Here is a 129427-nt window from a genome sequence, read left to right as displayed (position 1 = left end):
TGGGGGAAGAGTCGGCTCCCAGGCTTCTGCATGGCCCTCCCACCTCTGGCTCGGCCTCCACATGGGTCCAGCAAGGGCTGGCTTCCGGACTGCAGGCCTCTGGCCGCAGGAGTCACAACACAGCTCCCAGCATGCAAACCTGCTCCCGCCAGCCCCCATGTCCCGGGACTTCAGCCCCTAGGGCACCTGGGCCGGGATCCCATCAGTAGAGGGAGGAGTGGATGGTGGCACCCCCGACAGCTGTGTGACCTCGGACATATCACTGGCCTCCCCGAGCCTCTGCTTCCTGATCTGAAGACGTGGGGTGATCATCTTGCGGGGCAGGGCGACTGTGAGGTTGGAACCACACAGTGGCAGTGTGGGGGCCCGTCCCAGGGGAAGGACCCCAGTGACACATCTTCTTCCCCAGTGAAGGCCTGGGCCAGCTGTCTGCGGAAGGGCGGCCTCCGGCAGCGATGGGGGAGAGGCCCGTGTGCGGAGGCCGCTCTGGGGAGCGGTCAGAAGTGGACTTGAGCCGAGGAGAGCAGTGGGAAGGCCCCGAGGGGGTGGGGGCCGGGAGCCACGCCCAGCTCAAGCCAGTCTGCAGCCGAGACAGCAGGCTCGTGCTCCCTGCCATGCAGGCCAGCAGGCCCCAGAGCAGCTGACGGGTTGGGAGGAGGGGCTCCCAGCTTTCCCGGAGCGGGGTGCTCCAGCCCAAGGGGCTGTGGAGGGGCGTGCGGGGCTGGGGGGCTGGGCAGGAGGGCCCCGAGCTTAGAAGAAGACCCCATGGGGCTGGAGCCAGCAGGCGAGGCAGCCAGGACAGGGCTAGGGGACAGCTGGGCTGGAGTTGTCTGGCCCATCACAGCAGGGCCAGAGGCGAGGGACAGCGAAGGGGGCGGGGACGGGAAGAGGCCAGGGGAATCAGGAGGCCGAAGTTGCTGAGCTGTTGGCGAGCACGCTGGGGTCTGGAGCAGGCCCAGCTGGTCCTGGCAGTCACATCTGTGGGGTGCAAGGCCCGGGGGGCGCTCAGCTTGGCTGCCGCAGCCGGGAGGCACAGGAGTCGGGCAGGAAGCACAGACCGCGGGGCACAGGTGCGTGTGCAGGTACAGGGTTCGGCTCCACCACGCCAGCTCCACCTGCAGGGCCTGGATTTCCTTCCGCAGGGCGTGGTTGTGTCTCTCCAAGAACTCATGCTGCTGAGGAGGAGCAGGTGTGTCAGCCAGGACCAGAGGCCCTGCGCCCCGCCAGGTGCTCCACTGCAGGGGACGGTGCCCCCACTGTGCAAGTGTCTGAGCTGGGCCAGCCCCGCACTGCCAGGGCGCCCCTCCTGCGGCCTCACAGCGCCCACGCCTGCCTGCTCTCCTCCCGCTGCTGGTCTCGAGGGTCACCATACTCACCTGCGAGCTCCACCTGCCCCTGAACTGCTGTGGCCACCGACTGTCGCTAATCCTAGGTCGAAGCCCTTTATAGAGATTCTCTCCTCTCCCCGGACCCAAACGCCCGCCATCGGATTGAAGGCTTGCGTGGCCCAGCTCAGAACTCCCGCTGGGCCTCTGCTGAGCCTGCTCTTCCTTTCATTGATTTATTTATTTAGGTTTATTTATTTGTTTGAAAGGTAGAGAAAGAGAGAGAGAGAGAGAGAGATCTTCCATTCTTTCGTGTGGGTGGCAGGGAACTTGGGCCATGGTCAGCTGCCTCCCCCGTACATTAGCAAGAGGCTGAATTGGAAGCAGAGCAGTCGGGACTCAAACGTGCGCTCAGATAGGAAAGGCAGGTGTCCCAGCTGGCAGCTGCACCTGTTATATCGCAATGACCTCTCTTCTCCCTCTTTTAAAAAAAAAAAAAAACTGGCCGGCGCCACGGCTCAATAGGCTAATCCTCCGCCTGCGACGCCGGCACATCGGGTTCTAGTCCTGGTCGGGGTAGTGGATTCTGTCCCGGTCGCTCCTCTTCCTGTCTGGCTCTCTGCTCTGGCCCAAGAGGGCAGTGGAGGATGGCCCAAATCCTTGGGCCCTGCACCCACATGGGGAGGCCAGGAGAAGCACCTGGCTCCTGGCTTTGGATCAGCGTGGTGCGCTGGCCGCAGCGCACCAGCTGTGGAGGCCACTGGAGGGTGAATCAACAGAAAAAGGAAGACCTTTCTCTGTCTCTGTCTCTCTCTCTCACTGTCCACTCTGCCTGTCCAAAAAAAAAAAAAAAAGGAACTGATTTTTTTTTTTTTTTGAGAGGCAGAGAGATAGATACGGAGAGAGAGGGAGGGAGGGAGGGAGAGAGAGAGAGATCTTCCATTCTTTCATGTGGGTAGCAAGGACTCAAGTATTTGAACCATCATCTGCTGCCTCCCTGGCACATCGGCAGGGAGCTGGATCAGAAGCGGAGCAGCCAGGTCTTGCATTGGCTCCAAGATGGGAATTGGATATCCTAAGTGGTGGCTCAACCCACTGTGCCACACAACAGCCTGCCTTTCTTCCTTTTTAAAAATTTTTTTTCTCTTTTTTTCTTTGATAGGCACACACACACACACACACACAGATCTCCCATCTGCTAGTTCAGTCCCCAAATGCCCACAGTGGCCAGGGCTGGGCCAGGCCAGAGCCAGGAGTCCAGGATCCACCAATCCAGATCTCCACTGTGAGTCGCAGGGACTCAAGGACTCGGGCCATCGTCTGCTGCCTCCCAGGGTGTGCAGTAGCAGGAGGCTGGACCGGCCTAGCACCAGGCACTCTGGCGTGGGACGTGGGCATCCCAAGACACCCGCCCCTCTCCTCCCTTCCGTCCCACAGATGGACTTTGCTTCCCCACCACGTTTCCTGTCTGCTGCCTGGACACACTGCCGGCCACTCTCGCCCTCGTGCCGGCGCTGACACGGCCTTTGTCACCCTGTCCTGGGCACCCCCAGTCTGCTTCGTGCCCCTGGCCGGCAGAGGGCCGCGGCGGGATGCAGGGCGCTGTTTTACAGGCAGACAGCACAGGTGTGCTCTGACTGCCGGACCGGAGCCAGCGCCAAGAAGCCGCTGGGTCGGTGGTCCCTCGTGCCGTGACGGACACCCTGCACGGAAATTCTCCGAAGGCTCATTCACTGGCCACCGTCAGGACCACCCCGGATGTCACTCCCAGGGAGGACCCCTTAGGCAAATGTCTGTCATCCCCCCCCTTCCCCTGCTTGCTCATCCCCTCTCCCTGCTCCCCTCCCCCCGACTCATCACCATCTGACATCCCAAATCCTTGGTGGATCATTTATCCGGCTGGCTGGCTTCCCCATAAGAAAACGAGCCCTGTGGGGGTGGGGGCGGGGCTGCCGTCTGCAGTGTTCGCAGCTGTAGCTCCAACCTTAAGAACTGCGCCTGTCACTCGGGGGACATCAGTAGGCCCTCCGGGAAGGGACAGACGACTGCATGGGCCGAGCCGGAGTCCTGAGCACCAGCCTCCCCCTGCAGGGTCACAGGCGCCATTCCCTCTCTTGCAGGACTGCGTCCCCTTAGAGAACTCCTGCTCACCTCCTCGCGGGTCACCCAGGGCCACGACGCACGTCCTAAGGACTCGATTCCAGCCCCCCACCCCCAATCCCTGTGTTGAAGCCCCAGTACCCGTGATGACTGTATTCAGAGACAGAGCATTTAGGGGGTGACTTAAGTCACCTGGAGCCAGGGGCGGGGAAGGAGGGGGCTGTGGTCCCCCAAAGCCACGTGGTCCTGCTGTGGGGGGGTGACTGGGTCCTGAGGGCTCCGTGGTCAGTGAGTAATGGATGAGTGGGTTGGTGGGCTCTTTTGGGCGTGGTTTTGCCATACACGCGAGCTCTCTCTGGCAAGCTCTCTGGACATGTGGCGCCCCCGCACGCCGTGTCTCAGCAGGAGGGCCCTCACCAGACGCTGAGCGGCTGCCCGGGCTGAACAAACCTGCATTCTTTAGGAAATGCCCAGTGTGTGCCGCTCGACCCGGAGCGGGGCCCCACCTGGTGCAGGGCGTCCGCCTTGTCCGTGTGCTTCTGCCGGCTGCGCTGGGCGGCCGCCCGGTTCCTCTGTTTCTTCTTCAGCTGCCTGTGGAGCTCCTCGGGGTCCTGCAGGGCGCCAGGGAGAGGGCTCAGGGGTCCCCACAGGGCCTGCGCCCTCCGCCCTTGACAGCCATTGGCACAGCCAAGTCCTTCCCCTGAGTGAAGTCCTGAGGGTCCCTGTTCTCTGTGAAGCCCCTGCTGCTCTCTCAGTGCCCCCCCCAATCCATCACAGCGCTGCCAGCCGGGCCCCCGGCGCCGCTCACAGCAAGCTGGGAAGCTGGGGAGCCGGGACTCAAACCCCAGGCTCTTACCAGCTGTGTCCCTCCGGGCAAGTCGCTCACTCTCCCTCGGAGGACGGGAGGACAGCAGCCCGCGGGGCAGGCAGCAAAGCTCAGCTCTCCCCAGTCAAGGTCAGGGCCAGGGCCAGGGTCTTGTGCAGTTCCAGACGCCCATGCCTTGCTCAGACCCAAAGCTTGTAATCACTTACTCAATGAGCAGTTATTAAGCACCTACTGTGTGCCAGACACTGAGCTGGGCGACACAGGCAAAACTTCCTGCCCTCGAGCGTTCCCGTTCACGTGGAGGTGGTGAGTGAGTCCGCTCGGAGAGAAGAGTGGACTCCCAGGTTGACAACGGCAACCCCCCCACCCTGGGCTCCACGGGACTTGGAAGAAACAGCTCATCCGAACGCCCAGTGCTCTGGAAACAGCGCCCAGGGGTTCACACCCACAGCAGGCTCATCTCAGGTGCTGGGGGCTAAGACCAGGAGCTGGGGGGTGGGGGAAGGATGTGATGAGGGGATGGAGGAAGCCTCCAAAGGAAACCATGAGCTGGGAACTGGAACAGGAGGGCGCGAGCTCCTGGAAGGGCAGGGAGGGGGAACACGGGGGTTGCGATGGAGAAGGTGTGCAGGTGCCAAGTTCTAAAGCCAAGGCTGGACCAGCAGTGAGCGAGCAGGGGTGGAAAGCAAGGCCCAGAGAAGCCCAGGGTCACACAGTGCTCTGGACTGCGTCCCTCACGGCCTGGACGCACACCCCCCGCCACCCTCCATCCCCGGACCCCTGTACTCACGGCCCCGGTCAGCGGCCCCTGGTCCCCATGGAGGTGCATGGCTTAAGCAGGCAGAGCAGAGCCTCCTGCAGTCCTGGGTGTCCCTTGGCAGCTGCAACCTCCCAGTGCCCTCTGGGGGCCAAGGAAGTTCTTTAAACCCCAGTGACCACTCCGCCCCCGGCAAGCCCAGTTTCGGTTTCTCCTAAAGCCTCCGGCTGCTCAGAAGCCGGGAGTGCTCACGTGGGAAGGATTTCCTAACATGCACTGGCCTTCCGGTCGGGCCCCTTGTCTGGGAGGAGCACGGTGGAGAGTGGAGAAGAGGGACAAAGGTCAGGTGTGTGTGGGTGGGGGGGTGCTGCGGGAGGGAGCCCAAGGGAGGAGCCAGTCAGTGGGGGCCGAGGGCTCCTGTGGGGGTCTGGAGGCACCGTCAGCGACACTGGAGCTGTGCGGCTTTGAGAAGGGGACTCACTGTCGTCTCTGAGCCGTACCTTCCTCTTCCGAAGAGTGGGGTGGGAGCGGCACACAGAACCAGTCCAGGCTTCATGTCGGAGCTCAGTAGGTTAGAGCAACTCCCCCGAGACCCTGCGAGCCCGAAGCAAGGGTATGCAGAGGCCCCCCACCCAGAACACGCAGGTCAAGCAGCAGGACGCGCAGCAAGGCAGCGCCCAGCTTCCAAGCCGAGTGACTGGGGCAGTCTCTCTTTTCTGTGCCTCTGTTTCCAAATCTGTCAAGGGGGAGGAGCGATGGTTCTGCCGTGAAGATGAAGCGAGCGAAGCCGGGGAGCCCCCGAAGCAGGCCTGCGGCAGTGGAGTGAGGCCTCCACAAACATTCGCACTCGTGACGTGGCCGGAGGTTTGAGCGGCACCATCCTACGATACAGAAAGGAGCGGGTCCCAGAGAGCGCTGAGCCACTGGACAGAATTTCTTCAGGGTTTACGAACACGGACGCGGAACTACAAACGCTCCTCAGGCAGCTCGTGGGAGTCGTGTGTGCGCCGTGCAAAAACTAAGCGCATTTCAAAATTTATTGCACCAAAATAATAAGTTTTTAAAATTGTTATTTATTATTTGAGAAACGAGAGAGAGAGAGAGAGAGAGATCCCATCTGCTGGCTCACTCCCCAGATGCCAGTAGCTGGGAGCTCAGAATTCGGTCGAAGTCTCCCACATGGGTGACAGGGATCCAATGACTTCAGCCACCACCCCTGGCTCCCCCCTGGTCTGTATTAGCAGGAAGCTGGAGCCAGGAGCCAGAGCTGGGAGTGAAAGCCGGGTCCTCTGATGTGGGACATGCGCATCCGAACCACTAGGCTGCACACCTGCTCCTTAACTTTTGATTTCATTTTCCAATGAACTTTTTGAAGTCCCCTTGTTTGTGATCAAAGTATGAAAATATGCATGGGAGGAGGCCGGCGCCGTGGCTCACTTGGCTAATCCTCCACCTGCAGCGCCAGCAACACATGTGGGCACCAGGTAGGTTCTAGTCCCGGCTGCTCCTCTTCCAGTCCAGCTCTCTGCTGTGGCCCGGGAGTGCAGTGGAGGATGGCCCAAGTGCTTGGGCCCTGCACACGCATGGGAGACCAGGAGGAAGCACCTGGCTCCTGGCTTCGGATTGGCGTAGTGTCGGCTGTAGCGGCCATTTGGGGGGTGAACCAATGGAAGGAAGACCTTTCTCTCTGTCTCTCTCTCACTGTTTAACTCTATATGTCAAATAAATAAAAAAAATTAAAAAAGAAAATATGCATGGGAGTGAGAAACACAAAATTCAGAGTGGTGGCAGGGGGAGAGCTGGGCCGAGGGGGTCGCACAGGGACTTCAGTGGTGTCTTAAACGGGGCACACGGCTCTCTGACGTGATGAACACGGCTCTCTGACGTGATGAACACGGCTCTCTGACGTGATGATGATGCGCGCTCCGGAGAGCACCTGAAATGTTTCCTAGTAAAAGCTTCTGATGACCCCCAAACCCTGAAGCCCGGATGAGCCTGCTGGTTGTGTGTCTGGGAGACCAGGCTCGGACGGGACCTCTGTCTGGGGGACAGAGGAGTGGTAACCCCGTCCAGGACCAGCCTGCAGCGTGTGGGGTCCCAGGGTCTGCAGCATCTTGGGGCTGGGCTCCTGTCCTGGGGCCCAGAGCTGAACATGCAGGATCACAAGGATGGCAAATACAGCGGACAGGATTCTCCGAGGCGCGGTGGTGGCCGAGGGCGCCGTGTTGAGGAGGTCAAGCCTGCCTTTGCACTCATTTAGAGTACTGCAATGGACTGGCAATGTCTGCTGGGTCGGGATTGATGCGTGATGTCTGCCATGAGCACAGGCGTGGAGCAGTGTGATCTCCTGCTCTCCTGGCACCCAGCACAGAACCACATGGGCTTAGAGGCGGAAGGCTTGGTTCGCCAGGTGTTCCCGTGCGCACACGGGGTTGACAGTGGAATCCTACCTGTTTTTCGGACTCCTCTTGGGGAACGGAAAGCAGGAGATGAGAAGCGAACCCTCCGATCTCTGTCCGGCTGGGCTGCATTCGCGAGTCACAGCCTGCATTCCAGGGTCCTGCGCGTGGGCTTGGGCCCACGGCTGGGCCTTGCCTGCTTGCACCGGGGCACAGGCTGACGTGGGACACCCTGCACAGTGAGTTTGCGCTCAATTATTTTTGCTTCCCAGAAATGAGGAGAGCTGGGGTGTCTTGCCTGAGGCGGGCTCCTGCGGGGCTCATTAAGTCGGTCCCGGAGGTCCACAGGGAGGAACCTGGAAGGGCCTGTGTATGACGTAACCCCAAGGACACCTGCCGGAGGGGAGGGCCCGGGGCCCGCGTGTCGCCACTGCAGCCCCTGTTCCGGGGCCTGAGCACCCCCCATCCCCCCCATCCTCCCCTCCACGCCCCAGCTGCCCCGAGAACAGAGCCTGGGCAGGTGTGGCTCCTTCCAGAGGCACAGCCCTGGAAGAAGCATTTATGACTTGATCTTCCTGAGGGGGCGGCTGGGAACAGGCGTGGCAGGGAGGGCGGGGCCCGGGCGCTGGGGGCAGCGTCTTCCCAGAAGTGGCGGGGTGAGGCTGCCCCAGAGGTGGCCGCCCCGAGTGACCCTCATGGTGTCTCAGCTCAGGCTGCCGTGACGCGATCCCGTAGGCTGGGCCCCGTGAGCACCAGGCATTGTTTTGCAGAGTTCGAGATTCAGGGGTACCAGGGCAGGTGCCTGTGGGGGCCCCCCTCTGACCCGCGGTGCCCTCCCGTGGCAGAGAGGAGGCTCGGGCCCCTTTTTATCTTATAGGGACCCTAATTCTGTTACGGGGGGACCTCTCCTGTGACCTCATCGAGACCCAACTTCCTCCTGAAGACCCCACCTTCAGACACCACCACCCTGGGCAGGGGGAGGGGGTGTGGCGCAGCAACACTGAGCCAGAGCTCCCGGGAGGCAAGGTCAGGGGCGGGAATGTGGCCCTCGGCCCTCCTGCACGCCCACCCAGCTGTCCAACACCAGCAGCGCAGCGGGCGGCAGCACGGCGTTCTCCCCGATGCCCGCGCCCCAGACAGCGAGCCATTCGCCTGTTTGCTCTCCGGGCATCCCCAGTGCCTCAACCGTGGCCTTAAACACGGCCCCACGTGGCAGACTGCTCAGCGAGTGGACGAATCCGAGCCGTGGGGGGCCCCAGACTCCTGAGTAGAGGAGCCTCTGCCCTGGGGGCCTGGGGGCCTCTCCCCAGCCAACCTCCTCACTGCACCAGCGAGGAGACTGCGGCATGGGGGGCGGGGCCGACTGGCCGGTCCAGAAGCCGCCAGGATGTGGTGATGCCCGTCCGAGCCTTCCCACACCTCCTGGGGCGGCTAGACGCCCAGGGATGAGGACCCCTCGGCTGGTTCTCCCACCATGGGCAGCCCTTGCTTTAGGCCTGGCTTCTCACGGGAACCTGAGGAAGCCACAGGTGCCCGCGGCAGAGGAGGGCGCCAGGTGGCCGCTGGTGGGGCCGAGGCTGCCTCCTCACTTCCATCCACAACCCTGAACCTCCCAGAGGGGTGTGGGCCACACCTGTTGAAACAGGAGGTCACTTCCTGCTGGAGAGAGGTCACTTCCTGCTGGGAGGTGGTGGGGGGGGCAGCCTCTGCAGAGCGGATCTCTGGGAGCGGGCGGGGTCCACTCCAGGGTCTGGAATTTGCTCTCCCCCCACCTCTTCTGCCAATCTGAGGACAGGCGTTGCTGAAGGGCTTAGAGCAGTGCCTGGGGCGCGAACCTGCTGACCTTTTAACAAAGGCACCCAGTAGATACCTGGTGAGGTTGTGTTCACACGAGCTGCTTTCCTGCTACGTATTTTAAGGAAAAGTGTTGGGGTGCAAGAACAGAGAGGAGTTCTTTCCCAAATGAAATATCTTCTTTTTTTAAAAAAAATTTTTATTTGAAAGAGTTAGGGAGGGAGAGATGGTCCATCCATAGGTTCACTCCCCAAATGGCCACAACAGCCAGGGCTGGGCCAAAGCCAGGAACCAGGAGCTTCTTCTGAGTCTCCCACGTGGGTGCAGGGCCCCAGGGATTGGGCCATCTTCCACTGCTTTCCCAGGCGCATTAGCAGGCAGCTGGATGGGAAGTGGAGCAGCCGGGACCCAAACTGGCGCCCATATGGGATGCGGCACTGCAGGCAGCGCCTGAATATTTTTTTTTTTTTTTTTTTTTTATGTCTAAGGCAGACAGAGACAGAGCTCCCATGCACTGGTTCACTTTTTTTTTTTTTTTTTTTTTGACAGGCAGAGTGGACAGTAAGAGAGAGAGAGAGAGAGAGAGAGAAGGGTCTTCCTTTTGCCGTTGGTTCACCCTCCAATGGCCGCTGCGGTAGGCGCGCTGCGGCCGGCGCACCGCACTGATCCGAAGCCAGGAGCCAGGTGCTTCTCCTGGTCTCCCATGGGGTGCAGGGCCCAAGCACCTGGGCCATCCTCCACTGCACTCCCGGGCCACAGCAGAGAGCTGGCCTGGAAGAGGGGCAACTGGGACAGAATCCGGCGCCCCAACCGGGATTAGAACCCGGTGTGCCGGCGCCACAAGGCGGAGGGTTAGCCTAGTGAACAGCGGCGCCGGCCTCACTTTTTTTTTTTTTTTTTAAGATTTATTTATTTATTTATTTGAAAGTCAGAGTTACATGGTGTGTTGGGGGGTCTTCCATCTGATGGTTCACTCCCCAGTTGGCCACAATGGTCAGAGCTGCACCAATCCGAAGCCAGGAGCCAGGAGCTTCTTCCAGGTCTCCCACACAGGTGCAGGGGCGTAAGGACTTGGGCCATCTTCCCTTGCTTTCCTAGGCCACAGCAGAGAGCTGGATTGGAAGTGGAGCAGCTGGATCTCGAACTGGCACCCATATGGGATGCTGCCACTGCAGGCCAGGGCGTTAACCTGCTGCACCACAGCGCTGGCCCCACTTTTATTTTTTTAAAGATTGATTTATTTGAAAAGCAGAGTTACAGAGAGGCAGAGGCAGAGAGAGAGAGAGAGGTCTTCTATATGCTTGTTCACTCCCCAAATGGCCACAATGGCCGGAGCTGGGCTGATCCGAAGCCGGGAGCCTCCTCCGGGTCCTCCACGTGGGTGCAGGGGCCCAAGGGCTTGGACCATCTTCCACTGCTTTCCCAGGCCACAGCAGAGAGCTGGATTGGAAGTGGAGCCGCCAGGACTTGAACTAGTGCCCATCTGGGTTTTTCCGGGTAGTCCAAGCCCCAGAGAGACCTGGGTCCAGCCCTGGCTCTGCCATTGTGAGCGCTGTGACCTTGGCCAAGGCCCTCACTTCTCTGGGCCTCAGTTTCCCCATCTGTGAACTGGTGAGAATCCACGGTGACGGAAGCCGCTTCGGGGAAGTGGTCGCTGATGAGCTCATGACGGGCTTGTCCCCTCTCTTGTCCCAGCGATTCTCTTTTTTTGTTGAAGGGGGAGGGGAGAGGGAGAGAGAGAATCTCCCTTCTTCTGGTTCACTCCTTAAATACCTGCAACAAGCGGGCTGGGCCAGGCTGAAGTCAGAAGTCCAGAACCCAACCCAGGTTCTTCAGGGTTAGGGTTAGGGTTGGGTTAGGGTTAGGGTTAGGGTTGGGTTAGGGTTAGGGTTAGGGCTCCCACGTGGCTGGCAGGGTAGGGTTAGGGTTAGGGTTAGGTTTGGGTTAGGGTTAGGGTTAGGTTTGGGTTAGGGTTAGGGTTGGGTTAGGGTTAGGGTTAGGGTTAGGGCTCCCACGTGGCTGGCAGGGTAGGGTTAGGGTTAGGGTTAGGGTTAGGTTTGGGTTAGGGTTAGGGTTAGGGTAGGATTAGGGTTAGGGTTAGGGTAAGGTTAGGGTTAGGGTTAGGATTGGGTTAGAGTTAGGGTAGGGTTAGGGTTAGGGTTAGGGTTGGGTTAGGGTTAGGGTTAGGGTTGGGTTAGTGTTAGGGTTAGGTTTAGGGTTAGGGTTAGGGTAAGGTTAGGGTTAGGGTTAGGGTTGGGTTAGGGTTAGGGTTAGGGTTAGACTTAGGGTAGGGTTAGGAGGGTTAGGGTAGGGTTAGGGTTAGGGTTAGGGTTGGGTTAGGGTTAGGTTTAGGGTAGGGTTAGTGTTAGCATTACAGTTAGGGTTAGGGCTCCCATGTGGCTGGCAGGGTAGGGTTAGGGTTAGGGTTACGTTTAGGGCTCCCACGTGGGTGGCAGGGACCCAAGTCCATGAGCCACCACCTGTGCCTCCCATGGTGCGCATCAGCCGGAAGCCTGGATGGGGAGCGGAGTGGGGACTGAAACCCAGAAACTGCAATTGGGAGGTGGGGTCCGCACGTGGAGTCATTGCTGGACCACACTCATGGACCCACAGAGAGCAGAGGACTACACGCAGAGGCTGGTGTGGGGGACTGGCCAGCTGGGCCATGGGACAAAACCTAGAGTCCAGAGCTGAGGCGGAGCCGGGCGGGGCAGGAAGCCAGCATCTCTGGATGCAAGAGCGGAGTGGCTCTGCCCTCACAGAGCTCCCACCAGTGATGGCACCGAGGCCGCGGGGGAGCTCGGGCCGAGTGGGGCTGCAGCTCGTCACGGCCAGAGGACTCGAGATTGTCCAGCCTCCTTGTTGTCTAACTGGGGAAACTGAGGCTGAGCAAGAGGCGGGGACTTGTCCAAGGGCAAGGAGGCAGAGCTGGGTGTGCCGCAGCCTCACTTCCTCCCCTGCTGATCCACCAAGGTCTCGGGCCCCGGTCGGGGAATAGTGGGGACCCTGGGCACCCTCAGAAGGGTCAGCAGGAGCGGACTGAGCACCCTATCTTGTCCTTCGAGGCGCTCGGCCAGTGCCCAGTGCAACATCAGCGCCCAGGGCCTCCAAGGGGATGAGCAAGCGAGTCCCAGAGCCAGCCAGGGCACCCATGCACTGGACGCAGGCGCCTCCTCCGGGTTTAGCTTCCACATCCATCCTTCCAGTTCTTTGTTTACTAATTAACAGGACAAACCCTACACTTGGGTATGCTGCCACCAAGTGCCGGCTGGCGCCCCTGACATGAACATGTGGTCCAGGAAAAAAAAAAAAAAAGACCTGATTCACAGAGCTGTCGTACTGGAGAGAAGACATGGTTTTCTCCCTTCCGAGGGGCAGGCACTCGGCCGAGCGGTTGAAACGCCGGCATCCCACGTTGGGTTCGAGTCCTGGCTCTGCTGCCAATCCCCGATCCTGCTAATGCACACCCTGGGGGGCAGCGGGTGGGGGCTCAGGTGGGTGGGTCCCTGCCCCCTGCTATGAAAGCCCTGGCAAACAGCTTGTCCAGGTGTGAGGGGACTCCGCCTCCACTGCCCCTTGTGGCCAAGCACAGCCCCTCCTCCGAGCAACTCCTGCTGGTTATCTGTGACGCCACAAGCGAATGGGCCTCCTGTGTCCACTGATAAACCCAGGGGCAAACCCAGGGCCAGTGGTGCAGCCTTTCTGATGCCGGCACCCACACTGCAGCACCAGCTTGAGCCCCAGCTGCTTCCCTTCTGAACCAGGCAGTGGGTGACGGCCCAAGAACTGGGACCCCTGCCACCCATGTGGGCGACCAGGCTGGAGCTCCTGGCTTCTGGCTTTAGCCTGGCCCAGACCAGGCTGCTGCAGCCATTTGGGGAGTGAACCAGCAGATCGAAGATGTCTCTTAAATAAATAAATGAATAAATAAATTTTTTCTAAAAAATTAGTTAACCTAGATGGTGTTACCAGCTAATGCGCCAAGCAGCTCAAAATTTCTTGTGACTCAGTTCTATTTCAAGACCCTAAAATGTAGGCCCCTGCTGTGGCATAGCAGGTAAAGCCCCCGCCTGCAGCGCCAGCATCCCACATGGGCACCGGTTCTAGTCCTGGCTACTCCATTCCGATCCAGCTCCCTGCTATGGCCTGGGAGAGCAGCAGAAGGTGGCCCAAGTGCTAAGGCCCCTGCACCCACGTGGGAGACCCGGATGAAGCTCCTGGCTCAGCCCTGGGGAATGAACTGACAGTTGGAAGATGTCTGTCTCTCCCCCTCTCTAACTCTTTCAACAAAATTAAAAACAAACAACCTGTAAAAGCACCCACTGTTCTCCAAGTTGTGTCTGGGGTCAGGGGGCTGGTCCGGCCCGAGGGCGGGGGCTACGCCCCGCAGACGGAGGGCCGAGCATACAGAGGTAACCGCCACCGTGGGCTTCACTGGATGCTCAGAGCTCTGCCCCAGCGGAGCCGCAGCCTCAGCACCGCGCGCGGCCTGCGTTGTTGCGTCTGCGCCTGCGCGGACTCCTCCCACCCCTACACGCGGCGATGACCACTGCCCCTCCGCACACGCTGGGTGACCAATTTCCCAGAATCCACCAGGAGGCGGGCCACAGAGGGACTGTCCCTGGCCTAGGGTCAGGATGCCTGAGGACCCAGCGTCCGGCGTGAAGGGACCGGCGGCAGCTCAGCTGGGGCTCCCTGGCTCCGGCCCGGGTCGCTGACTCCGAGACCCCAGAGGGAAGTGGCCACCTGGAGCCCTTCCTCTCCTGCAGCTCGCAAGTCAAGGAGCCGTTTGGGAAAGCCGCCCTAGAGAGAAAGCCAGGGCAGGGCACGCTGCCCGAGGAGCTGCCCCGGGAGGGGCGGCGTCAGGCTGAGATCTGTGAGCCGGGGTGGGACAACGGCCTTCCTGGGTCACAGGGCGCCGCCCTTTGACCTGGGGTCAGAGAGCGCTACAGGAACAGGTGGGAAGTGGCCGGGGACTCCGTGCTGTGGCGTCACCTTAGCAGCAAGAGTACCTGGGGGAAGGCACTGGGGCCCCAGGCAGCTGGACGCAATGACCGGGGGGATGGGCAGCACTCAACCTCCTAGACCGAGGGAAAGCACTGCCCACGCTCAGGGCCCCTGAGGAAGAGGAGCTCGCTAGCTGGACAGAAAAAGGGACAGGGCCACCTCTGGCAGCGAGCCCTGGGCCTGGACCCTGAGAATCTACAACCCCCCGACCCCACTCCACGGCAGCCAGTCCACGCGCCCCTGCCGGCCAGCGCTGCCCACACGGGGCTGGCGGTGAGCCCGGGGCAGGGGACTTCCTCCGTCAGGGCCCGCGTGGGGAAGACGTGCGTGTGCCCTCCCGCCGCCTCCGACTGTGCAAGCGGAGGAGCCGCCCGGCTTCCTGGTCACAACCCTACCTGGGCCGGCAGGCAGGCGGAGAATCCGCTGTGCTAGCCAAGGCGGGGCAGCTGACGGGCGGCTGCCAATCACCCTGACCGGAGCAGTGCTGGCCCCTAACTGGGACCCCCACGTACCACAGGGCCTGCAGAGAAGGGGCCATCACAGGACCACAGCTGCAAAGGCAGGTGAGGACGGAGCTGAGAGATGGCAGGTGAGGACGGCAGGGGCCAGGAGAACCCGCTCTGCCTTCCTCGGGAGGCGGGGCACTTCCGGGACCCCGCAGGTCAGGGAAGGCAGGTGGCTCCACACCGGTCCCAGCATGCACACCCCTGCCGAGGTTGGCTGGTGCAGCGGGTAAAGCCACCGCCTGTGACGCCAGCATCCATCTGGGTGCCGGTTTGAGTCCTGGCTGCTCCACCTCCAATCCAGTTCCCTGATGGCCTGGGAAAAGCAGCAGCAGATGACCCAAGTGCTTGGACCCCTGCCACCCACTTGGGAGACTCAGATGGAGCTCCAAGCTCCTGGCCTCAACCCTGGCCCAGCCCTGGCCATTGTGGCCATTTGGGCAGTGAACCAGTTGATGGAAGATCTCTTTAATTCTGCCTTTCAATTAAACAAACTAAATCAGAAGAAGGAGGAGGAGGAGGTAGAGGAGGAGGAAAAAGAGGAGGAGGAGGAAGGGGAGGAGGAGGAAGAAGAGGAGGAAGAGGAAGAGGAAGAGGAGGACGAGGACGAGGAAGAGAAATTGGCTGCCGGTGCTGAGGGCAATCCCTCTACCTCGGTGGTAGATTTTACCTTTCAGGGTCTCTTTTTTTTTTTTTTCACTTTTTGACAGGCAGAGTGGACAGTGAGAAAGAGAGACAGAGAGAAAGGTCTTCCTTTGCCGTTGGTTCACCCTCCAATGGCCGCCACAGCCGGCGCACCGCGCTGATCCGAAGCCAGGAGCCAGGTGCTTCTCCTGGTCTCCCATGCGGGTGCAGGGCCCAAGCACTTGGGCCATCCTCCACTGCCTTCCCGGGCCACAGCAGAGAGCTGGCCTGGAAGAGGGGCAACAGGGACAGAATCCGGCGCCCCGACCGGGACTAGAACCAGGTGTGCCGGCGCCGCTAGGCAGAGGATTAGCCTAGTGAGCCACGGCGCCGGCCTTCAGGGTTTCAACACCAAGATGGGTCAGGCGACGAGGACAGGAAGATGTGAGGCAGGCGGCTTCACTGGCCGCTGTTCTCCACTCTGCCACAAGGTGACCCAGGAGGACAAGGGACACCACTGCCGGGGACCAACCAGCTAAGGGAAGGTCTAACCCGTGGGTACTGCAGGCAGGGGGCCTTGGGAAGGGAATGCCCGGATGTCCCCAGACGGGAGAGGGAGGGAGGCAGGGCTCACGGCAAACATGACTTAAATAAAAAGAATAGTTTATTTGAAAGGCACAGTGACAGAGAGGGAGAGACAAAGAGAAAGAGAGGGCTTCCATCTGCTGTTCCCTCCTCCAACGGGTGCAACGCCCAGGGCTGGGCCAGGTCAAAGCCAGGAGCCTGGACTCCACCCGGGTCCCCAGCGTGGGTGGCAGTGGCCGTCGTCTGCTGCTTTCCCAGGCACACCAGCAGGAAGCTGGATTCAAAGCGGAGCAGCCAGGACTCAATCCGGCACTCTGATACAGGATGTCAGTGTCGCAAACAGCGGCTGCCCCCAAACCTGATTCCTTGTAACAAGATCGGCAGGGCCAGGGTGCTCCCCAACTGGCTCCTCGCTGGGTAAAATCCTAGTCTTCCTGGGAGCCCTGGCTGGCCTTGAGGTAGAAGGGGAGAAAGCTGGGTTGAGGGCTAAGAGGGGCTAAGCTGTCCGGGAAGGCGGCAGAGAGACTTCCGGAGCCTCAGACCTGTGCAAGGGGTTCTCTTTTTTTAACTTTTTAAAAGTTTATTTATTTGCTTGAAAGTCAGAGTCACACAGAGAGAGAAGGAGAGGCAGAGAGAGAGGTCTTCGATCTGCTGGTTCACTCTCCAGATGGCCACATCAGCCGGAGCTGCGCCGACCCGAAGCCAGGAGCCAGGAGCTTCTTCCAGGTCTCCCTGGACTTGGGCCATCTTCTACTGCTTTCCCAGGCCATAGCTGAGAGCAGCTGGGTTTCAAACCAACGCCCATATGGGATGCCGGCACTGCAGGCGGTGGCTTTACCCGCTACACCAGAGTTGACCCCTGAAGTGGGTTCTCAATTTCTGGCTCCCTCACTTCTGTGGGTCCCCGAGGGGCCCAGCCCACTCCTGGAAGAAGCCTGCCAACTAACTCGGTGCTACTGTGTATTTAAGTCAAGACAAAGCACAAGTGGGCGTCCCAGGGAGCCGGCGGGAGGGGTCCTCAGCTCCCCTCTGGAGGCCACTCAGGAAGGTATCCTAGCTCCAGCTAATCCACAGACATGGGCCCAGGGCCAGGTGGGCAGGCCGGCAGTGCCCGACCTGGAACGAGGATCCTGGAGCACACTGACCGCGGGCCCCGGGATAAGCAATACCCTCTGCGACCTGAGGCAGCAGCCGGGATCTCACCAGCTTTCCGAGAAAGGAGAACTTGGGGGACTGCGAGGGGGGGAGGCAGAGACCCCCACCGGCTCCTTCACTCCCCAAACAGCTACCACAGCCAGGGCCCGGCTGAAGCCAGGAGCCGGGACGCCACCAGGGCCTCCCGCATGGAGGGGCCCAAGCGTGTGGACACTGCCTTCCGCTGCCTTCCCAGGTAAATCAGCAGGGAGGTGGGGGAGAACAGCTGGGGCTGCAACCGGTGCTCCCTCATGGGATGTGGGCATTGCAAGCTGCGCCCTCGCCCGCTGTGCCACAACAGCCCTTTAAAAAAAACAGTTTCTTGCCACTCTGGAGCCCTGGAGATGGGCTTGTCACAGCCCTGCCCCGTCAGGAGGCAGTCAGATGAGCGTGGGCGTGCCCAGGACTGGAAGGCCTCCATCCACGGCGCCCGCCCCTGCCTCCCTCCCGTCGCCACGTTGACAGGCGTGAAGGGCGCGTCCCCTGGGCCACGACCTACTCCCCTTCCAGAACCCACCAGCAAGTGCAGCACGGGCGGCTGTTCTGCCACAGGGTTTAAAAACCACAGCTTTCAGGAACATCGAGCCCTCAGAGGGGCACAGCCGCAGAAGGGAACAGTCCCGCAGCACAGGGGGTGTTCTATTGCTGGCCCCTCAAAGGGGGCTCCCGGTAACGCCGTTCAAACCACAAATCAGGGCGGGTGTTTGGCCTGGCAGTTAGACCGTGGGCAGAGGACCCGGGTTCAAGTCCCGGCTCTGCTCCCAATTCCAGCTTCTTGCTAATGCAGACCCTGGGGGGCAGCAGGTGATGGTTCCAGTGGCCGGGTCCCTGCCACCCATATGGGAGACCTGGATGGAGTCCCTGGCTCCTAACTTCCACCCTGGCCTGTCCCCAGCTACTAGGCCACTCGAGGAGGCAGCAGGTGCATGGAAGATCACTCTCTGGGTCTCTGCCTCTCAAACAAGAAATCAAAATTTTGTATTTAAAAAACGGGTAAGAGCCTTAAGTATCTGGCAGAGAGAGGACGCATGGTTTCAAGAGAAAAGGCACAAAACCCTGAAGAAACTGTGCCATGCACGGCTTAAAACACCCCAAGGACCAGGGCGCCTCCCCAGGATGCGAATTGGCCACCGATGACTTGGCTCCACCCTCCGCCAGGACAGACTTACGGGGACTCCTGGCTACGGCCGGCTTCTGGGGCACTGAAAGGAGGGACACTGGCCCTAAGCATGAGATGAACAACGTAGCAGGGCCTCTAAACGCCTGCACCAGATGCTGTGGACAGCCTGGCCACACTCACAGCAGCGGCGGACCCTGCGGGCAGCGGTGGGACCCTGCGGGCAGCGGCGGACCCTGCGGGCAGCGGCGGACCCTGCGGGCAGTGGCGGCACCCTGCGGGCAGTGGCGGCACCCTGTGGGCAGCGGCGGGACCCTGTGGGCAGCGGCAGGACCCTGCGGGCAGCGGCGGACCCTGCGGGCAGCGGCGGACCCTGCGGGCAGTGGCGGACCCTGCGGGCAGCGGCAGACCTTGCGGGCAGCGGCGGGACCCTGCGGGCAGCGGCGGACCCTGCGGGCAGCGGCGGACCCTGCGGGCAGTGGCGGGACCCTGCGGGCAGCAGCGGACCCTGCGGGCAGCGGCGGCCACCTGTTTGCTGATTAGAGCAGTGGAAATGTGAATGACCCAACGACCCCCAGCTGCCTGCACCCCATACCTGTGGCAGGTGCTCTGGAAAGAAGAGGGCACCACTGGTGGGCGGGGGCCCGGAGGCTGCCATACCAAGTCTCGCTGCGGGATCACTGGACATCACCCCACAGCCCTGCCACGGGCAGCCAGCGGCCGGAGGCACAGACCCGGAGCCTCAGGTGGCCAAGACCTCAGGACCGAGCCTCTGCCTGGTGCACGGTGGTCCGTGGCGGCAGCAGTTTGCAGTACACGGGCGAGGACATGCTTGGGGCACACGCAGTACACAGGTGAGGTCATGCTTGGGGCACGCGCAGTACAGGGGTGAGGACACGCTCGGGGCATGTGCAGTGAACACGTGAGGACATGCTCGGAGCACGTGTAGTAAACATGTGAGGACATGCTTGGGGCATGTGCAGTGAACACGTGAGGACATGCTCGGGACATGCATGGGGAGGGGAAGGTGTTGAAGCCCCACTCGCAACACCCACATCCCAGGGTTCGAGCCCCAGCTACTCCACTTCCATCCCAGTTTCCTGCTGATGCGCTGGGGAAGGCAGTGCGTGATGCTCTAAAGGGTTAGGTCCCTGCCACCCACGCGGGGACCTGGGTGGTGTTCCAGGCTCCTGGTTTTGGCCTGGTCCAGCCCTGTCTGTTGTGGGCACTTGGGGAGTGAACCAGCAGACGGAAGATCTTTCTCTCTCTCTCTCCTCTGTCACTTTGCTTTTCAAATAAATAAGTACATGTTTTTCTTTTTTTTTTTTAATTAATTAATTAATTTATTTTTAATTTTTGACAGGCAGAGTGGACAGTAGAGGGAGACAGAGAGAAAGGTCTTCCTTTTTGCCGCTGGTTCACCCTCCAATGGCTGCCGCGGTAGGCGCGCTGCGGCCAGCGCACCGCGTTATTCCGATGGCAGGAGCCAGGTGCTTCTCCTGGTCTCCCATGGGGTGCAGGGCCCAAGTACTTGGGCCATCCTCCACTGCACTCCCTGGCCACAGCAGAGAGCTGGCCTGGAAGAGGGGCAACCGGGACATGATCGGTGCCCCGACCGGGACTATAACCCGGGGTGCCGGCGCCGCAAGGTGGAGGATTAGCCTACTGAGCCACGGCGCCGGCCTAGTACATGTTTTTCAAAACGTGCTCAGGCTACTACAGGCTGTAGACGTAAAGTGCAGGGGACGCGGCAGTGACGAGGGGGAACAAGCTGGCCGAGGCCGCTGCAGGGCTGACCGCGCTGGAGGCCCCCGGCCCCTCGCAGCCCTTCCCTGCTCCTCTGAGCCAAGCGGGACTCTCAGCGGGGCTCCCCGGAAGGCCAGGGAGGGTTTTCATAGGACCTGGGCTGGGGTGTGGCCGGCAGCCAGGAGAGAGGATGGCCGCCCTGGCACCCAGGCTGGGCGGTGAAGCCGGCCGGGAAGGCTGCCTGGGGGGCCCGGAGGAGCTGACTGACCCTGCCGCAGGACAAGGCCGGCAGGACAAGGCGCCGCTGCCTCCCGGGCTGGACGCATCCCCACGGCCGGGGGGGGGGGGGCGTGCTCCGTGGGTATTCTTTCAATCAGAATGGGACTGAAATTTGCACTTCCCATTTAGCACCTGCCCGCCCGCTCCGGCTCCGTGGACTCTACCACACGGCCTGGGCAACCTCCCGCGCTGGCTGCTCTGAACTCACGGGTCAGGAGCCCAGAATCTGTGCAGGGCAGACCCGCAGGCGGGTCCCGCGGCCTTGGCATTCCCTGTTCTGACCTCGGCTGGGGTCAGAGTCTTCGCGCTCCTTTTCTTCCCCTGCGTGCGCCTGATGCGGGGAAAATGCGGTCCACCCCGGGCGCCCACCCGGGCTCCCTGCCGTCTCCACCTGCCTGCGGCCACCTCCCGACCACGGGAAAATCCAGCCCCTGCCAGACCCCTCCCTGGCGAGGCCAACTCCACGCAGCCGCCGCCGGCTAGAGCGGAGTTCAAACCTCACCCTAAACTCTCTGGACTCCACAAAGAAGGAGATGAACCCCTCGGGGCCGCAGGGAGGATGGACAGCACGCGGTGCGCAGAGCGGAACACAGGCGTGGCCACGCGCGGTCAGCGTCTAGCACACGCCAGCCCCTGTGCCAGGACCTCGGTGGGGCCAGACGACCCTCGGGGCAGGGTTGTGCCCCCGACCCGACACGACCAGGGCTCAGATGCAAAGACGCCCCCCGCCCCGCACATCTCCAAACGGCCCCCAGGGGGCACTTTCGCCCCGGGGAAGCGCGGGTCCTCTTCCCACCCGAGCCGGAGGAGAGAAAAGCCCCGTTATCTCCTCCGGCACCGGCGGGGGTGGGGAGACGGCAGGATCCACACCGTGTCTCCAAACACAGGGCCTTCCGCGACCCCGGCCACGCTCGACACCCGCGGGGCCCTTGGTTCTGACCCCCGACCCATCAAGACACAACGGTTCCCGTGGCTGACCGAGGCCTTGGGTGCTCGGAGGAAGATGGGGACCTCGCTCTCAGCCCCCGGGACGCGAAGGGTTAAGGCGGGCGGCGCCGCAGAAGCCCCCCGCACCGCCGCAGCGGCTCCCGCGGACCGCCGGGCAGTCACGTGGGGCGAGGGCGGGCCCACGGGAGGCAGCAGCCAATAGGCTGCGCTGTCGTTGGGCGTGATAGCCAATAGGAACAGGGAGCGGGGTCCCGGGACTAGGAAGAGACGGCAGCCGGGAGGGGGCTCCGGGGACTATGGGGCTTCTGACCATTCTGAAGAAGATGAAGCAGAAAGAGCGGGAGCTACGACTGCTCATGCTGTATCCTCCCGGGGGCCGGAGCCGCGGGGTGGCGGGGGCCCTGCCGGTGGGCGGTGCCAGGGTGCGCGGACGCTCGCCCGTCCCAACTGCCCATTGTGCGTCACGCACGTGGGCCCTACCAATCGCTCCCGGCGGGGGGCCGCGAGGAGGCCGTACCACTGGCTCGGGGCGGGGGGCTCCGTTCCGAGGGCCCAAGGTGCGGGCTTGAAGCCGAAGCGCCCGGACACGGCGTCCCGAATGGAAGGGGGCGGTGGGGCCCGGAGGTGACCGGACGTCGCCGTCCGTCGGGCGGGACGGAGCTGGGGGCCCCTGGCCTCCCCGGCTCTGACCTCCTACCCCCCCGCGGCCCGTCCGAGGGTGCCGGGCCCCGCCCTCGCCCTCGAGCTCGAAATCCCAGGGGCGAGCGGGCCCCGCCCTCGGCTGGCGCGGCCGGGGGCGTGGACGCCGCGGGTCGTTTCGCGCTGGGGTCCGGCCGTGCGTCTCTGCTGCTGTCCCCGGGGCTGAGGGCTCGCAGGCCCTGGCTGGGGAGAGGAGACCTTGATGTCTGTGTCGGGTGTAAAGAGCCCCGGGAAAGGCCCAGGGAGCTGAGCGCCACTGTGTGCGCGCCAGCGTCCTAGGGGCTGGGGTAACACAGCAAAGCAGACCCTGCGTGGCGGAACGCTGTAGTGCAGGGAGGAGCAGGGTGCTGAGTGACCCGTGCTCGGAGGACCAGGCTCGCGGAGTGACAGCCGAACACGCAGAGCTGGGGGAGGTGGGGCTTGGGGGGGGGTGGGGCAAAGGGAGCAGGTGCATCCAGAGGGGACCCCGGGGCCGCCTCCCCTGGGGCCTTCTGCTTCCTGGCAGTGAGGGGTGCAGAGCAGGGGCGCGACCTGAGGTCGGGGAGAGAGGCTGGTGGCTTGGGCCAGGATGTGAGCGGTGAGATGGTGGAAGCGGTAGAGGGGGGCATTCCGCCCCCCACTCCCCGCCCCTGGTGTCAGGTTGGAGCGCGACAGCCGCTGGGGAAGTGAGGCCCGACTGCCAGGTTCCTGGTGCGGGCAGTTACAAGGACCAGGGGCCATTTACCGAGGCTGGGAAGAGCCAGGGAGGAGCACAGGGGCCGGGGAGGCAGAGTTCTGTTCTCCCCTTAGAGAGGCCCCAGACTTCCCGGGAAGGGCAGGTGCAGGTCTGGGGGTCTGTGGAGGACACCGCCCAGGGAGTGTGTGCAGGCCAGAGGTTGGAGGAGAACCAGGTGCTGGGGGGGCCCTGGGAGTCACATTGGCGAGAAGGAGCCAGAGCCTGGTGGGTGTGGTTCAAGGAAGAGGGAGGAGGGAGACAGGGACTGACCGGGTGGACAGGAGCTGCCTGCAGCCGAGTGAGGAATGAGATGGGGGAGGGGCTGAGAGCCACAGCGGGGTCGGTCAGCTGGTTTTCTGGGCCTGGGCTCGGCAGAGGCGCTGTCCTCACCTCCAGTTTGTGGCCTTGGGTCACTCAAGGTCGGGAGAGACCCGCCCGGCCACAGCCCCCTTGCTCTGCCAAGTACGCCGAGCTGTGGGAATGGCTTCTCTGCCGTGAGCTCACACACCCATTTGCATGCATTTGGAATATTCCAGAAGCAGTGAGAGTGTGGCTATCCCCGGGGCCGTGGCAAAGCCGGTTCTTTGGATTTGGGGCCTTGGCTCAGGACACTTCGTGCCCTCCCGAGTAGAGTGCGGGCCTGGCAAGGAGTGGGCTTGGGCCACCAGGACCCACGCCGAGGAGGGCCCGGCCGGAGAAGATGCCGGATGCCTCAGCGCCTTTCAGGGGCCAGCGTGGGCACCACTCATCTCGGCGCACGCGGGGAGGGGTTGGTCGGCCCTTGGGGCGCGGGATGCGGGGACTTCCTTAACCAGGCGCGCCGCAGCGGCCTGGACAATGCCGGCAAAACCACGATCCTCAAGAAGTTCAACGGGGAGGACATCGACACCATCTCCCCCACGCTGGGCTTCAACATCAAGACCCTGGAGCACCGCGGGTGAGCAGGGCCCCGGGGCAGGGCCCGGAGCGCGGCAGAGGGGCCCGGCTCACTCGCCGCCTCCCTCCCCGGCGCAGGTTCAAGCTGAACATCTGGGACGTGGGCGGCCAGAAGTCCCTGCGGTCCTACTGGCGGAACTACTTCGAGAGCACCGACGGCCTCATCTGGGTGGTGGACAGCGCCGACCGCCAGCGCATGCGGGATTGCCTTCGGGAGCTCCAGAGCCTGCTGGTGGAGGAGGTGGGGTGTGTGTGTGTGTGTGTGTGTGTGCGCGGGGTGGGGGGTGGGGGTGTGTGCTGGTGGAGGAGGTGTGTGCAGGGGAGGGGGTGGGGGTGTGTCTGCCTGCGCACAGGGCTGGTGGGGCGTGGAGAGGGGCTGCTGGCCGGGGGCGGCCCTCCTCTGTGAATACACATGTCGGGTGTGTGGACACCTTTCTCCGCGGGCACCCAAAGGGACACCTGGGACAGACCTGTTCCTGCACTGCACCCCACCAGGGAGGCCGTGGTGCCATTCTGTGCACTGCGACCTGGGCTCCTGACCCCCAAGGCCGCCGTTTTTCTCCTCTGAGCTTCAGCGTCTGCCCTGAAACAGGCATGACGTCACCCACAAGACTGGGCTTAGCGAGTGAGGCTCTGGGGGGCGGGGGGCGGGGACGCCTGGCTCAGGGGCTGCCCTACTGTGTGCCCTCAGGAGAGCCACCTAACCTCTCACTTCCACATCCCGAGATGATCTTTGAAAGCAGAAAGATCTACTTTATGTTATTTGAAAGAGAGAGGGAGAGACAGAGAGAAAGATCTTCCATCTGCTGGTTCACTCCCCAGATGGCTACAGTGGTTGGAGTTGGGCCAGGCTGAAGCCAGGAGCCTGGAGCTCCATCCGGGTCTCCCACGTGGGTGGCAGGAGTCCCAGCACTTGGGCGATCCTCTGCTGCCTTCCCAGGCGCATTAGCAGGGGGCTGGATCCGAAGCGGAGCAGCCGGGACCCTAACCAGTGCTCCCACATCGGATGCTGGCGTCCCAGGCAGCAGCTTTTACCCACTGAGCCCCAGTGCCGGCCTCCCGGGCAGTTATCTTTAAAACGGTAGATTGACAGAAGAGTTGAGGAGCTGGAGCCCTTGCCCTTCATGCTCACGTGGTGCTAACGTCTTCCGTAACCCGGCCATCTGCCAGCCAGGAGCCGAAGGCTGGGGACGGCGGTGGGGACAGCGCCGTGTTCCCTGCAGAGCCCGGCTCTGCTGTTGGACTCAGCCTCCTGCTGCACTGCACGCAGCTGAGAGCCAGGGCTCCCGGGGAGTGGAAAAGGCAGATGTTGACGATTGGGGGGGCACAGATCGTGGCCGGCAGACGCTGAGCGCGCCCCCCACAGGCCAAGGCCTGCAGGGTGAGGGCGATGGTGTGGAGGGAGGCCCGGGGCAGACGCGGGTGGAAATATCTGGAATCAGAGGCAGAGAGTGAGGCCTGCTGGGAGTGGCACGTGAAAGGGATAAGCAGCCTGTGGGGTCTCTGCTGGTCAGACCATGGGAACCACAGGGGGCCCAGGATCCTCTTGTCCTGGGGGTCCACAGGGTCTCTAGGGGTCAGACCATTGGAACCACAGAGGAGCCCAGGATCCTCTTGTCCTGTGGGTCCACAGGGTCTCTAGGGGTCAGACCATCGGAATCACAGAGGGCCCAGGATCGTCTTGTCCTGGGGTCTGTGGGGTCTCTGCGGGTCAGACCATGGGAACCACAGAGGGGCCCAGGATCCTCTTGTCCTGGGGGTCCACAAGGTCTCTAGGGGTCAGACCATCGGAACCACAGAGGGGCCCAGGATCCTCTTGTCCTGGGGTCTGTGGGGTCTCTGCAGGTCAGACCATCGGAACCACAGGGGCCCCAGGATCCTCTTGTCCCGGGGTCTGCGGGGTCTCTGGGGGCCAGGTCATCGGAACCACAGGGGGCCCAGGATCCTCTTGTCCTGGGGTCTGTGGGGTCTCTTCAGGTCAGACCATCAGAACCACAGAGGGGCCCAGGATCCTCTTGTCCCGGGGTCTGTGGGGTCGGGGTCTGTGGGGTCTCTGCGGGTCAGACCATCAGAACCACAGGGCCCAGGATCCTCTTGTCCTGGATTACAAAAGAGGAAGCAGGAACTGAGAGTGAGTGGCCCGCTGCCCCTCCCACCCGGGCCGCTCCCGCCCCCACAGCCGCTCTGGGCCAGTGGAGGAGGGGCTGCCGGCCCCTGAGCCCCGCCCCTCCCTCCCCCCCCCAGCGCCTGGCCGGAGCGACCCTCCTGATCTTTGCCAATAAGCAGGACCTGCCGGGCGCGCTGTCCTCCAGCGCGATTCGCGAGGTGAGTGCGGGGCTCACGGGGGACGGGGGACTCACCAGGTGTTGGGTGGCATTGTGAGCCCCTGCTGTGTGGCAGGTGAGGTGCAGGGGCGGCCCCAGGGCCTGTTTGTCACCGCACAGGCAGGCACCCGGCGCCCTCCGCCCCAGGGAGCTCCCTGTGCCACGGCGGCCCCCTGCTCTCGCTGGCCAGGACCGCCTGACCCCGCAGCCTGCAGCCTCCCCCTGCTCAGGCACCGGGATGAGAAAGCCGGGTTAGAAACCGGTTCTGCCCCGCCCGGCTGTGTGACCTTGGGGGGCTGTGGAGGTCTCTGAGCTTTGGTTCCTCCTGGGCGAAACCACAGACGCCCAGGAGGCCTCGGACGCAGGGGGTGTGGGGTCCCCAGCAGGATGCCTGGGCCCTGGCGGACGCCGCAGCAGGGGGTGGCACTGCCCAGGGAGCTCTCCCCGCGGGGGGGCGGGGCTCGCCAGGGCCTGGGCGGTTCCCTGGGTAGGGAGACCCGGGCTGCCCCCACCGGTACTTCGCCCCGCCAGGCCCTGGAGCTGGACTCCATCCGCAGCCACCACTGGTGCATCCAAGGCTGCAGCGCGGTCACCGGGGAGAACCTGCTGAGCGGCGTGGACTGGCTGCTGGACGACATCTCCAGCCGCATCTTCACGGCCGACTGAGCCGCTGCCCGCGCCCACCCCACCTGCGGCCATGCCAGTCGGCCTGCAGAACTCCAGTCCCCGCCCCCGCCCAGACCTGGCTGTCGCCCTGGCCCAGACCCGGCCCACGGCTGCACACCCAAAAGAAAGGGCTGGGGCTGGACCGGCCCCTCTGCTGCTACTGAGGCTGTGGGCCTCGCCCTGTGCTCGGCTCTGAGAATAAACCACTCCTCACCCCAGCGCCCGGCTCAGCCGTGTTTGATTCAACCACTCTGGACGCCACCTGGGATGCCCAAGTCCAGCAGGGGACAGAGAGGCAAAGGCCCATTGGCAGCCCACAGGTCGGCTGCTGTTGTGTCCCAGGCAGTGGGAGCCCAGGACGGGGCTGTGGAACCTCCACCCAGGAGAGTCCAGGCAGGCTTCCAGGAGGAGGTGACTGGAGGTGGGTGTGGGAGGGGGGATGTGTTCTGGCAGAGAAGGGGAGGCTGGGTCACAGGGTAGCTGCAGCCCTCCTAGGTATGGATTAGAAAAAGGGACACAGGCCCTGGCTAGGGCTCACGGCCTGTTGAAGTTCAGCCTCCAGTTCTCCGTGGCCACCAGGAAGCCGCGTGTGGTGGACAGTGTGCCCAGCTGCAGGCAGCGCAGGTCCAGGCAGAGGGACTCCCACACAGGGACACGAAAGGCCAGGGGCGTGGACTGCAGTGTAGACGGACATCAGGTGAGGTGTTTAAGGCCTTCTCACAGGCTATGGAGCTTTTTAAAGATTGATTTATAAATCAGAATTAGATCTTCCATCCACTGGTTCACTCCCCAGAGGGCCGCAACAGCCAGGGCTGGGCCAGGCGGAAGCCAGGAGCCAGGAGCTTCTTCCGAGTCTCCCACGTGGGTGCAGGGGCCCAAGCACTTGGACCATCCTCCACTGCTTTGCCAGGTGCATTAGCAGGGAGCTGGATCGGAAGTGGAGCAGCTGGGACTCGAACCAGTGCCCACATGGGATGCCGGCGCTGCAGACAGCGGCTTCACTTGTGCCACAGCCGGCCCCCACCCCAGGATCCTAATCCAGTGGCAAATCACATGGGTGTTTTCACGGGGCGAGGCAGCCCCTTGAGGTTAAGCTGAGCGCCCAAAGCCAGCTGGAAGTGGGGGCTGGGCGTTGAAGCCGGCACACTGGGCCGTGACACCCTGCTGCCTCCTGTGCCAACTCGGGCCTAAGCACTGCGGTTTTTGTGCTTGAAATGCAAACACCGGGGCTGAGCAGCCCGAGGCCCTGGCACCCACAAGCCTGTGGGCCTGTGTCCCAGGGAAGGGCAGGCTGCCCGAGGGAGGCCGGGTGCCGTGACCCAAGGTGAGGAGGAGACCCTGGGACTTCACTCTGGAGCCGGCGCGAGGGTCCCCTGCCAGAGGGGTAGGGCCCTGGGACGATGCAGGGAGCTAGCGGGCGGCACCCTTCCCGCCTCTGTTGTCCCGGTACGCAGGAGGAGGAGCCCAGGTCCCGTCTGCCTGCTCACAGGCCCCGGTGCAGGGACAGGCCCAGCTCTGCAGCCCACTGCAGCAGAACAAGCAGCCTGGCCCCTCTGTGCCTCAGTTTCCCTCCCAGGGTCGGGATGAGGGCCACATGGGTTGGCGTGTCGTCTGCCCTGAGCACTGTGTAAGGGCAGCTCTGGTCAGCATCTGAACCAGTAGGTGTTCAGGTGAATCCAGCCCACGTGGACTCGGTCACCCAGAGACACGGGGCGTCCCCAGGGCCAAGGCAGACGTGTGTGTGTGCGTGTGCGTGTGTGTCCACGCGCAGGGGAGCGGCCGAGGGAACAACCGTGGGCAGGGACGCAGCAGCCACCCTCGTCGCTACCTTGCAAGCAGCCCGGGATTCCCACAGCCAAAGTTCTGCCTGCGTCCCATGGCGGGGGCAGGGGTGGGGTGGGGTGCCGTGCCCAAGCACGTATCCAGGGACATCGTCCTGGCCGGGTCCCAGAACACCGAGCGATGAAGCCACCTGCCCCCCCCCCCATGTCCCAGAAGAAGAGGGAAGGAGAGGAGGAGCAGCAGGGCGACCGTGCGCCCCAAACCCCGCCTCCAGTACACGCTCAGTTCTGCCCCACGGCAGCCTATAAAAGGACACCCAAACCCTGCAGCCTGCAGTCCACGCTTTCCCTGTCTTTAAACACCAGGCACCTGCCCCCTTCATCCAGGTCTCCTGTTGGAGGAAAGAGCCCGAAACAAGCCCGGGGTCGGCCCCCCCCCCCCCCCCCCCCGCAACAGGGCTCTGCAGCTGTCACCCTCTGTCTGCCCCTCCCCGTGGAGAGGTGAAGGTGGAGACACGGACAAGGCGGAGGGGAGACCGGAGAGACGGCCCTGCCCAGGTACCCTGGAGAGCGCAAGCCAGGCCTGGTGTGTGGGGGCGGAGGACACACCCCATCCGCAGCCTCCTGCTACACCCCGGCATATCCCAGCCCCTTGCAGAGCCGCCAGGGGAGGACTCGGAGGCTGCCTTGTGGCCGCTGCGACAGCATCTGTGTCCCAGGAACACTCCGGGGGCGTTGCACCTGCCCCATCTCCCACAGCCTCTCCACAGGTTCTCGCTGGGTTGGGAAGGTGAGAGCGGCCTCCCCCGGGCGACCAGCTTTGCAGACATCCCGGGGACGCAGTCCCGGGGCGACCAGTTGGTGGCTGAATGCAGCCTGGTTGCGCCAGCACCGCCACGAGGTGTGCTGGCATCAGGCACGGGTCACCGCTCTGCCCATTTCTCGGAGCTACCGGCTTCCAGCTCACCAGCACCTGCTGCCACACTCAGGACAGCCCAAGCAGCCGAGAGGTGCCCGGGACCAGGTGTTTCTGATGCAAGTCTCTGCTGCTGGGGCATCGGCGATGGTCCCATAACACCCCTCCCCGGGTTCGGGTTCGCATTCGCTAATAGCCCCATTCCAGAGAGGAGACAGGCTCCAGCCCTCAGCTGCCGAGAGCTGTGGCTGCAGAGCCCCTGGCAGCTGGGCATCTCCGGCCCGTGTTTACACAACGGGAGCTGGGTGCGTGGGTGCAGGGGAAGTGGGTTGAGGTTCCCAGGGACCGCCCGGCAGGGATGAGGCCAGAACCTGCGCCTTCGCTTTGCCAGCGCCAGGGCACTTTTCAGACGCTCCCTTGGCCGCGCGCCCGGGCGGGGCGCGGCGCTGTCACTCAGCTCGGGGCCGGAAGTAGAGGAAGGGCGCAGGCCCGAGCCGGGCGGCGGCGGGTGGCGGCCGACCTGGAGGGGCGGGGGCGGCCTGGAGCACGTCGGGGCCGGTGGTCGGCTCCGCTGCGGCTTGGCAGTCATGTCTCGCCAGGCGAAGGATGACTTCCTGCGGCACTACACAGTCTCCGACCCCAGGACCCACCCCAAGGGCTACACCGAGTACAAAGTAACCGCGCAGGTGAGGTGGGGCCCAGCGGATCCATCGCCCCTTTAAGGAGCCCGGCGGCCGAGTTTTCCCTTAAGGCAGAGCGCCGCAGGAAACCTCCTTTTGAGCCGACAGAAAAGAATTTCCCCTTTAAGGGGAGGCAGGGTCTGCGCCTCCGCTGACGTCCGCGCGCCTGGGGGGCGGGGCGACGGGAGGGCGCGGCCCCTCTTAAAGGGGCGCGGACGGCCGTTCCGTGGCGGCCGGGCGTGCGCCCACGCGGGGCTCGTGGAGTGTGGACCCCAGGCTGCGACTTCCTCCGAGTCTACAGGGAAGCTGGCCTAACGGCTTCCATACCCCGGAGCGGCTTCGACACCGACATACAAGGCCTTTAAAGGCTCATTTTCCGTCCTTCACAAAATTACCCCGTGTGTGGTTCTGGACTGCTCGGGAGTAGCGTGGGCGGTTACGGCAGGGAAGGGGTGAGGGCTGGCGCTGACGTGGGAGCATCGCGTGACGTGAGAGGGCTGTGTGATGTTAGCATCGTGTGATATTGTGAGAGCACGCTGTGACGTAAGAGCAGGCTGACGTCATGACTCGCAGGCCGCCGAGCCCCGGTCGGGGAGGCACCCGGGGCAGACTCCCCTCTGGGGGCTGGGGAAGCTTTGGAGCTGATAATAAACATTAACGGGAGCGGAGCACCCGGGCTCTACCCGTGCGGCAGTGGGTGCAGCCCGCGTCCCATGCATGCGGAGTCCCGGCTGCCCGGCGTCCCACGCGTGCGGAGTCCGGCTGCCCCGTGCCCTTGTCCCACGCGTGCGGAGCCCCGCCTGCCCCCGTGCCCACGTCCCACACGTGCGGAGTCCCGGCTGCCCCGTGCCCGCGTCCCACACGTGCGGAGTCCCGGCTGCCCCCGTGCCCGCATCCCACGCGTGCGGAGTCCCGGCTGCCCCGCGTCCCACGCGTGCGGAGTCCCGGCTGCCCCGTGCCCGCGTCCCACGCGTGCGGAGCCCCGGCTGCCCCGTGCCCGTGTCCCACGCGTGCGGAGCCCCGCTGCCCCGTGTCCCAGCCGGGCCCTGGCCCTGGCCCTGGCCCTCGCCCCGTGGGGATAGGCCTCTGGCTCCCGCCTGGCCAGCCCTGCCCTGCGGCCGTCTTGGGCGTGTGCTTCCCCAGGCCCCGCCCTCAGCTCGGGTACCTGGGTCGGGGTCATGGTTCCTAAAGAATCCCACCGCACCCCCTTCCTGCTGTCCTTAGAGAGCCTCACTATTAGTTTGTTTATCCTTGGGAATGAACTCAGCGTTCCTGAGCGGATGTGTGATTCCACCATCTGCTACACAGCAGTAGGCGTCGGTGTTCCTCCGTGGCTTAGTGATTTTTAGGAACGAGGGAGAGGCGGACAGCGGAGCGCTTCCGCGCACTGGCCACCCCCACGGTGGCCGCAGCCGGCCCTGAGGACGCAGCCCGGTCCCCTGCTGGGGCGAGACCCACCTGCTGGGGAAGCTGGAGTCAGAGGCCGGAGCCGGAGCCGGGACTGAGGCACCTTGGCCACTAGCCCAAAAGGCTGCCCCGCGGCTTTGTTCTTTGTTTAATAATAATAATAAGGCCGGCGCCATGGCTCAACAGGCTAATCCTCCGCCTAGTGGCGCTGGCACACCGGGTTCTAGTCCCGGTTGGGGCGCCAGGTTCTGTCCCAGTTGCCCCTCTTCCAGGCCAGCTCTCTGCTGTGGCCCGGGAGGGCAGTGGAGGATGGCCCAAGTGCTTCGGCCCTGCACCCCTTGGGAGACCAAGAGAAGCACGTGGCTCCTGGCTTCGGATCAGCGTGGTGCGCCAGCTGCAGTGCACCGTCTGCGGCGGCCATTGGATGGTGAACCAACGGCAAAGGAAGACCTTTCTCTCTGTCTCTCTCTCTCACTGTCCACTCTGCCTGTCAAAAAAAAAAAAATTTTTTTTAAATAATAAAAGCTATACTTTACATAAAGATGCAGACTTTTTTTTTTTAATACAAAATTTATTTATTTGAGAGGCAGAGCTGGAGGGGAGAACAGAGAGAGAGAGAGGTCTTCCATCTGCTGGTTCAGTCCCCAAATGGGTGCAATGGCCAAGGTTGGGCCAGGCCGAAGCCAGGAGCCTAGAATTCCGTCCGGGTCTCCCACGCAGGTGCAGGGGCCCGAGCACTTGTTCCATCCTCTGCTGCTTTCCCAGGTGCAGTAGCAGGGGGCTGGATCGGAAGCGGAGCAGCCGGACTTGGATTGGCACTCACATGGGATGCCGGCACTGCACGCTGCGGCCTAACCCGCTGAGCCACAACTCTGGCCCCAAGATGCGCAGACCCTAAGTGTGCGTGCGGATGAGCGGGCTGCTGGGAGTAAAGACAGCAGCAGCTCCGTCCAGGATGCTCATGTCCACAGAGGTCGGAGAGGCTTCTGGGAGCTGGCGGCACACCTGCAGCGCCCGGCCGGATCTTACCCTGCGCCGGGTGGGTGGCCCTTTAGAGCTAGAAGGACTGAGGACCGTGGCAGAGGGGCACTCAGAGGCTCAGAGCCAGGACAGCTGGATGCCAGCAGCCAGGGGCCCTGCCTCGAGGGGCGGGCGGGACTCGGAATTTTCCGGGCCTGAGATGGGCTGGCATGGCCACCTCTGGTCTCACCTGGCTCTTGCCCTTATTTTTTTTTTTTTTTCTCAGTTCATCTCAAAGAAGGACCCTGAGGATGTCAAGGAGGTGAGGCTCGTGGGGAGCGGGGCCACCCCCACTTCCAGGTCTGGACAGAGTGAGCAGGCCCTGGGGGGGAGTGCGGGGGGCGCCAAGGGCGGAGTGGTGGCCGTGCTCTCTGCTCAGGCATCCCTCAGCTGCATGGGCACGGGACACGGTGCACGGGAGGCTGCCCCCAACCCCACAGACCCCGGGGCCAGCCCGTGTGTGTCCCCTATGGGCCCAGGCTGGCCTGCGTGTGTCCCCCGTGAGCCCGGGCCAGCCCGTGTGTGTCCCCCATGGGCCCAGGCTGGCCCGCGTGTGTTCCCCATGGACCCGGGCCAGCCCATGTCTGTCCCCCACGGACCCGGGCCAGCCCATGTGTGTCCCCCGTGGGCCCAGGCCAGCCCGTGTGTGTCCCCCGTGGGCCCGGGCCAGCTCATGTGTGTCCCCCATGGGCCCGGGCCAGCCCGTGTGTGTCCCCTGTGGGCCGGGCCAGCCCGTGTGTGTCCCCCATGGTCCCAGGCCAGCTCATGTGTGTCCCCCATGGGCCCGGGCCAGCCCGTGTGTGTCCCCCATGGGCCCAGGCCAGCTCATGTGTGTCCCCCAGGGGCCCGGGCCAGCCCGCGTGTGTCCCCGCAGACCCGGCCAGCCCGCGTGTGTCCCCTGTGTGCCCGGGCCAGCCCGCGTGTGTCCCCTGTGTGCCCGGGCCAGCCCGCGTGTGTCCCCCGTGGGCCCGGGCCAGCCCGTGTGTGTCCCCCATGGGCCCAGGCCAGCTCGTGTGTGTCCCCCGTGGGCCCAGGCCAGCCCCTGTGTGTCCCCGCAGACCTGGCCAGCCCCTGTGTGTCCCCGCAGGTGGTCGTCTGGAAGCGGTACAGCGACTTCCGCAAGCTGCACGGAGACCTGGCCTACACCCACCGCAACCTCTTCCGCCGTCTCGAGGAGTTCCCCGCCTTCCCTCCGGCCCAGGTGTTTGGTGAGTGTGCAGGACTTGAACCCGCGCCCACGTGGGATGCCGGTGTCGGGCGGTGGTTTAACCCGCTGAGCCGCAGCACCAGCCGCTCATGTTCTGTTTCTGCTGGGCCATGCTGGTCTGTGTGCATCCGGGTCCCCTGACGTGGGGGGGGTGAGATGTTTGGTCACAGCGGTGAGGGCTCGTTGCCGGCAGGTTATGCCAGGGTGGCGCAGCTTACGCCCCCGGCAGCACAGGGCAGGGGCCTGTGACAAAGGGGCTGCTTGCTGTGTGGCCCTGGGTGGGTCACTTTCCCTCTCTGTGCATGGAGGCTTTGATTCTCGGCTGCTGTCTAGGGTACAGGACAGGAACCTTGTTTCCCTCTCGTTCTCCCTCTGAGGCCGCTGGTAGGGGGTGCTCAGGGACATCTGGCGGATGAGTGGGGAAGTTTGCCCCCTGGGAAGCCTGGGGGCGGGTCGTGGGGAGGAGGAGCTGGGCGGGCCCAGGAGAGGCGGGCCCTGGGGTCACCGCCGCTCTGCCCCTCCAGGCCGCTTCGAGGCCTCGGTCATCGAGGAGCGGCGCAAGGGGGCGGAGGACCTGCTTCGGTTCACGGTGCACATCCCCGCGCTCAACAACAGCCCCCAGCTCAAGGAGTTCTTCCGGGTAGGCGGCCCCGCCCCGCCCTGCCCTGCCCCACCCCAGGCACCTGCCCACCAGGCCACACCGCCCACTCTGCCGGGCTGGTCTCTCCCGCAGGGTGGCGAGGTGGCACGGCCCTGTGAGGCGTCCAGGGGCCTGCACATCCTGCCTCCACCACTGATCCCCACCCCGCCCCCTGACGAGCCCCGGCTGCCCCAGCCACTCCCCGCCGAGAGGAGGGGCCTTGAGGAGTCGGAAGTGCCAGGTACGGGCTGAGGGCTGGGCACCAGAGTGGGCAGACAAGGTGGGCGGGGGTGGGCTGGGGGTCCACACCCACCCCCCCAGTGATCGGGCAGGTCCCAGCCCTAACTGTCTCCCTGCTGAGGACTCTGGACGGGTCATCTTCATTCTCAGCTTCTCCATCTGTAAAATGGGCACAAACCCTTGAGGGACTTGGTGAGGGGGCGGCTCCCTGGCAGAGCTGGGCCGCGGCTGAGCGCAGCTGTCCCCATGCCCCGTGGTCTGCTCAGCAGAGCCCGCGCCGTCCAGCCCCGCCCAGGAGGCCCTGGAGCTCCTCTTCAGCTGTGGCAGCCCCCAGGAGGCGTCGGGGGCCCCCGCCCGGGGCCCACTCACCGAGGCCGACCTCGCCCTCTTCGACCCCTTCTCCAAGGAAGGTAACAGATGGGGACGGCCAGAGCCGGGTGTCTGGCCGTGGCCGGCTCACTTTCTGGGGCTGTAACAAGGGCCCTGAGGTGGCCGCTGAGGAAGCAAGCCAATTTCACTCACGTTTTTGGCAGCTGCAAGTCCGGGGCGGGGCGGCCTCGTGTGTTTGGCCCCCAGTCAGGGCCTTGTGGCAGATGGTGTCATGGTGTGACCGACAGGCATAGCGGGAAAGCCACCTTGCCATGCCGGCATCCCATATGGGCATCGGTTCGAGTCCTGGCTGCTCCACTTCCAATCCAGCTCCCTGCTATGGCCTGGGAAAGCAGTGGAGGATGGCCCAAGTGCTTGGGGCCCTGCACCCATGTGGGAGACCCGGAAGAAGCTCCTGGCTCCTGGCTTCGGCCTGGCAGAGCCCCGGATGTTGTAATCATTTGGGGACTGAACCAGCAGATGGACACACTCACTCTCTCTCTCTCTCTCTCTCTCTCTCTCTCTCTCTGTAAGTCTGCCTTGCAAATAAATAAATCAATCTTTAAAAAAAAATAAATGAAGCTGATCCCGTGGTGAGACAGGAAGTGAGAGGGGCTCAGGGCTCACTCTGTAAGGCCGGCATGCATCGCCTCTGGGGTCCGTGCCCTCAGCACCCGGTCCCCACACACTGCTGTCTAATTCTGTATATTTATTTAAAAGAGTTACACAGAGAGAGAGGAGAGAGAGAGAGAGAGGTCTTCCATCTACTGGTTCACTCCGCAACTGGCCGTGACAGCCAAGGCTGAGCCAGGCCAAAGCCAGGAGCCAGGAGCTCCATCCGGGTCTCCCCCGTGGTAGCAGGGGTACAAGCGCTCAGACCGTCATTCGCTGCCTCCCCGGGCACATGAGCAGGGAGCTGGACTGGGAGCCAGGCCTTGACCAGGCGCTCACACGGGTGCCGGCTTCCCAAATAGCAGCCTGAACCTGTGTGCCACAGCACCAGCCCCGGCCCCCCACCTCTTCAAGCTCCCCCCCCGCGGTGCTGCCCATGGGGACCAAGCGTCCAGCACAAGAACCTCTGGGGGGACCCTGTGACCGCATCCAGGCCACAGCAGCTGCCAGCAGCCTGTGCGGGCCCCTCTGCGGCGCTGAGGCAGCGGGCAGCCTCAGAGCCCCCGTCGTGCCGGGGCTCCGGGTGGGGCCGGCAGGTGCAGAATGCGGGGAGAGGCCGTTCCCCAGCTGGGCTCGCGCCCGCCGCCTTCCAGCAAGGTTTGCAGAGCATGGGCCCGCGCTGCCCTGGGAGTCCAGGCCCTGCGGGTGGAAGCCGCAGGTGGGGGTCCCGGCCGGCTCAGGGTCCCGATCCTGAAGGCAGGGGAGACCCACCGGCCGGCAGAGGTAGGGCCAGGGCTCAAAGGCCTTCTCACCCAACCCGCCAGTCTCACAGCCTCGCGTGAACGTTGCAGGGACGGGGTCCGACCACCTCGGCGTGGTCCTGCAGGCGGGATGAGCCCCTCACTCGGGACAGTGAGGAGACCCCTCACCCCTGTCTTCACCTTTGGGCTAAAACTGAGCCCTCGCGGAAGCCCTGCAAGTCACTGAACCCGCTGCTCCGATGCCGGGGCTTCGGCTTTTCCGCCCCCGGCCTCCTGCCGTCAGCCCAGCCGCCTTCCGTCAAAACACTGGGTTTCCAGATCAACCAGAGGCAGGGGCAAACAGGACCAGGGACGCAGAGCTCGGAGACCATGGTCCGTGTGTTCCTAAAGAGCCAGTTAGGACAGCACGGCTGCTGGCGCGCGCGGGAGCCGCACCGGTCAAACAGACCCGGCTGCTCTGCCCTGTGCCCGCCCGGGGACTGCTCCCCCTCCCCTGGGGACAGGGTGGCGCCCTGGTGTGGGGTGGGCAGCAGGCCCCGGGAAGGGAAGGGCCTGAATCCCCCCTCTCCCCTCTCTGACTGCAAAAAGGTGCAGGCTGCAGCCCCCCCAGCGCAGGAGAGCTGGCAACAACCGAGGTGGAGGCCACGCAGCCGCAGGAACCCTGGGAGCCAGGAGGGCGGCAGGGAGAGGACCCGCAGGGAAAGCCCGTGCCCGCCTATGTGAGCCAGGCCACGGAGCTCATCGCCCAGGCCCTGCGGGACGAGAAGGCAGGCGCCTACCCGGCCGCGCTGCAGGGCTACCGGGACGGCGTGCACATCCTGCTGCAGGGGGTGCCTGGTAAGCGGTGGCCTGGGGTCCTGGCGAGGGCAACGCAGACATCAGAAGTCCTCGCCCCCTGGGCGGCTGGTTCTCTCGGGCCTCCCCCTGTTCTCATCTGTGTAATGGGAGATAGGTGCTGGGTCCAAGGGGAGGCAGCAAGGCTCAGCGGGCCGCTCTGGGAACCCTACAGGGCTCGGCCAGGGCCGCTCAGAGGAGCCACTGTGTCGCCCCCAGGTGACCCATCCCCTGCCCGCCAGGAAGGTGTGAAGAGGAAGGCGGCTGAGTACCTGAAGCGGGCGGAGGAGATCCTGCACCTGCACCTGACCCAGCTCCCGCCCTGAGGGGGCGCACCCTCCCCCGGGACTCCAGCTCCAGCACTGCCAGCCTCCCGGCCCCTGCCCCAGGGCCTGGCCCTCCCACCGGGCCGCGCCAAGAATGAGAACAAAAGGATGAATTCTGAGCTGCCGGAGTGTGGGGGTCTGCTTGGGCCCAGGGGCTCGCGCTTGTGAGCCCGTCCGACCACAGCACTGTCAGGTCACCTTTCTGGCCCCGGGCTCTGCCACCGACAGCCTGGAGCCACATCTCGTGCTAAATGTTGGGGTTTTTTCCACTTTTTAATGGTTGGGAAAAAAAATAACAGGCAAGTGAAAATTACATGCAACATAATCGTATATAAATAAAACTTGGCGGGACCCAAGGCTGCACTTGCGGGGTCACCTAGGTGTTGGGTCGCCAAGGGCAAATCCACTGCCCGCCTCGCAGGGAGGGTATGCAGGCCCCGGCGCTACCTAGTGGGGAGGGCCGTCTCCATGGCAACAGTGGAGCACGGCCGGCAGAGCGCCCTCATTGGGTGGAAGGGATGATGGGGAGGAACCGAAGGCGGGGCTATCCGTTTGACAGGGGAAGACAGGAGCGTGGAGGGGGCGTGGCCTCGTGCCGGCCGCGCTTGGGGGCGTGGCCCGGTACCGCCCTTCCTGCGAAGCGATTGGTTGCGGGCGTGTCAACAACCCGGTGCATGCTGGGAGTGCCGAGGCTGAGCGCCGCGCCGGGAGCCGGGCTTTAGCGGTGCCGGAGCGAGCGGGCAGTGGGCGTCGTGGGCCGCGTCGCGGTGCTGTCGCGGGGAGGCCGTGTCGCCGGATCGGGAGAGGGGACGGTGGTGGGCAGGGCCGGAAGCGGCGGCCCTCGGCTCGGCACGCCCCCTGCCCCGAGCCCCGCCGGCCTCGCGTAGGGTCTCCGGGAACGGGGCGAGGGGCCCCGCGCTGCTGAGCGCCCGCCATGCCCGCCCGCGAGCTGCCGCGGGGCACGTGCCCGGACATGTGCCCGGCCGCCGAGCGCGCCCAGCGCGAAAGGGAGCGCCGCCTGCACCGCTTGGAAGTGGCGCGAGGGCGCGGCGGGGGCCCGCCCCGCGCCGACCCGCGGCGCACGGTGAAGGAGTACAGCCGGCCGGCCGCGGGCAAGCCCCCGCCCCCGCCGAGCCAGCTGCGCCCGCCCTCCGTGCTGCTGGCCACCGTGCGCTACCTGGCCGGCGAGGTGGCCGAGCGTGAGGACGCCTCGCGCGCCGAGGTGGCCAGCTTCGTGGCCGACCGCTTGCGCGCCGTGCGCCTGGACCTGGCGCAGCAGGGCGCCGGCGACGCCGAGCAGGCGGTGGTGCTGGAGGCGGCGCTGGCCACGCTGCTGGCCGTGGTGGCGCGGCTCGGGCCGGACTCGCCGCGCGGGCCCGCGGACCCGGTGCTGCTGCAGGTGCAGGTGCAGGAGGGCTTCGGCTCTCTGCGGCGCTGCTACGCGCGGGCCGCGGTGCCGCTCGCGCGCCAAGCCGCCTTCCAGGGCCTCTTCCTGCTCTACAACCTGGGTGAGTCGGGGCCCCCCCGCGCGGGGCTGGGGGCGGGAGGAAGTTTCACCGTTAGCTCCTCCCGGGAAAGTCAACGCAGGGGAGCCACAGAGGCCGGCCCTCGCATCTCTGGTGGAAGGGGAGGGGACCGACGGCGGTTCGGGGGACAGACGGGGGAGGGGGGCCGCTGGCCTCGGTCTCCAGACTTTTCCGTAGCCTGCACTGTCTTGCAGGGCCGCCTAGAGCGCCTGCGCCCTGCGTGGTGTCTCAGATACTTCGGGTGGGAGCTTCCACGCGGTTCTGTTTAATTGCTGTAAAACGCTCTGGATTTCGCAACCCACTAAGAGGCCCTAAGCCCCAGCTGGCGCACGTGCACCAAGGGTCCCGAGTCTGATTTTCCTGGACGGGGTGGCCCTCCCAGCCGGCGGACAGAGCTGGCTCCCAAACCGGGCAGCCAGGGCACGGGGAGCTCCGTGGGAACAGGGGGTGCACACGGGCTCCAGGACGGTCCCAAGCAAGTCGTGAACACTGCCGGATTCCCTGTGGCTGTAAAGGCCCAGAGGCATCCACGCCCTAGAAAGGGCTGACAGGATCTTAGTTCTCAGAGCCAGGCGAAGGGGCGTGGGCAGGGAGGGCTGGGTGTGGCAGGGCCCGAGGGGACAGGATGGCAGGTGGGCGTCCTCACTGTGTGTCTCTCGCCCCGCAGGCTCCGTGGAGGCACTACGGGAGGTTCTGCAGCTGCCCGCCGCCCTGCGAGCTTGCCCAGCCCTGCGCATGGCCTTGGAGGTTGACGCCGCCTTCCGCGAGGGCAACACCGCGCGCCTGTTCCGCCTGCTCCGGACCCTGCCGTACCTGCAGAGCTGCGCCGTGCAGGGCCACGTGGGCCGAGCCCGCCGCGAAGCCCTGTCGCGACTCGCTCGCGCCCTGAGCACCCCTAAGGGGCAGGCCTTGCCCCTGGAGTTCATGGTGCACCTTCTAGCTCTGGATGGACCCGAGGAAGCACGGGATCTGTGCCAGGCCCATGGGCTGCCCGTGGATGGACAGGACCGGGTTGTGTTCCTGAGGGCCAGCTACGCAGAGAAAGGGCCGCCCCCGGCCGGCGCCTGCCACCTGTTGGTGGCCAGCAAGCTTCGGGGACGCACGATAGAGGAGGTGGTCATGGCGGAGGAGGAGGACGATGGTGTGGACAGACCGAGATGCCTGGCCTGAGGAGGGAGCCCCAGGCGGGGCACAGCACCTGGACTTCCGTGTTCACGATTCTCGGCCAGTAAAGGAACCTTGTTTTGTGGGGCCAGGCTCCGGACGTGTTTTATTTGGAGGGGGTGGGGAGTTGAGGCCCCGCCCGCAGGTCCGGCTCTGTTTCCCTGAGTGTGGCCTTGGGGACCTGAGTTGGCGCCTTGTGCTTCCCCACCCAGGTTTCGGGATGCCCTCGGGCTTTTGCACCCTCCGGGTATCTGCGACTGGCGGGCCCCAGGCTGTTGCCTCAGAAGGTGGTGCCCTCTCCTGGCATCGGGGAGGGCGGGGCACACCCCAGGAGAACGAGGGGAGAGGGCCGGGCTCAGAGGTCGGCCACGGGCCGCAGGGTGGCAGCCGCACCCTCCAGCGCCGCCACCACGATGCTGAGCTGCCTCTGCACTTCGGCCCAAGCTTCAGATCCAGGCTCTGTGCCGCTGGCCCTGGAGAAGGCGTTGGCCAGGCCCGGGAATGTGACTGTGGATCCGGTGCGGGGTGCCCAGAGCACATGGCTGGCGGCAGAAGTGGGGCAGGAGGAGGTCAGCAGGGGACCGGGCGAGAGGACCCTCAGCCCCCGTGCACGGCCGGTCTCGAGACCCCCCCTCCCTCCCCCCCCCCCCCCCCCCCCGAGATGCAGGTCCCTATCCTGGCTGTGACCCATCTGCCTTTGCTTCCTCCCTCGCTATCCCCCGGGCTCTAAAGCGACAAGACCGACATCTCCCTCCTCCCTGGAGCAAGCAGCCATTGCCCTCCCCTGGCCCGGGTGCGCCCCGGAGCCTGGGGCGGACTCACCTGTAGTAGCGCTCCTCTGGGAAGGCTCTGGGGTTCAGGAAGCTCCGCTCCAATAGCATCAGCTGGTCATTGAGCATCCGGACCTGCAGGGGGCTGGGGGAGGCAGGACCTGCCGGTCAGCCCGCGACCGCAGCCCTCCCAGACCCCCGCCCGGTGCCCCTGCTCACTCGGGGCTGCCCTGCCGCGCCGTCGAGATCCGCTGGTCCAGGGCTGCAGCCGCCGCCTCAAACCGCTCCACCGCGGTCGCCAGGGGCCCTGTCGGGGAGCAGCCGGGGCTGAGCCTGGGGGTGCAGGGTGGGGGCAGGGCCCCAGGGGCCGCGATGTCTGGGGCAGTCGGTACCCAGGCTGATGCCGTGCTGCTCCAGCGGGGCCCCGAGGTCGCTCTGGGCAGCCTGCAGGAAGCTGCGCAGGGTGTCGCCGTAGTCCGAGGCGTTCAGAGGCAGGAAGAGGCTGTCACTGAGCCGCAGGAGCACGTCGCCCACCGTCTGCGCCACAGCCCGGTGGCTGCTGAAGCCTGCGTGGGGCCGCAGGCCGGGCTCAGTCCTTGGCCCTCCTCCTCCCCCTCCTGTCTCGGGGTGTCCCGTACCCCTCCTCACCAGGGTCCAGGAACTTCTCCACGTAGTCGAAGGTGTCAAAGGCTGTGTGGTAGGTGGGGTAGATCCGGGCTGAGGTCTTGGTCTGGGGGGAGAAGGGCAGGTGTTCTTAGATGGGAAGTGGAGGGAGCCGTGGTGAGCTACGGGGGTGGGGCAGGGCATTAAAAAAAATGGAGAAAAAAGAAAGAGCAGAGCTGGGCCAGGCGCTGCTTCCGCTTCCTATGAAGGAGAGGAGCCTGGGACTTTGGAGTCAGATTTGGGGGTGCAGGTCCCAGCTCCGCCCCCCGCAGCCGTGTGGCCAGGAGGCCGGGGGCTTTCTGGAGCGGCCAGCAGGGTGCTTCAGTCCTGACTTCACGTCTTAACATCTGCGATCTGCCTGCTCCTTAGAGGGTCCTCCCACACCCATGGCAGTGGCCCCCCTCACCCCCGTCCTCCCACACCCATGGCAGCATCTCCCCCTCATCCCCGTCCTCCCACACCCATGGCAGCATCTCCCCCTCACCCCCGTCCTCCCACACCCATGGCAGCATCTCCCCCCACCCCGTCCTCCCACACCCATGGCAGCGGCCCCCCCCCACCCCCGTCCTCCCACACCCATGGCAGCGGCCCCCCCACCCCCGTCCTCCCGCACCCATGGCAGCGGCCCCCCCCCTGGTTACCCCACACCCATGGCAGCAGTCCCCCCACCCCCATCCTCCCGCACCCATGGCAGCAGTCACCCTCACCCCCGTCCTCCCACACCCATGGCAGCATCTCCCCCCACCCCATCCTCCCACACCCATGGCAGCGGCCCCCCCCACCCCCATCCTCCCACACCCATGGCAGCGGCCCCCCCCACCCCCGTCCTCCCACACCCATGGCAGCGGCCCCCCCCACCCCCGTCCTCCCACACCCATGGCAGCGGCCCCCCCCACCCCCGTCCTCCCACACCCATGGCAGCGGCCCCCCCCACCCCCGTCCTCCCACACCCATGGCAGCATCTCCCCCCCTCACCCCCGTCCTCCCACACCCATGGCAGCATCTCCCCCTCACCCCCGTCCTCCCACAACCATGGCAGCATCTCCCCCTCACCCCCGTCCTCCCACACCCATGGCAGCGGCCCCCCCACCCCCGTCCTCCCACACCCATGGCAGCGGCCCCCCCACCCCCGTCCTCCCACACCCATGGCAGCATCTCCCCCCACCCCCGTCCTCCCACACCCATGGCAGCATCTCCCCCCACCCCCGTCCTCCCACACCCATGGCAGCGGCCCCCCCACCCCCGTCCTCCCACACCCATGGCAGCATCTCCCCCCACCCCCGTCCTCCCACACCCATGGCAGCGTCTCCCCCCCACCCCCGTCCTCCCACACCCATGGCAGCGTCTCCCCCCCACCCCCATCCTCCCACACCCATGGCAGCATCTCCCCCCACCCCCGTCCTCCCACACCCATGGCAGCAGTCCTCCTCACCCCCGTCCTCCCACACCCATGGCAGCAGTCCTCCTCACCCCCGTCCTCCCACACCCATGGCAGCGGCCCCCCCCCCACCCCCGTCCTCCCACACCCATGGCAGCGGCCCCCCTCACCCCCGTCCTCCCACACCCATGGCAGCATCTCCCCCCACCCCCGTCCTCCCACACCCATGGCAGCGGCCCCCCCCACCCCCGTCCTTCCACACCCATGGCAGCGGCCCCCCCCACCCCCGTCCTCCCACACCCATGGCAGCGGCCCCCCCCACCCCATCCTCCCATACCCATGGCAGCAGCCCCCCTCACCCCCGTCCTCCCACACCCATGGCAGCGGCCCCCCTCACCCCCGTCCTCCCACACCCATGGCAGCATCTCCCCCCACCCCCGTCCTCCCACACCCATGGCAGCGGCCCCCCCCCACCCCCGTCCTTCCACACCCATGGCAGTGGCCCCCCTCACCCCCGTCCTCCCACACCCATGGCAGCATCTCCCCCCCCACCCCCGTCCTCCCACACCCATGGCAGCATCTCCCCCCACCCCCGTCCTCCCACACCCATGGCAGCGGCCCCCCCCACCCCCGTCCTTCCACACCCATGGCAGCGGCCCCCCTCACCCCCGTCCTCCCACACCCATGGCAGCCCCCCCACACCCCATCCTGGATCTCGCGTGTCTCGGGGGAGCAGTCTGCAGTCCAAGCCATCTTATATTTGACAAAACAACACAGAGGAGTGCGCACGACGCCCAGGGAGTTCCAGGGGAAGGTGCCGTGGCAGGAGGGGAGCCGAGGGTGCCTGCCCACCTGGTCGTAGGTGTAGGCGATGTCCATGGAGGAGATGCCCAGGAAGTGAACGAAGGGTGCGTAGTCGCTGCCGGCACCCAGGGAGCCCAGCCTGCAGGAAGGAAGGGGGCCGGGCTGGAGGGCGCTGGGCGGGCCCACCACCACCACCACCCCCACCCTGCGGCCCGGCCAGCCCCTGTGCTCACCTGGGGACCACGCCGTACACCGGGCTGCTGCGGTTGAAGTACCGGACCCAGTTGTCATAGACGCTGAGGTCCCGGAGGCCTGGCGCTTGGACCTGGCCCAGAGGGGAAGCTGGTCTGGCGCGGGGGCGGGACCCTTCCTCCTCCCCCTCTCCCTCCCCCTCCTCAGCCCCAACAAAGCGGGTCCTCTCTGCGGGGACCCCAGGCTCCAGCACACCCACGTCCCCCCCACCCCGCCGCTCCCACCTCTCTGGTTGCAGAAAACACGACACTCTGGATAGGGGGCGTGCCCTGCACCCGGAGGGTAGCGTTGGCTGTGGGAGGAGCAGAGGGCTGTTGGGGGGATCCTGGCCACTTCCTGTCCGCCCCTCCCCCACCTCCCGCCCTTACCGAACACGGAGATGTCCACGTTGATGTAGGCCACCGTACGCTCCTGCAGTTTGCTGAAGAACTCCTGCGGGGGTGAGGGGCCGTGTTGGCCGGCACTGCCCTGCCTGGGGTCCCCTCGCCATCCCCTCCCCTGGGCGGCCCATTCACCTCTGTGAATTCTGTGGAGCCAATGAGCCCGAACTCCTCTGAGCCCCAGCTCCCGAACACGATGGACCGGCGGGGGCGCCAGGTGCCTGGGGAGGGAAGGAAAGGGTTGGCGGGCAGGGTCCTGGGACCCTTGGGTGGCCTAAGGGAGCCGTTAGGGATATGGGCCTGGCCAGGCCCCCCAGCTACACAACACTAACCCCAACACCACACTCCCATCAGGTGGTCCCTTCTGCCAGGACCCCACCTCCCCTCTTCTCTGGAGATGCTTTGGGGAGACCCCAGCTCTCCCGTGGGACGGTCCCATGCTGGCCTGGCCCCCTGGGGCTAACCCACTGCTGGCTCCCTGAGGGCTTTCCCTGCACTGAACCCATCCTTACAACAAGGCCTTGGGGGAGACTTGGCCGTACCCAGCTCACGGGGGAGGAGACGGAGCCACAGGGAGGTGAAAGGACTGGGCTGCTCGGCCGCAGAGCCAACTTCCCATGTGGGCATCGGGCGCCGGAGCCCTGGGGCTTGACCCCGCCTCTGCCAGCAGCCTGCAGCCGGCTGCCACCTGCTGCCTGGGTGCCACGGGCCTGGCCGTGGTCTTTGGGTCTCACCTGCCCCCCCACCTGTTCGTTTGGAGTGAGACGTTCAAGAGCAGACAGTGAGAACACATTTGCAAGGACAGATTCCCGTGCTCTTTCCTGCCAAAAACGCACAAGCGGAGCCTCGGTGGGTAATGCCAACGTCAGGACGTGAGGAACAGGAAGAGCTGAAAGCGAGCTCAGAGGAGGGCGACGGCCAGGCCCGCAGGTGGGATCCTGGACCAGGAAGTCCCTCTGCCAGAGGAGGGCGACGGCCAGGCCCGCAGGTGGGATCCTGGACCAGGAAGTCCCTCTGCCGTAAAGGTCGTCATCAGGACAGTTAGAAAATGATCCGTTTCTAGGGCTGGCGCCGCGGCTCACTAGGCTAATCCTCCGCCTGTGGCGCTGGCACCCTGGGTTCTAGTCCCGGTCTGGGTGCCGGATTCTGTCCTGGCTCCTCTTCCAGGCCAGCTCTCTGCTGTGGCCCGGGAGGGCAGTGGAGGATGGCCCAGGTGCTTGGGCCCTGCACCCCATGGGAGACCAGGAGGAAGCACCTGGCTCCTGGCTCCTGGCTTTGAATCGGTGCAGCACGCCGGCCGCAACGCGCCAGCCATAGAGGCCACTTGGGGGGTGAACCAACAGAAAAAGGAAGACCTTTCTCTCTCTCTCTCTCACTGTCTAACTCTGCCTGTCCAAAAAAGATCCATTTCTTGACTCTGATCACTGTACTCTGGTTATAACTGGGAATGTCCTTTTTAGGAAATACACAGTGACAAGCACTTCAAATACAAACAGTAAACGAGGCAAAACATCATTATTACGAGTATCTGGATAAAGGGTATGCCAAATTTTTTGTTTGTTTGTTGTTTTGGTTTTAGTTTATTTATTTGAAAGGCAGGGTAAAAGGGAGAGGCAGAGAGAGAAAGAGAAAGAGAACCATTTGCTGGTTCACTCCCCAGTTGATTGCAACGGCGTGAAGCCAGGAGCCAGGGGCTGCTTCTGGGTCTCCCATGTGGGTGCAGGAGCCCAAGGACCTGGGCCATCTTCCTCTGCTGCTTTCCCAGGCACATCAGCAGGGAGCTGGATCAGAAGTGGAGCAGCCGGGACTCGAACCAGCGCCCATGTGGGATGCCGGCACGGCTTAACCAGCTGCATCCCAACACTGCCCCCACCATTTTGCAACTCTGTCAGTCTGAAACTATTTTACAATAAAATACTGAGGGTTGGGTGTTCAGCCTAGCAGTTAAGATGCCTGTGTCCAGAGGCCTGAGTTGTGGAGTAGTGGGGAAAGCTACTGCCTATGACACTGGCGTCCCATGTGAACACCAGTTCGTGTCCTGGCTGCTCCACTTCCAATCCAGCTCCCTAGTAATGGCCTGGGAAAAGCATAGGAAGATGGCCCAAGTGCTGGGGATCCAGCCACCCATGTGGGAGACCCAGATAAAGCTCCTGGCTTAGGCCTGGCCCAGCCCTGTCTGTTGCATTCATTTGGGGAGCGAACCAGTAGATGGAAGAGCGATCTGTCTCTCCCCCTCCTCTCCCTAACTCTTCAAATAAATGAAGATGCCCACATCCCACATCAGAGAACTAGGATCCAATACCCATCTCTGCGCTGGGAGCCAGCGGCAATGGTCCAGGTGGTTCTGTTCCTGTCACCCACGTGGGAAACCTAGGTCTGAGTTCCTGGCTCCCGGCATTGGCCTGGTGCAGCCCTGGCATCTGGGGAGCGAACCAGAGGATGGGAACTCCCTCTGTTTCCTGTCTCTCTGCCTCTCAAGGGAATAAAGAAAAAAGGAACCAAACAAGACGGAAATCCCTGCGGTACCAAAGTTAAAAGTGCAGCTCTGCCTACAGCTAGTCCCTGCTCTCCTCGGCCACTCCTATCCGCACCTGCGGCTCGGGTACCGGGTGTGCTGCAGCCCCCGGGCCCGCCTTCAGGGCTCCTCTCTGACCCACAGACTGGCACTTTCAACCGCCCCTGTGCCTCCCCCCCCACCCAGTGTCTCCTGGGGACCGTGGGTCAGCAGTGACTTAGACACGGCGTATAGATTCTGCGATGTAGATAACAGAAGGGGGCGGAGCTTGTGCAAAGCTGAGTGTCTGCCTGTGGTCTAATCAGATCCCACGGTCTGACCTCAGGCTGTTCTGTGTCATGGAACGAGAGAAAGCTCTGGCAATGGGCGGCAGTGACGGTTATACCACACGGTGACTATACTCAGTGCCACCAAGTTGAGCACTTGAAAATTTGTAAAACTGGCACATTTTGTTATACATATTTTACCACAGCTTTTGAAAACTAAATAAGTGGGCAGGCGCTGTGGTGCAGTGGGTTAAAGCCCTGGCCTGCAGTGCCGGCATCCCATATGGGTGCCAGTTCGAGTCCTGGCTGCCCCTCTTCCGATCCAGCTCTCTGCTATGGCCTGGGAAAGCAATAGAAGATGGGCCAAGTGCTTGGGCCCCTGCAGCCATGTGGGAGACCTGGAGGAAGCTCCTGGCTCCTGGCTTCGGATCAGCACAGCTCCGGCCATTGCAACCATCTGGGGAGTGAACCAGCAGATGGAAGACCTCTCTCTGTGTCTCTACCTCTCTTTGTAACTCTGTCTTTCAAATAAATAAAATAAATCTAAAAAAAAAAAAAACTAAAAAAGCAAAGGGTGGACATTTGGGGCATCCGTTACGATGCCCCTTGGACCCCACATCCCATGCAGGTCCCCTTCTGACTCCAGGCTTCCCGCCAATGCCCGCCCTGGGGGGCAGTGGTGATGACTCAAATCCTTGGGCTCCTGCCACCCATGTGGGAGACCCACATTGAGCTCCGGGCTCCTGGCTTCGGCCTGGCCCAGCCCTGGCTGTTAGAGGGTGACCCAGCAGACGGAAGGTGATTAATAAGTAATAAATAAATGATAATAAAGACCAGGGAAGCAAATGAACGCACACAGAGCTGAAGGTGCTTCTCCCTCCTTCGGCCTTGACTTTTTTCATCAATGGCACCGCCAGATGCGGGTACTCAGCCCAGAACCTTCCACCATCCTCTCCTCCCCTCCACCACCAACAGACCCCAGGCCCACAGCTGTCCCTCCCCGTCGCCCCCTTCCCTGGTCCAGGCCCCACAGCGCCTGCCCCCGGCCACCCCTCCCCTTCCCTGCTGTTGCCCAGGAAACCACTGCAAGTTTGGCGTCCATGGCGCTGCTCTCCCAGCTAAAATCATTGCCGGCTCCCATCTCCCCGGCCCCATCCTGCTCTGTGGGCTCCCGTCCCTCTCCAAGGTGCTGAAATGTTGAAGCGCCACCGCCACGGCCTGAGAGGCACTTCGTGGGTTAACGCTTGCCTGCCGTCCCTGCCCGTGCAAGGCTGGAGCTCCTGAGGTTAGGCCTGGGCAGCGCCCACCCACGGCGGCATCAGCCTAGCTCCATTCAGGCAATAGGAGGCCGAGGAGCTGCTGGAAGAAGCAGTCAACAGTCCAGTCTGAGCCGGTCAGGGCCAGGCCTGGTGTGCACCTGCCTCTCAGGACCCTCAGGCTTGGCCCTGGTGGGCACTCGAGAATGAGAGAGAGGAGCAGGTGGGGCTGGAAGGAGGAGGCTGGAGGGGACCCCACCCCAGGTTGTCAGCGCCTCCACGGGGGTGCAGGGTGGCCTCACCTTTCTTCAGTAGGGTCCCCAGGACACGGGAGACCTCGAGGAGGACGGCGGTGCCACTGCTGGGGTCCACGGCCCCGTGGACCCAGCTGTCCCGGTGGTTCCCATACAGGATGTAGCGGTCTGGTGGGAGGAAGGGGGTCAGAGAAGCCAAGAAGAGGGCCGGTGGGCCAGGGTGGGAGGGGCAGGGCAGACCCTGGGTCGGGGTCAGGGTCAGGGGGCATGAGCTCAGGGCGCGCTCACCAGGCTCCACGGCCCCGCGGATGATCCCCAGGACGTTGGAGGAGTTCCTTAGCTCCAGGCGGTTGTAGATGCTCACGCTCACCTGGCTGGGGAGGGGGAAGGGCGCAGCGGCTCACCTGGCTGGGGGGGGGGGGGAAGGGCGCAGCGCGGCTCGGCCTGCCTGTCAGGGAAGCCAGGCAGGAGCCCAGCGCCTCGGTTCTGAACCCCTCTTTCTGCCCGTTCCCTCAGTGCAGCACCTAGTGGGTCCTGGGCCTGTGCCCAGCATGCACTAGGCTCTGGGCCGTGACAGACCCACGTGGACCTGGCCCTGACCTGAGCCGGTCAGACCGCCCGCCCTCCCAGAAGCGACCAACTGCAGGAGGTGAAGTGCTTGGCAGGAGGGGCCACCTGGTGGCCAGAGGTGGTGGGCGGGGCCCTGGCTTTGGAGGGCGGGGCCTGCTGAGAGGGAGGGAGGAGCTGGAGGTGGAGACGGTGGGGTGGGGCAGCCACAGGACCCGTGGGCCGGGCGGGTGCTTTGGGGTCCAGGAGGGCGTGGAAGAGAAAGGGGGAGGCCAGGCCTTGAAGTAGGAAGCCCAGGGCAGGAGAAGGCTGGGAGGGTGAACCATCCCCGCCCAGCTCTTCCTGGGCCAGGGCTCTGAAAGGCTGTGCGTGGAACTTACAGCCCTGCTCTCTGTGCCCCGCCCACACTTCCACGGCCACGCCCCTCCCTCCCTCCCCCAAGCCGCTGCCCCTGTGTTTAAGCAGCAGACTGTCAGACCTCCACACCTCAGGCACCAGTGCGTGTTTGGCCTGGACTTTAAGACCTCGGACCGCGTGGCAGGGCACCTTAGGCCCCCGCTGACGCACACCCCGGGAGGCAGCAGGGGACCGTTCAAGTAGCTGGGTCCCTGCCACCCACGAGGCTGACCTGGACTGAGTCCTGGCCCCAGTGCAGGCTGCGGTGGGCACCTGGGGAGCGCACCTGAGATGCAGCCCCCTTTCTCCCCTCTCTGCCTCTTCAGGTAAAAGGGAAAAACAAACTTGCGTGTTCTTCCCCTCGCTGTCTATGGGTTCGTTTTAGAGACTACAACACGGCTGAGACTTCGGAGGGAGAACCCTCCCTCCAGAGGAGCACCAAAGGGAGAGAGCGCAGAGCCGGGGACAGCGGGGGCTGCCGGGGAGGGGCCCCAGGCTCACCTGTCGGCAGGGAAGCTCCCACCAGTCCGGAAGCCAGGCCCCAACCTGTACTCGCAGCCCAGAGCTCCCTGCCAGGACTGGGGGGCCACGGGTCCGCCGAGGTTGCTGAGGAGGGGGGAGAGGCCCTTCGGGATGAGCACGGGTGTCGGGGTCAAGAAGGCCTTTGGGGGTGCACAGGAGCCCCCCGCCCACCCGCCCAGGCTCACCAGAGCAGGTCTTTGGCGTCCTGGAAACCAATGGGCTGTGAAGGGATGGGGGGGAACCCGGAGGCATTGGCAAGGTCCAAGCGGAAGGAAGAGGGTTTGGCTGGAAGGTAGGGAGTCAGGGGGTCCCCAAAATACTCAAAGTAGGAGCCTCGCTCCACCCCCGAGGGAGGCAGGCCCCAGGAGTAGGGGAAGGTCTCGCTGGGCAAGCTCCGCCCATCGTTGATGTCGGCAGGATCCGTGTACACCAGCAGCCCGATCACCCCGTGCCTGGCGCCGTTCACAGCCTGTGGAGGCAGAGGAGGGCGTGGGGAGGGGGGAGGGGCCAAGGCCATGGGGAGGGGAGGAGGGGCTGGGCAAGGCTGCTGCTGGGGTGCCCACATCCCATATCAGGGGGCCCCGGTTCAAGTCCCAGATGCTCCACTTCTGACCCAGTCTCTCGCTAATACAGATGATGGCTCAAGTGTTGGGGCCTTTGTCACCCATACGGGAGACCCAGGAGGAGTTCTGGACTCCTGGCTTAGGCCTGGCCCAGCCCTGACTGTTGTAGGCATTTGGTGAGTGAACTAACAGATTTCTCTCTCTCTCTCTCTCTCTCTCTCTCTCTCTCTCTCTCCCCTTCTTATTCTGCCTTTCAAGTAGATAAAAACAAATAGTCAACATTTTTTCAAAGAGGCCGTTGGACATTGCCAAACACGAGCCCATCCTTGGAGTCTGCATACACAGATGGAGAACATCTACAATGGAACACTCTGCAGCTGTGTCGAAGGACAGGCGTGCACACGTGTGTGTGTGTGTGTACACCCACATTCACAGCGACACGGTGAGCAACAGCCAAGAGGTAGAAACAGCCCAAGTGTCCGTCAAAGGAAGACTGGAGGAACAACACGTTGTGTAGGACAGGCGGTGGAGTATCATTCAGTCCTGGAAAGGGGCCGTGTTCTGATGCAACACTGCTGATCCCTGGAGGCGTTGTGCTAAGTGAAATAAGCCGGACACAACAATGACAGACAGTCCACCACTGCGCTTGCATGAGGTTCCTGGGACAGGCAAGTTCATGGGCACAGAAGATAGAACGGAGGCTCCCCGCGGTCGAAGGGGAAAGGAGGAGGCACTGATGGGTCCAGAGCTGCCTCTCAAAGCAAAGCAAAGGTGGCGGCATTGGCTAGCACCGTGGCGATGCTTACTGGCACTGCCCGGCACACAGAGAAACGGTCAGAGCGGCCAGCTGTATGCTAAATGCATTTTACCACAGCCAGACCCAAACAGTGCCCTCAACACAGCGGCCAACCCTTCAGGTGCAGGCTGTGTTCTGATGGAGGATGACCTCGGGGACACCCAGCGCAGACCGGGGCAGGCGAGGCCAGAGCAGCGGCTCAGAACACGCACCCGCGCAAGCTTCTTTCTTCCCAAAGCAAACCCCGCGTCACTGTCCCCAGACGTAAGCGGAAGTGCCAGCTCTCCGAGGAGGACGGTGGAGGCTGTTCCACTCCAGCCTTTTCTTTGTAAATGGGAATTTTCTAACTTATAAATTAATCTTAAAATAAATATAATTTATCTCATATTTCTATGCTACTTCTCCTTTATTTTTCTCCTCTGCCTTCCCTGCCTTCTTCCTTTCCCCCCAGTGACTTACTTGAGAGGCCTAGAGACCGAGAAGGCGGGGAGAGAGCTCCTGTCCTCTGGTTTACTCCCCAAAGGCCACCGAGGGCCAGGTCTCGGCTGGGCAGCGGCTGAGCGCCCAGAACTGCACCCGGGTCTCCCACATGGGTACAGGAGCCCAGACACTCGAGCCAACACCACCGCCCCGAAGCTGGCGTCGGACGATGAGGGTTTCTTTTTTTTTTTTTTTTTCTTGACAGGCAGAGTGGACAGTGAGAGAGAGAGACAGAGAGAAAGGTCTTCCTTTTGCCGTTGGTTCACCCTCCAATGGCCGCCACGGTAGGCGCACTGCGGCCGTCGCACCGCGCTGATCCGATGGCAGGAGCCAGGTACTTATCCTGGTCTCCCATGGGGTGCAGGGCCCAAGGACTTGGGCCATCCTCCACTGCACTCCCTGGCCACAGCAGAGAGCTGGCCTGGAAGAGGGGCAACCAGGACAGGATCGGTGCCCTGACCGGGACTAGAACCCGGTGTGCCGGCGCCACAAGGCGGAGGATTAGCCTAGTGAGCTGTGGCGCCGGCTTGATGAGGGTTTCTTAAGCAGAATGTTAGGAGCCAGGCCAAACGCCCAGGGCTCCCTCCCATGTTAGGTGCACAGCTGAGTGGCAGACGGGACAGTCACACTGTGTGCAACCTGAGCCCTGGAGCTCTGTGTCCAGTAAAGGCCAACTCACTGCTCCCTGCTCATTCTACACCCTTCTAGCCCCAAAAAATTAAATTAAAAATGTAAGCTTGCTTGCTTTTTTTTTTTTTTTTTTTGACAGGCAGAGTGGACAGTGAGAGAGAGACAGAGAGAAAGGTCTTCCTTTTGCCGTTGGTTCACCCCTCAGTGGCCGCTGCGGCCGGTGCACTGTGCAGATCCGAAGCCAGGAGCCAGGTGCCTCCTCCTGGTCTCCCATGCGGGTGCAGGGTCCAAGCACTTGGGCCATCCTCCACTGCCTTCCCGGGCCACAGCAGAGAGCTGGACTGGAAGAGGGGCAACCGGGCCAGAATACGGCGCCCCGACCGGGACTAGAACCTGGGGTACCGGCACTGCAGGTGGAGGATTAGCCTAGTGAGCCGCGGTGCTGGCTTTAGTTTTCTAAGCAACACCATGCAATACCTGGCCAAACATCTGGATGGAAAGGGAGCGGCAGGGAGGGGCCAGGCAGAGACTCATGGTCTCTGTTGGGCTCCCAGAACAGCCAAGCTGAAGATCCGACCCATGAGGTCGGTGCTGTGGCACAGCGGGTTAAAGCCCTGGCCTGAAGTGCCCGCATCCTATATGGGCACGGGTTCTAGTCCCGGCTGCTCCTTTTCCAATCCAGCTCTCTGTTGTGGCCTGGGAAAGCGGTAGAAGATGGCCCAAGTCCTTAGGCCCCTGCACCCATGTGGGAGACCCAGAAGAAGCTCCTGGCTTCGGACCAGCACAGCCCCGGCCGTTGCGGCCAATTGGGGAGTGAACCATCAGATGGAAGACCTCTCTCTCTCTCTGCCTCTCCTCTCTCTGTGTAACTCTGACTTTCAAATAAATAAATAAATCTTAAAAAAAAAAAAAAAAAAAGATCCGGCCCAACTCCTTTATTTCCTAAGGCTCAGAGGGGTTGTGTGGGCGTCCAAGGCCACACAGCCCCTCTGCGGGGAGGCGGGAAGGCCACTCCCTGTCTGGCAGCAAGCCCAGGCCCCGCCCCAGCCCAGCGCTCACCTTGGCCCCGCGGCCTGCACCCCCGTAGCGAGTTAGGGCGATGGTGCCCTCCAGTGCGACACCCTCAGCCAGCAGCCTCTCGAAGTCTTGTTCGGTGCCCTGGTTGGCGAAGACGAGGGGGCCCTAGACCGAAGGGGAGGGGACCCTCAGAGCCGGGCCGGCAAGGGGCCGGGCAGGAGGCGGCTTGGATTCTGCCGTGTGGGCGCCCCAGGGACAGTCGCCCTTGGTTTCCTCTGTGTCCAGCGGCCTTGTACCAGGCCTGGACTTGAGGAGGGGCCGCTGGCGATTGCTGGATGACTGTACTGAAGGCGTGCCGGGTGCGTGGAGGGAAGTCAATTTTGGGGGAAGGGGCTTAAGCTCCTTCCTTCAGGTGCCTGGGGGTCGGAGTGGGGTGGGGGTGCACAAGCAGGATAGGGGAGGAGGGGCCAGGCCCACCTGGGGGGTCCCGGGCGGAGCGTAGGCGGCGAAGGGCTGCACCACGTCCGGCCCCGCCTGCTCTCCAGTCACGTTCTCCTCCCGCGGGTGATAGGTGTGCAGGACCGTGCCGGTGGAGCTCACTGCGCGGGGGGCATCGGGAGACGTACAGCCAGGGCTGGAGCCCGCCCACCCCCGCCCCCGCCCCGCAGCCCCAGGCGTCCCAAGGCCGCCCTGGGGCCTCACCGACACGGATGAGGTTGGGCTGCTCGGAGCTGGGGAAGGACAGCAGGACCTCGTGCTCATTGGTCGCGGCCGCGTCCAGGCCTGACTCCGGGTCCCGCCAGCGCTGCAGCAGCAGCTGCACCAGGGTCTCGTCCCGGTGGCCCGTGGCCATGTGCGGCTCCCGGGACAGCTCCCTGTGCAGCCAGCAGAGGGAAGGGCAGGGCCCGGGTCAGGGAGGTCGGCGGCCGGCAGAGGCCGGGGGAGCAGGCAGAGCCGCCTCTCACCGCAGGTTCTCCCGGATCCTGCTGGCCTCCATCTGCCCCAGGACGGTCGCAAGCATCTGCAGGTCCAGGTCCTGGGAGCCTTCGGTGCTGGGGGCTGGGGAGTTGGCCCCTTTGGGGATGGCAAAGTGGCCCAGGATGATCCCCAGCCCCAAGACGGCCACAGCCCCCACCGCCAGCCCCAGCCCCTTGGCCCAGAGCATCCTGCGGAATCCTGGCTCTCTGAGGTGGCCCTGAGCAGGACCTCCTTATACATGGGGCCTTGGGCCTGGTTAACCATTAGCCCGCGGCTGGCACTGTCCTTTGGCCCCCAGCTGACAGGGAGCGTGTCGGGACCTCGCGGGGGAGCCAGGAGTCGCGCACAGCTGTCACGCTCTGTATCAGCCACCTGCAGGAGAGCTCCAAGGGCGTCAGGCCCTCGCCGGGACACCGAGGCCTCATCCTGTCTCCCAGCAAAACAGAGCTGGAGCCGGGACCGGAACGCAGACCTCCTGTCCGGAGCAGGGCTGTGCCTCCAGCCCGCCGGCACTGCTCCCCGGGGGCCCCAGCACAGCAGCTTGGGCGTGTTCTGCGTTCAGTCCCACGCTTGATGGACGTAAGCTGTGTGCCCTCGGGCAGCGCGGCCTCCGGCAGTGCAGAGCGGGGCTGCTAACGCCTGCTTCACCGAAGTGCGGGCTGTTTGCAGGACCAGTGGGTCTGTCTGTGCCCACAGCGGCTGCCGTGCTTGGCGGGCAGTGGGATCAGCAGGCTGTAGTCACTCAGCCTTCGTCGGAGCCCAGGAACACAGAGCCCAGAGCTAAAGGAAGAAGGGGCGCCCAGGATTCTCCCAAGTTTACCCTGAAGGGGTCCCAGCATATGGGAGGAGGTGGGGCTCTTGGGAAGGGAGGTAGTTTTAGAAGACACAGCAGGAGAGGCTGGACCTGCCCTAACAAGGTGAACTCTTCCGACCACCGACCCTGTCCAGAATCCATCCATCCACCCATCCCCTCACCTTCCCACCCTCCTACCCACCCACCCACCCACCCACCCACCCATCTGTCCATCCACCCACCCACCCACCCACCCACCCACCCATCTTCCCATCCACTTACCCTCCTACCCACCCACCCACCCATCCATCCTCCTACCCACCCACCACCCATCCCCTCACAGTCCCACCCACCCATCCATCCTGCCATCCGTCCGTCCATCCGTCCATCCATCATCCACTGAACCAGCCATCCATTCACTACTCACTCGTACATGCAAGCATTGTTCATTCAGCTCTACGCTAGGTTCATGCGAGGCCGTAGAGAAGGAAAGCCCACCAGACACACCACACACCATGTGGCAAGTGCCCCAGGGAGGCGGGACCACCACGGTCCCTGAGGGGAGGGTGAGGAATTGTGCCTGATCCTCTGCGGTCGGACGAGAAGCATTCAGCAGGCCGGGCTGGGCAGGCCCTCGGGGCAGGAGGCCAGCATGTGCTGGGGCTGGCAGCAGGGAGACTTCGTGCACAGAGCCAGGCCGGGCTGGGCAGCAGGGAGACTTCGTGCACAGAGCCAGGCCGGGCTGGGCAGCAGGGAGACTTCGTGCACAGAGCCAGGCCGGGCTGGGCAGGCCCTCGGGGCTCAGCCTGTGGCTGCACCCGGCCTTGCAGCTCTGCTGGGCTGAGGGGGCTGGGCCAGGGTGGACACGTGTGTGTGTGTGTGTGTGTGTGAGAGAGAGAGAGAGAGAGAGAGAGAGAGACAGAGAGACAGAGAGAGAGAGAGAGAGAGAGAGAGAGAGAGATTCCCCAGCCTCCTCAGAGCAGTCCCTTCCTGCTCACTCTGCAGGTCAGGAGGCAGCGTGGGAGGCCTAGGGCTGGGGAATCAGAAGCCCAGGGAGATGCACCGGGGAGCGGGAGGCAGCCCCGGGCACCTGACCTTGGCCCTTATCAGAAGCCATCAGTGTGGGGAACACACGCCTTCTTTATGAGCGCTCATGAGAGCAGTCCCCACCAGGCAGAGCGGGACGGCAAGGTCAACTGATCAATTGAGAAACAGACGAGAGCAGACGATGACACTGCAGGTGCAGCCCCGCGGTCCCGCCCATCCATGCCGGAATTTAGACCTTGGCCCAGGCGAGGCCCTACGAGCACATTGTCTGAGCTGGCGATGGCAGCGAGAGCGCGTGTGCACATGCGGGGCAGTGACGCGGGCCGTGGGGGTTCGTCGGTGTCTGCACCGCTGTGGGCACCACACACTAACTCATCAACGTTTCCTCCCCCCTCCTGACCAGGTGGCCGATGAGGAACATTCTGGATTGTTGGTGTTGGTGGGAATCTCTTAAGGCAGCTCAGGCACGTGCCCACACTTTTCCTCTTCCCAGCTGTCTTGCACAGCAGCTCCCACCCAAGCATCTTGAGGCCCTCCAGGGCGGCCAGCCCCCTGCACCTGCCTGTTCCCTGCCACTCTGTTTCGTTCTCTGCTGGGTCCTCCGGCCCCTGCCCACATCTTACCTGCCACTGCACAAGAGGCCCTGAGCCAGCAACACCCCAAAGGGCCACTTCCAAATTCCCAACCTGTGGAAACTGTGTGTCTTTTTTTTGGCCGGCGCCATGGCTCACTAGGCTAATCCTCCGCTTTGCGGCGCCGGCACACCGGGTTCTAGTCCCGGTTGGGGCGCCGGATTCTATCCCGGTTGCCCCTCTTCCAGGCCAGCTCTCTGCTGTGGCCCGGGAGTGCAGTGGAGGATGGCCCAAGTGCTTGGGCCCTGCACCCCATGGGAGACCAGGAGAAGCACCTGGCTCCTGCCATCGGATCAGCGCGGTGCGCCGGTCGCAGCGCGCCAACCGCGGCGGCCATTGGAGGGTGAACCAACGGCAAAAGGAAGACCTTTCTCTCTCTCTCTCTCTCTCACTGTCCACTCTGCCTGTCACAAAAAAAAGTCTTTTTTTTTTTTTTTAACATATTTTTTATTTGACAGGCAGAGTTAGTTTGAGAGAGAGACAGAGAGAAAGGTCTTCCTTCCATTGGTTCACCCCCCAAATGGCCGCTACAGCCAGCGCACTGCTCCAATCTGAAGCCAGGAGGCAGGTGCTTCTCCTGGTCTCCCATGGGGAGCAGGGCCCAAGCACTTGGGCCATCCTCCACTGCACTCCCGGACCACAGCAGAGAGCTGGACTGGAAGAGGGGCAACCGGGACAGAATCCGGCGCCCATTTGGGATGCTGGCACCACAGGCGGAGGATTAACCAAGTGAACCATGGTGCCGGCCCCAAGGTCTTTTTTTTTTTTCAAAATTTATTTTTAATTTTTTTGAAAGGCAGAGTTACAGAGTAGGAGAAGCAGAGAGGACTTCCTGGGTCACTCCCCAAATGACTGCCTCAGCTGAAGCCAGGAACCTGGAGCTGCTCTGGGTCTCCCACGTGGGTGCAGGGGCCCTAGCACTTGGGCCATCTTCCACTGCTTTCCCAGACACATTAGCAGGGAGCTGGATCAGAAGTGGAGCAGCCGGGACTCAAACCAGGGCCCATATGGGATGCCGGCGTCATAGGCAGTGGCTTTGCCGGTTGTGCCACAGTGCTGGCCGGTAATACACATTCTCCATGAACTTTCTGAAGACTCTGTGAGGAGAGGAGCCCCCCTGAACGCGTTCCCCGAGCGCTGGTCCTGACTCTCCTCCCTCACGCCCACGCCTGGGGGATCGAGAGGCGTCCTGGGCCCAACCCGCCCAGATCTTGGTTCCTGATCTTGCCCCTGCACCTCCTCCTCCCGCAGGCTGGGCGACGGACGGGAGAGGAGCTTGTCTGGAGGCGGGGCAGTGCCAGGGTGCAGTGGCCGCATCTGGGGTGGCAAGAGCGTCTGTGCTGTGGCATCTCACGGTGGAAGGTCAAGGGAGCCGGCAGCCCAGACAGGGCACAGGGCGGCCTCGCTTTCCTAACAACCCGGCTACAGATAACAAAGCCACTCCCACGAGCACCCAAACCCCTCCCCAGCCCCCGGACCCCTGCCCTCGCTGCAGCAGTGGGAATTAAGGTCCCAACGCATGGGCTCTGCGTGTGTGTGTGTGTGTGTGTGTGACACACTCCAGCCACAGCGCCCCCGGGTCCACTCCGTGTGTGTGAGTGACACACTCCAGCCACAGCGCCCCCGGGTCCACTCTGTGTGTGTGAGTGACACACTCCAGCCACAGCGCCCCCGGGTCCGTTCTCCGTGTGTGTGTGTGTGTGTGTATCTGAGTGACACACTCCAGTCACAGTGCCCCCGGGTCCACTCTGTGTGTGTGTGTGTGAGTGACACACTCCAGCCACAGCGCCCCCGGGTCCGTTCTCCGTGTGTGTGTGTGTGTGTGTATCTGAGTGACACACTCCAGTCACAGTGCCCCCGGGTCCACTCTGTGTGTGTGTGTGTGTGAGACACACTCCAGCCACCGCGCCCCCGGGTCCACTGTGTGTGTGTGTGTGTGTATCTGAGTGACTCCAGCCACAGTGCCCCCGGGTCCACTCTGTGTGTGTGTGTGACACACTCCAGCCACAGCGCCCCCGGGTCCACTCTGTGTGTGTGAGTGACACACTCCAGCCACAGTGCCCCCGGGTCCACTCTGTGTGTGTGTGTGTGACACACTCCAGCCACAGCGCCCCCGGGTCCACTGTGTGTGTGTGTGTGTGTGTGACACACTCCAGCCACAGCGCCCCCGGGTCCACTCTGTGTGTGTGTGTGAGTGACACACTCCAGCCACAGCGCCCCCGGGTCCACTCTGTGTGTGTGTGTGTGTGTGTGACACACTCCAGCCACAGCGCCCCGGGTCCACTGTGTGTGTGTGTGTGACACACTCCAGCCACAGCGCCCCCGGGTCCACTCTGTGTGTGAGTGACACACTCCAGCCACAGCGCCCCCGGGTCCACTGTGTGTGTGTGTGTGTGTAAGTGACACACTCCAGCCACAGCGCCCCCGGGTCCACTGTGTGTGTGTGTGTGTGTGACACACTCCAGCCACAGCGCCCCCGGGTCCACTGTGTGTGTGTGTGTGACACACTCCAGCCACAGTGCCCCCGGGTCCACTCTGTGTGTGTGAGTGACACACTCCAGCCACAGTGCCCCCGGGTCCACTCTGTGTGTGAGTGACACACTCCAGCCACAGCGCCCCCGGGTCCACTCTGTGTGTGTGAGTGACACACTCCAGCCACAGCGCCCCCGGGTCCACTCTGTGTGTGTGTGTGTGTGTGTGAGTGACACACTCCAGCCACAGCGCCCCCGGGTCCACTCTGTGTGTGTGAGTGACACACTCCAGCCACAGTGCCCCCGGGTCCACTCTGTGTGTGAGTGACACACTCCAGCCACAGCGCCCCCGGGTCCACTCTGTGTGTGTGAGTGACACACTCCAGCCACAGCGCCCCCGGGTCCACTCTGTGTGTGTGTGTGTGTGTGTGAGTGACACACTCCAGCCACAGCGCCCCCGGGTCCACTGTGTGTGACACACTCCAGCCACAGCGCTCCTGGGTCCGTTCTCCGTGTGTGTGTGTGTGTGTAACTGAGTGACTCCAGCCACAGCGCCCCCGGGTCCACTCTGTGTGTGAGTGACACACTCCAGCCACAGCGCCCCCGGGTCCACTCTGTGTGTGAGTGACACACTCCAGCCACAGCGCCCCCGGGTCCACTGTGTGTGTGTGTGTGTGTGAGTGACACACTCCAGCCACAGCGCCCCCGGGTCCACTGTGTGTGTGTGTGTGTGTGACACACTCCAGCCACAGCGCCCCCGGGTCCACTCTGTGTGTGTGTGTGTGTGACACACTCCAGCCACAGCGCCCCCGGGTCCACTCTGTGTGTGTGTGTGTGTGTGACACACTCCAGCCACAGCGCCCCCGGGTCCACTGTGTGTGTGTGTGTGTGTGACACACTCCAGCCACAGCGCCCCCGGGTCCACTCTGTGTGTGTGTGTGTGTGACACACTCCAGCCACAGCGCCCCCGGGTCCACTCTGTGTGTGTGTGTGTGAGTGGCACACTCCAGCCACAGCGCCCCCGGGTCTCTTCTCCCCGTCAGACACAAGCCTGGCCTGGTCACGGCTGTGCTCCCAGGTCACTCCCACGTCACTCGAGACAAAGTCCCCCCAGCAGCCCCAGAGCTCTTGGCGTCCCCAACCTCACTGTGCTCACTCACTGCTGCAGCCACGTGACTCAGCACCAGTGCGTCCCTCAGCAGTGCCCAGGGCCACTCCCTCAGGGCCTCTGTGCCCTGTCCCTAACCTCTCACCCTGCCTGCCCCCCCGCCACACACACACGTGGGAATGTCCTTGTGGCGGTGCCCCTTCTCTGGCGGGTAGATCTGGGGAGAACGGGTGACAATTTCCAGGCAGTTTCTCTGTGGGACTTGTCCTTGAAGGGATGGCTGGGCTGGGCGGGGCGGGGCTGGGCTGAGCTCAGGACAGCGCAGCACTGGGGCCCTGGGTGCTGGGGAGGGGGCCCTGGGTGCTGGGGAGGGGGCCCTGGGTGCTGGGGAGGGGCCCAGGATGCTGGGGAGGGGCTGGGTAACAGACTCGGCTTCCTGCCGCCCAGCGACATCAGTGTAACCCCCTTTGTTTCCCAGGCTGAGCTTTCAGAGGAGGTGGCTCCGAGGGCTCCCCGATGGCGGCTCTGGTCGACCGTGGTCCTCGTGTGGCTAACCCTGGGGTAACCACCGAACTGTTGCTCTCCCATCAACCTCAGCCTCAGATGAGCGCCTTTGGGAAAAGGGCAAGACAGCTGTGTGTCAAGGACCAGTCAAGACTGTGGAGGGGTCTGGGACCCCCAGAGCCACCAGGTGAGCTGGGAGGAGTCTCAGAGGCGACTGCTGAGCCAGAGGTGTGCGCTCCGCTTGGCTCAGCCCGAGGCGGGGACACCCCCAAACCTGCAATCAAGTGTGTCCTCAGCTCTTGTGCCCGGAGGCCGGCCCTGGAGCCGGTGTTTAGTCAAGCCAGGCCTGGGGAGGCTCTTGCCTGGAGGCCCATCCTGCGCAGCCCTCTCAAAGCCAGAGACGGCCGTGGAGGGGAGCCACGGAGGGGAGCCACGGAGGGGAGCCACGGAGGGGGAGCCACGGAGGGGGAGCCACGGAGGGGAGCCACGGAGGGGGAGCCACGGAGGGGAGCCACGGAGGGGAGCCACGGAGGGGGAGCCACGGAGCCCTCACCGCTGCTGAGGGCCTGGCTTCCGTCAGGTTTGGGGCACTTTCCAGAGAACTGACCAAGGTGCACAGGGTCTCGGCCTGGTACATACAACCCAGTGCTATGGGACTCACTAGAGCACGGTGTCTGGTGTTCTCCGTGGGCCAGGCGCTGTCTGGTGAGCAGTCATATTTTAGGGCTTTCTTGGTCCTAACCCCCCCCGGCCACGGATGTGGTTTCCCGTATTCCTCTCTAAACTGGCTTTGCTATCTTGCTGGTTCCTTCATTAATGAGTTAAAACAAAAAACAGAAATATTTTCACTACGTACTTTATGAGAACTGTTTCTAAGTTTCTGAAAGCTGGACCTTGGACACATCCTCTCTCTCTCTCTCTCTCTCTCTCTCCCTCCCTCTCTCTCTCTCATCACCTTGGGAGTCCTGGGACACCTACAGAGGTTCCCCAGAGCGGACAGATGCCGAGGGTGCCAGCCCTCAGCCGCAGGGACCAAATGCCTGCACCTCCAGGCCCGAGGGGCTGGGGCCGGCCCTGGGAGTTCCCACCAGTGCTCTGCTCACCACCCCGTCCACCCAAGGTCACCAAGGTCACCAGGAAGTGGTGGCTCTTCCCCGCTCCCTGTCCCTTTCTGTACTTTGGAGTCAGCAGGTGTCTCGATCCTCCCGCGAGGGGGGGCGGCCCCCCTTCCAGCCCCGACCCAGTGCTTATCACAGGGACATCGCCCGTGAGCGTGTCACTGAGGCTGGCACCAGCCAGACTTGGAACCTGCTCTCAGGCAGGAGCAGCAGGGCCGTGTGGGACAGGTAAACGCTGCGGGGTGGGGGTGGACGTCAGAGGAGGCCACGGCCTGAGCGTGCTTTGGAGCCGGTGACCTGCGGCCCCGCCGGGTCCCTGGCCCACAGACACTCGGGGGAGCTGAGCTCAGTGTGAAGTTTATTGCTGGGGCCTAGGGAGGATTTAACTGACCAAGAGCCTTCCCAAGGAGGTGTCCAGTCTCCGGCCTGGGGCCTGGCCAGGGCTGACCTTGGCTTCTGTGGTCCAGGGGAACTTCGGGCAGCAGGAAGAGCCGCGCAGCCCTCCGGGAGCTGGGAGGTTGCAGGTAAAGGCGCAGGGAGCTTGAGCGCGCCGCGCCCGGCAGGCGGCCCTCCCTCCCCACCTGCTGCTGCTGTGTGTGCGTCTGGGACAGCATGGCCTCCTGCATGGCCAGGGCTTCCTCCTGAGCAGCCCTCACTTCCGCCCGGATGGTGCTCACTTCCGCCCGGATGGCCTTGGCTCCCGCCTTCAGGCTCTCGTACAAGGAGGCAGGCTGCAACAGAGGGCGGCAGGGCCGGGCTGGGAAGCTGACCCCAGCAACATCACCTGAGGCTGGGCTGGGAGGCGGGGAGGGGCCAAGACAAAGGCAGGGGTCCTGGGGGGGCATTTGGTGCCGTGGTGAAGATGCTGCCTGGGATGCCGCGTCCCACACCAGAGGGAGGGCCTGGGTTAGAGCGCCAGCTCCACTTCCGACGGCAGCTCCTTGCTAACGCACACCCTGGGAGGCTGTAGGGGGTGACTCGGGGACTTGGGTGCCTGCCACCCAGCTGGGAGGCCTGGATCGGATTCCCAGGTCTGACTTCAGCCTGGCCCAGTCCTGGCTGTGGCAGGCTTTGGGGGCATGGCCCAGTGGATGAGCTCTCTGCCTTTCAAATATTTTTTTTAAGGCAGGGGTCCTGGACTGAGGGTCTCACCAGGTTTTGCAGCTTCTCCTTCAGGTCCAGGTTGTCCACTTGGTTGGTTTTCAGGGCTTCTTGGAGCCTAGGGTTGAAGGGAGATCCCCTCAGGCCATCTTCCTGTGTGGGCAAATCCACGGCCCGGGAGGGGACTGCTCTCCCAGTGCCTCGTGGGACCCAGACATGCTCAGCCTGCTCTTCTCCTTCATCAAGACAGGTGCAGCTGGCTTCACCACGTGGGCTGGGCTGGGGGGTCCTCCAGGGGCTGCCCCGGGGCTGCAGTCGGGCTGTGGCAGGACTCTGTGTGGTTCCAGACCTGGGAGAGGTCAGCCCTGGAGCCATCTCAGCTGGTGTCGGCTGCGTGTGACTGTCAGCAGCCTCCCATCCTGCCCCCAACCCAGGACCTCTGTTGCCAGGCGAGGCTCCAGCCCTGGGGCGAGCACAGCGCTAAGTGTGTACGGGATTGTGCAGACCCCACCTCCCGCTCTGCCATCCAGAGAACGGTCTGAGCCACCCTGCCAGTCCCTGACGGTTAAAGGTGGGCTTCCTTAGAGGCACGTGGCCACGCAGGGGCAGAGAGAAATGCGTGGCGGCAGCTGTGGCCCTCGCAATGGTGGGGCTAGTGCCGGGAGGCAGGGGAACGGCTGCTGGCAGCGAGGTCGTGCAGGGTGGAGCGCGAAGGAAGAGCAAATGGAGGCGGGGGGGGGGGGTGTCGAGAGAAGCTGTGACCCCAGCGCCTGGCTGCACAGGGGCAGGGCCGGCCACAGCGCCCCGCCTGGCCACTGGGCTCACCTCGCGCAGTCATCCTGCAAACACCTAATCTCCCGCAAGATCTGCTGGGAGCCCCAGTCCTCCTGATCCAGGAACCGCTTCTCTTGGATCTCCAAGTCCCTGAGGGTAGAGGCGGTGAGGGTCGGATCAGGGGCCTCAGGACTGGGCGTGGGCACAGCGTGGGGTGGGAGAAGCACCCTCGGCCCCCCAGTACACACACGCACAGGTGCTCACCTCACACGCAATGTGCACTCCCATGCACACTGGATACACACACACAACACACTCAGCTCGCACACCTGCTCGCACTCACACCGCCTTACGGGTCGGGGAGTGTGGGCTCAGCGGGCTCAGGCGTGTTCAGGAGCGTAGACAGGAACGTGACGGTGGGCTCCACATCCTTGTCCGGTTTTTGCTTTGAATAAGGTGACTGCAGAGAAGGTGCCACTGTGGTGGCCCTGGCGCGCGGCTGCTCCCCCAGGAGCCCGGGGCCTCCCACGCCCTGCTTCCAGGGGCTCTTTCCCTCTGCCCCCCACCCATGGAAGAAGGCAGGGTCGGAGGTGTGAAGGAGAGCCACCCAGGGGGACTCCAGCTGGGGAGTGACCCCCGGTGACCCGGGGAGCTGGGGGCTGCCCAGCGGCAAGGGTGGGAGGTGGTGCTGGGGGGGCGGCTCCAGGCCGCTGCCTCCCTGCAGGCCCCAGTGCTCTGTCACCTCAGTGCTTCCTTCCACGGCGGCTTGAGGGTCCTTGGGCTTCTCAGCGGGCCGCAGAGCTGACTTGGAGTGGGCCATTCGTCGGCTCCTGGGAGACTGAGGGAGACAGAGGCTTGGTTGGTGCCCTCCTCGGGGCAGCCTCTGGCCTGTGGAGCCCCCACAACCCGCTCTGTCCAGCAAGCCACATCCCCCAACGCCGCGGCTGACAGACGGAGCGGGTCCAATACAGGATTCCCAGGGAAATCTGAATTTCACGTGAAAACGGAATACGTCTTTAATTTTAGTCTATCTTACGCAAAATGACTCAGGATCTGAAATCCAGATTGAACTAGGTGTTTCTGCAATGCCACCAGAGCTACATGCAAACATGATTTCATGAACCGAGTTCCAGATGCAAGGTGCGTGTCGGGGAGGGATGGTGTGGCGGGACACGCTTAGAGGAACCCTATAGGTGTTTCAGAAACCGCCCTCCACTTCCCTACAGGCACCGTCTGGCGGGCGGATGCGGAGAACCAAGCAAAGCGCAGCTCCAGTCCCACTGCTGTTTGTGAACAAGCTCCCTGCTATGGCCTGGGGAGGCAGCAGATGCCCGAGTCCTTGGGCCCCTGCCACCCACGCAGCAGCCTCAGCCTGGCCCAGCCCTGGCTGCTGTGGCCACTTGAGGGAGTGAACCAGCAGATGCAAGATCTCTGTGTCCCCCTCTGTCGCTTTGTCTTTCAAGAAAATAATTTTATTTATTTTTTTGATAGGCAGAGTTAGACAATGAGAGAGAGACAGGGAGAACGGTCTTCCTTCCATTGGTTCACCCCCCAAGTGGCCGCTGTGCCAATCCGAAGCCAGGGGCCAGGTGCTTTTCTTGGTCTCCCATGCGGGTGCAAGGCCCAAGCACTTGGGCCATCCTCCACTGCACTCCCGGGCCACAGCAGAGAGCTGGACTGGAAGAGGAGCAACCGGGCCTAGAACCCGGGGTGCCAGTACCACAGGCAGAGGATTAGCCTAGTGAGCCGCGGCGCCGGCCGAAAATAACTATTTTAACGGGAGGGCGGTGGGGTGCGACCACGCGTTAGGTACTCGGCAGCCTCCATCTCCAACGCCCTTGTTCTCCAGCTCACCTAGCGACCCCGACTTCAGCGAACCGGCTCTGCCCCCACCCAGGAGCCCCAAACCCGTCCCCACGGCCACGCCCTTGGCCACGTCGTTTACCTGTCTGTGCCCTTCCTACTCTATTCCGCTGATCAAATGTCCTTCCCAGGACCCTCAGCCTGGTGCAAGGGTGGTGCCAGAGCTGGGCTGCGCCGAGGATGGCTCTAGGAGGCGGTGTGATGGTCCAACAAGGCTTTCCCTACGGGCCACGCTGTGGCGTGGCGGGTAAAGCCTCTGCCTGCGACACTGGCATCACATATGGGCACCGGCTCATGTCCCGACTGCTCCACTTCTGATCCAGCGCCTTGCTAGTGGCCCGGGAAAGGCAGCAGCAGATGACCCAAGTGCTTGGGTCCCTGCCACCCACGAGGGAGACGCAGGTGAAGCTCCTGGCTCTTGGCTTCAGTCTGGCCCAGCACTGGACGCTGCAGCCGGAATCAGCAGATGGAAGATCTCTTATCCTCTTTGTGTGAACTCTCAAATAACCCCACCCCGGCCCCCCAAAACAGGCTCCTCCTCAGGCCACACAAGTCTGTGCCCTCCTCCTCTTTGCACCCTTCTGTGTGACCATGACAGCGCCCGGCGGTGTGCTGGCCAACACTCTCGAGAGCATCCGCAATGCCGGGAAGGCAGGCAAAGCCAGCTTCCTCTTCTCCAGTCACGGTCAAGTTCATGACCGTGCCGGTGAGCGTGGCTGCACCGCTGCCGATACAGACAAGTACGACTCCGCCCCTAATCTCCGGGCGCTCGCGGCTACTGTATGAACGGGCTCACACAGACAGCTCTGGCTTAAAGGTCCTGAATGGGTGCAGGGAGTCGCGGGTGGGGCGGGGGAGTCGTCGGCTCCAAGGGGTAAGAGCGATCGTTCACTGAGCGCTGAGCACCTGGCTCCATTCCATCTCTCTCACCCCCAGGTAGGCAGGCATTGTGATGGTCCCCATTGTACAGGTAAAGAACCCAAACACAGAGCTAACAAACTGGTCTGGGGTCCCCGGGAAACTGGCCCCAGCGAGAGCCACGCCCTGCTGCTACCGATGCGGAGGGGGCAGGAGCCCGGGCGGTCTGAAGCAAGGCTGGGCGCTGCGGGCCTGCAGCAGTCCGCAGGGTCTCAGGCTCAGAGGCGTGGGCACCAGCCTGGGCCGGGAGTCCTCACAAGCCCTGCTGTGGTGTCTGGACACCCTGGGACCTCAGAGGTCTGGCTGCAAACAACAGGAGACAATGCCGGCTGGTTGGAACAGAAGTTTATTGGCTGGAATTCAGTCACAGAATCCGCAGGACGCGTTCTGAAGGCAGGACTGGGACGTCAGCGGCCAGATCAGTGGGGCCCAGCAGTGAGCAGGAATCTCCACCTGAGGAAGGCGGCCGGGGCCTGAACGGCGCTGGACCCGCGACGCCACCTCCCGAGTCTTCAGTCTCTGTCCTCAGTCGGTGTGGACTCCGCCTGGCTGGGGCAGCGTGTGGCACAGTGGGCTCCACCACCACCACAGTGCTGGCATTGCACAGGACACGAGTCCTGGCTGCTCCACTTCCGATCCAGCTCCCCGCTACTGTGCACAGAGAGCAGCGGAAGACGGCCCAGGTGCTTGGGCCCAGTGTGTAGACCCGGAAAAGCTCCAGGCTTCAGAGTAGCCACAGCCCAGCCATTGCAGCCCTTGGAAGATCTCTCTTTGTAACTCTTTCAAATAAAAAAAAAAAATTCTTTTTTGGGGGGCGCCGGTTCTGTCCCGGCTGCCCCTCTTCCAGGCCAGCTCTCTGCTGTGGCCAGGGAGTGCAGTGGAGGATGGCTCAAGTGCTTGGGCCCTGCACCCCATGGGAGACCAGGATAGGCACCTGGCTCCTGCCTTTGGATCAGTGCGGTGCGCTGGCCGCAGCGCGCCAGCCGTGGCGGCCATTGGAGGGTGAACCAACGGCAAAGGAAGACCTTTCTCTCTGTCTCTCTTTCACTGTCCACTCTGCCTGTCAAAAAATAAAAATAAAAAAAATTTAAAAAAAAATCAAAAAAATTCTTTCTTTTTTTTTTTTTTGACAGGCAGAGTGGACAGTAAGAGAGAGAGAGAGAGAAAGGTCTTCCTTTTCTGTTGGTTCATCCTCCAATGGCCGCTGCGGCCAGCGCACCGTGCTGATCCGAAGGCAGGAGCCAGCTGCTTCTCCTGGTCTCCCATGGGGTGCAGGGCCCAAGTACTTGGGCCATCCTCCACTGCCCTCCCGGGCCACAGCAGAGAGCTGGCCTGGAAGAGGGGCAACCGGGACAGAATCCGGCGCCCCAACCGGGACTAGAACCCGGTGTGCCAGCGCCGCAAGGCGGAGGATTAGCCTAGTGAGCCACGGCACCGGCCAAAAAAAAAGAAATCTTAAAAGAGTCCATGAGCTCAGGACAGGCCCACGTCTTGGCTGCGGAAGCAGAGTGAGCGTCAGGCCCCCGGGGGGGGGAGCTGGGACCTGCAGACAACCCACTGGGCGGCAGCCGCGCCCCTCCCATGCGGTAGATGCACCCAGAGACTGCTCTGCTGACTTCCAGGGAACCGACCTGTGCAGGAGGGGCTGGGCTCGCCCAGAGGCCATCGCTCCAGGCCCTGCCCTGCAGGGGATGGAGGACGGGGCAGCTGCAGGGAGGCCAGCATCCTGTCCCTTGCACGCTTGGCGCCACCTTTGACCCAGTAAAAGAAACAGGCTGTGAGCAGGCAGAAACTCTTTAATCAGATTCATCCTAAAACAAAACCCCAGTTTCTCCTCTACCACCACACTGAGTTCCTCGGGGACAGAGAGAAGCTTGCAGGGCTGGGAATATCGCCTCCACTGCTCCGGGGTCTCCAGGCCACGCCGCCACCAGCAGCTGGGCCCTGCCAGCCGGCGAGGTCCAGGGTTCTGCAAGGGGCCGGTGCGCAGGGCCTGACGGAGCACGAAGCACTGGCAGAGGCCTGGGACGCCCGTGCCCCCCAGGCCTGCACGGCTCCGAGCACCCCAACCACGTGCCCACCTCCCACCTCCACCAACCTGAAAACATCAACAGGTGCAGTGGCCTAGGGTACGGGCGCTGTGGCCTAGTGGTAGGTAGGGTTGCTTGTGAAAACACCTTTTAGCAGCGTTGAGAAGGGCAAAGGTGGGGAAATTCTGCAGCGAGACGCCCCTCGCCGCTTCTACTGCTGGCCCGACTCTTGGCCGTGTCCGCAGGTGCGAGGAGGAGGAAGATAAGCCTTCAAACCGCTCTCAACCCCTGGCGCCTTTTGGCAAACAAGAAATGCTTCCGAGAACCCCTGGGCCCAGGGGACTGCGCAGCTGACCTTGTAGGAAACAGGTGTGGGCCACCGAGGCCCCTCCCAGCAGGAAGTCGGGGCCCAGGCTGGCCCTGCACAGTGGCAGCCCGGTTCCCCGGCAGCAGGAGCCGCAGCCGCCGGTGGCCAGGCCCCGACACACACCCTTCTTGCCCCAAGCAGCCGGCACTCCTTCAACCCGGCATTTTCCAAACGTCTCAACAGTAGAACACAGAAAACACAGCTAGGCCACGCAGCTCCGAGGCCGAGACCCGGAGGAGCCATCCTCCTCCACACCGCGGAAGCTACAGCAGGCTGAGCGTCCAGCTTCTTCCTCAAGCGTAGAGCTGCCCCCACCCATCAGTTCTCTCGGGGACCATCTACAGGATCTAAGAGGAGCTACCCCAAACCAAGTCTCCACACAGGCAGGCTTGTGGCCGGAAGCAGGCCAACAGGTCACCCGGAAGGGGCAGCCTGGGAGAGGCCGCTCCCCACCACGAGCCCAGGGGTCCTCTCACACCCGCGCCCTGGGGAGCAGGACGATGAGATGGGGTGCAGCGAGCAGCCAGGCCAGGCAGCCCGAGTGTCTTCCGCACAGCGAGGGGTTATGTACAAGGAGCGCGGGGAGTCCGGCCAGGTGCACCCACTCAATTTCATTCAACCACAAGATCGAACTGCTCAGCAGCTTCGAACTCGGCATTCATGGCCGCGGCCCACTCATCCAGCTCCGATTTCTGGGGGAAGAGAAACGGGGGCAAATGAGTGCGGAGGGGACACGCGGGCCGCAGCATCTCACCCACACCCTGCCGGTGCTGCCTCTCCCTTGAGCGCCGGAGCAGAGCCGGCCTCCGTCTCCCGGGGGGACGGCCGAAGCCAGGCCCTCACTCACCAGGATCTGCGGCACCTTCTTCTTCTTCCGCTTCTCTTTCACAACGAGGGGGGAGATTCCTGGGAGAGCTGTATCCAGGGCCCAAGGCTTCGCGGGCACCCTGGAGGCCTCGACTGGCTTTGAACCCACCACAGGCGAGACTCTGGACAAGTCTTCTGCCCCCTCAAAGCCAAAGCAGGAGCGGCGGCCCGGGGTGGAGGTGGAGAGGGAGCCCAGGGTGTCCAGGCGGCTGTAGGACCGCCTCACTTTCTGCGACATCTCCAAGTCCCTGGCATCCAGCTCTCCCTCCTTGGCGTTGGACGTGGTGTTTAGGGAGCACAGCACAGGAGTGGTGGCCGGCGTGCTGGGGACACTGCAGGACTTGAAGAGCTCCTCCCTGGCCGGCTCCCTCTTGGGGGGGTTGTTTTCTTTCTCCAAGAAAAAAGCAATCTGCACCCGGACAGGAGAGAGAGCACCCTCGTTACTGAGCTGGACCACTTCCCTCCAGAAGGCCAGAGAACTTCCAGCGTGGACACAAAGACGCACGGGGCAAGCAACTTTTTTTTTTTTTTTTTTGACAGGCAGAGTGGACAGTGAGAGAGACAGAGAGAAAGGTCTTCCTTCCGTTGGTTCACCCCCCAAATGGCTGCTATGGCCGGCGTGCTGCACCGATCCAAAGCCAGGAACCAGGTGCTTCCTCCTGGTCTCCCATGGGGTGCAGGGCCCAAGCACTTGGGCCATCCTCCACTGCCCTCCTGGGCCACAGCAGAGAGCTGGACTGGAAGAGGGGCAACCGGGACTAGAACCTGGGGTGCCGGCGCCACAGGCGGAGGATTAGCCTAGTGAGCTGAGGCACTGGCCAGGGCAAGCAACTTCTAACAGCAGAGGAGGGGCAAGCCTCCAGGCCAGCAGTTAAGGTGACCAGGTCCCTTATCGCGGAGCCTGGGCTTGATGCCCGGATCTGACCCGCCTCCAGCTTCCTGCCCGTGCAGACCAGACCCTGGGAGACAGCAGGCGATGGCTCAAGTAACTGGGTCCTGCTGTCCATACAGAAGACCTGGGCTGACTGGCTCCCCCTTCCGTCCAGCCCAGTCCTGTTTGCTGTGGGCGTTTGGGGAGTGAACCAGCAGAGGGGCGTGCCCGTCTCTCAAATAATAAAGAAGTCAGGCTGAGTCTGCTTCAGAGGAATCTGCTTTGGTCACGGAAGAGGTCTTGGCACCGTGTGCTGGTTGTTTCCCGACCTCCACGAAGGGACGTGGGCACCCATCACACATCCTCTACATCAGCAGCCTCGCCTGCCACAGTGCACGGCCACACACGGCTGGTACCTCTCCTCCAACGTCCCTCCGGTCAACAGACGTTACTGCCCTGGTGTGGAGGCCCCGCTGCTCTGCTTCCAGTTCACCTTCCTGCAAGTGCACCTGGGAAAGCAGCAGCAGGTGGCCCACGTGCCTGGGTCCCTGCAGCCACGTGGGAGGCCTGGCGGGCCTGGCGCTCCTTGCTGTGGCCTGACCCAGCCCTGGCTGCTGTGGCCACGTGAGGAGTGACCAGCGGGTCAAACCTCTCTCCCTCTCTGCCAAGGCATCTCCTGGTCACCTGCCCAGAGCAATCCCTGGGAGTGCAGCAGACGACAAAACAGAGAAAACCCCCTGCCAGGGAGCTTCCGTTCCAGTGGGAAACCGAGGAGACGGAAAAGCTATCACGTCAGAAGCAGTAAGTGCCGTGGGTCTGGGCTGGAGCTGGAAAGGTGAAGGGCAACGCAGGCCTCACCGAGGTGACACTCACGCTGCAACTCGGAGGCAGAGGGGGGGCAAGTCCAGGGACACCTGAAAAGCAGCAGAGCCCCGAGGCCAGGGGCCAGCGCTGGGGCACAGTGGGTACAGCCGTTGCCTGCAGTGCCGGCATCCCATACAGGTACCAGTTTGTGTCCCGGCTGCTCCACTTCCAATCCAGCTCCTTGCTATGGCCTGGGAACAGCAGCAGCAAATGGCCCAAGTGCCTGGGTCCCTGCCACCCACACGGGAGACCTGGTAAAACCTCCCGGCTTTGGCCTGGCCCAGCCCTGGCCACTGCAGCCTTTCGGGGAGTGAGCCAGTGGACAGGAGATCTCTTTCTCTGTCTCTCCCTTCTCACTCTTTCAAATAAATAAATAAACCTTGAAAAACAAAACAGAGGCCAGCACCGTGGCTCAACAGGCTAATCCGCCTTGCGGCGCTGGCACACCAGGTTCTAGTCCCGGTCGGGGCACTGGATTCTGTCCTGGTTGCCCCTCTTCCAGGCCAGCTCTCTGCTGTGGCCCGGGAGTGCAGAGGAGGATGGCCCAGGTACTTGGGCCCTGCACCCCATGGAAGACCAGGATAAGCAGCTGGCTCCTGCCTTTGGATCAGCGCGGTGCGCCGGCAGCAGTGCGCCGGCTGCGGCGGCCATTGGAGGGTGAACCAACGGCAAAGGAAGACCTTTCTCTCTGTCACTATCCGTTCTGCCTGTCAAAAATAATAAAATAAATTTAAAAAAAAAAAAAAAAAAAAAAAAAAAAACAAGAGCCCCACAGTCACAGGGAGCAAGGAACAAGACCAGTGTAACTGAAATGGGAGGAAGGAGGTGAAGGTGAGGTTCAGGAGGCGCTGTGGCATAGCGGGTAAAGCCCCTGCCTGCAGTGCCGGCATCCCATGTGGGCGCCAGTTTGAGTCCCGGCTGCTCCACTTCCGATCCAGTTCTCTGCTATGGCCTGGGAAAGCAACAGAGAATGGTCCCAGTGCTTGGGCCCCTGCACCCATGAGGGAGACCCAGGCGAAGCTCCTGGCTCCAGCCTGGCCCAGCCCCCCCAGTACAGCCATTTGGGGAGTGACCCAGGGGATGGAAGATCAATCTCTCTGTCAACAAAGCAAAAAAGAAAGGTGGTGGGGTGGGGGCTCCAGGTGCTCTGCAGGCCACTGGCAGCTTGCGCTGCAGACCCTGAGGGAGCCGCGGTGGGGCTGTGAGCAGGGAAGGCTTGGCCCAGAGGCTCAGAGGTCACCTCCTGACCCCTCCCAGCTCAGACCCTGCACCCTTTACCATGGGACCCGTCAGCCCCCTTCGCCTCCGTAGTTACTCTGGCCCAGAGACCGCTCTCCTTCCCACCCAGCAACACAGCTATGACATTGGCTGGCAGCCGACCAGAATGGGAGCTTCACGACACAGGGGTCTTCACTTGTCCATGCTCCGTGCCTGTAGCAGGGCCCTGCGCGTCACAGGTGTGAGGAGCACAGGCCCGGCGTGTCATGGGTGATGAGCAAAGGCCCAGTGTGTCATGGGTGTGAGGAGCACAGGCCCTGCGTGTCACGGGTGTGTGAGGAGCACAGGCCCTGCGTGTCACGGGTGTGAGGAGCACAGGCCCTGGGTGTCACGGGTGTGAGGAGCACAGGCCCTGGGTGTCACGGGTGTGAGGGCACAGGCCCTGCGTGTCACGGGTGTGAGGAGCACAGGCCCTGCGTGTCACGGGTGTGAGGAGCACAGGCCCTGGGTGTCACGGGTGTGAGGAGCACAGGCCCTGGGTGTCACGGGTGTGAGGAGCACAGGGCCCTGGGTGTCACGGGTGAGTGATGAGCACAGGCCCTGCGTGTCACAGGTGTGAGGAGCACAGGCCCTGCGTGTCACGGGTGTGAGGAGCACAGGCCCTGCGTGTCACAGGTGTGAGGAGCACAGGCCCTGGGTGTCACGGGTGTGAGGAGCACAGGCCCTGCATGTCACGGGTGTGAGGAGCACAGGCCCTGGGTGTCACAGGTGTGAGGAGCACAGGCCCTGGGTGTCACAGGTGTGAGGAGCACAGGCCCTGGGTGTCATAGGTGTGAGGAGCACAGGCCCTGCGTGTCACGGGTGTGTGAGGAGCACAGGCCCTGGGTGTCACGGGTGTGAGGAGCACAGGCCCTGGGTGTCACGGGTGTGAGGAGCACAGGCCCTGGGTGTCACGGGTGTGAGGAGCACAGGCCCTGCGTGTCACGGGTGTGTGAGGAGCACAGGCCCTGGGTGTCACGGGTGTGAGGAGCACAGGCCCTGGGTGTCACGGGTGTGAGGAGCACAGGCCCTGGGTGTCACGGGTGTGAGGAGCACAGGCCCTGCGTGTCACGGGTGTGAGGAGCACAGGCCCTGGGTGTCACGGGTGTGAGGAGCACAGGCCCTGCGTGTCACGGGTGTGTGAGGAGCACAGGCCCTGGGTGTCACAGGTGTGAGGAGCACAGGCCCTGGGTGTCACGGGTGTGAGGAGCACAGGGCCCTGGGTGTCACGGGTGAGTGATGAGCACAGGCCCTGCGTGTCACAGGTGTGAGGAGCACAGGCCCTGCGTGTCACGGGTGTGAGGAGCACAGGCCCTGCGTGTCACAGGTGTGAGGAGCACAGGCCCTGGGTGTCACGGGTGTGAGGAGCACAGGCCCTGCGTGTCACGGGTGTGAGGAGCACAGGCCCTGGGTGTCACAGGTGTGAGGAGCACAGGCCCTGGGTGTCACGGGTGTGAGGAGCACAGGCCCTGCGTGTCACGGGTGTGAGGAGCACAGGCCCTGCGTGTCACGGGTGTGAGGAGCACAGGCCCTGGGTGTCACGGGTATGAGGAGCACAGGCCCTGCGTGTCACGGGTGTGTGAGGAGCACAGGCCCTGGGTGTCACGGGTGTGAGGAGCACAGGCCCTGCGTGTCACGGGTGTGTGAGGAGCACAGGCCCTGGGTGTCACAGGTGTGAGGAGCACAGGCCCTGGGTGTCATAGGTGTGAGGAGCACAGGCCCTGCGTGTCACGGGTGTGTGAGGAGCACAGGCCCTGGGTGTCACGGGTGTGAGGAGCACAGGCCCTGGGTGTCACGGGTGTGAGGAGCACAGGCCCTGCGTGTCACGGGTGTGTGAGGAGCACAGGCCCTGGGTGTCACGGGTGTGAGGAGCACAGGCCCTGGGTGTCACAGGTGTGAGGAGCACAGGCCCTGGGTGTCACGGGTGTGAGGAGCACAGGCCCTGGGTGTCACGGGTGTGAGGAGCACAGGCCCTGCGTGTCACGGGTGTGAGGAGCACAGGCCCTGGGTGTCACGGGTGTGAGGAGCACAGGCCCTGCGTGTCACGGGTGTGTGAGGAGCACAGGCCCTGGGTGTCACGGGTGTGAGGAGCACAGGCCCTGCGTGTCACGGGTGTGTGAGGAGCACAGGCCCTGGGTGTCACAGGTGTGAGGAGCACAGGCCCTGGGTGTCACAGGTGTGAGGAGCACAGGCCCTGGGTGTCACGGGTGTGAGGAGCACAGGCCCTGGGTGTCACGGGTGTGAGGAGCACAGGCCCTGCGTGTCACGGGTGTGAGGAGCACAGGCCCTGGGTGTCACGGGTGTGAGGAGCACAGGCCCTGGGTGTCACGGGTGTGTGAGGAGCACAGGCCCTGGGTGTCACAGGTGTGAGGAGCACAGGCCCTGCGTGTCACGGGTGCACGAGAAGCGCCGAGTGAGCACACGGAACCCCTGGCACTGGGCTGGTCTCACACAAGCAGGCACACTGGCGATCGAGAAAGACGTTTCCCGGTGATAAGCTCTCAGGCATCCGGCCCGTGGGTGTTGCTAGAAGGCTGCTGACCAGATTGGGGACCAACCCTGCTTCTTCCTCACCCCCCAGCCACGCAGCTGCCCAGCGTCCCATGCAGCTAGCAGTCAACAACAGAACGAGTGGCCACCAGGACCCCGTCCTCGAGTTGCTTACATTCTCAACAAGAGAAAGGCGTTAGCGGGCAAGCAAACAGCCAACGGCAGCCCGAGGGAATTACACGAGAACTGGACAGTGTCGGGGGAGGGGCGATCTCCTTCACTCTCCATCTCTGGAGCCAACCATGGCTTCCCTACTTGTCCTTCCTGGAGCCCCGCAGCGCGGGCTGCAGAAGAGCCTCATGGGAGCAGTGCTTGGCACAGCAAAGACACCACCTGGGATACGCCAAACTGGAGTGCTGGGTTCGAGTCCCGGCTCCGCTTCCAACGCCGGCTGCCTGCTGAGGCACACCTTGGGAGGTGATGGCTCAAGTGCTTGGGCCCCGACCACCCCAATGGGAGACCCCGAGGGAGCTCCTGGCTCCTAGCTTCAGCCTGGCTCAACCCTGGCAACTGCAGGATCGGCAGGTGAAAGACTGCCTGTCTCTCTCGCTCTGCCTTTCCAACAGATAAAAGCACATCGTGCAGACAGCACTTGGTCCCCCGCCGGGAAGCCCCCGAGCCCCTCAGAGGCAGTCAGCACTTCGCATGGAAGAGCCCTGGCGATCAGCTCTGCCGTGACTGCGAACACAGCGCACACGGCCCCTAACAACTGAGAAACAACATGAGAAAGAAGCGCAGAGAGGAGACGGCTCGGCTTCCAGAGCACCAACCCTCCAAGCAGAGCGGTGGAAACACCGGGGCCCACGGAGCTGGAGGAATCCAGCAAGCAGGGAGTCCCCGCGGCGGCGACGCTGCTCTGCGGCCCCGAGGGCCAGGATCGCCGGCACCAGCCCCACGACCCCGCTCGACCACGCAGACGGACAAGCACTCACCCGCGGGCTCCTGCGAGGCGACTGGACGGCGGGGATCTGCAGGGACGACACGCGCGGGTCACACGCCGGCCCCCGTGCCCGCCTCCCTCACCCCTCCTCGTCCCTCGGGCCCTCACCTCCACGGCATGCGCCACGATCTTCTTCAACACGATGGGCTTTCTGGCCGAAGCGACGTGGGGAGCCTGGGGGACAGGGGCGAGCGTGAGCGCTGCGTTGGTCCAGGGGCCCCCGGGGCGGCCACTGGGAAGCCGGGGACTCACCTTCCGCCAGACCTCGGGGAGGATGCTCGGGAGATCAGAGCCTGACTTCCGCTGGGGCCGCTGCAGGCCCTTGGTCAGAGAGGGGGCCCTGGGCCCTGGGGAGAGACAAAGGCCGGAGGTAGAGGCGGGCTGCAGGCCCGGGGAGCTGCAGAACAGGTTCCGGACAGTCAGCGGCTCCGAACAAGCCCTCTGGGGCGCCTCCCCCGAGCGCCGGCGGGGAATGGCTGCTTTCCCCCAAACGGCTCGACCCCCCCCTCCCGCCTGCCCTCCGCTCACCCGAGCGTCGAGCGGCCCCTCCGGACCGCGTCCGCCTCTCAGACATGGCTACTCTCGGTCTCGACCCTCGAAGCCGCTGCCGTCCCCGGCTCGCGCCAACCGGGAGGACCGTCGGCCCCAGAAAACGTACGAATTACCCGCCCTGCCGGACAGGAAGCGGAAGTGACGCAAGGCAGGAGGGCCGCGGCTCTCCGGCTCCTCGCGCGCCAGCAGAGGCGTGGCCTGGTGGCGTCATCAGCGCGCGTCGCACCCGGAAGAGACGTGGCAACGGAGGGATAATCGGAGCGGCTACAGGGCAGAAGGGGGCTGAGCGGGAGCTCTGGTGAGCGCAGTCTCTGATCTTCCGTGCTTCGAACCACCGCTCGCGCCCGTCGAGACCGGTGCCGCCATCGATCAGTAACTCGGAGAGCGGGGTCTGTCGAGGAGGGGGCGGGGCTTGCGGGGGGTGGGGCTCAGGAGGGGCTCTGGGGGCGGGGCCGGTGGTATCTGGGAGCCGCCGATGGGGGGCCCGGCTGGGGGCGGGATCAGGAGGGATGAGGGGTCGCCGGGGGCGGGATTTATGGGGGGCGTGGCCCTGCCTGCACGAGGGGTGGCTGTGGTGGGGAATCTGGGGTTCAGGCGCTTATGGGAGGTGTCTGGAGGGGTCAGAGCGGTAACGAGCCGGCCGGGTGAGAACGCATTGGCGACCACCCGAACTTGGCTTCTTACCAGCTCAGACCCCTTCCCCAGGGCCGACCATGGGGCTTTGCAAGTGCCCCAAGAGGAAGGTGACCAACCTGTTCTGCTTCGAACACCGAGTCAACGTCTGCGAGCACTGCCTGGTGGCCAACCATGCCAAGGTGGGGCCTCCGGGGGCGCCTGCCGGGTCCCGGGAGGGCGGGTAGGAGCCCGGCTTCCTCCAGGCACCCTGCCCTGGGGTGTAAGCTCCAGGAGGGCTAGGACGAGGTTGATCCCAGCCCCTGGGGCGGAGTGCGGTGCTCGGTAAATCTTCACCCCGGCGCCAGCTGTGACTTTTCTCTGCCGCCCAGTGCATCGTCCAGTCCTACCTGCAGTGGCTCCAGGATAGCGACTACAACCCCAACTGCCGCCTGTGCAACACACCCCTGGCCAGCCGGGAGACCACCCGCCTCGTGTGTTATGGTGAGGCTGGGGCACCCTGGGGCAGGGGGCAGCAGCCTCGGGCCCAGGCCCTCCCCCAACAGCAGGTCGGCGAGTGCCCCGAGCCGGGAAGGCCGGAACCCAGCTTCCGTGCCATTTTCCCCTTCGAGGCCGCAGTGTCACGCCCACTATTCCGGCTCCTAGGTCCTGCGCTGCCGACCTGTGGCGGTGAGCAGTTGCCAGCCACCCCGGCACAGATTCCGAGACTAAAAGACAGAGGAGTGGGTGTCCCGTGTGAGTTAGCCTGCAGGGGTTGGCAGACACATGTGTCGTGACTGACCGGAGTCTGGTGCCAAGAGCCTTGGCTCCCATTAACCAAGGGGCCAGGGCAGCTCCCGGTGCGCGTGCCCTGGACACGTGCGTGGATTCAGCTCACGCTGTCTTCGCGTGAGCGGTGTGTTCACTAGCACCTGTGGGCGAGCAAAGGCATAAAGGTAGGTGTAAATGTCACGTGCACACGTGTGCCTGGGTGTGTGCCGAGGGATCTCGTGTGACTGCGCTGGATCAGCCACCGGCCCAAGGCGTGTGACGGGGCAGGCCCCGAGAGTGCTCCCCGAGAGGGTGGCTGGCACCCTCTTCCCCGTCACGCCCGACCCCCGGGGCTGGGCAGCATGGTGGCAGCTGCCCTGGCGTGATGAAATGGTGGCAGCCAGGAACGCTAACGCCTCGGGAGCGCAGAAGAAAGGGGCCTGAGGTGCGGAGGGGAAGGAGAGCTCCAGGCGTCCACGGATAAGAAGCTTATGGAAGACGGAGTAAAACACAAGTTCATTTTGATGCAAAAGAGCACCCGATTTTTAAAAGATTTTATTTATTTATTTGAAAAGCAGAGTTATGGAGAGAGAGAAAAAGAAAGGCAAAGAGATCTTCCATCTGCTGGTTCACTTCTCAAACGGCCACAACAGCCTGGGCTGGGCCAGGCTGGGGCCAGGAGCCAGTGCTTGTTCCGGGTCTCCCACCTGGGTGCAGGGGCCCAAGGACCTGGGCTGTTCTCTGCTGCTTCCCCAGGCACATTAGCAGGGAGCTGGATCAGAAGTGGAGCAGGCCGGCGCCGTGGCTTAACAGGCTAATCCTCCACCTTGCGGCACCGGCACACCGGGTTCTAGTCCCGGTTGGGGCACCGGATTCTATCCCGGTTGCCCCTCTTCCAGGCCAGCTCTCTGCTATGGCCCGGGAAGGCAGTGGAGGATGGCCCTCCATGGGAGACCAGGAGAAGCACCTGGCTCCTGGCTTCGGATCAGCAAGATGTGCCGGCCGCAGTGGCCATTGGAGGGTGAACCAACGGCAAAAAGGAAGACCTTTCTCTCTGTCTCTCTCTCTCACTATCCACTCTGCCTGTCAAAAAAAAAAAAAAAGTGGAGCAGCCGGGACTCAAACTGGTGTCCATGTGTGTGATGTTGGTGCTGCAGGGGGCGGCTTAACCCACTATGTCACGGTGCCAGCCCTGAAAACAATTTTTGAGATCCATGCATAGGAAGAGCCTATAAAAAGTTCATGAAGAATGTATATTAGGAGAAAACTACTCATGGGTTTCAAAATTCTTTGTACCAAAATAAACATACCTTTAAATGTTTATTTTATTTTTAAATATTTACTTATTTGAAAGGCAGAGTTACACAGAGAGAAAAGGAGAGGCAGAGAGAGAGAGAGAGAGAGAGGTCTTCCTTCTGCTGGTTCCTTCCTCAGATGGCCACAACGGCTGGGCTGGGCCAGGCTGAAGCCCGATGCCAGGAGCTCCCTCTGGGTCTCCCACGTGGGTACAGGGGCCCAAGGACCTGGGCCGTCTTCTACTGCTTTCCCAGCTGCATTAGCAGGGAGCTGGATCGGAAGTGGAGCAGCCGGGACTCGAACCGGGGCCCATATGGGATGCGGCACAGCAGACGGCAGCTTAACCCACCATGCCACAGTGCCAGCCCCTGTTTTATTTTATTTATTGGAAATACAGAGAGACAGATCTTCATCAACTGGTTCACTCCTCAAATGCCCACAACAGCCAAGACCGGGCCAGGCTGAAGCCGGGGGTCGGGCGCTCAGCCTGGGTCCCCGCATGAGTGGTAGGGACTCCAGTGCTCCAGCCACCACCTGCTTCTTCCCAGGGGCACAGTCACAGGAAGCTGGGTCAGAAGCCGAGCCAGGGCTTCTGAACTCGGACACTGCAGCATGGAGGGGGCGTCCCGCCCGGGTCTCTGTGCCAAGCCTCTCGTAATTCCCTTTCCCATTTTCCTCACACTGAGCTGGGGGCTGTTGCTGCCTTAGGAGCCCAGGTGTCTTCCTTATGTCTCTTCCCTATCTTCTGTGTCCTAAGATCTCTTCCACTGGGCCTGCCTCAACGAACGGGCTGCACAGCTACCCCGAAACACAGCGCCCGCCGGCTACCAGTGCCCCAGCTGCGGTGGCCCCATCTTCCCCACAGCCAACCTGGCTGGCCCCGTGGCTTCCGCCCTGAGAGAGAAGCTGGCCACGGTCAACTGGGCCCGGGCAGGCCTGGGCCTCCCTCTGGTGAGTCCCTCTGCGCTGCTGTTTGCCCTTGGCCCCACCTGAGCTGCACGGGTGGGTGGGGACAGCATGGGGTGGCCCTGACACAGCCTCCTCGCTGCAGATCGAGGAGGTGGCGAGCCCAGAGCCCGAGCCTCTCAGCACCTCCGACTTCTCTGACTGGTCCAGCTTTAACGGTGAGTGGCAGCCCCCAGCCCGCTGTTGGGTCCTGGCCTCCCGGCTCTGCTGACACTCTCCCCGCCCACAGCCACCGATCCCATGAGACAGGAGGAGACGGACGGCGCTTCTGCTGCCCAGGCCTTCTACAGCCAGCCCCCTCGGCCGCCCGCCTCCCCAGGCAGGCCCGAGCAGCACACGGTCATCCACATGGGCAGCCCCGAGCCCTCCACTCACGGTGAGCCAGACACGAGCAGAGAGAGGGTGGGTGGTTTGTGGGCCGTGTGGCGGGAACGCGGGGTCCCAGAGCGACCCTTCCTCACATCCGACACAGACATCACCTCGCACGATGCCGAGGGCCCCCGTCAGGTCCCCCTAAGCCCCACTGGGCTGTTGATGCTGGCGATTCCACCCTGCAGCTCCGAGGAAGGTGTACGACACTCGGGATGACGAGCGGGCCCCAGGCCTGCACGGGGATTGCGACGAGGACAAGTACCGGCGCCGGCCCGCCCTGGGCTGGCTGGCCCAGCTGCTCAGGTCTGTGGGCTCGGGCAGGCCAGGGTGGCACGAAGGGGAGGGGAGGAAGTTGGAGGCAGGGTCTCGCGGGCTGTAGCGGCCGCTGGCCCCGGGGCTGTGCAGCGGCCTCGGCTGGCAGTAGAAGTGTCGCTGTGCCCCTCTGTGGGCTCTCTCCCTGCCTCCTGCACTGGCGGTGTGGCCGTGGGCTCTGCACAGCGGGCTCCTGCCCTGTGTAACTAGCTCTCCCCATGCCTGACACATTCCTGGCTCCGGAAGTCAGGGGCCACAGGCCGATGACGGCAGGGACGGGAAGGTCAGCCCCAAGGCATGGATCAGGAGACCGCGGCTCGTGATGGCGGAGCAGGGCTGCTCTGGGTCGGGGTGACGGGGGCTGGCAGCCTGACCCGACTTTCCCCTCGTCCCCCCAGGAGCCGGGCTGGGACTCGCAAGCGGCCGTTGACCTTGCTCCAGCGGGCGGGGCTGCTGCTGCTGCTGGGGCTGCTGGGCTTCCTGGCCCTGCTCGCCCTCATGTCTCGCCTGGGCAGGGCTGCGGCTGACAGTGATCCCAACCTGGACCCGCTCATGAACCCGCACATCCGTGTGGGGCCCTCCTGAGCCCTCGCCTGTGGCTTGGCCAGCCTAGGTCCCGAGGAGGGGACGGGAGGGGAGGAGGCCTGGGGCCTCTCCTCTGCTCCTCTTCCTTGAGCGTGAGACACTAAGACCCCAGGCCCAGAGCCGAGTCCAGCAGAGCGGCTGGAGGCCGGGCCTGGCGTCCTCCATGTAGGTCCAGCATTTGTCTTAACCTGCCTCCCCCGGGGCTCCAGCCTCCCACCTCCCACCCTGCCAAGGAGCTGACAGGTGGAAATAAACAACAGACTTTATTAAAACACCGAAGTAGCCTTTTCCTTGGCCCTTGGCAGCTCGTCCCGGCCCCAGGCCTCAGTGGTTCTCCTCCCGGTACTGGATGGCCAGAAACTCCAAGGACAGGCGGTTGAAGAACATGGCTCCATTGAGCACTGGGCAGAGAGAGCCGCCATCAGCCCCCACAGCCCCGTGCCCTCCTCTGCCCCCTCCTCCCAGCCCCCCATCCCCAGCCTCACTCAGGACGGTCAGGGCGAAGCACCGGAGGAACTTGTTACTCGTCATCTCCGCGTAGAGGGACCCGATGGCGGCCCAGCAGATGCTGATCACCTGGGAGAACTGCAGGCCCACCCAGTGGGGGAGTGGCCCCTGCCGCCACGGCGGGGCCTCCCCAGCCAGCCCTTGAGCCCCTGCCCCAGCCCCACCATCAGGACGACCGTGTAGTGGAAGCTCATGCGGTCGTAGTGGTGGGTGATGCAGAAGTTGTTCACGTCGCTGAGGAAGACGCCCAGGTTCAGGACGAAGAGCACCAGGGCGGCCACGGTGAGCATCATGCCTGGCGGGAAGAAGAGCACAGCGACGCGGTCCTGCCAGCGCATCCTGGCGGCTGCCGCGTGGGCTCAAGCCACGCCGGAGATGCCGGGAAGGCGGCAGGCCCGCCTGGCTCTGCGGTGCCCTGTCTGGGATCGCACTGGGATCAGGCCCGCCTGGCTCTGCGGTGCCCTGTCTGGGATCGCACTGGGATCAGGCCCGCCTGGCTCTGCGGTGCCCTGTCTGGGATCGCACTGGGATCAGGCCCGCCTGGCTCTGCGGTGCCCTGTCTGGGATCGCACTGGGATCAGGCCCGCCTGGCTCTGCGGTGCCCTGTCTGGGATCGCACTGGGATTCTAGAACCAGGACGACACTGGGGAGGACAAGATTCCAGAACACTGGCCGAGCCCAGTAAATATGAGTATTTCCTGGGCGGCTGGTGGAGAGGGGTGGGCAGAGGCCACGGGGCTTGTGTGGGGCGGTGCCTGCCCCAGCCCACCCTCAGTCCCTGTGTGTTACATCACCACAGCCCCTCCGAGGACAGAGGCTGGGCTCCTTCCACACATGAAGACAGGGTGAGGGAGGGGCTGGCTCAAGTTCCACAGCAAGTCCTGGCAGGTGAGAGGTTAGGCCCCAGGTGGCTGGTGGAGGCAGGACGCACGTGCCAAGTGTTTGCTCCACGGCGGGGGCTGAACAAGGGGAGGAGTAACATTGCCTTTCGCAGTCCTGGACGCCCGGCGCGCTCGCCCCAGCTGCGGCCCAGAGCAGCTGGCTTTGCATCCTCTCCCGGCTGTTCTCCCGGGACCCGCCGCCGAGCAGCTTCCCCTCTCCACCTTCCAGCGGGCACAGCACGCACCCCCCTCTGCCGGGCCCCGAGTCCCATGAGAACGCCAGGCCGGCAGCCTAAATTCCAAGTTCCTCCTGAGTCCGCGGTGCACACGGAGGCTGGCTGAAGCCCTGGCAGCCGATGGGGGAGGGAGTCAGGGCTGAACGAGGCTCCAATTCTTCCTGGAGCTGTGCTGGGTGAGTGGGGACGGATGCGAGCCAGCAAGAAAACCTTAACCGCACACACGGAAGAGGTGAGAACAGGGCCGTCAACAAAATCAGCCAAAACCAGCCAGGAATGGCGTGGGGGACACGGAAGCTCCCAGGGGGAGAAGAGGAAGGAGGAGGAGGGAACCTGGCCTCAGCCACTCCGTCGCCTCTGCCAGCCGTCTCTCCCAGAAGTTAGGGCCCAGAGTCGGCCAGGACCTGAAGTCTCCAAGCAACAGCAGTACGAGCCCCCCCACCCCGCCCCGTCCATGCCTGCTGCCCGGTCTGCCCCCAACCACAACCACCCCTCAGCCCATCCTAACCACGCCCAAGGGATGATGTCCCAGTGCCCCGCTGTGCTCCCACTGTTGAAACAACAACTTCTACCTGGTTACTTACACGACCACCAATGAACGATGATGCGTTACCCTCCCCAGGTCAAGAGCATTCCAGAAATAACCCCCGGGCGAGCGCATGGAACAGCGGTTGAGGTGCTGCTAGGGCACCCATGTTCCACTGGGTGTGCCACTCCACTGGAGTGCCTGCGTTCCAGTCTGGGCTGTGCTCTCCACTCCGCCTCCTGTGGGCACACTCCCAGGGAGGCGGCAGGTGATGGCGCAAGCACGTGGCTCTCTGACCTCCACGTGGGAAAGCTGCTTGGAGTTCTGGGCTCCTTGTTTCTGCCTGGCATCTGGGGAGTGAGCCGCTGGTCAGCCTCTGCCTTTCAAAAAAAAAAAAAAAAAGGAACAAATAAAGCATTGCTCAAATAAAATTTTAGCTAATACACAGATATGTTCATAGGCGATTTGCACAGTGCACAAGCACCCCCCAGAAGAAATGTAACAGCTCCTGTCCTGCACCCAACTCGGACATAACCCATGTGGCCTCTTTTGAGTCCTTTCTGGAACTACACACGCCTAATGTACAGATCCATGTGTCATTCTTTTGTGTTTTTTTGTTTGTTTTTTTACAGGCAGAGTGGACAGTGAGAGAGAGAGACAGAGAGAAAGGTCTTCCTTTGCCGTTGCTTCACCCTCCAATGGCCGCTGTGGCCGGCGCACCGCGCTGATCTGAAGCCAGGAGCCAGGTGCTTCTCCTGGTCTCCCATGGGGTGCAGGGCCCAAGGACTTGGGCCATCCTCCACTGCACTCCTGGGCCACAGCAGAGAGCTGGCCTGGAAGAGGGGCAACTGGGACAGAATCAGTGCCCTGACCGGGACTAGAACCCGGTGTGCCGGCGCCGCAGGCAGCAGAGGATTAGCCAATTGAGCTGGGGCGCTGGCCATGTGTCATTCTTTAAAATTCACTTTTTAAAACGTTAGGAACATGACGTGTTATAAAGGCTGACCGTGAACGCTGACTGACTCGTCAGTAACGGATGCCAGTACACTGGCGTGCGCCTTGAGGGGCTGGCTGTGGCTAGGCAGTTATTTATTTTCAAACTGTATTAAAATTTTTGTTTTCATTTATTTGAAAAGCAGAAACAGATATCTTCCATCTGCTGCTTCACTCCCCAAATGCCCCACGGCAGCCAGGACCGGCCAGGCAGAAGCTGGGAGCCAGGAACTCAATCCAGGTCTCCTACATGGTGAGGGTCCGACTACTTGAGCCACCATCGGCTGCCTGCCAGGGTTCACAGTGTGGAGCTGGATTGGAACTCAGACCCAGGTATTCTGATACAGCATGGAGTCATTGCAACGGGTGACCCAACCACTGTGCTGAATGCCTACCCCTAAATTTTTTTAAACATTTTTTTAAAAAAGATTATTTGAGAGGTAGAGCTACAGACACAGAGAGGGAGAGACAGAGAGAAAGGTCTTCCATCCACTGGTTCACTCCCCAAATGGCCGCAACAGCTGGAGCTGAGCTGATCCGAAGCCAGGAGCCAGGAATTTCTTTCAGGTCTCCCATGCCGGTGCATGGGCCCAAGAACTTGGGCCATCTTCTACTACTTTTCCAGGCCATAGCAGAGAGCTGGATCAGAAGAGGAGCAGCTGGGACTTGAACTGGTGCCCATGTGGGATGCCAGCATTGCAGGCAGCAGCTTTACCCAGTATACCACAGCGCCAGCCCCTAAATTGTTTTTTTAAGATTTACTTGAGAGGAAAAGAGACAGAGATCTCCCATCCACTGGTTCATCCCCAAAATGCCTGTAAAGCCAGGAGCGGGAACCCCGTTCAGATGTCCCACATGAATTGCAGGAACCCAACCACTCGTGCCATCACCTGCCTCCCAGGGTGCGTATTAGTAGGGAGCTGGAGACAGGAATGGAGCCAGGACTGAACACAGGCTTTGTGACGTGCGGTGTGGGCTTTCCAAGCATAGCATCTTAACGGCTAGGCCAAATGCTCATCCCTAGACGCCATTAAAGACAATGATAGACTGTGTCGCTGGGCCGGCACTGTGATACCACACGTTAACCCACAGCTTGCACCCGCGTCTCTGTGAGTGCCGGCTCACATCCTGGCTGATGCACTTCTGGTCCAGCTTCCTGCTAGTGTGCCTGGGAAGGCAGTGTGGGATGGCCCCTGCCACCCACGTGCAGAGCTGGATGGACTTCCTGGCTCCTGGCTTCAGCCTGGTCCAGTCTCAGCTGGTGGAGTCATTTGGGAGTGAACCAGTGGATGGGAGACCCCCCCCTCTGCCTTTCAGATAAAGAAAGAACAGGATTTCTAGATGAGATACAAAGCCAGTGGATATCCTATAGGACAGTAAAAACTACAGCTTTTGAGGTCATTTTTTATTCTTTGTATTTTTTTTTAAAGATTTATTTATTTACTTGAAAGTTAAAGTTACACACAGAGAGGAGAGAGAGAGAGAGGTCTTCCATCCGCTGGTTCATTCCCAGATGACCACAATGGCCAGAGCTGCGCTGATCAGGAGCCAGGAGCTTCTTCCAGGTCTCCCATGTGGGTGCAGGGGCCCAAGGGCTTGGGCCATCTTCTACTGCTATTCTAGGCTACAGCAGAGAGCTGGATCGGAAGTGGAGCAGCTGGGACTTGAACGGGTGCCCATATGGGATGCTGGCACTGCAGGCGGTGGCTTTACCTGCTATGCCACAGAGCCAGCCCCGGCCACTTTTTAAATACATACATACATTTTTTTTTTTTTTTGGAAAGTTACAGAGAGAGATGAAGAGACACAGAGATCACCTATCGCTCCCCAAATGTCTGCAGTGACCAGGGCGGGGCCAGGCTGCAGCCAGAGCCTGGAGCTCCTCCAGGTCTCCCAGGGGGTGCAGGGACTCAAGCCCTTGGGCCAGTCTGCTGCCTCCCAGGGGCATTAGCTGCCCCAGAAGTTGTGGGGCCAGGACGTGAACCAACCAGGATTCCAGTTACAGAACGCACGGGTCCCAGCGGGGCTCAGCCAGCTGCACCACACCTGCCCCCTGAGCAAACGTTTTCTGTAAGAGACCGGCTGGTGAATCGGTTAGGCTTTACGGCCACCCGGGCACTGTGGCAGCTGCTCAGCTTTGTGTCGTAGGGCAAAAGCAGCCACAGATGATACGGAAACACGAGTGGCTACGTGCCAATAAAACTTTTAAAATATATTTATTTATTTGAAAGAGTTACAGAGAGAGAGAGAGAGAGAGAGAGAGAAACTTCCATCCGCTGGTCCACTCCCAGGGTAGCCCCAACAGCAGGAGCTGAGCCCACCCGAAGCCTGGCACCAGGAGCTTCCTCCGGGTCTCCCACGCGGGCGCAGGGGCCCAAGGACTTGGGTAAGCAGCCACTAGTAACGCCGGCCAGCATCCGATATGGGCCTTTCAGATCAACCAATCAATCAATCGTTTTTTTAAAAAAAGTCCAGAGCATTAGCTCGCTGGGCACGCGAGAGCAGGCCATGCGCGGCAGGACCCTCGACAACGTCCCGGCCCTGCCCCGGTGCCTCCGTCTTTCTCTCCTTCCCCATCCCAAATCACTGCACCCCAGTCTGGCGTCCACCCCTCGCTTGGCAGCGCCCGGACAGCGGCGCCCCCGCCCCATAGAGGCGGCGACCCCGGCGGCCCCGGCCCTGCGGTCCACGTCCGTCCACCGCACCCGGGCGAGGACGCACGGCCCTCGGTCCACGTCCGTACCGCACCCGGGCGAGGACGCACGGCCCTCGGTCCACGTCCGTCCACCGCACCCGGGCGAGGACGCACGGCCCTCGGTCCACGTCCGTCCACCGCACCCGGGCGAGGAGGCCCGGCCCTCGGTCCACGTCCGTCCACCGCACCCGGGCGAGGACGCACGGCCCCGCGGTCCACGTCCGCCCACCGCACCCGGGCGAGGACGCACGGCCCTCGGTCCACGTCCGTCCACCGCACCCGGGCGAGGAGGCCCGGCCCCGCGATCCACGTCCGTCCACCGCACCCGGGCGAGGACGCACGGCCCCGCGGTCCACGTCCGCCCACCGCACCCGGGCGAGGAGGCCCGGCCCCGCGGTCCACGTCCGCCCACCGCACCCGGGCGAGGACGCACGGCCGCCTCCCGACCTCCCCGCCGGCCCACAAAACCCTTCCCCCCGGATGCGGGCCGCCCGGGCCGCCCGGAACGCCTTCGCGCCGGACAGGTGAGGGGGAACTCTCGTCCCGCAGGACCCGGGCGGCGGGGGACGCTTCAGCGGACGGACCGCCTCGTCGCCACGAGCGCTTTATGGCTGCCGGAAGTGGCTCTCCGTCCCGGTCTGCGTCCCAGCCTCCAGCCCGTGGGCTGCAGTGGAAGCGATGGCGGCTGCTGCCGCCGGCCCGGGCCCGGGGGACGCCCCCGAGGGGCCCGAGGCGGAGGCTCCGGAGCGGCGGCGGAAGGCGCACGGGATGCTGAAGCTGTACTACGGCCTCTCGGAGGGGGAGGCCGCAGGGCGCCCCCCGGGCCCGGACCCCCTGGACCCGACTGACCTCAACGGGGCTCACTTCGACCCGGAAGTATATCTGGACAAGGTGTGTGGGCGGGGGAGGGGATCTGGCCCTGATACATTGCGGGCCCCCCAGCTCCTGCCTGTGGGGGTGGGGGGCGCAGGGCTTCCAAAGAGGAGGCCGACCCCTCGTTCGGGCAGTCGGGGCGGGGGTGGTGTCTCAGGCCACGTGGGCGGGCGTGGGCTGGCCTGAGGCGGCGCGGGGTCCGAGGCCTGGGGCATGTTTTGGTGGGTAGGGGGCGTGGTCCAGGCTGTGACGTGCGCCCTGCCGAGAAGGGACCGAGCCCGGGGGCTTCCAACGTGCGGGTCACCCCCGCGCCGGGCCTGGAAGTCCGCACAGGGGTGGGCGAGCCTGGGGACATGGGCGCCTCCCTGCCCAGCGCACTAACCACCCACCTCCTGCAGCTGCGTAGGGAGTGTCCCCTGGCCCAGCTGATGGACAGTGAGACGGACATGGTGCGGCAGATCCGGGCTCTAGACAGCGACATGCAGACCCTGGTCTATGAAAACTACAACAAGTTCATCTCAGCCACAGGTGACCCCCAGTTCCTCCTCAGACTCAGAGCCTCCGTGGTCAGACCACCGTGGAGGTCGAGGCCGCTGTCCGAAGGTGGTTTCAAAGACCAAAGTGGAGAGAGAGAGAGAGAGATGTTCCAATCGGTGGTTCACGCCCCAAATGGTGCAACATACAGGGTTGGGTCAGGCAGGAGCCAGGAGCCGGGAGCTTCTTCCAGGTCTCCCACGTGGGTGCAGGGGCCCAAGGGGTTGGGCCGTCTTCCACTGCTTTCCCAAGAGCAATAGTAGGGAGCTGGACCGGAAGTGGAGCAGCTGGGATTTGAACTGGGGCCCAGATGGGGTGCCGGCACCGTCTCAGTTTCTATTCTGAGAGGTGCAGGGCCCGGGCCGCGTGATAGCGTTGGGCCCAGCTGTGCTAAGCCCCGGAGGCAGCCGTGGCTGCTCTGAGCGCCTGCAGCGCACGTGACCTCTGACCCTCCCGACCGGCCTGTTGCTCCTCGTCTGACCTGGAGCAGGGTCAGCGGGTGCCGCTCCCTTGCCCAATGCTGGCATCGACCCAGCAGGAGACAGCGTCTGTGCTGAGAAGTCTCCGGAGCGTCACAGACGTGGCGTTGCCATCTCGTGGAATACGCCTGACGTTCTGACACCTGGCTCTTGCTTGATTGCGCAAATTTATGTGTGTGTGCTTTTAAAATTTTTTCCAGAGAAAATTACAGAGTGGTGGGAGTCAGGGATTCTAGCGGGACACGTGGTGGGAGTCAGGGATTCTAACGGACACGCACTGTGAGGTCTCGTATTCGTTCGCAAAAGACAGGGCGCCTCCGTTCCTTTTTTTTCTTTTCCTTTCTTGTTTCATGCATTTATTTTGATCAAAAGTCGCCCTTCACACCGGGGTACGGCAGTGGGCCGAGCGGACAAAGCACCTCGGTTTCTGGCGCCCACGGCCTGGTTGTGGAGGCCACAGTACATGAATGCCTGGGCCCAGGCCGCAGTAAGAGGCAGGAGGAGAGGGGGCGGTGACGCATGTGGGGTCCGCTTTCCACAAGGCGGAGCTGGGGAGGCTGTCCAAGTGCGGCCGGCATCCGCTGTAGTCATGGTGGGGAGGCCCTGGAGGAGGGGCCGTCCGTGCTGGTCAGGTCAGGTGGCAGAGACCCTGAGACCCGTGACTTATAGGTGGTGGTGAGGGGCCTGCTTTCGCTCGAGATGGAGCATTCTGTTTAAAAGATCCTCTGGCCACTGTGCTGGGAGCAGACAGTGGAGCGGCGTGGGCAGCAGCTTACCGTGCCGCAGTCCAGGGCAGATGGCGGTGGCGTGTACCGGGGTGCAGGGCTGGAGAAGTGAGATGCCGAAGGTTGCTCCTCTGGCGCTCACGGTGGAATCTGGTGATAAGTGAGACAAGGGTGAGATGGGAGCCGCCTGCAGCTTGGGTGAACCGTAACGCTGTTGGTTGTGGGGGGCCTGGGGAGGAGCGCACCGGAAGGCGTCATCAGGTCGAGATGCCCGTTAGATGAGGGTTGAGGTCAGGAGAGACTGAAGGTCAGGGTGCAGCCAGGTGAGACCAGATGCGAGCACCCGGGGGAGGAGCGAAGAAAGCCAAGCCCGAGCACCAACCCCTGGGGCATCCTGCCGTCCAGGCCGAGGGGGTGGCCTGAGGACGGAGCCCTGGTTCCACCCTGCTGTTCAGAAGCTGTGAAGACCGCGCAGCCCCCGCGGGGGGCGAGCATTTGGGAAGGGCTCAGCGCAGTCGGGAGCGGGGTGTCCTAGAGCCACTGAGATGGGATTGGCGGAGCTGGGGTTGTGTAGTGGGTTAACCCACCAATGCTGTGTCAGTGCTGGTTCCAGTCCAGCTCCCTGCTAATGTACCTAGAAGGCAGCGGAACTTGGGCCCCTGCACCCACAGGAGAAACCCGGATGACGCTCCGGGCTCCTGTCTTCGGCCTGGCCCAGCTACTTGGGGAGGGAACTGGAGGATCTCTTCTGCCTCTGTGTGTGCCTGTCTTTCAAATAAATACATCTGTAAGAACAGAGAGCGAATTGCTGAAGTTGGGTGAGACGCAGGAGAGTGAAATGGAGTGAAGTGCTCATGTACTGGGCGGCAGGGACTGAGGCGGGAGAAAGGAGCAGAGTCCTGGGGGTGCGATTGGGATGAGAAGGCGGGGGCGGGACGGGGTGGGCGTGGCCTTAACCGGGACGACCCTCGATTGCTGGAGAACGCGGAGCAGAATGTGGGCATGGCCAGGCAGCGGGTAGAGATGCTGGAGATCGTTTGTTTGTTCTATATTTTATTTATTTGAAAGAGTTAGAGAGGTCGAGACGTAGGTCTTCCATCTGTTGGTTCACTCCCCAAACAGCCGCAACGGCCTGAGCTGAGCTGATCTGAAGCCAGGAGCCGGGAGCTTCTTCTGGGTCTCCCACACGGGTGCAGGGGCCTAAGGACTTGGGCCATCTCCCACTGCTTTCCCAGGCCATAGGGGAGAGCTGGATCAGAAGTGGAGCAGCTGGGACCAGAACCGGCGCCCATATGGGATGCCAGCGCCACAGGACATGGCTTTAACCTGCCACGCCACAGCACCGGCCCCAAAAGTGTTTACAATTTTCATTTTACTTTTGAAAAGTGCTCTGAAGAAAGTAAAAGTGGATAATATATTGGAGAGGGTGACAGGGACTGATCTGATGGGGGCACAGAGAGGCTGTGATGAGGAGACAGCGGGTGAAGGCATGGGGAGGCTCTGGGGGCAGAAGGACCAGACAGGCAAACAGCTGTGCAAGGGCCCTGGGGCACGCTCCAGGGTGGCAGAACGGGGAGGCCGACCGCAGGCCGTGTGTTGGCAGACGCCTCTGACAAGGACAGCATAAATATTTGAGGCTTTCGGAGCCACCTGACCTCTGTTGGCGCTCCTTGGTTCTACCATTGCAGCCCGAAGGCGTCCACAGGCAGTGTGGCAGTGGGTGAGCACAGCCACACTGTAAGAGAGAAAACCCACAGGGGCCACCATTCTTACCATGCGTTTGCTGTCTCCCTCTCTCTCTCTCTCTCTGTTTGTTTTTCTTAAGATTTATTTTACTTATTTGAAAGGCAGAGTTACATAGAGAGAGAGGGAGAGACAGAGAGATCTTTCATCTGCTAGTTCACTCCCTAAATGGCTGCAACGGCCAGGGTTGGTCCAGGCCAAAGCCAGGAGCCTCAAACTCCATCTGGGCCTCCCACGTGGGTAGCAGGGCCCAGGCACTCGGGCCACCTTCTGCCGCTTTCCCAGGTGTATTCGCAGGGAGCTGGACTCCAACTAGTGCTCACATAGGCTGTCAGCATTGTACGCGGCAGCTTAACCCACTGCATCACAACGCCAGTCCCAACCCTGTGTTTTTTTTTTTTTTTTTAAGATTTATTTTATTTATTTGAAAGAGTTTCAGAGAGAGTTAGAGACAAAGAGAGAGGTTTTCCATCCACTTGTTCACTCCCCAGATGGCAACAATGGCCAGAGCTGCGCCATTCCAAAGTCAGGAGCCAGGAGCTTCTTCTGGGTCTCCCACACAGGTGCAGGGGCCCAAGGACTTGGGCCATTTTCTACTGCTTTCCCAGGCCATAGCAGGGAGCTGGATTGGAAATGGAGCAGTTGGATCTCGAACTGGCACCCATATGGAATGCCGGTGCTTCAGGCAGGGGCGTTAACCCAGTGCGCCACAGTGCCAGTCCCAGCCCTGTGGTTTTTTGACTTGCCATACTTGCACTGCCTGCTCTCCCACTCAGCCGTAGCCTTGAAAACCATCAGTGTTGTTCCTGGTGCTGGTCGAGTGAGAATGGTGCGGGGACGCTTTCAGAGCTTCGCGCCCTCACAGTCGTCGTCCCTGTCTGGCTTTTTCCCGCAAGATTCCACTCCATGCGCCTGTCCGTCTTTGACCTGGCTTGGGTGTTGCCCAGCGCCAAAAGCCTCTCGTCAGGGTTGCTGGTCAAAACAATGACAAGCCAGTGCCGCAGCTGCCCCGGCTGATGGCTGAGAGCTGGAGCCGACGACAGAGTCGCTCAGAAGCCCCCGGGGGAAGGTGAGGAGTGAGCGTCCGCCAGGGCCTTCCGCAAGCTCTGACGTGTTCCGGGGACTGCTGAAGGTCACGCGTGTGCACAGGGCGCGCTAGATGCCCAGGGAAGACCTGCGAGTGCCCAGCGCTCTCCCCTGCGCTTGCCTCCAGGCTCTGCATGGGCAGGAAGCGACGGCCAAGGCCAGTTTTAAGCGGCGTGGCCGAGTGTGCAGGAGTGCACAGCGCACACAGAGCCCCTCGGCGAAGGCGGGAGATTTGCTGGCTCCACGCGTTGGGGGAACGTGCTGCCCGGTGGTTAGCTGTCCACTGAGCTGACTAAGCCAGGATTCCACGGCGTTGAGGGAACGTGCTGCCCGGTGGTTAGCTGTCCACTGAGCTGACTAAGCCAGGATTCCACGGCGTTGAGGGAACGTGCTGCCCGGTGGTTAGCTGTCCACTGAGCTGACTAAGCCAGGATTCCACGGCGTTGAGGGGACGTGCTGCCCGGTGGTTAGCTGTCCACTGAGCTGACTAAGCCAGGATTCCACGGCGTTGAGGGAACGTGCTGCCCGGTGGTTAGCTGTCCACTGAGCTGACTAAGCCAGGATTCCACGGCGTTGAGGGAACGTGCTGCCCGGTGGTTAGCTGTCCACTGAGCTGACTAAGCCAGGATTCCACGGCGTTGAGGGGACGTGCTGCCCGGTGGTTAGCTGTCCACTGAGCTGACTAAGCCAGGATTCCACGGCGTTGAGGGGACGTACTGCCCGGTGGTTAGCTGTCCACTGAGCTGACTAAGCCAGGATTCCACGGCTACACTCAACAGAGGCCCAGTCTGGATAGAATTCGTTCAGAAACGAACTCGTTCAGGTGTAAGAGACTCGGAACAATCACTCAGCACACAGCACACGGCCTGCAGCAGTCAGTCTGAGGATCTGGCTTCCACAGCTGGCATGTTACAGTAGTGCAAGTATTTTTCTCAGCAAAAACTTCTAGGCATGCAAAGAGATAAGAAAATGTAGCCCATTCACAAGAAAAAAATAACATAGAAACTCTCTCTGAAGAAGGCCAACACTGGATTTACTGTACAAAGGCAAATCTTTATTTTAAGTGTATTCAGAGAGCTAAAGAAAACATCTACAAACACCCAGGGAAGGACACGAGCGATGTTTCGCTAAATGCGGGCGATCAAGGAGGAAGAGTTGCAAACAGAGCAGTGGTGCAGGGCAGGCGATGGGCAGCAGCAGCTGTGACCCCACGGAGAGCCAGCGCACCGGAGGTCAGCGCCTCAGCCCCGCCGAGCAGCGTCTGGAAGTATCGGGGCGCAGGAGAGAGAAAATGCAGCTAACGGCTGGAGACTCCCCAGATCAGTGAAAGCAGTCCACAGCTAAGAAGCAGGGGCGGCCGGCACCGTGGCTTACAGGCTAATCCTCCGCCTTGTGGCGCTGGCACACCGGGTTCTGGTCCCGGTTGGGGCGCCGGATTCTGTCCCGGCTGCCCCTCTTCCAGGCCAGCTCTCTGCTGTGGCCCGGGAGGGCAGTGGAGGATGGCCCAAGTCCTTGGGCCCTGTACCCCATGGGAGACCAGGAGAAGCACCTGGCTCGTGGCTTCGGATCAGCACGATGCGCCGGCAGCAGCGGCCATTGGAGGGTGAACCAATGGCAAAGGAAGACCTTTCTCTCTGTCTCTCTCTCACTGTCCACTCTGCCTGTCAAAAAAAAAAAAAAAAAAAAAAAAAAAAAAGAAGAAGAAGAAGCAGGGGCTGAATGGCGAGAGAGCCACCTGAACCCCTCGCATCCAGAGCGTCGCGAGGCAGGGAACCGGAAAGCATCAGGGGGAAGCAGCGTCACACACAAGGGGGCTCGGCAGGACCAGCCGCTGATGCCACGGAGGCCGGGGGGCCACGGATGCATGGCCGCCGCGAACTCTCCACCCGCTGACGCCGTCTTGCCAAAGGGGGGAGTTGGGGCATTCTTGGGAAAGCACACAGTTCTTCCCTGTCGGGTCTGTGCCGGAAATAATTCTGATCCTTCCAGCGGAAAGGCCAGGGCCTGCACGGCAACTTGGATCCCGTGGGCAGGTGGTAAAGCATCGGCTGCGTCGTGCAGACGCCTTTCCTCCTGTCTGAGGCGGTGCCGCGTACAGCAGCAGTTAGGGACCGGCTGAGGTCACACTGCGTGACCATGTGTGTGATGACAGCAGACAGGAGTGAGCACAACAGTGCCATACCGGAGCGTCGCTTCTAGAGCGCAGCTGTAGCATGTAGCAATAGCTATCGCATAGCTGTTGAAGCCATTTTAATGTTGACTAAACCATGTTGTTACAAGTTAGGATGCTAGTGGTAGTACCCACTACCACTAAAAAATACACATATATTGGGGGCTGGTGCTGTGGCATAGCAGGTAAAGCTGCTGCCTGCAGTGCTGGCATCCCATGTGGGCGCCGGTTCTAGTCCTGGTTGGTCTACTTCCAATCCAGCTCTCCTGGCTGCTCCTCTTTTTTTTTTTTTTTTTTTTGACAGGCAGAGTTAGACAGTGAGAGAGAGAGAGACAGAGAGAAAGGTCTTCCTTCCGTTGCTTTACCCCCAAAATGGCCACTATGGCAGGCGTGCTGCGCCAATCCGAAGCCAGGAACCAGGTGCTTCGTCCTGGTCTCCCATGCGGGTGCAGGGCCCAAGCACTTGGGCCATCCTCCACTGCCTTCCCAGGCCACAGCAGAGAGCTGGACTGGAAAAGGAGCAACCGGGACAGAACCCAGCACCCCAACCGGGACTAGAACCCGGGGTACTGGCACCACAGGTGGAGGATTAGCCTAGTGAGCCGCGGCACCAGCCGTGGCTGCTCCTCTTTCAATCCAGCTCTCTGCTATGGCCTGGGAAAGCAATAGAAGATGGCCCAAGTGCTTGGGCCCCTGGACCTGTGTGGGAAACCCGGAAGAAGCTCCTGGCTCCCGGCTTCGGATCGGCGCAGTTACGGCCATCTGGGGAGTGAACCAGCAGATGGAAGACCTCTCTGTCTCTGTCTCTCTAATCTGTCTTTCAAATAAATAAATCTTTAAAAAAGAAAGATAAAAAAAAATTTTTAAAAAAGGAGGCTGGCACCGTGGCTCACTTGGTTAATCCTCTGCCTGCGGCGCCAGCATCCCATATGGGCACTGGGTTCTATCTAGTCCCAGTTGCTCCTCTTCCAGTCCAGCTCTTTGCTGTGGCTTGGGAGGGCAGTGCAGGATGGCCCAAGTGCTTGGGCCCCTGCACCTGCATGGGAGACCGGGAAGAAACTCCTGTCTCCTGGCTTTAGATTGGTGCAGTGCCAGCCATGGTGGCCATTTGGGGAGTGAACCAATGGAAGGAAGACCTTTCTGTCTCTCTCACTGTCTATAACTCTATCTGTCAAATAAAAGAAAGAAAGAAAGATAGTCTGCCAAACTTGTACCCACAGACCTAACAGACCCCACCCCGGGGCAGAGGGCGCGCAGTCTTCCAGGGCATGTGGGCATTCTCCAGGACAGACGGACGCCAGGCCAGAGTGGGTCTCAGTAAAAGAGTTTAATTCATGTGACTGCGGTGAGGTGAAGTCAGAAATCGTTCATGAGAGAAACTTGAGAAATTTGCCAACGTGTGAACATGAAGCCGTGTGCACCTAAGGAAGCCCCTGTTCACGACAGAAACACTAACCGGAGCGCGGAGACAGTGAAGCCAGAGGCCGCCTTTATAAGACAACACCGTGACGGTGTGCACTCACAGATGAGATTAAATGGATGAAGTTCTTAAAAGACAAACGTACGCATCTGAAAGACCTATAACAAGACAGGAAATACTAACCAAAAACTTCCCACACCAAACGTCCCAAGACTGGGGCCAGGATTACGCTGTGGCAGGTAAAGCCGCCACGCGCTACACTGCTGCCTGCGACACCCATATCCCGTATGGGGCTCCAGTTCGTGTCCCGGCTGCTCCACTTATGATCCAGCTCCCTGCTAAATGGCCCAGGAAAACCAGCGGAAGATGACCCACGTGTTTGGGCCACTGACACCAACGTGGGAGACCTGGGTGATGCTCCTGGCTCCTGGTTTCAGCCGGGCTCAGCTCTGGCCATTGTGGCCATTTGGAGAGGGAACCAGCAGATAGAAGATCTCTTTCTTTGTCTCTCCTCTCTAATTTTCAAATAAATAAATAAATAAATAAATATTTTTTAAAAATTCTACCAGTCCTTTAAAAATTCTTGCAAAAATTTGGGGAAGGAACATTTCCCAGCTACTTCTGTGAGACTGGCATTACTCCCAATGCCAAAGTCAGACAAACTCGGCACAAGAAACAGACTCAACGGCCTGCGTCCCTTACGAATGCAGACACGAAAGTCCTGAACAAAGTACTGGCGAGCCCGGCAGAATGCTCAGAGGAGTATTTGCCGTGACAAGTGAGATTCGTCCCAGCAATGTGAAGTTGGCTCGAGGGACACAGGCATCCCATGTAACACATCATGTTAACGCGATACAGGGCAGATACACAGGGCCAGCGCCACAGACTCGGAGGAAGCAGTCCCCAGAGTTGTTTATGCTTGCGGGTTGACTTCTGTGCAGTTGATCTCTAACTGAACCAGTGCCACACACTGTAAATTACAGTAGCTTTGGGGCAGGTGCTGTGGCAAAGCGGGTTAAGCCACTGTCTTTTAAAAAAATTATAACTTTATAATGCTCTAAATGGTAAAATGCCTAGTTCCTCTGCTACTTTTCAGAAAAATATCTTTGAAGATTTATTTATTTATTTGAAAGGCAGAGTTACAGAGAGCGAGATCTTCCACCTGCTGACTCACTCTCCAAATGGCTGCAATAGCAGGGGCTGGGCCCGGCCAAAGTCAGGAGCCTGGAGCTCCCTCCAGGTCTCCCACGTGGCGCAGAGGCCCAAGGACTCGGGCATCCTCCACTGCCTTCCCAGGCACTGTGGCAGGGAGCTGGATCTGAAGTGAAGCAGCCGGGACTTGAACCAGCGCCCACCCAGGATGCCACTGTTGCAGGCGGCAGGTGAACCTCCTGTGCCACAGTGCCGGTGGCCCCCAGTACTTTTCATCTCCACAGTTTTTGATATTTTCATATTTTCCCATCTAAACGTATATTCACTTGTCATTTTCAAACAAATAGCTTCTTAAAATTTTACTGGGGTCAAGTTACATTTCTAGAAAGAATTAATGTATTTGGCTCTACCTAAGCTGTGTGGTATGCCTTCCCACTTTAGAAAAGATTTACTTTTATTTATTTTTAAACCTAAGGTGTGTTTTTTTACTTGAAATGAATTTTTTTAGGTTTATTTATTTATTTGAGAGGTAGAGTTACAGACAGGGAGAGGGAGAAACAGAGAGAGAAGTCTTCCATCTGCTGGTTCACTCCCCAGATGGCCATAATGGCTGGACCTGGGCCAGTCCAAAGCCAGGAGCCAGGAGCTTCTTCCAGGTCTCCCACGTAGGTGCAGGGGCCCAAGCACTTGTGCCGTCTTCTACTGCTATCTCAGGCCACAGCAGAGAGCTGGATCGGAAGAGGAGCAGCTGGGACACGAGCTGGCACCCATATGAGCTGCTGCTGCTGCAGGTAGAGGCTTAGCCCAGTACGTCACAGCGCTGGCCCCAAAAGATTTACTTAAAAGGCAGAGTTACAGAGAGGGGAAAAGATAGACGGTAAAAGAGTGAGAGAGAAAGATATCTTCCATCCGCTGGTTCACTCCCCAAATGGCCACAATGGCAGGGGCTGGGCCAGGTTGAAGCCAGGAGCCTGGACTCCGTTCTGGTCTTCCATGTGAGTGTCAGGAGCCCAAGCACTTGGACCATCTTCTTCAGGCACATTAGCAGGGAGCTGGATTGGACGAGGAGCAGCCAGGACATGAACCGGAGCCCATATAGGATGCCGGCACCATAGGAGGCCCACTATGCCACAGCACCAGCCCCAGTATTTTGATCTTTTAAAATTATAATTACGGCCGGCGCCGTGGCTCAACAGGCTAATCCTCCGCCTTGCGGCGCCGGCACACCGGGTTCTAGTCCCGGTCGGGGCACCGATCCTGTCCCGGTTGCCCCTCTTCCAGGCCAGCTCTCTGCTGTGGCCAGGGAGTGCAGTGGAGGATGGCCCAAGTGTTTGGGCTCTGCACCCCATGGGAGACCAGGAGAAGCACCTGGCTCCTGCCATCGGAACAGCGCGGTGTGCCGGCCGCAGCGCGCTACCGCGGCGGCCATTAGAGGGTGAACCAACGGCAAAGGAAGACCTTTCTCTCTGTCTCTCTCTCTCACTGTCCACTCTGCCTGTCAAAAAAAAAAAAAATTATAATTACGGGCAGGTGTTTGACAGAGTGGTTAAAATGCCACTTTGGGCGGCCACAGCCCATGTCAGAGTTCCTTTCAGGTTCTGCAATCTGTTAACTTCTGTTTTTGTAGCAGTTATCCACCTCACCCGCGTAGCGCACCGGGCCCGTGCCACCTCATCCATGTAACGCGCCGGGCCCGTGCCACCTCACCCGCGTAGCGCGCCGGGCCCGTGCCACCTCATCCATGTAACGCGCCGGGCCCGTGCCACCTCACCCGCGCAGCGCGCCGGGCCCGTGCCACCTCATCCATGTAACGCGCCGGGCCCGTGCCACCTCACCCGCGCAGCGCGCCGGGTCCGTGCCACCTCATCCATGTAACGCGCCGGGCCCGTGCCACCTCACCCGCGCAGCGCGCCGGGCCCGTGCCACCTCACCCGCGCAGCGCGCCGGGCCCGTGCCACCTCACCCGCGCAGCGCGCCGGGCCCGTGCCACCTCACCCGCGCAGCGCGCCGGGCCCGTGCCACCTCACCCGCGCAGCGCGCCGGGCCCGTGCCACCTCACCCGCGCAGCGCGCCGGGCCCGTGCCACCTCACCCGCGCAGCGCGCCGGGCCCGTGCCACCTCACCCGCGCAGCGTGCTGGGTCCGTGCCAGGTTGTGTGTTCATTGCTGTGGTTCCTCACATATGCTGCTATCATTTGTTTTTATTTTCTTTAAATTTTTTTAAATTTCTTTTTTACCTGAAGGCAGAGAAACAGAAACAGAGAGATCTTCTGTCTGCTGGTCACTGGACCAGGTCTCCCCTGTGGTGCAGGGACCCAGCTACTTGCACCCCCGCCAGTGTCTCCCGGGGTGCTTGGTAACGGGAAGCAGGAATCGGTAGCAGAGCCGTGCCGGGAGCCCAGGCACTGCTCGGGGGGATGCCGACTCCTCAGTGTGTCCCAGCGCCCACCCGACTGCCTCAGTTTGGCCCAATAGTTGATTAAGACAGAATTTTATCTCCAAATGATGGGTTCTCTTTGTTTTCTAGTTGTATTGCTTTCGAATGTCTTATTTGAAATGGAGAGAGAGACAGTGAGATTTTTCTATCTGCTAGTTTACTCTTCAAAAGCCTACAACAGCTGGGGCTGGGCCAGGCTGAATCCAGGAGCCCAGAACTCCATCCTGGTCTCCCCATGGTCGGCAGGCACCCAACTACGTAAGCCATCCCTTGTGTCTCACAGAGTGCACGTTAGTGAGAAGTAGAGTGGAAAACAGAGCGGGGGCTCCAACCCCAGGCCCTCAGCTAGGGGATGTGGGCAACCCCAGCAGTGGCTTAAGCGCTGTGTCCAATGTTATCCTGGGGCCAGTGCTATGGCGTAGCCGGTAAAGCCGCCGCCTGATGCAAGCATTCCTAAGGATGCCGGTTCCTGTCCCGGCTGCTCCACTTCTGGTACAGCTCCCTGCTAATGGCCTGGGAAAGCAGCACAAGATGGCCCACGTGCTTGGGCCCCTGCACCCACGTGGGAGACCCAGAGGAAGCTCCTGGCTCCTGGCTTCGGCCTGGCCTTTGCAACCATCTGGATAGTGAGCCAGCAGATGGAAGATCTCTGTCTCTTCCTCTCTCTCTCTCTCTCTTTCAAATAAGTAAATAAATCTTTAAAGGACAAAGATGATCCTCCCATCTAGCTGTGTTGTCAGTTTCCTTGTCACTGCATCACATCCAAGGTGCCTGTGTTCCATGTCAGTTTCTCCCACGCGGTAAGACTGGCCTACTGTGTGGAGTTGGGATGATTCAGGATGCACTTCCGGGTCGGCCGCATCACTTAACGCGAAGTTCTCCACGGCTTCCTTCAGCGTTTGTGCTCTTCACCTGTGGGTCCAGAGCAGCGCTGAGTCCCCTGTGGGAGGGGCCTCACGGTCTCTGCCCCCCCTGTGGGAGGGGCCTCACGGTCTCTGCCCCCTGCGGGAGGGGCTTCTCACGGTCTCTGCCCCCTGTGGGAGGGGCTTCTCATGGTCTCTGCCCCCCCTGTGGGAGGGGCTTCTCAGGTCTCTGCCCCCTGTGGGAGGGGCTTCTCATGGTCTCTGCCCCCCCCGTGGGAGGGGCTTTTCAGGTCTCTGCCCCCTGTGGGAGGGGCTTCTCATGGTCTCTGCCCCCCCGTGGGAGGGGCTTCTCAGGTCTCTGCCCCTGTGGGAGGGGCTTCTCATGGTCTCTGCCCCCCCTGTGGGAGGGGCTTCTCACGGTCTCTGCCCCCTGTGGGAGGGGCTTCTCATGGTCTCTGCCCCCCTGTGGGAGGGGCCTCATGGTCTCCGCCCCCTGTGGGAGGGGCCTCACGGTCTCTGCCCCCCCTGTGGGAGGGGCCTCACGGTCTCTGCCCCCCCTGTGGGAGGGGCTTCTCACGGTCTCCGCCCCCTGTGGGAGGGGCCTCACGGTCTCCGCTCCCCTTGATGGTCGTGGTGGCGAGCTCCGTCCTCGAGTCAGGGAAGTCCCAGGGGATGTTGAAGAGTTGGACAGCAGGTGACGGTGGCCCACAGGAAGCTGTTGTGTGTGGACTCAGCTTGCTGACGGGGTGGGCAGAACGGGAGGTGAAGGTAGGAGTCAGGCATGACGGACTGGCCGGGAGCCCGGGTGGAGCGGAGGAACAGGTTCAAGGGACCTCGGGAGCTTTGTTCTGCAATGTGACGAGTGAGTTGCTCGTGTGTCCACACCAAAGTGCCAAGTGGGTCGTCAGTCAGGGCTCTGAGCACGCCTGGAAGTGGAGTATCTCAGTCAGTGCAGCAGTGGGCTGGGGGAGACCCTCAGGAGGGGGAGGGGACGGCTCAGACACGCGGCTCTGCAGGTTTGGGGGAGACCCTCAGGAGGGGGAGAGGATGGCTCGGACACGCCGCTCTGCAGGTTTGGGGGAGACCCTCAGGAGGGGGAGAGGATGGCTCGGACACGCCGCTCTGCAGGATTGGGGGAGACCCTCAGGATGGGGAGAGGATGGCTCAGACACGCCGCTCTGCAGGTTTGGGGGAGACCCTCAGGATGGGGAGAGGATGGCTCGGACACGCCGCTCTGCAGGATTGGGGGAGACCCTCAGGATGGGGAGAGGATGGCTCGGACACGCCGCTCTGCAGGTTTGGGGGAGACCCTCAGGATGGGGAGAGGATGGCTCGGACACGCCGCTCTGCAGGATTGGGGGAGACCCTCAGGATGGGGAGAGGATGGCTCGGACACGCCGCTCTGCAGGTTTGGGGGAGACCCTCAGGATGGGGAGAGGACGGCTCGGACACGCCACTCTGCAGGTTTGGGGGAGACACTCAGGAGGGGGAGAGGACGGCTCGGACACGCCACTCTGCAGGTTTGGGGGAGACCCTCAGGAGTGGGAGCGGACAGCTCAGACACGCCGCTCTGCAGGTTTGGGGGAGACCCTCAGGAGTGGGAGGGGACGGCTCAGACACGCCACTCTGCAGGTTTGGGGGAGACCATCAGGAGGGGGAGGGGACGGCTCGGACACGCCGCTCTGCAGGTTTGGGGGAGACCCTCAGGATGGGGAGAGGATGGCTCGGACACGCCGCTCTGCAGGTTTGGGGGAGACCCTCAGGAGAGGGGAGGGGACGGCTCGGACACGCCGCTCTGCAGGATTGGGGGAGACCCTCAGGAGTGGGGAGGGGACGGCTCGGACACGCCGCTCTGCAGGTTTGGGGGAGACCCTCAGGAGGGGGAGAGGATGGCTCGGACACGCCGCTCTGCAGGTTTGGGGGAGTCAAGTCGAGGTTTGCTTCATTTTCTCCCGCAGTGTGAAGCGGTGCCCCGTTGCGAGTTCCTGACGATGTATTGTGTGTGTGTATGCACATGTATGTATATGTGTGTAAACGTGTAGATATACATACACATATGAGGCAGGTGCACTAGAGGGTTGGCAGGGTGGCTGGGTGGGGTGAGCCCCGCCGGGGGACTGAGGTCCTGAGAGTTGGAGGGAGAGCGGCTGGGGGCTTCTGGGACCCCTGTTCCATTCAGGTGCGAGGAGGAAACAGCTGGTGTCCGAGGTTTTGTTTGACCAGGATGGAGGCTGGCACAGGGCAGAGGCGAGGAGGGACGTGTGGCGGGGCAGCGAGGCCGTGTGCAGGCGGAGTGCCTGGGTTGCCGCGGCCGCAGTTCCTGAAGACGCTCACAGCTCCTAGCAGGCAGACAGGCTGAGGGGCCGAAATTCTAGAAGGTGGTGGGCTCAGCCGAGATCTGGGCCAGCGTGGGTGGAATTGAGGAGCTCGGGATCGTCACGAGGGTCTGATGTTGATGGCCACAGCGGGGGACAGGAGGGGACAGGAGGAGGAGTCTGGCAGCATTAGGGGCTGCGTGTGGAGGCCCCCTGGGCGCGGGAGGCAGAACACCTCCTCCCGACCCTTCAGAGAAGCCACGGTGCTCCTGAGGGCCTGGGAGGGAGACGAGGCGACTGCCTTGAATGACCCCCCGGGGGGGGGGTGCGCAGGCCGCCCCTGGCTCTGGAGCAGAACGTCTAACGGGCAGTGGGGGCAGCGAGCCCTCTGGGATGTGGGCAGCAGGGCGGGGACCCCCGCGGGCGGGAACACCCGCTGTGCTGGCGTCATGACCCCCCTCCGCTGCCCCGCAGACACCATCCGGAAGATGAAGAACGATTTCCGGAAGATGGAGGACGAGATGGACCGGCTGGCCACCAACATGGCCGTCATCACAGATTTCAGCGCGCGCATCAGCGCCACACTGCAGGACCGCCACGAGCGCATCACCAAGCTGGCTGGTGCGCCCCGCCCGGGCGGTTCATGGGGTGGGGGTCCCTCAGGGCTTGGGGCTCGGGCCTCACACCACCCCCTCACCCCCCAGGGGTCCACGCGCTGCTGCGGAAGCTGCAGTTCCTCTTCGAGCTGCCGTCGCGCCTCACCAAGTGCGTGGAGCTGGGCGCCTACGGGCAGGCGGTGCGCTACCAGGGCCGCGCACGCGCCGTGCTGCGGCAGTACCAGCACCTGCCCTCCTTCCGCGCCATCCAGGACGACTGCCAGGTCATCACGGCCCAGCTAGCCCAGCAGCTGCGCCAGCGCTTCAGGTGGGGCCCCTGGCCCTCCCCAGGCCCCAAGCGCCACGCGCACCAGGCTCCCGGGCCACGGGGCCGCCTGTGGCCCGGGGCTTCCCTCACTGCTCGCTGCCCTCTCGCTCCCTGCAGGGAGGGCGGCTCGGGCGCCCCGGAGCAGGCGGAGTGCGTGGAGCTGCTGCTGGCCCTGGGCGAGCCTGCGGAGGAGCTGTGCGAGGAGTTCCTGGAGCACGCGCGGGGGCGGCTGGAGGCGGAGCTGCGCAGCCTGGAGGCCGAGCTGGGGCCCTCCCCGCCCGCCCCCGACGTGCTGGAGTTCACCGACCGCGGCGGCAGCGGCTTCGTGGGCGGCCTCTGCCAGGTGGCGGCGGCCTACCAGGAGCTGTTCGCAGCGCAGGGCCCGGCGGGCGCCGAGAGGCTGGCCGCCTTCGCCCGGGAGCTGGGCGGCCGCTACTTTGCGCTGGTGGAGCGGCGCCTGGCGCAGGAGCAGGGTGGCGGTGACAACTCGCTGCTGGTGCGGGCGCTGGATCGCTTCCACCGGCGCCTGCGGGCGCCTGGGGCCCTGCTGGCCGCCGCTGGGCTCGCCGAGGCAGCCACTGAGATCGTGGAGAGAGTGGCCCGGGAGCGCCTGGGCCACCACCTGCAGGGCCTGCGGGCCGCCTTCCTGGGCTGCCTGACCGACGTGCGCCAGGCGCTGGCCGCGCCGCGCCTCGCCGGGAAGGAAGGGCCCGGCCTGGCCGAGCTGCTGGCCAGCGTGGCCAGCTCCATCCTGAGTCACGTCAAGGCCTCGCTGGCCGCCGTGCACCTCTTCACCGCCAAGGAGGTGTCCTTCTCCAACAAGCCCTACTTCCGGGTACGGCCGCCTCGGCGTCCGGGTTCCGGGTGCTGCTCCTGCTGCTTGGCCCCCCAGTCCCGGCCCCGGGCGCTGTGGCTGTGAGAGGGTCCCTGCAGCTGGGCCGGGTACAGGGTGGCAGGGTCCCCACTGTTGGCTCCGGCCCTGCCCCAAGCGGGGGACCTACTCTGGGCCACTTGGTAGGTGGGAGGAAGCCTGTGTGGCCTGCCTGGAAGAGGGGACCAGCTGTGTCTACCCCCCCCCCCCAGGGCGAGTTCTGCAGCCAGGGGGTCCGCGAGGGCCTCATTGTGGGCTTCATCCGCTCCATGTGCCAGACGGCTCAGGGCTTCTGCGACAGCCCAGGGGAGAAGGGGGGGGCCACGCCGCCCGCCCTGCTCCTGCTGCTCTCCCGCCTCTGCCTGGACTACGAGACGGCCACCATCTCCTACATCCTCACCCTCACCGACGAACAGTTTCTGGTGCAGGTGAACCGCGCGGGACAGAGGGGCTGGGGACACAGGAGGCTGGGCGGTGCGTTCCTGGCCGTTCCCCGTCCAGCTGTGTGTGCCCGGCACCCAAGGCCCCTGTCCTCTGCCTCTCTGGTCCAGGACCAGTCTCCAGTGACGCCCGTGAGCACACTGTGTGCAGAGGCCAGGGAGACGGCACGGCGGCTGCTGACCCACTACGTGAAGGTGCAGGGCCTGGTCATATCGCAGATGCTGCGCAAGAGTGTGGAGACGCGGGACTGGCTCAGCACCCTGGAGCCCCGGAACGTGCGCGCCGTCATGAAGCGGGTGGTGGAGGACACGACTGCCATTGACGTGCAGGTGCCGGCCCAGGCCCGCCGGGGGCCCCGCCACAGGCTGGGGGAGTGGGCCACAGCTCTGAGGACCAAGGCACAGCGGCCCGGTGCCTGTGTCCGTGGCCTCGCACCTCCCCAGCATCCCCGCTTCTCCCTCGGGTAAACTCGGGGCAGGGCTCATGCTGAAAGGGGACCTCGGGCCACTCTGCCCTCTCCCTAGTTCTGTAAGCAGTGGTCAGGTGCCTGCCAGATACCCGGCTCAGTGGTCACGCAGTGATTCTTCAGGGGAAACAGGGCGCTTGGGGGGCTGGAGATTCGCCAGGCTCGGCCCCCGTGCAGTACCTCCTGTCCCCACCAGGTGGGGCTCCTGTACGAAGAGGGCGTCCGCAAGGCCCAGAGCAGCGACTCGAGCAAGAGGACCTTCTCCGTGTACAGCAGCTCGCGGCCGCAGGGTCGCTATGCGCCCAGCTACACGCCCAGGTCTGGCCGGGCGGGGAGGCTGCGGGCCAAGTGGGCAGGAGAGGAAAGCTGTGCAGGGTGGGCTGACCCCGTGTCTCCCCCAGTGCCCCGATGGACACCAACCTCCTGAGCAACATCCAGAAGCTGTTCTCGGAGCGGATTGACGTGTTCAGCCCTGTGGAGTTCAACAAGGTCTGGGTGGGGGCAGGGGGCGGGGCAGCCTCGCAGAGAGCCCTGGGACCCTCAGCCTCTGTCTCGGTCATCCAGCATCGCCGGCCCGTTCTGGGTCTGGGGGCTGACCCAGGATGGCCCTTTGCCTTGTGCTTGTACCCACAGTCCTGATCCTGGGTGCTCCCCAGAGACAGTCACACTCTGGCCTCTGCCCCAGCCCAGCCCCCTGTAGGGCGGTGGTGCCTCTCTGCCCCCCGATTGCGAGGCCCTTGGGCCACCCCCGTCCTCCTCCCTACCTGGCCCTGGGACTCCGGGCCTTTCCTGGCACCCTGTCCCTCTGGCCCTCGTCAGACCTCGGGTGCCGCCTGCACGGACCGGCGCTGAGCCAAGCGCCTGTGTCCCGGTCCCCGCCTGCAGGTGTCGGTGCTGACGGGCATCATCAAGATCAGCCTGAAGACGCTGCTGGAGTGCGTGCGGCTGCGCACCTTCGGGCGCTTCGGGCTGCAGCAGGTGCAGGTGGACTGCCACTTCCTGCAGCTCTACCTGTGGCGCTTCGTGGCCGACGAGGAGCTCGTGCACCTGCTGCTGGACGAAGTGGTGGCCTCGGCCGCCCTGCGCTGCCCGGATCCAGTGCCCATGGAGCCCAGCGTCGTCGAGGTCATCTGCGAGCGCGGCTAGGCCGGCCGCTGCCCCGTCCTGCGCGTGCCCTGCTCGCGGCCCTCCCCCGCGGGCCACTCTGGACCCGCCTAATAAACGTGTGTGGCCTCCTCCTTCTCGCTGACCGGGGCGGAACTCGCCGGGGGTGGGGTTTTGAGGCCGAGCTCTGAGTCGCTCGCGTTGGGCCCGCCCCCGGGAGCCGATTGGCGGGTGTGCTGGGCCCATGATGGGCAGGGTGCGCGTCCCCTTAAAGCTCTCGGGACCGGAGCGCCGCTTGCAGAGCTGTAGCAAGACAGGTGCAGGGGCAGCGGGGCCGGATCCTCGGTGGCGCCAAGCCCATCTGGGGGATGGGGCGGGCCGTGTTTCCTTGACCGGCTTTTGTGAGCCTCCGGCCCGACAGAGGAGAGACCATGGCCCCACAGAGCTCCCGGGCCCCGCTGGAATTCGGGGGGCCCCTGGGTAATGGGGCCGAGAGGGGGGCCTGGGGACAGAAGCTGAACAGGAGTTAGTGGGGGAGGGGCAGGGGCAAGGTCTGAAGACCGAGGCTTTGGGAGGTACCGGGAGGCAGGCGGGTACAGGGGGGCGTGTGTAGGGGGAGAGCGGGCGGGGAGGCAGGAGGGCACAGGGATGTGTGTAGAGGGGGCGGGCGGGGAGGCAGGAGGGCACAGGGGTGTGTGTAGAGGGAACGGACAGGGGAGGCAGGAGGGCACAGGGGTGTGTGTAGGGGGAGAGCGGGCGGGGGAGGCAGTGCTCAGGCGGTTGTGGGGTGCAGGCCTGGGAGGTGGGGGAGCAGGAGACGGGTCTTCGAGGGGGGATGGGGACCAAGATGAATTCAGGAAAAGACGTGGGAGCAGGGGGCGGCTGGGCTCTAAGAACGGGATGCTAAGGAGAGCGACTGGGGCGCTGGGCGAGCCCTGGGGACGGCGGTGCGCCCACGGGGCTGGGGAGAAGTGGGCAGCGGACGCCCGACGCACGGCCCCTCCGCAGGCGCCGCGGCCTTGCTGTTGCTGCTGCCCGCCACCATGATCCACCTGCTGCTGGTGGCCCGCTCGGGCCCGGCGCGCCTCCTGGGCCCGCCCCCCTACCTGCCGGGGCTGGAGGCGCTGTGGAGCCCTCGGGCGCTGCTGCTACTGCTCGGCTGGCTCGGCCTGCAAGCGGCGCTCTACCTGCTGCCGGCGCGCCAGGTGTGCGGACGCGGGCGGGGGGCGGGGTCGGCCGCGGAGAAGGAGCCCCCGGACCTCATCAGTGCCCCCTTTGAACTCGCAGGTGGCCGAGGGGCAGGAGCTAAAGGACAAGAGCCGTCTGCGCTACCCCATTAACGGTGCCTGGGGGTGGGGGTGGGGGTGATGATCCCTTGCGCTGGAGTTGTGCGGGGGTGGTGGGCTGTCAGGTCTAGCGGGGAGGTTCAGGGAGACTAGCCCCGACCCCCAGCTCCCCTGGGTGCCTCGGTGGCCCAGGACAGACGTGGGAACTGCTCCCCGCACCCCCACCCCGTGTGCGGCTGCCGCGTGGCCCGAGCAGTGGCGGGGGTGAGGTCTGTGGCTCCCCTCGCCCCGGGCCGGGTGGGAGGGGGCGTCAGGGGTGCGAGCTCACTGCGTGGTCCCATGCAGGCTTCCGGGCCCTGGTGCTGACAGCTCTGCTGGTGGGGCTGGGGGTGGCCGCCGGCCTGCCCCTGAGGGCGCTGCCGGACATGCTGCTGCCCCTGGCCTTCGCCGCCACGCTCACTGCCTTCGTCTTCAGTCTCCTTCTGTACCTGAAAGCTCGGGCGGCCCCCGCCTCAGCCCTGGCCCCCGGGGGGAACTCAGGTGAGAGGGGTCCTAGTGGGCTGGGGCTGGAGGCCGGTGGGGGCACCGCCTGCCCCTCACCCTCCTTTTATTCCCCAGGCAACCCCATTTACGACTTTTTCCTGGGACGGGAGCTCAACCCTCGCATTTACTCCTTTGACTTCAAATATTTCTGTGAGCTGCGGCCAGGCCTCATCGGCTGGGTACGCTGGGCTGGGCCGGGCTGGGCCGGGACCCGGGGGAGGCGGGCCGAGGTCATAGTGTGTGGACAGCCATGCACTGATCCACCGTGTGCCCTGGGTACCGCTCTGGGCGCTGAGAGGGGAGAGACTGGGTTCCAGGGGCAGAGCCGATGGGAACAGCAGGGGGCGCTGTGGGAGTGGGGAGAGCCCGCAGGCAGGGCAGACCTAGCACTGATCCCCGGTCACCCAGCTGTGCCCTCTGGTTATAACCACCCCTGCCTGGCCAAGGTGACCCCAGGGGACAGGTGTTGCCCTGGAAGTGACCTCACCCCCAGGCAGGGGTGCCAAGTGCCCACCCTGGGTCTGGTGCGTCGGCCTCCCATGTGCCGGGCACACACTGCACCACGGAGTCCCCAATCAGCTCCAAGAGGCAGGGCCCAGGTCACCCCGCTGCCCGCATAGGGGTGAGCGCAGAAGCTGAGCGTCCAAGCCCAGAGCGGAACGGGTGGGACAGTGCATCTGGCCGCTGCCCGCCAGGACAAGGCCGGGAAGTCCTCCGGAGGTGGCCCACGCCAGTCCCTGGGTCCACGGCAGAGGGGCTGGGAGAAGAGCTGGAGCCGACTGCCCTGTCCCCTGCCCCAGGTCCTCATCAACCTGGCCCTGCTGCTGCAGGAGGCCGAGCTGCGAGGGAGCCCCTCGCTGGCCATGTGGCTGGTCAACGGCTTCCAGCTGCTCTACGTGGCGGACGCGCTGTGGAACGAGGTGAGGCAGGCCGGGCGGCCAGGGACCCCGTGGGGCCGAGCCGGGCGCCTGGCCCACCCTGGGACGCCGTGGGGCCGAGCCGGGCGCCTGGCCCACCCGGGGACCCCGTGGGGCCGAGCCGGGTGCCTGGCTCACCCTGGGACGCCGTGGGGCCGAGCCGGGCGCCTGGCCCACCCGGGGCCCCCGTGGGGCTGAGCCGGGTGCCCGGGCCCTGTTGCTGCAGGAGGCTGTGCTCACCACCATGGACATCACGCACGACGGCTTTGGCTTCATGCTGGCTTTCGGGGACCTGGTGTGGGTCCCCTTCACCTACAGCCTGCAGGCCCAGTTCCTGCTGCACCACCCTCAGCCGCTGGGGCTGCCCATGGCCTCGGCCATCTGCCTCCTCAACGGTCAGTCAGCAAAGGGCAGCGGCCCCGCCCACCACTGCCCCTCCCCCTTTCAGTCACTCGGGCCATTCGGCACCCACTGGGTAGGTGCCGAGCCTCAGGCCGGGTGCTGGCTCCCGGGGGTCTGGGCTGTGGGTTCCCGGGGTCGGGCAGGCAGCCCTGACCACCAGCCCTGACCACGCACGCATCTCTTCCCCCCAGCGGTCGGCTACTACATCTTCCGTGGGGCCAACTCCCAGAAAAACACTTTCCGAAAGAACCCTTCTGACCCGCGGGTGGCAGGTGAGCCAGGTCTCCGGGGGCCGTGGCTGTGGCAGCCGTCACCGAGTGACCTGGCCCCCTGCCCGTCTCTCCCTCAGACCTGGAGACCATCCCCACAGCCACGGGGCGGAGGCTGCTGGTGTCTGGGTGGTGGGGGATGGTCCGCCACCCCAACTACCTCGGGGACCTCCTCATGGCCCTGGCCTGGTCCCTGCCCTGCGGTGAGTGACCCCCGCTGGCCCCGGGCCTCCCACCGCCCAGCCGGACAGCGTGGAGACCTTTGCGGCCCCTCCCCGCAGGGCTGTCGCACCTGCTGCCCTACTTCTACATCATCTACTTCACGGCGCTGCTGGTGCACCGGGAGGCCCGGGACGAGCGGCAGTGCCTGCAGAAGTACGGCCGCGCGTGGCTGGAGTACTGCCGGCGCGTGCCCCACCGCATCGTGCCCTACGTCTACTGAGCGCCCCGCACCCTCGCCGCCCCGGCGGAGACGCCCTCCTCCCCTGGATAAACGGCTCCAACTCGCCGCCCGCTTCCGTGCCATTATGGGGCAGGGCGAGGCTGGGACGCTTTGTGGGCCCACGAGCCCGGGCTGGGCGGGACAACTGAGCTGTCACTCCGGGCAGGGCCAATCTCCGCTTTATTGAGACCAGGGCCCCCCAGGTCAGCCAGGGAGCTCTTCAATGAGAGTCCTTGGGGCAGGTGCGGCGGGGGGCACAGGGCCGCCCCAGAGCCGCTCCAGCTCCCCGGCCAGGGCGGCCACCTCCTCCGCGGCCGCCGCGTGCGCGCCGTGCGCCCTGGCGCAGTCTGCAGCCAGGGGCCCGAGGGCCGCCTCGTTCTCGTTGGCCCAGGCCAGCAGGTACTGGCATTTCTTCCGGGCGCGGTAGAGGCGATCTCGCTCTTCGCCAGCCGCCGTCTGTTTCCGGGCACGGCCGAGGGTCCGAGCCAGGTGCCCCAGCGCGGCCAGCGTGTAGCCTTTGTGGTCGGCGGGGCCCCGGCCCAGCAGGATGCGGCTGGCCTCTCGCATGGCGCCCCGCGTCCCCAGGGGCCCGGGCGGGTGCTCGCCGGCTTCCAGGACGTGGGCTGCGGCCTGCAGGGCCTCCTCGCAAGAGGCGAAGACTCGCTGGGCGCCCAGCGCCCCGGATACGCCGAGCAGCGTGGCGCAGAAGTCGGGGAGCAGCGCGTCGTCGCCGCCGCCGTGGTACAGGGCCAGGGCGTGCGCGTAGGCGAACAGCACGTTGGGCAGCTGGAAGCGCACGAGCGGCGAGGCCGGGCTGCGGCTCAGGCTGGCCAGCGCGGGGATGCGGGCGGGCACGGCGGGCGGCCGGGCGGGCTCGGGCTCGGGCTCCGCGGCGTCCCCCACCGCCTCCACCAGCCGGGGTCCGTCCCCGCGCCCCCACCACCACGGCCGCCAGGGAGGCAGCAGCCGCCCGGCCTCGCCGCGGCTCAGCAGCCGCTCGAAGGCTGCTTTCTCGGCAGGCGCCAGCCGCTCCCAGAGTCCCGAAGGTCCGCCGGGTGCGGGGCCCGGGCTGAGGCCTGCTGCCTCGGGCTCGTCCTCGGTCTCGCGTTGCTCACGCAGCCGGCGCAGGGCGCTGGCCAGGCGGCTGGGCGAGGCGCTGCGGCCGCGAAGCTCCCCCAGCACCTGGTCGCGGTAGAAGTCCTCAGCGCAGGGCCCGTGCGCCCGATAGCAGCGCAGCGAGCAGTAGGGCGCATTGCAGCGCGGGCAGGTGTAGCGCGCGTCCCGCGTCTCCCCGACCGGGCAGAAGCCGCACGGCCCGGCCGGCTCCATGGCAACTGGCAGCGCATGCGCGCCGCGGACGTCACGCGGGCCGCAGGCCAACTTCCGGCGCCTCCTCGGTTACTTCCGCCTCGTCGCGGAGCCTTCCGAGTGTTAGTGCAGGCCAGGCTGAGGAGGGCTCTCGGCAACTTCCGCCCACACTCGGAAGCCCCGCCCCCTTGGCAGCGCTAGGGCGCCAGGAGTGCCCCGTCTGTGCCAGCCCGCCCCCTGGTGGTCGCACCGCAAAACTGAGCAGTGCCGGCTGAAGTCATTTTTTTTTAAAGATTCATTTATTTGAAAGAGTTACAGAGAGAGGAGAGGCAGAGAGAGAGGTCTTCCATCCGCTGGTTCACTCCCTAATGGGCCACATCAGCCGGAGCTGCGCCCATCCAAAGCCAGGAGTCAGGAGCTTCTTCCAGGTCTCCCACGGGTGCAGGGGCCCAAGCATTTGGGCCATCTTCTGCTGCTTTCCCAGGCCATAGCAGAGAGCTGGATCGGAAGTGGAGCAGCCGGGACTCGAACCTGCGCCCACAGGAGATGCCGGGACTGCAGGCGGCAGCTTTACCCACTGTGCCACAGCGCCAGCCCCTGAATTCATCACTAAGCAGGGAGCTGGGCAGCCTTGGGAGGGGAGATGCAGCCAGGCTGCCAGGGGACACTGGGAAGCACGGGGCCAAGCGGAAGAAAGGGCGAGGTGGCGGCAGCCCGCCTAGCCCGGTGCACGCTGGGCACTTCTAACGTCTGCGCCCGCGCTCTCCTCCCCCCCTTGCCTCTACTTCGCAGTCAATGTCTTCCACGAATTATCATGGCCGACTCCACGCTGGGAGCCAAGGACACAGGCAGGTGGAGCTCGGGCGTGGTGGCGTTGCTGGGCCACCATCAGTGCTGGGGCGGTGACTGCACAGTGCCAAGACACCTGGGTCAGGCACATGGCAGGGAGCTAAGTCATCCCTTGGGCCAGCATGTCAGGCTCAAGGCCCGACTGCTCACGCTCCTGGTGCAGACGGCTCCAGCGGCCAAGTCCCTAACTCAAGCCAGAGACTGGATTGGGCTCCCGGGCCGGCTGGGCCAGGCCTCGGCCTCCCGCTCCTACCAAGGCCGAGGCCACGTGACAACATCCCATCGCCGAAGCCTTGCTCTGAGCTGAATCCTCATCCCCACTACCGTCAGTGATGCCGCGACGGCTGCCTCCTCACTCGGACACCGCGGCACACACGGGGCCAGCTGGAGTCCTGGAAGCTCCACTGCCCACCTAGCTCCCAGCTCAGTGGCCTGGGGAAGCGGCAGCAGGTGGCCCCAATGTCTGGGCCCCCGCGCCCAGGCGGAGCACCTGGAGGCAGTGCTTGGCTCCGGCTGGGTTTCTGCGGCCACCTGGGGAGCGCACCAGTGCAGGGAAGCAACTATGAAGTAAGAGGTGGAACCACACACGCCCACTAAAAGGTGACGGGGTCACGGCCTTGCCAGCTTCTTTCCCGGGGTTTTGGAGTTACCTGAGAACACCTGGCTGTCTTGCACACACCCCTCTCGTCATGTGACACCTGGTGCCAGCCGGGACTCTGCAGTCTCCACCAAAAAACACAATCTTTTTTTTTTTTTTTTAAGATTTATTTGAATGGCAGAGTTACAGAGGAAGAGAGGTCTTCATCCGCCGGTTCACTCCCCAGACGGCCATAATGGCCAGAGCTGTGCCGATCCTTAGCCAGGAGCTTCTTCTGGGTCTCCCACACAGGCGCAGGGGCCCAAGGAGTTGGGCCGTCTTCTGCTGCTTTCCCAGGCCTTAGCAGAGAGCTGGATCGGAAGTGGAGCAGCCGGGATCCAAACCAGCACCCATCTGGGATGCCGGCACTACAGGCGGCGGCTTTACCTGCTACACCACAGCACCGCCCCAGTGCAACCTCTTGGCCTTGGACCTCCCAGCCACCAGAACTGAGTGCAGTTCCAGCGACAGAAAACCCAACGCCCCGGCTAACACAGCCCGGCGGGACCCACCACACCACACCGCGCCTGCCCCGTGCTCTCCGGGCTAACAGCCCGGCGGGACCCACCACACCACACCGTGCCTGCCCTGTGTTCTCCCGGCTAACACAGCCCCGCGGGACCCACCACACCACACCGCGCCGCGCCTGCCCCGTGCTCTCCGGGCTAACAGCCCCGCGGGACCCACCACACCGCACCGCGCCGCGCCTGCCCCATGCTCTCCGGGCTGGTCTCCTTCCCCACAGCTCACACCCACGGCAGCTTCAGAGGACTCTCAGGCCCCTCATCCCCTTGGTCAGAGCCCTAACTATTCCTCACTCTGCATCAGCAGAGCCAACTCCTAGGACAGCAGCCACGGCCTGTTTTACTCACCAGGCAGCAGCATCGCGCCGGGCCGGGCGCTCCCTCACATCTCACATCCGTTTGGGCCTCGTGACAACAAGAGGATGGGGGGTTTAGCTAGCAGTTCAAGGCCAATCAATAAAAAACGGGACCCAAACTCAGAGGCGAGGCCGAGGGTGTACCCTGCGGCCGGATCTTCAGCTGAATTAGCAGGCGGGGCTGAGCGCCGGAGCCCAGGGGCCGAGCCAGCGCTCCAGGGAGGGAACCCATCGCCCAGTCACGGACGGGATTCCCCAGCACGACCGGAGGGCAAGCAAGGGTACAAAGGGCGCCGGCGGCTGGCGCCAGTGTCACGGGCAACACCGTTCCCAAGCGGACGCAACCCAGGTGCCTTTCCCCGGGCCTCCCCAGGCCACAGCCCGGCCTAGGTCACGCCCGGCACTCACTTTCCACCCAAGCCCCCTCCTCCCTTCCCCCTCCCAGCGCCCACCTGCTGCCCCTGGGCTCCCCGGAAGGACCCGGGGCACCCAGTGTTTGGGGTCAGAAACCCGGCCAGTCCTCCCCCTGCAGCTTTACCGCTGCCTCCCCCACACCAAGGGTCCCTGTCCTGTCTCGGGGACCCCAGCAGCCCCCCGCCCCGCCCCGTGCGGACGGACGACCCAGTGAGACGGCCGGCGCGGCTTTATTGGGGAGCCGGGATGACAGAGGGCCTAGGAGTTGGCGTTGGGGCCCTTCTTCTTGCCAAAGGTGGGCACCACGTTGACGAAGCGCCGGTTGTACTGCATCCGTCGCTTGGCGCGGCCCGTCTTCTTCTTCTTCTTCTCCTGCTTGGCCACCTGGGGGAGGCCGGGCGGTCAGGTCCCGGCCCCCCACCCCCCACCCCGGGGCCCGGCACCCCCTCCCCCAGGCCCCGCCCCAGGCCGGACGCGATCGACTGCGCTCGCTCACCTTGGGAGTCTGACCTCTCACTTTGCCGGCGCGGGCCAGGGAGCCGTGGACTTTGCCTGCGGAGGGAGGGCGGCGGTGAGCCCACCGACCACCAGGGCCCCACGGCAGGGCGCACCAGGGGGCCTGGCAATGGCTGAACAGCCCCCCACCCCGGAGGAAGCCGCCGGGCCGCGCTCACCTCCCAGCATGCGCCCGGCCACGTCCAGGGTGCTCAGGGCCTCCACGCCGCACTGGCCCAGGGTGGCCTCATCCTCCAGGGGCGTCCCCGCTAGCAGCACCACTTGGTCCTCGGGCGCGATGCCCTCCAGCGAGGCTACGTGAGCCTAGGGGGAGAGGGGAGAGGGCGCGCGTGACCACGGGCGGCGAGGGCGAGCACACGGAGCTCGGCCGGGCACCGGGGCGCCTTCTACCTTGATCTGGGCGACCGTCTCCCGGCCGGTCACCTCGAGGGTGTGGAGCTCCTGCGCGCGAACGAACAGCTGCATGTCGGCGGCTGGCAAAGAGAAGGCGGCCGTGAGGTCCGGGGCCGGCCGACCCCGGAGCCGAGGGGGCCGCGGCGGATCACGTGGGCAGGGCCGGGCCCCGCCAGGGCGCTCGGATGGGGCCGGGGCCACACGGCAGCCCCGGCCTCGACTGGGCCCCCGCGCCCTCTGACCTCGCGGCCAACCCAGAACCGAGCCCTCCGGAGCCGACGTCCGAGCCTCACCTGAACTGCGGCCCCTACGTGCCGCTAGCGCAAAGATGGAGTCGAGAAAGAGGAAGAAGCGAGGGCGCGCACGCACTCCCGGCCTGCGGCGTGCTACGTCACTGCGGAGCGACCGCGCGAACCCCTGCGCTTGGTTACCGCCCCGCGCCGGCCTCGTCCCGCCCCCTCTCGCTTCGCGCAGGCGTGCTTCCGTCCCTGGCGGCGGGCGCGGGCGGGGGAGGAGGGGCGGGGCCGGGCCGGCTGCGCGCGCACCAGGCCGGGACCGGAAGGCAGGCCAAGATGGCCGGGGTCGTGCTGCGGGCTGCGGTACGGAGCTGGCGCGTTGGCGTGCAGCCGGGCTGCGGGCTCCGGCCGCTGGTGAGCGCACTGAGCTTGGAGCCGAGGGCAGACGGCGGGGCGCGGGGTTATCCGCCGTAGCCCGGAAAGCCGCGAACCTGCCCGGGCCTTAGTTTACCTGTCTGATCCAGGGCACCTGTCGGGAGGAGGCGGAGAGCCCGGGGTGCGGGTTGGACTCTGGCCGCGGGATGGCCCGGCTTACCGACCCTGGGAGAAACTGCCGACGCGCGGCCTCGGCTTTCGGAGGAGCCGCTCGGCGGGGTCGCGGCCCGGCCCCCGGGCCGTGGGCGGCGCTTCTGGGACCCCCGGGCGCCTGACGTCCGCCGGCTTCGCTGCAGTTTGGGAGCCGGGGCCTAGCAGGACTCCGGGATGGCTGTCGGGAGAAGCCGAGTCCGTCGGCTAGGCTGGTGGTGGGAGACAGCCCGAGCGTGACCTTGTAGTTCCTAACTGTTCGGGTCGCTCGTGGCCGCGGAGGGGGTTGGTGAGGTGCCTCCCCTGCGCCGTGTCCGAGCGAGGCCGGAGAGCGCCCGTGCGTGAATGCGAACGCGCGGTGCTTGCTTGATCATCCTTCCGGACGTGGGGCATCCGCTGCGTGGGGACACCCCGCGCGCCCTGGGGCGGGAGACGTGGCCTGCGGCTCCCGCCTCCGTGGGTTCCCTCCGCCAGGTTTCCTCGCTGCCTCTCCGCGCTGGGTGGGCCAATGGACGGACGCTGTCTGTTCTCTCTCAGAGCCAGGCCCAGGGACCCCCGGGTCACCCCAGCTTTGTGGAATCCACGGATGAGTACCAGTTTGTGGAGCGCCTGTTGCCCCCCGCCAGCATCCCAGAGCCCCCAAAGCACGAGTGTTACCCCACCCCTAGTGGCTGGCAGCCTCCCAGAGGTGAGCGGGATGGGGGGGCTCCCCAGGGGCTGGTGCTCAGCGCCTGCAGGCTCCCAGCCCTTCGCTCCGATCTGGGCCTCCATGCCCCGTGGAGGGGGGAAAGAATTGGCCGCAGCGGGGCCCCAGTGACCTGAGGGGGCGGTGGGACCTGGCCCTAGGGGGTCGGCCCGAGCACCTGTGCGGCACCAGGTGAACAATTTGGTTCCGACTGGGAACAAGGAGAGGGGAGGTCCCTGAGCTGGAGGCGGCTGCGGCTGGCCCCGCGGCAGGAGGGCTTACTGAGTGGGGTGTGTCGCTGTCCCCCGTCAGACCCCCCGCCCAGCCTGCCCTACTTGGTGCGCCGTTCTCGGATGCACAACGTCCCGGTCTACAAGGACATCACCCACGGTAACCGCCAGATGACCGTGATCCGGAAGGTGGAGGGGGACATCTGGGTAAGTGGGCGCGTGGCCCCGCCAGGGCTCGCGGCGGACGTCCTCCGGAGGGAGGGCTGCCCGCCTGACGGCTGTTTCCCTGCAGGCCCTGCAGAAGGATGTGGAGGAGTTCTTGAGCCCGCTGCTGGGGAGGACCCCTGTCACCCAGGTCAACGAGGTGACGGGCACCCTGCGGGTCAAGGGCTCCTTTGACGAGCAGCTCAAAGCCTGGCTGGTGGAGAAGGGCTTCTGAGGCCCCGTGTGACCATGCTTCCCGGGACGGGGGCCGCGGGGCCAGGGCTTGGGGGTGGCAGTGTGGGGTCCCGTGGGCCCCTGTGCACAGGTGTCAGCGGGGGGCCGCCAGCTGCTGGCTCTCCTCCCAGCGCAGCCTTCTCTTCTCTTCGGGGCGCAGCTGTTCAAATTCTAAAGGCTCTGGCACTGCCTTTGAAATAGGGGGAAGTAATAAAAACAAGGGTGCTGCTCAGGTACCTGCACCCCTGGTTCACGTCCCGGCTCCTGGACGTGCAGTCCGGCCTCCGGATGTGCACCCTGCGAGGCAGCAGCGACAGCCAGTGCTCGGGCCCCTGCCGCCCGCACGGGAGACCTGGATGGAGCTCCAGGCTCCTGGCTTCGCCTGGCCCAGCCCTGACTGTCGCAGGCGGCTGGGGAGTGAGCCAGCGCGTGGAAGATCGGCCTTTCAAGTGGGTGAAAATTCAAAAATGTCAGTTTGGGGGGGCCGTGCAGGTGTCAGCAGAGGCAGGCTCTCTGCCACACTGCGTCCTCTGCTCCCGGGAGCCCACTGCCGTACACGTTCCTGGGCCCTGTCCCGGGCGACGTGGCCCAGTGTGGGTTACAGGGAGCACGGATGACTCCGGCGCAGGTCCTTGCAGTCTTAAATCCCAAGCACAGGGCCTGGCACGCGGTCACCAGGTGCCCACGTCAGCCCCTGGGCGCTCTCCACCCCATGGAGCGTGGAGGCCCAGCCCGGGTCTTGGTTCCACTCCGTATTGGGCCTGCTCTGGCTGCCCGACCGCAGGAAGCTCCTCCCTGCCCACTGGCCTGGGGTCAAGGCTGGACAGGGTTTTGTAGGCATAAACATGCTGGCCTCTCGCCCCTACTCCCCGGCCAACTTGCTGGTACCTTTGCGTCATCTTTGTGCCCCACCCCCACCCCCTGGGCTGCCTCTCTGGGTTACGCGGGTGTAGCCGCCTGGCCTGCCTGCTGACTGTGTGAGCCTCACTCCTTTTCTACCACAAGGAAAAGGAGACAGAACCGCCCCTGTGACACAGCCCCACCAAGTGTTAATGCAAGTGTTTATTGGCCGTATATACAATTTAAGCTATTAAAATTTGTACAATATTTACAAATTAAATTATCATTTGAAACTGTTTCCAGCAACTCTTGTAACACAAAACCGAGGGGGAGGGGAGAGCCGGGGCAGGCAGGCCTCGGCTCCTGCGGGCCCAGCCTGGGGCCCCTCTGAACTGGGAAGCCCTGGACCCCACACTCCTGCCCCTCGTCCCCGGGGGTCAAGCCTTCCACCCAGAAGACAAAAACCGAAGCCAAAAGACACCAGGTAGAGAAGGAATTCTGATTCTTCCAAACTCGGGCAAAGCTCTGCACGCTGGGGGGGCCTCCCGGGGGTCGCGGGGCAGGCACACTGGCCCTCAGCCCGGGGCGCGGCTGGGCAGTGGCTGCTGGGTGAGATGGCGCTGGGTCTCACCTGAGAAGCTGCAGGGCGGGAAAGGGCCGGGGTCCCTCGGTGCCACTGCCCACCTGCCCCCACTCCCGGCACTCCTTTCCCTGAGTTGTGTGGTTGCCAATAAGACGCAGAAATGCCACAGGGCATGGGGGCGCGGCCACCACAAGGGACTCCTGGGGAGGGCCGAGGAAGGAAGTGAGTAGCAGTCTTACGGTCCCCGTCGTCTCCGGCCCCTCTGAGTCCACACTTGGGGACGGGAGCTAATACTGTTCGGCACGGCAGCGCGACTCCACGCACAAGTAGGGCACAGAGGGGCGCCCCTTCTTCCGGAAAGGGGCGGGGGAGAGGGGAGCTGCTCAGAGGCCGACACCTCGGCCCCCCGGGGCCCCGTGAATGCAGGGCTGAGTGGGCGAGGAGGGCGCCACGCGCCAGGGCCGGCTGCACTGCTCAGCCAGGAGCCTGGGCTCCTCCTCTCGGCCTAGGGGACGCCGCTGCCTCTTCTCAGGGCTGGGTTCCTACTCCCTGGTGCACGCAGAGGGAGCTGGCACTTGGTGGCAGGACGGAGCGGGGGCGGGGCCGGGGCAGTGTCAGTGGGCGACAGGGGACTCCAGCTTCTGCAGGCGGCGGCGGCGCAGCTCGGCAGCGTCTGGCTCTCCGTCCTCGGGCAGCTCCTCGGCGCCCACAGACTCCGGGGCTGCCGACACAGGGCTCAGACGGGGAACCCACAGGAGCCCCCGACTCTGACCCTCCCTGGGGCTGGCCACCCCTACCTGGAGGCTTTTCCATCTCCGGGGCTGCTGGGGAGGCTCCTGGCGATGGGGTGGTGGCCTCAGAGCTGGGGAGGCCGGTGGAGGTGGCGGCGGCCACCGTGGGCGCAGCCTCCTCGGGGGGGCTCGTGGCAGGGGCAGGCCGGGGGGGCCTGGGAAGAGAAGGGGCGGGGCGGGGCCTGGGTTGGGCTCATGTTCCTGTCCCTGGTGAGCTTTGCAGGCCAGAGTCGAGAACCACGTGGCCCCGGTGGCCAGCAGACACAAGTGAAGTGTTGGGTGGCTCCAGGGCCAGGCGTCTGTCCCCTAGATTATAAGCCCCCTGCAGGCAGGGGCGGTCGCCCTGCTCACTGTCACCCTGCTCACCGTCTCCCGCAGGGGCCCAGGCACCTTGCAGAGCACCCACTGAGTAACCCACAGCGCTTCCTCCAGCTCAAGCCACCCGCCGAGTCTGCATGGTCACCTGTGACCCCCACCCGGGAGGGCAGGTCGCAAAGCGAGCAATGGGACTAGCACTGGACGTCGGGCCAGGCCGGCTCCAAGTCCTCTCTACTACACAGAGCCCCTGTCGGGTGTCAGGTGACAAACTGAAGCCCAGACCTAGGACTCCTGACTTTTGATAACTAGGAAGGGACAGACCGGGCTGTCGCATGGACTCCGGTCCCGCCTGGCCACCCCAGACGCGCTTCCTACAGTGTGAGGATAGAAGGCACCAGGGGTCTGCGGGAGCTCCGAGCCCCGGGACGTGCAGGAGGCACAGTGTGGCAGGAGACAGCCCGGGCCCCTCGGCAGCCCCGCCCGCCCCGACGCACGCACCCCAGGGAGGCCAGCACGGTGAGGTACTGGTTGATCTGCAGCATGGCGGCGTCCAGCAGCGTGTGGATGTTGCGCAGGCTCTGCAGCCGGGCCTCCAGGTGCTGCCGCTCATGGCCCTCCAGAGCCCGCAGCTCCTCCGGGGTCAGCCCAGCAAAGCCCGCGGGGGGCACGGGCATTGGGGGGAAGGCTGGAGGGGGGAAGCTCCGTCAGCGCTGCCGGCCTACCACTGCCCTCACCCTGCAGAGCCATCGGGAGAGGCCGCGTCCCAGCTTACCGAAGGGTGGAGGCAGCGGCATACCCATCCAAGGAGGGGGGAAAGGGAAGCCGGGGGCAGGGCCGGCCTCAGGGGCAGGGCCGGCGCCAGGTGCTGGGGCGGAGGCAGTGGCACTGGGGCCGGCAGCGGAGGCTGCTCCCCCGGGCCCAGCGAGGGCGGCTGAGGAGCGAGAACAGGCGGCCATGAGCATTTCTGGGCCGTGCCCCGCGGCCCGCGGCCATGGCGACACCCACAAGGCTCACCTGCACTGGAGGATGGAGGAACCGCGGCCTCTCCTGAGCTGGGGGGTGGCGGGACAGGCGCAAAGGGGCCCACGGGGGGCCACAGCGGGAACATGCCTGGGGGGAAGGGCGGCAGGAGGCCCTGGGGGACTGCAGAGAGAGGACAGGGTGGTGAGGAAGAGGCCCAGCTGAGACAGAACCTACTCCCAGGCAGGGGCTTGGCTATGGGGGCTTTGTCCCCAGCTGCCACAGGCCCGAGCTCAGCGCTAGCCTGAGGTTGGCAATCCCCACATCCGGGTCTTGTTCAAAGACCTCCTTCCCGGCCCAGAGGGAGCAGCTCCCGCCCCCGCCCAGGGCAGGTACCCAGCAGTGCGGATGGCCACGCGGGGAACACTCACAGTTCGGGGGCTGGGGCAGCAGGGGTGGAGGGTGGGGGGCAGGGGGCTGCCCCTGCTCCGCAGGCTCAGGGGGCGGTGACTGGGCCGGCAGCGAGGCCCGCAGCACGTCCATGCGGCAGGTGGGGCAGGTCTGCTGCCGCTGGAACCAGGAGCGCAGGCAGCTGGGGCGAGACCGGGCCCGGGTCAGCGGGTCCGCAGGGCCCACTGGGCCCCGGGTGCGGCCGCCGGGCCCGGCCCACCTGGTGTGGAAGATGTGGTTGCAGGGCAGCCTCTTGGCCCCGGTCACCATCTCTTCTCGGCAGATGATGCACACGTTGTCCGTCGCCTGGAGCTCCTCCGGGGTGGCGTCTGGGTACCTGGGTGGGTGGCAGGGGCCGCGTCAGCACCGGGGCAGAGGGCACCGGGGCACAGCCTGGTGGGACGGCCGGGACGGGCCCACTCACAGAGTGTTCATGTTGCGGATGGCTCGGCGGGACATGATGGCGTCTGTCACAGCTTTCTTGAACTGCCTGAAAGGAGAGCCAGCGATGGCAGGGGGAGGCGGAGGAGGGCCGGGTCAGGACGGGGGACAGCAGGGGGAGAGGGAGGAGGGCTGGGTCAGGACGGGGGACAGGGCAGCCAGGGACAGCAGGGGGAGAGGGAGGAGGGCCGGGTCAGGACGGGGGACAGGGCGGCCAGGGTCAGCAGGGGGAGGCGGAGGAGGGCCGGGTCAGGAGGACGGGGGACAGGGCGGCCAGGGACAGCAGGGGGAGACGGAGGTCAGGAGGACGGGGGACAGCATAGCAGTGACGGCAGGGGGAGGCGGAGGAGGGCCGGGTCAGGACGGGGAACAGGGCAACCAGGGACAGCAGGGGGAGAGGGAGGAGGGCCGGATCAGGAGGACGGGGGACAGCATAGCAGTGACGGCAGGGGGAGGTGGAGGAGGGCTGGGTCAGGAAGACGGGGCCGGGGCTGGGCTCACCTCATGGCCAAGTACATGGGCCGGATGGCGAAGAGCGGGAAGGTGTGCACCTTGATCATGATGGTCATGAAGGCCATGTACAGCAGGACTTTGATGAAGCCTGGGGAGGGACGCGGAGAGCAGCCTGGCACCGGGTCGGCCGGCAGAGCGGGCCCCGGCTGCTCACTTGTGGAGTGGGCCTGGGGCCGGCTGCTCACCTGTGGAGTGGGCCCGGGGGCCGGGCAGGAGGGGCTGGCCGCTCACCTGTGGAGCGGGCCCCGGGGCCGGACAGAGGGGCCGGCCGCTCACCTGTGAACAGCTCCGTGTAGAGCATGTACACGGCCTTGTTGTCCCAGGGGTTCTCGCTCTGCAGGTCCACGGAGTGCAGCACATACTTGATGAAGATGGTGAGCACCATGGTCATCAGGATGGCGTACTGCAGGGACGGCACACACAGCGCCCCTGCCGCAGCCGCCCAGGCTCCGCGCACAGCCTGCGTCCCACCAGCTCCCCCACTCGCGGGCTGTGACTTCAGGCAACTGGCCGAACCTACGTTTGCGCCTCTGTGAAACACAGAATACTGGTCCTCCCCAACAGTGCTGTCCTCTCAGGGAGACCCAGGTGAGCGGCTCGGCCCGGGACACGCCTCCCTGGCTGTCCATCAAACTAATCTCTCCTGACCACTGACAGCCACTCAGCATCAGACCCCCCTGGGCGTGGGTCTCCCCGACTGTGGCTCCTTATCGGCCGCACAGCAGGTGCCCAGCAAGGGTTTGCACACACGGTGCCACCTCGGGCTTGTCCCCCAACCTCCCAAGCCAGTTTTACCTCGAAGCCAAACACCAGCTGCACAGAGGCCCCACGGGTCAGGATGCTGTGATAGGCGTGGCTGACGAACAGGAAGTCCAGGGTGCCCAGGAGGAACATGAGGGCTGCGGGGACCCCCGGGTGGGGGGTGGGGGTCAGCCCAGGGCCCGACAGCCGCTGTCTGCTCTGAGACCGTCCCACCCTTAAGCCCACCGCGGGCCCAGCCATCTAGTCAGGCGGGCATGCTGCCCGAAGCCGGCACGCGGGGTCTCCAGTTTTGCCTTGGGTGGGGGGCGGGGGCCTTGGCCGCCCAAGCTCCAGGTGAGCAGGCAAAGAGCTCGGGGCCCAGGCAGTTGAGAGGCCCTGGAGTGGAACAGGCAGAGATGATGCAAATTGACTTCCAAAATTATTCTTCCTGTGTAGCTGTGGGTGAGGGGCTGCCTGTGCTCCGGGGCCCCGTGTCCCAGGCCCCCACAGTCCGCGCCTCTATCCGGCTCCCGCCCCGGCCTCCCCCGAGCCTCACTCACACACAATGCGGCAGTGGAAGAGCCAGGAGATGTTGGGACTGCGTTCCATCTGGGCCAGGGCAGAGAAGGGGGCCCGTCAGGGGGGCTGGGGCCGGGCCGCACCGCCCCCCGCCCCGGCCCGCACCGTGCCACTCCCCACTCACAAAGTCCACACGGTCCTCGGCCAGCCAGTGGAAGCATTTGAGGAAGAGGAGGAGAGTGAAGAGCGCCACGAAGCGGGGGCTGAAGTCGTCCCGAAACACGGTGAAGGCCAGACAAGTCTCAGTCACGGCATACCAGGAACGTTCCAGAAGGTGCTGGGGGGTGGGCAGAGGGGGGTGGAGCACAGATCCGCGGCCTGCGCGGCGCCTGCCCCGCGCCCCGGGGCCCCCGACACCTTACCTCCATCTCTGCTGCCCTCAGCTGCCCGAAGAACACCTTGCCCATCACCTTGCCCAGGAGGAAGACAAGGACGAAGGCCTGGATGTACAGCACCTGGGGACGGGGGACTCGGGCTCCTCACTTCCTGCTCATGGTTATTCAAAGCTGGGCATCTGGGCTGCAGCTGCTCCTCTCCCCTGCCTGCCTCACCTCCAGCCCCGCCCCTGTCCCCGCAGGCCCCTCCCTCCCGGGGCCCTGAACTCACGGCCATGCTGGGGCTGGACTTGGTCAAGTACACCACAGTCGGGTAGAACTGGTGTTTGAGGTAGTAGGCGTGCGCCACCACGGCCCCGGTCAGCGCCAGGCTGGCCGCCATCATCACGGCGGTGCGGAACATTGCCCTGGCCCTGAGACCTGCGTGGGGAAGGAGGGCGGGCGCCTCGCGGAGTGCACAGGCCCTGCAAACCCAGCGTGGCGCCGGGCACGGTGCAGGGGCGCCCACAGACCTCAGGCTGGGACAACGCACGCTCCCCCCAGGCTGGCGCTCAGTGGGCAGAGGCCGGTGACCACGGCGAGGCCAGGGCCCGCAGCCCCGCATCAGCCTCCACACCTAGGGCTCTGTCCACGCTGCCTCCTCCGGGGGGGCCAGCGAGGGGCAGCAGCAACGCCGGGGCGGGGGGGACCCAAGCCCAAAGCACCAGGGGCGCGGGGCGGGGAGGCGACAGCGCCGGTGACAGCTGTGCCAGGGTGGGCAGCTCGGACGCGCGCCCCCGCGCGAGCGGGTGGGGGACGTCGGTCTGGAACCCTGGCGCCCCCAACCCCCGCCCCCGGGGGCAGTGTCGACCAGGGGCGCCGGAGAAACGGCCGGCCAGCAGCGTGCAGGGGCGGGACCGGGAGGGGCCCGGGTGGCCCTCGCGGCCGCGCACCTGTCAGCGCCAGGAGCTGCGAGGGTCGCTGGCCGGGCCCGGGCTCCGGGAGAGAGGCTGCGCCGGCGCCCGTGGTCGCACGGCCATCTGACAGGCCCACAGCAGGCGGCGGGGCGCGGGGGGCGCGCCGGCGCCCGAGACCTCAGGACAAGGTCCTGGCCCCGGCCCCGGCCACAACGCGGGCCCGCCTCGGTCTCACTCACCAGGAGCCCAGCGCCGCGAGCCCGCTCGGTCCCCGCGACTGCGGCAGCCGCTCCGGTTAACAACACTCCCCACCCCCTGCGAACCGGAACTCCGGGGGTAAGACACCTCACTTCCGGCGGCGCGGGGCGCGGCGTGGGTCGTACCAAGTGCGCCCTGCCTTTGCTCTCGTCGCGCAGCCCCTGTGGCGTCGGGAGCCGCGGCCTTAGCCCGTATCTGGGATGTGTGCCCACGGGGAAGGGCTGAGCCGGAGGTGGTAGGGACGGGATCGGGAGACGAGGGAGCTCGGGGTCCCCCCCGGTAGTCACAGATGGTACGGTCCCGCCGCCGAGTGGCCCCGCCCCCGCCCAGCGCCGGAGCCCTCAAGGCGGCTGAAGGAGGAGCTTCTCGGGGACCGTGCCACTTGGCGCGCGGGGGGGGCGGTTCTCAGGGGACAGACTTGACGGTGGGCGTGAGGAAAGGGAAATGTCTTCAAGCCTCATTCCGGGGGAGATTCGCCACAGTTGAATACATACGGGTCTCTCGGAAAGAAATGGAGACAGAAAACACAAACTTGCCTCCTCCAGGATCACCCCTCCCAACCAAGTCGTGTGGGCGTGTTTGGTCCCGTGGCTGGCACTGATTGGTTACCATAAAGTTACGCGGACCAATAAGAAGAGGAAGGGAAATGGCCCGGCCTATAGAAAGAGCGGAGCCGGTGCGTGGTTGCTAGGGGCGGGAGGCAGCGTTGCCGGGGGCCGGGCCCCACGCCGGCTGGCTCCGAGCGGCGTGAACAGACAGTGGCCATTCGGGCCCCGTCCGGCTGCGGGAACCCTTGCCGCGCTCCGAAAGGGAGCGGGACTGGGGGAAACAGACCTTTGGTGCCGGCTGGGCTTGGGCCCTGCACGAAGGAGTTGCCTTCCCGCCGCCCCTGCGTGCCTGCCTCCGGCCGTGGCCGGCTCGCTCCCCGCGGCGCTGCACTGCCCTGGACTTCAGTTTGTGCCCGAGTCGCCACCAGCTGGGTCCGCTCGCCGGCTCTGCAGCTGCCGCACCCGCTCCGTGCCGTCCGAGCCCCTGCGTCATCTCATTGAGCCGCGGCTGAGGTGTATCAGCCAGGTGGGGGGCAGCTGGGGTTCAGAGGAAGCGGGCCTAGGGGCGGCATCGGGCCTGCCCGCCTCTAGACCCCCGGCTGCTGCGCACGGCCATCTTCCCCTGTTGACCTGAGGGGTTTAACTTGTTCACGGGGCCCCCTCCCCACCCGGGGACAAAGCCCTCTGTGACATCCCGGTGACTACATCCAGCTGCCCCCCCCCCCCCCCGGCGTGATGAGGGCTCCTCCCTCCTTGCACGGTCCCTCCCGAAGCTTCTGTATCCGCATTTCTCTTCTCTCTGGCTGTGCCTCGGGGCCCCTCCATCCTCTTACTTAGATGTTAGTGTCGCTGCATCCCAGCAGCATCCCATACGGGCGCCACTGCTGCTCCACTTCCGACCCAGCTCTCTGCTATGGCCTGGGAAAGCAGTAGAAGATGGCCCAGGTGCTTGGGCCCCTGCACCCGTGTGGGAGACCCAGAAGAAGTTCCTGGCTCCTGGCTTTGGATTGGTGCAGCCCTGGCGGTTGCAGCCATTTGGGGAGTGAACCCGTGGATGGAAGACGTCATTCTCTGTCTCTCTGTTACTCTGCCTTTCAAATAAATACATAAATCTTTAAAAAAAAAAAAAAAAGGGGGGGTGTCCACGTGTTTTTACTTTTCGTCTGCTCCTGTGGATTCCATGCCTCACCCAGGAGCTGGCGGTTCCCATGCCCCGGGCCCCAGCTGGGTTCTCTCCTGCTCTCCCCCCAGCACCTGGGCCTCCTCACCCCAGCCTCTGTCTCCACACACAGGGTGGGAGTTAAGCCGTTTATTATGCAAATAGGTTTTGGGTGTTGGGGAGAAAAACAGACTCAGGCTGCTCCACTTCCTATTCAGCTCTCTGCTGTGGCCTGGGAAAGCAGTGGAGGATGGCCCAAGTGCTTGGGCCCCTGCGCCCGCATGGGAGACCCAGAAGAAGCTCCTGGCTCCTGGCTTCAGATGGGCGCAGCTCCGGCCGTTGCGGCCAATTGCGAAGTGAACCAGCAGATGGAAGACCTCTCTTTCTCTGTAACTCTTTCAAATAAATATAAATCTAAAAAAAAAAAAAAAAAAAACCCAGCCACCTCCGCAGAGTTTGTCCCAGCAGAGTGACAGACAATAAGCCATGTCCATCATGCAGATGGCTCAGCTGTGGGGAGACCCTGCGTGGCAAAGGGCACGGGCACCTGAGGGGGTTCAGCCAGGATAACTGAGCAAAGACTCGCAGGAGGTGAAGGCTCGGAGCAGAGGTGTCTGGGCAGGGTTGCAGCCCATGCCTGGGCCGGCGGCCTGCGCCTGGTTCCCTCGGGGCCAGTGTGGCTGGGCTGGAACTGGGAAGTGAGAGTGGCAGGAAAGGGGGTGGGGCCGGCTCGGCCTTCGGCTTTCACTCCGAGGCGAGCTGAGCGCTGCACGGTACGGAACAGAGGGGTGATCGCCCTGGCTTAGATCTGCAGGGCTGGGGGCACCTTCTGCTGTTCTCCCGAGTACGGCGGGCGGGAGAGGAAGTCCTGTGGATTCCACCTCGTGCCTGTCTCTGATCCATTCTTCCTCCACTTTCGCTGCGTTACCCGAGTGTGGACTGGCCTCCTTCCCTGTGCTCTCCACCCCGGCGGCCAGAGGGGCCTTGTGTCACCTCGGCTCACCCCTGGCCCGCGCTCCAGGCGAACCCTGATGCAACACTTGCACGTGCCTCAGGTGCGCCCCCTGCAGGCCCATGGCCTCCTGCCTAGGTCCTTCCTCCTGGGGGAAGATTGTCACCCGCCTCTTCAGGCTGTGCTCCCACAACGCACCTGCTGCTGCGGGGTCCGCACGGGCCAAGCTCAAGGACAGGGGCCGAGTCCCTTCACCTCACACCGGGCAGACAAGCAGATTTCTGAGCAAAGAATATTCCCAGTGTAAAAGGTCTTTCCATAATGATAAAGGGGTCAGAGGGCCGGCGCTGTGGCGTAGCAGATTAAAGCCCCAGTCTGCAGTGCTGGCATCCCACATGGATGTCGGTTCAAGTCCCGGCTGCTCCACTTCTGATCCAGCTCCCTGCTATAGCCTGGGAAAGCAGCGGAAGATGGCCCAAGTCCTTGGGTCCCTGCAACCCAGAAAAAGATCCTGGCTCCTGGTTCCAGCCGTTGTGGC

General features: G+C 63.8%; 15 protein-coding genes across 26 annotated transcripts in view; 7 read left to right on the top strand and 8 right to left on the bottom strand.

Moving 5' to 3' along the window:
• The window catches only part of BATF2 (basic leucine zipper ATF-like transcription factor 2), a 5620-nt gene extending 405 nt beyond the window's left edge, over window positions 1–5215 (bottom strand). Inside the window, exons 1-3 of one of the 4 annotated variants that reach the window (XM_062197772.1) lie at window positions 5042–5215; window positions 3932–4036; window positions 1–1175 (exon numbers count right to left, since the gene is read on the bottom strand). The exon at window positions 1–1175 is cut by the window's left edge and continues 405 nt beyond it. In XM_062197772.1, coding sequence (XP_062053756.1) covers window positions 498–1175; window positions 3932–4036; window positions 5042–5080 — 822 coding nt within the window. In that variant the 5' untranslated portion in view covers window positions 5081–5215 and the 3' untranslated portion in view covers window positions 1–497. Of the gene's footprint in view, window positions 1176–3875; window positions 4037–5041 lie in introns of those variants that run through there. The other 3 variants (XM_062197773.1, XM_062197775.1, XM_062197774.1) reach the window with 3 other exon arrangements.
• Window positions 5216–21436: 16221 nt separating this feature from the next.
• ARL2 (ADP ribosylation factor like GTPase 2) lies at window positions 21437–26763 on the top strand. The gene is made up of 5 exons (XM_062197771.1): window positions 21437–21565; window positions 23445–23555; window positions 23633–23795; window positions 25799–25879; window positions 26410–26763. Exons 1-5 carry the CDS (start codon window positions 21501–21503, stop codon window positions 26542–26544), a joined length of 555 nt encoding a protein of 184 aa, XP_062053755.1. The 5' UTR covers window positions 21437–21500; the 3' UTR covers window positions 26545–26763.
• Window positions 26764–29720: 2957 nt separating this feature from the next.
• SNX15 (sorting nexin 15) lies at window positions 29721–37650 on the top strand. Of its 4 annotated transcripts, none has more exons than XM_062195877.1 (8): window positions 29721–29927; window positions 32575–32610; window positions 33436–33556; window positions 34080–34195; window positions 34289–34436; window positions 34705–34845; window positions 36766–37014; window positions 37231–37650. In XM_062195877.1, the coding sequence occupies exons 1-8, from the start codon at window positions 29829–29831 to the stop codon at window positions 37335–37337; spliced, it is 1017 nt and encodes a 338-aa protein (XP_062051861.1). In that variant the 5' UTR covers window positions 29721–29828; the 3' UTR covers window positions 37338–37650. The 4 variants fall into 4 exon arrangements, with proteins under 4 accessions (XP_062051861.1, XP_062051860.1, XP_062051863.1 ...); XM_062195876.1 differs by having other exon boundaries at window positions 34702–34845; XM_062195879.1 differs by lacking the exon at window positions 36766–37014 and having other exon boundaries at window positions 34702–34845.
• A 397-nt stretch (window positions 37651–38047) lies between these two features.
• SAC3D1 (SAC3 domain containing 1) lies at window positions 38048–40109 on the top strand. The gene is made up of 2 exons (XM_062197769.1): window positions 38048–38845; window positions 39531–40109. The coding sequence occupies exons 1-2, from the start codon at window positions 38272–38274 to the stop codon at window positions 40031–40033; spliced, it is 1077 nt and encodes a 358-aa protein (XP_062053753.1). The 5' UTR covers window positions 38048–38271; the 3' UTR covers window positions 40034–40109.
• A 273-nt stretch (window positions 40110–40382) lies between these two features.
• Window positions 40383–54701, bottom strand: NAALADL1 (N-acetylated alpha-linked acidic dipeptidase like 1). Its single transcript, XM_062197768.1, has 18 exons — window positions 54502–54701; window positions 54239–54411; window positions 54014–54135; window positions 53579–53701; window positions 50236–50519; window positions 50030–50134; window positions 48854–48939; window positions 48614–48733; window positions 44410–44495; window positions 44263–44326; window positions 44119–44186; window positions 43876–43967; window positions 43691–43781; window positions 41446–41527; window positions 41190–41363; window positions 41017–41104; window positions 40850–40942; window positions 40383–40569 (listed from the first exon to the last, which is right to left on the bottom strand). The coding sequence occupies exons 1-18, from the start codon at window positions 54699–54701 to the stop codon at window positions 40383–40385; spliced, it is 2238 nt and encodes a 745-aa protein (XP_062053752.1).
• Window positions 54702–62538: 7837 nt separating this feature from the next.
• Window positions 62539–64949, bottom strand: LOC133762885 (uncharacterized). Its single transcript, XM_062195873.1, has 5 exons — window positions 64805–64949; window positions 64416–64522; window positions 64114–64212; window positions 63340–63406; window positions 62539–62918 (listed from the first exon to the last, which is right to left on the bottom strand). The coding sequence occupies exons 1-5, from the start codon at window positions 64880–64882 to the stop codon at window positions 62559–62561; spliced, it is 711 nt and encodes a 236-aa protein (XP_062051857.1). The 5' UTR covers window positions 64883–64949; the 3' UTR covers window positions 62539–62558.
• A 3295-nt stretch (window positions 64950–68244) lies between these two features.
• On the bottom strand, window positions 68245–77288 carry CDCA5 (cell division cycle associated 5). The gene is made up of 6 exons (XM_062195872.1): window positions 77118–77288; window positions 76842–76936; window positions 76698–76763; window positions 76582–76617; window positions 70088–70516; window positions 68245–69932 (listed from the first exon to the last, which is right to left on the bottom strand). The coding sequence occupies exons 1-6, from the start codon at window positions 77161–77163 to the stop codon at window positions 69852–69854; spliced, it is 753 nt and encodes a 250-aa protein (XP_062051856.1). The 5' UTR covers window positions 77164–77288; the 3' UTR covers window positions 68245–69851.
• A 64-nt stretch (window positions 77289–77352) lies between these two features.
• Window positions 77353–82357, top strand: ZFPL1 (zinc finger protein like 1). 3 transcript variants are annotated; one of them, XM_062195870.1, is made up of 8 exons: window positions 77353–77439; window positions 77847–77956; window positions 78146–78257; window positions 80578–80771; window positions 80872–80944; window positions 81016–81162; window positions 81344–81461; window positions 81869–82357. In XM_062195870.1, the coding sequence occupies exons 2-8, from the start codon at window positions 77855–77857 to the stop codon at window positions 82053–82055; spliced, it is 933 nt and encodes a 310-aa protein (XP_062051854.1). In that variant the 5' UTR covers window positions 77353–77439; window positions 77847–77854; the 3' UTR covers window positions 82056–82357. The 3 variants fall into 3 exon arrangements, with proteins under 3 accessions (XP_062051854.1, XP_062051853.1, XP_062051855.1); XM_062195869.1 differs by having other exon boundaries at window positions 77354–77530; XM_062195871.1 differs by having other exon boundaries at window positions 77375–77439; window positions 77829–77956.
• On the bottom strand, window positions 82317–87934 carry TMEM262 (transmembrane protein 262). 2 transcript variants are annotated; one of them, XM_062195875.1, is made up of 4 exons: window positions 87904–87934; window positions 82727–84585; window positions 82541–82640; window positions 82317–82456 (listed from the first exon to the last, which is right to left on the bottom strand). In XM_062195875.1, the coding sequence occupies exons 2-4, from the start codon at window positions 82898–82900 to the stop codon at window positions 82380–82382; spliced, it is 351 nt and encodes a 116-aa protein (XP_062051859.1). In that variant the 5' UTR covers window positions 82901–84585; window positions 87904–87934; the 3' UTR covers window positions 82317–82379. The 2 variants fall into 2 exon arrangements, with proteins under 2 accessions (XP_062051859.1, XP_062051858.1); XM_062195874.1 differs by having other exon boundaries at window positions 82541–82857; window positions 84264–84585.
• A 562-nt stretch (window positions 87935–88496) lies between these two features.
• VPS51 (VPS51 subunit of GARP complex) lies at window positions 88497–107629 on the top strand. The gene is made up of 10 exons (XM_062195866.1): window positions 88497–88784; window positions 89165–89294; window positions 104164–104310; window positions 104394–104613; window positions 104731–105448; window positions 105697–105912; window positions 106036–106254; window positions 106588–106709; window positions 106793–106880; window positions 107277–107629. The coding sequence occupies exons 1-10, from the start codon at window positions 88572–88574 to the stop codon at window positions 107535–107537; spliced, it is 2334 nt and encodes a 777-aa protein (XP_062051850.1). The 5' UTR covers window positions 88497–88571; the 3' UTR covers window positions 107538–107629.
• A 144-nt stretch (window positions 107630–107773) lies between these two features.
• Window positions 107774–111420, top strand: TM7SF2 (transmembrane 7 superfamily member 2). Its single transcript, XM_062195867.1, has 10 exons — window positions 107774–107975; window positions 108504–108700; window positions 108783–108837; window positions 109127–109321; window positions 109400–109503; window positions 110125–110244; window positions 110468–110636; window positions 110835–110915; window positions 110993–111115; window positions 111194–111420. The coding sequence occupies exons 1-10, from the start codon at window positions 107927–107929 to the stop codon at window positions 111352–111354; spliced, it is 1254 nt and encodes a 417-aa protein (XP_062051851.1). The 5' UTR covers window positions 107774–107926; the 3' UTR covers window positions 111355–111420.
• Window positions 111421–111518: 98 nt separating this feature from the next.
• Window positions 111519–112683, bottom strand: ZNHIT2 (zinc finger HIT-type containing 2). The gene has a single exon (XM_062195868.1). The coding sequence runs from the start codon at window positions 112681–112683 to the stop codon at window positions 111559–111561; it is 1125 nt and encodes a 374-aa protein (XP_062051852.1). The 3' UTR covers window positions 111519–111558.
• Window positions 112684–115653: 2970 nt separating this feature from the next.
• Window positions 115654–116755, bottom strand: FAU (FAU ubiquitin like and ribosomal protein S30 fusion). Its single transcript, XM_062195864.1, has 5 exons — window positions 116645–116755; window positions 116349–116431; window positions 116117–116261; window positions 115939–115994; window positions 115654–115826 (listed from the first exon to the last, which is right to left on the bottom strand). Exons 2-5 carry the CDS (start codon window positions 116421–116423, stop codon window positions 115701–115703), a joined length of 402 nt encoding a protein of 133 aa, XP_062051848.1. The 5' UTR covers window positions 116424–116431; window positions 116645–116755; the 3' UTR covers window positions 115654–115700.
• Window positions 116756–116892: 137 nt separating this feature from the next.
• On the top strand, window positions 116893–119663 carry MRPL49 (mitochondrial ribosomal protein L49). 2 transcript variants are annotated; one of them, XM_062195862.1, is made up of 4 exons: window positions 116893–117001; window positions 117710–117860; window positions 118170–118294; window positions 118380–119663. In XM_062195862.1, exons 1-4 carry the CDS (start codon window positions 116924–116926, stop codon window positions 118524–118526), a joined length of 501 nt encoding a protein of 166 aa, XP_062051846.1. In that variant the 5' UTR covers window positions 116893–116923; the 3' UTR covers window positions 118527–119663. The 2 variants fall into 2 exon arrangements, with proteins under 2 accessions (XP_062051846.1, XP_062051847.1); XM_062195863.1 differs by having other exon boundaries at window positions 116909–116950.
• Window positions 119569–126309, bottom strand: SYVN1 (synoviolin 1). Of its 2 annotated transcripts, none has more exons than XM_062195861.1 (16): window positions 126212–126309; window positions 125348–125496; window positions 125104–125196; window positions 124866–125018; window positions 124723–124771; window positions 124217–124320; window positions 123698–123824; window positions 123410–123509; window positions 122892–122957; window positions 122688–122804; window positions 122449–122609; window positions 122072–122200; window positions 121830–121988; window positions 121556–121742; window positions 120746–120894; window positions 119569–120669 (listed from the first exon to the last, which is right to left on the bottom strand). In XM_062195861.1, exons 2-16 carry the CDS (start codon window positions 125477–125479, stop codon window positions 120563–120565), a joined length of 1833 nt encoding a protein of 610 aa, XP_062051845.1. In that variant the 5' UTR covers window positions 125480–125496; window positions 126212–126309; the 3' UTR covers window positions 119569–120562. The 2 variants fall into 2 exon arrangements, with proteins under 2 accessions (XP_062051845.1, XP_062051844.1); XM_062195860.1 differs by lacking the exon at window positions 126212–126309 and adding an exon at window positions 126009–126105.
• Between the last annotated feature and the right edge of the window lie 3118 nt (window positions 126310–129427).

The sequence above is a fragment of the Lepus europaeus genome, chromosome 7 (genome assembly GCF_033115175.1).
Source record: "Lepus europaeus isolate LE1 chromosome 7, mLepTim1.pri, whole genome shotgun sequence".
Classification (NCBI taxonomy): domain Eukaryota; kingdom Metazoa; phylum Chordata; class Mammalia; order Lagomorpha; family Leporidae; genus Lepus; species Lepus europaeus.
The sequence above is the reverse complement of the archived record's forward strand: the minus strand, read 5'-3'. Positions and strand labels throughout refer to the sequence as shown.

Coding starts and splice junctions, on each gene's coding strand:
- ARL2 (XM_062197771.1), top strand. CDS start 21,501: ATGGGGCTTCTGACCATTCTGAAGAAGATGAAGCAGAAAGAGCGGGAG. Junction 21,566..23,444: donor GAGCTACGACTGCTCATGCT/GTATCCTCCCGG, acceptor GGCGCGCCGCAG/CGGCCTGGACAATGCCGGCA. Junction 25,880..26,409: donor CCTCCAGCGCGATTCGCGAG/GTGAGTGCGGGG, acceptor TCGCCCCGCCAG/GCCCTGGAGCTGGACTCCAT.
- SNX15 (XM_062195876.1), top strand. CDS start 29,829: ATGTCTCGCCAGGCGAAGGATGACTTCCTGCGGCACTACACAGTCTCC. Junction 29,928..32,574: donor AGTACAAAGTAACCGCGCAG/GTGAGGTGGGGC, acceptor TTTTTTTCTCAG/TTCATCTCAAAGAAGGACCC. Junction 34,846..36,765: donor CGACCCCTTCTCCAAGGAAG/GTAACAGATGGG, acceptor GACTGCAAAAAG/GTGCAGGCTGCAGCCCCCCC.
- SAC3D1 (XM_062197769.1), top strand. CDS start 38,272: ATGCCCGCCCGCGAGCTGCCGCGGGGCACGTGCCCGGACATGTGCCCG. Junction 38,846..39,530: donor CTTCCTGCTCTACAACCTGG/GTGAGTCGGGGC, acceptor CTCGCCCCGCAG/GCTCCGTGGAGGCACTACGG.
- NAALADL1 (XM_062197768.1), bottom strand. CDS start 54,701: ATGCTCTGGGCCAAGGGGCTGGGGCTGGCGGTGGGGGCTGTGGCCGTC. Junction 48,940..50,029: donor GGGAGCTTCCCTGCCGACAG/GTGAGCCTGGGG, acceptor CCCCCTCCCCAG/CCAGGTGAGCGTGAGCATCT. Junction 43,968..44,118: donor TGTTTTCTGCAACCAGAGAG/GTGGGAGCGGCG, acceptor CCTCTGGGCCAG/GTCCAAGCGCCAGGCCTCCG.
- LOC133762885 (XM_062195873.1), bottom strand. CDS start 64,882: ATGGCCCACTCCAAGTCAGCTCTGCGGCCCGCTGAGAAGCCCAAGGAC. Junction 64,213..64,415: donor GAGCCCACACTCCCCGACCC/GTAAGGCGGTGT, acceptor CTCTACCCTCAG/GGACTTGGAGATCCAAGAGA. Junction 62,919..63,339: donor AGGAGAAGCTGCAAAACCTG/GTGAGACCCTCA, acceptor CCTCTGTTGCAG/CCTGCCTCCTTGTACGAGAG.
- CDCA5 (XM_062195872.1), bottom strand. CDS start 77,163: ATGTCTGAGAGGCGGACGCGGTCCGGAGGGGCCGCTCGACGCTCGG. Junction 76,937..77,117: donor AGGGGCCGCTCGACGCTCGG/GTGAGCGGAGGG, acceptor GTCTCTCCCCAG/GGCCCAGGGCCCCCTCTCTG. Junction 76,618..76,697: donor TCGTGGCGCATGCCGTGGAG/GTGAGGGCCCGA, acceptor TCGTCCCTGCAG/ATCCCCGCCGTCCAGTCGCC.
- ZFPL1 (XM_062195870.1), top strand. CDS start 77,855: ATGGGGCTTTGCAAGTGCCCCAAGAGGAAGGTGACCAACCTGTTCTGC. Junction 80,772..80,871: donor CAGGCCTGGGCCTCCCTCTG/GTGAGTCCCTCT, acceptor TCCTCGCTGCAG/ATCGAGGAGGTGGCGAGCCC. Junction 80,945..81,015: donor TGACTGGTCCAGCTTTAACG/GTGAGTGGCAGC, acceptor CCCCGCCCACAG/CCACCGATCCCATGAGACAG.
- TMEM262 (XM_062195874.1), bottom strand. CDS start 84,340: ATGCGCTCGCCCGGGGGTTATTTCTGGAATGCTCTTGACCTGGGGAGG. Junction 82,858..84,263: donor CATCGTTCATTGGTGGTCGT/GTAAGTAACCAG, acceptor TCTTCCCGCCAG/GCATGATGCTCACCGTGGCC. Junction 82,457..82,540: donor CTTCGCCCTGACCGTCCTGA/GTGAGGCTGGGG, acceptor CTCTCTGCCCAG/TGCTCAATGGAGCCATGTTC.
- VPS51 (XM_062195866.1), top strand. CDS start 88,572: ATGGCGGCTGCTGCCGCCGGCCCGGGCCCGGGGGACGCCCCCGAGGGG. Junction 104,311..104,393: donor GCGCATCACCAAGCTGGCTG/GTGCGCCCCGCC, acceptor CTCACCCCCCAG/GGGTCCACGCGCTGCTGCGG. Junction 104,614..104,730: donor CAGCTGCGCCAGCGCTTCAG/GTGGGGCCCCTG, acceptor CGCTCCCTGCAG/GGAGGGCGGCTCGGGCGCCC.
- TM7SF2 (XM_062195867.1), top strand. CDS start 107,927: ATGGCCCCACAGAGCTCCCGGGCCCCGCTGGAATTCGGGGGGCCCCTG. Junction 107,976..108,503: donor GGAATTCGGGGGGCCCCTGG/GTAATGGGGCCG, acceptor GCCCCTCCGCAG/GCGCCGCGGCCTTGCTGTTG. Junction 109,504..110,124: donor GGCCAGGCCTCATCGGCTGG/GTACGCTGGGCT, acceptor CCCCTGCCCCAG/GTCCTCATCAACCTGGCCCT.
- ZNHIT2 (XM_062195868.1), bottom strand. CDS start 112,683: ATGGAGCCGGCCGGGCCGTGCGGCTTCTGCCCGGTCGGGGAGACGCGG.
- FAU (XM_062195864.1), bottom strand. CDS start 116,423: ATGCAGCTGTTCGTTCGCGCGCAGGAGCTCCACACCCTCGAGGTGACC. Junction 115,995..116,116: donor GGCCGGGCGCATGCTGGGAG/GTGAGCGCGGCC, acceptor CTCCCTCCGCAG/GCAAAGTCCACGGCTCCCTG. Junction 115,827..115,938: donor TGAGAGGTCAGACTCCCAAG/GTGAGCGAGCGC, acceptor GGCCTCCCCCAG/GTGGCCAAGCAGGAGAAGAA.
- MRPL49 (XM_062195862.1), top strand. CDS start 116,924: ATGGCCGGGGTCGTGCTGCGGGCTGCGGTACGGAGCTGGCGCGTTGGC. Junction 117,002..117,709: donor GCTGCGGGCTCCGGCCGCTG/GTGAGCGCACTG, acceptor GTTCTCTCTCAG/AGCCAGGCCCAGGGACCCCC. Junction 117,861..118,169: donor TGGCTGGCAGCCTCCCAGAG/GTGAGCGGGATG, acceptor GTCCCCCGTCAG/ACCCCCCGCCCAGCCTGCCC.
- SYVN1 (XM_062195861.1), bottom strand. CDS start 125,479: ATGTTCCGCACCGCCGTGATGATGGCGGCCAGCCTGGCGCTGACCGGG. Junction 122,805..122,891: donor ATCCGCAACATGAACACTCT/GTGAGTGGGCCC, acceptor CCACCCACCCAG/GTACCCAGACGCCACCCCGG. Junction 122,610..122,687: donor AACCACATCTTCCACACCAG/GTGGGCCGGGCC, acceptor GTCTCGCCCCAG/CTGCCTGCGCTCCTGGTTCC.